At 47.5% G+C, this 144,179-nt stretch overlaps 1 protein-coding gene across 1 annotated transcript; it reads right to left on the bottom strand.

Moving 5' to 3' along the window:
• Positions 1-34,515: 34,515 nt before the first annotated feature.
• SFRP1 (secreted frizzled related protein 1) lies at positions 34,516-96,076 on the bottom strand. Its single transcript, XM_075342945.1, has 3 exons — positions 95,346-96,076; positions 40,961-41,038; positions 34,516-35,298 (listed from the first exon to the last, which is right to left on the bottom strand). The coding sequence occupies exons 1-3, from the start codon at positions 95,869-95,871 to the stop codon at positions 34,976-34,978; spliced, it is 927 nt and encodes a 308-aa protein (XP_075199060.1). The 5' UTR covers positions 95,872-96,076; the 3' UTR covers positions 34,516-34,975.
• Between the last annotated feature and the right edge of the window lie 48,103 nt (positions 96,077-144,179).

Genomic DNA, 144,179 nt, shown 5'->3' with positions numbered 1-144,179 from the left:
TATTACTGCAGAGTTATTGACACATAAAGTGACACGTCAGATTTGAAAAATTTCGCCTGGTCAGTAAGGGGTTAATCGGGTCTTATGTGTTGAATGGAGTGCAGATGGGAGGCTGCTTTAACGCCAGGTGCTCGCTAATCTATATATATAATTGCCTTATTCTGTCTGTCTGTCTGTCTATCTGTCTGTCTGTCTGTCTTGCTCCAAAATTGTGTCCTTACGGTGACACAAAGCTGATTGGCCGCTGGCCTCGCCATGGCCCCGCCCCCCCCACACGGATTGGCCGCTCGCCTAGGCTGCACCCCCACACGGATTGGCCGGCCGCTCGCCCAGGCTTCGCCCCCCCACAGATTGGCCTCTTGCCCCGGCACCCTGCAGGCATTGGCAACTCGGCCACGCCCCGCCCCCCTCACGTAATGCACGCTAGCTACGCCGCCAAACCAGCCGACACATACCCTCGCATGCATTGCTGGGGCTGGCCGGCGTATGCTGGTGTGGGCTCCCGTGCGAGCGGGGGACGAGATACGCTGATAACCATGCTAGCATAGTTACCAGCGCATCAAGGTCCTGCAGCGGCGTAACATACACACACGCACGCACATAACAGCACACACACACACACATACACACACAAAAATCAGATCACACTCACTCTCACACACACCTCACACACACACATCACATCGCATCCACACACTCACAACATCCTGGGATATCACTTGCTTCTCGGCGGCGATACTGTGCTGTGAGCTTCCAGGACCTGTCGGAGGATCACATGGCCAGAAGCATGTGGTATCTCCGGATGTTGTGAGTGTGAGCGCGTATGTGCAATATCGTCAATGTGTGTGTGCGTGAGTGTATGCGATCGGGTGTGTGTGAGTGTACGCGATCTGGTGTGTGTGTGTGTGAGTGTATGCGATCTGGTGTGTGTGAGTGTATGCGATCGGGTGTGTGTGTGTGTGTGTGTGTGAGTGTATGCGATCGGGTGTGTGAGCGTCGGCAGAGGAGCACGGCGTGCTGGAGGAGGCTGGGAGGAGAGAGGCTGATCCTGGGGAAGGCTGGGATGGGGAGGCTGAGAGAAGAGAGGCTGATGCTGGGGAAGGCTGAGGCTGGGGTAGGCTGGGAGGAGAGAGGCTGATGCTGGGGACCGAAAAGGCTGATGCTGGGAGGAGAGAGGCTGATGCTGGGGGAGGCTGAGGCTGGGGTAGGCTGGGAGGAGAGAGGCTGATGCTGGGAGGAGAGAGGCTGATGCTGGGAGGAGAGAGGCTGATGCTGGGGGAGGCTGAGGCTGGGGTAAGCTGGGAGGAGAGAGGCTGATGCTGGGAGGAGAGAGGCTGATGCTGGGAGGAGAGAGGCTGATGCTGGGGTAGGCTGAGGCTGGGGTAGGCTGGGAGGAGAGAGGCTGATGCTGGGGACAGAGAGGCTGATGCTGGGAGGAGAGAGGCTGATGCTGCGGGTAGAGAGGCTGATCCTGGGAGGAGAGAGGCTGATGCTGCGGGCAGAGAGGCTGATGCTGCGGGTAGAGAGGCTGATGCTGGTGCAGCATGGGGGATGGAGCACGTTTGGGAGTGCGCAGCATGGCGAATGGAGCACGTTTGGGAGTGCGCAGCATGGCGGATGGACCACGTTTGGGAGTGCGCAGCATGCCGGATGGAGCACGTTTGGGAGTGCGCAGCATGGCGGATGGACCACGTTTGGGAGTGCGCAGCATGGCGGATGGACCACGTTTGGGAGTGCCCAGCATGGCGGATGGAGCACGTTTGGGAGTGCGCAGCATGGCGGATGGAGCACGTTTGGGAGTGTGCAGCATGGCGGATGGACCACGTTTGGGAGTACGCAGCATGGCAGATGGAGCACGTTTGGGAGTGCGCAGCATGGCGGATGGAGCACGTTTGGGAGTGCGCAGCATGGCGGATGGAGCACGATGGGGAGTGCGGAGTATGGCGGATGGAGCACGTTTGGGAGTGCGCAGCATGGTGGATGGACCACGTTTGGGAGTGCGCAGCATGGCGGATGGAGCACGTTTGGGAGTGCGCAGCATGGCGGATGGAGCACGTTTGGGAGTGCGCAGCATGGGAGATGGAGCACGATGGGGGGTGCGCAGCATAGGGGATGGAGCACGATGGGGAGTGCGCAGCATGGCGGATGGACCACGTTTGGGAGTGCGCAGCATCGTGGATGGAGCACGTTTGGGATGCGCAGCATGGCGGATGGAGCACATTTGGGAGTGCGCTGCATGGGGGATGGAGCACGATGGGAAGTGCACACCTCCCCCCAACACACACACACACACGCGCGCGCACTGCACAACACACCACACACACACACTGGGAACCACAAACAACTGCCCTACACAGACACCCACACACACAGACAACACTGCACACACACAACACCCAACACACAAACACCGCGGCACACACAAATATACGCACATACCGCGCAACACACACACATTGCACAAAACATACCTCCCCCAAAACACACCACACACACACAAACCGCGCAACACACACACACACAACGCTACAGACACACAGCGCTCCACAAACAACGCAACACACGCAACACACATACAACACCGCTCTCACCCCCCGTCACACCCAGACAACACCCAGAACATGTACAGCGCCCTACACAAACACTTGGTAACTACACACAACAACATCTATATATAACAAAAATCATACATGAACTACACAATACGTAAATTCTAGAATACCCGATGCGTAGAATCGGGCCACCTTCTAGTACTTCTATAATCTTTTGACTGGTGGAATCTATTCAACCTCAAAAACAGCAAGTAGGGCTAGGGGGCTGCAAAAGGAAGCAAAAAGGGAGTAAGAGCAGGACAATACTTCACACTCGCCCATCACCTATTATATAAATATATACAGTTCTGTGCAAATGTTTTAGGCAAATGTAGAACAAATGTTGCAAAGAATGCTTGAAAAGAAATATAAGTGTTAATAGTTTATTTTTATCAATTAACAAAAGGCAAAGAAAATAAAAATCAAATCAATATTTGCTGTGACCGCCATTTGCACTCAAAATAACATCAGTTCTTCTAGGTACACTTACACATAGTTTTTCTAGGAACTCAGCAAGGAGGTTGGAGGTTGTTCCAAACATCTTGGAGAAGTAACCACAGATCTTTTGTAATGTAGAGTTAGCTATCCAACATGTTTGGAGCAGCCTAAATTGTGTAACATTCCTACTTTGCAGCTTTTTTTTCCACATCTGCCTTCAGCTTTTGCATTGTACTCTCTATGGGTATGTGCGCACTAGGCGTTTTTTTCACGCTGCGTTTTTATGTGCGTTTTTGTCTCAAAAAACGCACCCGCGGCTAAAAAACGCAACAAAAACGCATGCGTTTTTACCGCGATTTGGTGCGTTTTTTGCTGCGTTTTTGCTCACTGCGTTTTTAATCAGTGCACAATGCCATTAAAGATTGTTGATGAAAAAAAAAAAAGGTCTGACGTCATTTCCTTCTTCAAAATGTTCATTGTATGCAGGAGAGCAGACAGCTGCAGAACTAGTGTATGCAGGAGAGCAGACAGCAGCTGCAGAACTACAAGGCTCAGCATCCTCCATCCAGGACTGTATGCAGGAGTTTTTTGCCCAAAAAGAAAAAAAAAATGACATGGGCTTCGCTATATTTTTGTATGCTAGCCAGGTACAGCAGGCAGGTACAGGCTGCCTCCAATCCCCAGCTGCCTATTTGTACCCGGCTGGGAATCAAAAATATAGGGAAACCCCTTTTTTTTTTTATTTCATGAATTTCAAGAAACAATTAAAAAAAAAAAATGACAGGCTTCGCCCAATTTTTGAGTCCAGCCAGGTACAACTAGGCAGCTGGGGATTGGAATCTGCAGTGGAGAGTGCCCATGCTTTCTGGGCACCCCCACTGCGAATTGCAGTCCGCACCCACCACAGAAAATGGCGCTTTCATAGAAGCGCCATCTTCTGGCGCTGTATTCAACTCTTCCAGCTACCCTGGTGACTGTGGCTCGCTGGGTAATAATGGAGTTAGGGCTAGCTGTATATTATCAGCTGGCCCTAAGCCCGAAATTCATGGTGTCACGCCAATATTAGACATGGCCACCATGAATTTCTAGTAATGATAAAAAAAAAACACAACACACAGAAAAATATTTTTATTAGAAATAACACACAACACAATTAGTGACTCTATCTTTATTGAAATAAAGAACCCCCCTCCACAGTAATCCTGGGTCAAGGGTCCCGCGCCGTCCAATCCGGATCCAATATCATCTGATCGGTTTGCTGGAAGTAACGTTTCCTGACCTCGGCTCTGTTTCGCCTGTTTGGCTTTTGACGTGACTTCTTTGCTCCTGACCCTTTTGCTTCCACCTGTTTATGGCTTTCTCGTTCCCCCCTGTATTAACGTGACACACCAGTTTACACTTAGGCTTGCTGACTACTCTTTCTGGTGCTTGCGCCCTCTTGTGGGCTTTTGTCTAACTGCACTTTGGAGTTCCATCTACATTCAGCCTCTGCGCCCCATTGTGAAAGCCTGACACAAGGTAAGTACAACTTATAACTGGAAGCATAGAGTGAGGGGTTTCTAAAGTGTGTAGTCCCAGGTTAAGGCTCATAGAAGGGAGTTTCGGAATGAACTCCTCAAGCTTCCTGCCAAAATAACACCACAAGTCCCAGAATATTAAACAGATCTGCTGCATTGTTGCCCCTTGTCATCACCAATGAAGGTGCAGGATGGGCTTATGGCAGAACTGAAAACAAAAGGAACAAGTACAGATATGGATGTTTCAAGTGGATAAAGAACTTCTGTTAATATCACACTGTAGACATGTCATGGTGGGAGGATATAAGTCATATGAAATAACAGTCAGACATATGTGTGGATACAAAGGATAGAGACTAACAGATAATAAAACTCTGTCATTACAATTACTGAATGTATCATGAGAATTCAAAGGAGCAGACAACAATGAAACCCCGCAATGTGCTAATATTCTGCAGATGTGCAGAAAGTGCTAACATGGAGCAATGTAAGAGGAGAAGGACACTTTCATTGTCATAAACCATATCCACAAGAGAATGACTTATTTAAAGGGAACTAATCACCAGTATTTTCCTATATAACCTAAAGCCAGTGCTATACTGGCACTATCAGGCTGATTCTCTACATACCTGTAGTGGTCAGCTCGAATGTATAGGTTTTGAAATCCAAGAAAGTAAAGTTTATAAAATCAGCAGCTTCTTGAGTGACAGCAGCTGAGGATCAGATAATATTTGGGGGCAGTATTCATAGTTATCCCCTCCACCTGTTAGAATTAGCATAAGTATTATACAATCAACCTAGCAGGACCTGTGGTGAGGTCATACCCATGTGACCAGAAGGTGCGGGCCCTCAGCCAACAAAAAAATTGTTGCTTTCTGGTATCAGCTTTGTTGGCTGAGGCCCTTTCTGTTCACATGGGTATGACCTCACCACAGGTCCTGCTAGGTCGATTGTATAATGCTTATGCTAATTCTAATAGGGGGAGGGGATAACTATGAATACCCCCCCCCAGATATTATTTGATCCTCAGCTGCTGTCACTCAAGAAGCTGCTGATTTTAAAAACTTTACTTTCTTGGATTTCAAAACCTATACATCCCAGTTGACCACTACAGGTATGTATAGAATCAGCCTGATAGTGCCAGTATAGCACTGGCTTTAGGTTATATATGAAAATCCTGGTGATTGGTTCCCTTTAATGACAAGAAAAAGATATAAAGGGGACGATTCTTCCTTTCTTTTGCACTTTTTTCTGAATTAAAAATTCTTATAATAGTAAAAGAGAGTGGGGGGGGGTAGCCGTCTGTCAGACATAGTTGTGATTCTGAGGAAAAGACAGAAATGGTTTATTACTGCTTCAGTCTTCTCCTTCACAAGCTACATAGTGTTCAGTGAGCACTATACAGTAAACAGAAGCATCAGCATTACATTGCTGTTGCCTCTGTAAGACCTTGTGATCAAATTATCACCAGGTCTCTGCCAGCATAGTAGAGCTGCCGGGGCCCAGCAGACTCAAGTTATGCCTGGTAAAGCAGAAGGCTGTTTTCCCCTGTAACTAGGCCTCTTATGGATGCCCACGTTAAAGTGGGACAAAATGAGGCAAAAGAAAATGTTACAGAGATCTTTTATAATCGCTTGGTGAATAAATTATGTAAAAAATATTAATAAATATAAAACATCTGAAAAAAAGAATAATAAAATTAAAAAAGTCCCCACTGCAAACATAGGGAGGGGAAACTTTTTTTTTTTAATATAAACTACATTTTACTACATATATACAGTTGAAACCATAAGTTTACATACACTATCCAAAAAGACACATCTGCAGTTTTTTTTCTCACTTTCTGACATGAAATCAGAATAAACCTTTCCTGTATTAGGTCAATTAAGAACCAAAATTGTTTGTATTTGCCAAATGCCAGTATAATGGCAGAGAGAATGATTTAAGGCATTTTTATTACTTTCTGCAAAGTCAAACGTTTCCCTACATTTCATTAGTATTTGGTACCATTGCCCTTAAACTATATGACTTGGGTCAAACGCTTCAGATATCCTTCCACAAGCTTCTCACAATAGTTGGTAGGAATTTGGGCCCATTCCTCCTGACAGAACTGGTGTAACTGAGCCATGTTTGCAGGTCTCCTTGCTTCAGCTTTGCCCATAAATTTTCAATAGGATTGAGATCAGGGCTATGTGATGGCCACTCCAAAACATTGACTTTGTTATCCTTAAGCTACTTTGTACCCAGTTTGGCAGTATGCTTTGGGTTATTGTCCATTTGGAAGACTCATTTCCGCCAAAGCGTTAACTTCCTGACTGATGTCTTGAGATGTTGCTTCAGTATTGCCACATAATCTTCTTTCCCCATGATGCCATCTATTTTGTGAAGTGTACCAGTCCCTCCGGCAGCAAAGCAACACCACTACATGATGCTGCCACCCCCCGTGTTTCACAGTTGTGATAGTGTTCTTAGTGTACTTAGTGTAACGAACTACCACTAGGTGTCACCGGGAGCCAGGAGGTCACATATGGAACAGAGGGATAAAGCAAAGCCAAGGTCAGAGCATAAGCCAGAGGTCAGAAGCCAGGAAGTCATATAAGGTACACTGGGGGGGAAGTGTAGGACTTTGAATAAGGAAGCATATTCCGAAACGCATCCCTCGTCCAGGTTTTTAACCTTTTTAACATGTATTAATACAGAACAAGTTTTATATTTTGGATGTCGTGCTGGACTATTTTGTTTTTCCTAGTGTTATGACCAAGATTTTTTTCTGTGCACCATCTGACCGGACTTCCATCTAACTGGTGAGCTGGAATTGAGTGTTCACTCTCCTTTGTTTTGTGATATTGGGGGGAAGTGTAGCCGAGGTCAGAGTACAAGCCGGAGGTCAGAAGCCAGGAAGTCACGTAAGTTACCCTGGGGGAAAGTGGAGCCAAGGTCAGGGTACAAGCCAGAGGTCAGGAGCTGTGGAACAATGTCAGAGTCAGGGACACAGGAGGAGAGGGGTAACAACAGGTCCAAGATCAAAGCACAAAAGGGAGCCAGAGCACTTACTGCAGACAGGAACTATGACTGTCGGTGTTCAGGGGAAGGTTGCTCCCTAATGAAGCAAAGCAATCACCCGGAACAAGGCTCCTGGAGAGAGGCCACTCCCAACAACAGCGCAGAAGCCGAGTGTCACGCTGGTCTCACTCCAGCGAGACGCGTCCACATTAAATGGACATTTTTCCTTTTAGCACCTGAGGGGTTAATGCTTCTCTAGCAAGTCTGCTTGGCTGCATTCCCTCAGGTGCTGCACATTACTAATTTGACTGGGCCTTTAAGAAGTCCCAGAATCCTCCACACAATGCTGGTTATTCGCATTCTCTGGTGACAGCCTGTGTGGAAGGACGTTACCCTTTTCATTCCCTCTGTTATTCTCCTGCAGACAAGGAGTCGTGTCTGCAGGGGTGTTGTTGCCGATAGCAACTTCTTTTTGTTATTTTTTTCCTTTGTTTTAATTTTTTGTGCTGTTCCCTAGAGACGTCCCGTGTCTCGGTAGGGAGTCTTTAGACCAGGGTCCTAGTTGGAGGCAGGATCAGGTCGGAGGGTCACGCCTCGCTACCATTGAGCGTACCCGTGGCTTGAGGGCAAGTCAGGGTTCACTAGTGTACAGGGTCAGAGGAGCCCCTGTCCCTGGGTAGCGGTCCCTCCGTGCGTGACACTGAGAACGGGAAACCACCTGTGCACCGGCGCAAAATACAAAACAGAACACCGGCTCTGCTGGAGAGCAGAACACTATGGATCAGAACCATTAAACTTAGGCTTCAAAGCTTCTCCCTTTTTCCTCCAAACGTAATGATGATCATTATGGCCAAACTGTTCAATTTCAGTTTCGTCAGACCACAGGACATGTCTCCAAATATTAAGTCTTTATTCTAGTGTGCATTTACAAACATTAGTCTGGCTTTTTTATGTATCTTTTAGAGTAATGGCTTCTTCCTGCAAGAGCGGCCTTTCAGTCCATGTTGATACAGTACTCATTTCACTATGAATAAAGACACAATCTTACCAGCTTCCGCCAGCATCTTCATAAGGTCTTTTGCTTTTGTTCTTGGGTTCATATGCACATGTCTGATCAAAGCACGATCATCTATGGTACACAGAACCTGTATCCTTCATGTGCAAGTCCACAATTCTCTTTCTGAAATCTTTGCTGATTTCTTTTGACTTTCCCATGATGCCACACAGAGAAGCAGTGTGTTTCAGTTGTGCATTAAAATACATCCACAGGTGTGTCTCTAATTAACTCAGATGTTGCCAATAAACCTATTAGAAGCTTCCAAAGACATGACATCATCATATAGACTGTCCCATATTGTTTAAAGGCATAGTACTCTTAAGGCTGTTTTACACGCAGCGACATCGCTAGCGATGTCGCTCATGAAAGCACCCACCCCTGTTGTTTGTGCGTCATGGGCAAATTACTGCCCATGGCGCAAAATATCGTTAGTCCCCGTAACATGGACTTACCTGCCTAGTGACGTCGCTGTGGCCGGCGATCAACCTATTTATTAAGGGGGAGGTTTCTGCGGCGTCACAGCGACGTCACACAGCGGCCGACTAATAGAAGCGGAGGGGTGGAGACCAGCCACATTAACGACACGCCCACCTCGTTGCCGAAGGACATTGTTCGTTGTTAAGCTGTTGTTCGTCGTTCCCGGGATGTCACACGTAGCGATGTGTGCTGCCTCAGGAACGACGATCAACCTACGTCCACAATGACCAACGAGATTTTGAAAATGAACGACGTGTCAACGATCAATGATTAGGTGAGTATTTTTGATCGTTAACACTCGCTCATATGTGTCACACGCAACGATGTCGCTAACAACGCCGGATGTGCGTCATGCATTCTGTGACCCCGACGACATATCGTCAGCGATATCGTTGTGTGTAAATGGGCTTTCAGTGTATGTAAATTTTTGACTTTGCAGAAAGTAATAACCATGCCTTAAATCATTCTCTTTCTCTCATTATTCTGACATTTGGCAAATCTAAATAATTTTTGGTTCCTAATTGACCTAAAACAGGAAAGGATTATTCTGATTTCATGTCAGATAGTGAGAAAAACCTGCAGATGTGTCTTTTTACATAGTGGATGGAAACTTATGGTTTCAACTGTATAACAAAAAACCTATGCATATTATGCATATGTCACGGGCAGAGGGGCCGCGCTCGCTACGCTCGGGTCCGGGGCTGCTGCTGCTCGGTGGCTCGAGCGGTGGGCCGGAACCGGGGACTCGAAGCGCTCCTCGCCCACGAGTAAAAAGGGGGGTGGTTTGTTTGGGGAGATAGTCCGTGACGCCACCCACTGGTCGTGGTGATAATGGGCACCACCGCTGCTGGTGACGGGGATCCCGGGAGCGATGGCAGGGAGCAGCTAGGATGTTGGTTCCCCCTCTGTGGGTAGGGGTTGGTGATGCCGGGGCCCGGTGGTAGTACAGGGAGGCAGGGTAGCTGGGGTGCAGGGTTGCGGAGGCAGCGCGGTGCGGTGCCGGATGGCACTGTTGTACTCACTCAGGCACAGATTCACAGAGTCTCTGGTAAACCAAACGGCTGGATGGACGGGTCCTGCAGCCGGCTGCAGTGTCTTGGCTCTCCCCGGACAGGTTGGTGGTGGCTGTCTTTCCCTGCACCTTTGTAGAATGTCTTGACTCCGATGGTTTCCCAACAGTAGTCCGCTCCCCAGCGTGTATGCACCGAAGGAGCCCATTTTGCCCGCAGGCGCTGGGCCTTGGATCTCTAGCCTATGGCGGTGGCTTTTTATCCTCACTGTGTGGACGGTTGCCTTCTGTTGGGACTTGGGTGTTAGGGAACCCCTGGGGTTCTGGTCACTCTCGGATTTGACCGTTGTCGGCGGCTTCTAGCCTGGTTGGGGTCTGATGGCCCTGCCTTTGTGCTTGGTACAAATCTGCTCCCCGACTCGGTACCGGCAGGCCACCGCCCGTCCCCGGTCCTACGGTTCCGCTGACTTGCACCACCTCCTGCAGACAGCCACCACCGTCTGCCGACCTTGCTGACAGTGCCTGGGCTCCAACCCAGACACTAGCAGTTTCTGTCCTCTCACTTTCAACTCCAAACTTAACTAACTGCTTTTTCCCGCCTCCAGGCCTGTGAACTCCTCGGTGGGTGGGGCCAACCGCCTGTCTCGGCCCCACCTCGTGTGGATATCAGACCCTGGAGGAGGCAACAAGGATTTTGTTTGACTGATGTAGACTATCCAGGGGAGGGGGTGTGTGTGTGATGTTGTGTTTGTGACTACCTGGCTAGTCCAGGGCGTCACACATACATTTAACTGGTGTGGAATGTGAGCGATAAAAAAAAAACCTTTTTTTTATTTATGTTGAAAAACAAAGTATAAAATACACCGTAATTAATAACACTTTTATGGACCTGTGTACCAAGTTTCAGGGACAACCTGAAGCAAAACTGAAGGAAGACATTTTTGTGGATCCTGATTTTCGTAAACTCATGAAGGATGAGGTGTTTGAAACAAAAATGAAAGCGGATGAGAAAAAAAAGGCTTGGGTTTCTTTGAAAGAAGTGGTTAAGAAATTTCTAGGTAACAAACAAAGATCTAACATTTAGGTCCATCGTGGAGAACATGCGGAAATGTTTCAAGGCCTTGGGTCTCATGAATTTGAAGTGACATTCCCATTTTGACGACTTTAATGAAAACCTTGGTGCTGTTCACGAAGAACAAGGAGAAAGATTTCATCAGGATATGAAGATGATGGCACGAAGATACCAAGGTGGATGGAGCGTGAACATGATGGGGATGACTGCTGGAGGCTTCACACAGAAGATCCACAGCCTCCATAACAGAAAAGGGATCAAGAGGAGATCTGAAGAGAAAAAGAAAAAGGCGCAAGAATTAATTTCCAATAAAGTTACTGATTTAAGTTAATTTATAATTAACAAAAATCATATTTATTTTCCATTTTCTTTACATGTAATGTAGTACTTAATTACAGCCTCTAGATGTCACTGTTGTAGTGGTGTGTATGGAATAAATTGGTCTGACCTCGGCATCCTCTGCGCCAGTCTCCATATACCGAGGCGGCTGGAGCTGTCACACCCTGTATTATATGGCATGCTTCTTTCTAATGATATTTTCCCCACTTACATAATGTTTTATAACATGAAGGATTTAGATTTTTCCTAATGCACAACTGTTGTAAATTATATTGTCACGACACTGAAAATCTGCAGCCGGTGTTTGTATTAAAGGCGCAGATACATTTTGTTGTTGGTCTGGAGGCCACGCTATCAGATTAACCCCTTACAGACATGGCCAGTTTTAGGGGGGTTTTTTGCGCTTTCATTGGTTTCTCCTCGTCTTCCCAGAACTATCATTTTGTTATTTTGCTGTCATCGTACTCGTATGAGGGTTTTTTGTTTTTCAAGGACGAGTGTCACGCTAGGTACAGGGAAATACCAAGCACACGGCAAAAGGGAAGGGCAGGGGAATCCTGCGTCTAGGGTAAAGGAAGATGATGACCCTTGATCAAAACTTCTGTTGGTCCCTGGGGTCCCTCACCACCCTAGATAGGTTCCGCACCTATGCCCTGAGCCGGATACCTGACCATGGGTATCCCTAGTGCTGGGCCCTAAATAGGGAATGGATGGGATCAGTTCTTCATCAACCCCACTAAACAACTATAGAAGACGCAAGAAGGACACACAGGGAGTAAAGCATAAACTACTTATCTACAGATGACTCAGGTAGAAGTTCAGCAGTGCTTTTAGAAATGAAATCACAGAGGAGTACAAGCCACCTGCTTGCAACCAAGGCTTGAAGGAACTGAAAATATCACCAGCACCAGTGCAAAGGAAGGAAGGGGTATTTAAACACCAGGGGAATACTGACAGTCAAAAGCTGGGTAGAAGTCGAGCTCATGCTGGGTGCAAAAGGGGGAGAGATGAATCCAGAAGGAAAGCTACCTACGGTATATCAATGAATACTATCAGCAGGAACAATAGAAAGTCAGGGAGCATTCTGTGCAGCCAAACGCTGTGGCCTTCTATGGCCAGAAACCACATGACTGACAGTGACATTGGACACACCCGTCACAAAAAGTTGCAGTTTTGAATTACATCATCTCATTTTATCATGTAATGCACTGATATTTGAAAACGAAAATTCAAGTTAGGTGATGTGGTGAAAAAATTCTGGTTTTTTTGGGCGGTGGGGGGAGGGTTTGTTTTTATGGTGTTGATTAAATGGTAAAAATGAACCAGCAGAATGATTCTCCAGATCAGTACAGGAGATGCAGCAACCAAAAAATTAAAATTTTGGTGTTTGGATTTTTTTTTCTCACCACGTCGTTTACCAATCAGATTAATTGATTTTATCTTTTGATAGATTGGGCACTTCTGAACGATACCAAATATGTGTATATTTTTTATTTTTTTAACTTTTATTTTTATTTTCAATGGGGCAAATGGCAGTTGATTTGAACTTTTAGGGTTTTTTATTTTTTCATATTTTTAAAACCTTTTTTTAAATTTTTTAATTTATTTTACTAGTCCCCCTAGGAGACTTTATGGATCCTCTGTCTAATCGCTTATTCATTTCTGTTGATCAGAGCTGCACAGCTCTGATCAGCATAAATGCAGCATTCCTGTGAGAGCCGGTAGTCTGTCGTCTCTTACAGGAAATACGTCATAGTCGCAACAGGGGTCATCAGATGACCCCAAGCTAACATAGCAGCTATCGGCTTCCCATGATTACATCACAAGGCCTCCGATGGAAACGGCGTGATTCCCGCCGCAACCATTTAAATCGTGCAGTCACATTTTGACAGCACAAAATAAGTGGCAAGCAGGAGCGGGTGGATCATGGATCCACACACACCTGTTAGCCCCACATTTCTGCTGTTCAAATCAGCAGACATGTGCAGTCATCACTGCCGGCTCACCGCACCAGCTGGCAGTGATTACAGCGACATGACCAATGATGTACCAGTACGTCATTGTCATGAAGGGATTAAAGGGGTTATCCACTACTTTTATATTAAATTTAATTTATAAAAGAAAAAAGCCACAACATCGTAAAAAAAATTTCTCCGAAAAGCTTTTGAAATTTCTAGTGCTTATGATTTTTTTTCAAAGTGAAAAACAAAAAATTGCAACTAGATCTAGGGGTAATTGCAGAAAGCCACTATGAAAATAGAATAACCAAAGAAAGAAATTCCCTGCCCTTGTACCCCACAGCAGGGCCAGCCGTGCCTCTAATATTTTAGCCAAGTCCCTCTATGGAAATGTTAAGATGATAAGTAAAGGCGGCACTATTAACGAACAGCAGGAGCCATATTAAGCGCGACTCTCTTCTGGATCGCTGCCAGTGCCCATTATTACCAATGAATGCCCACTGAATTTTAATAAGCGATGGTTAATTGGTTCATTTTCTCAAGCTGATAAGAGTAAGGGGGTCTCAGCAATCCCCCTAACTCATGATGTGCTTTACCGTATAGATTTTGTCATGACTACACATCCCCTCCAATTACTAAGCCATAATGTTAGTACCTTTCAATAAGAACACGGTAATGATACGGCTCTACTTCTATGTAACATGATGTAGAAACGTCTTACCATTTCCTTCTTTAACATCAAATATTTAAACCAGGACGGGGTAAATCATTTGGAAAATCAGTAGGAAAACAGGAAGCAGAACATTATGTCCTGGGGAAAATGGGTCATGTTGCAAGGTCTGAGATTACTGAATACAGTAGTCCATTTATTATCGAGCGCTCGCAGCCAGGATATTACTAACGTAATGAAAAAGAAAAGTTTTGCAATACCGCTCCTTAATCTGTCCTCATGAATTACAAATCCTCTCACAATTTAATGGAGCAGAAACGACATTTCCAAAACCATAGAAAAAAGTGTTATTAAAGGGACATAGCCATAAAGTATGTTAAAGAGTTCTTCACAAAATATTGTTATCCTTAATCCACAGACTATGAAATACCCTACTGATCACTGGTGGCTCTGACCACGAGGGACCCCTCTACTTGCGATGCTGTGACTGGGGCTATGGGACCTGAGAACTGGACTGTGCAGAGACCTTCTTATTTGGAGCATACGTGCACATTCTCATTGTCTACGGGACTTCCAGAAATAGCGGAGCACTTACCTATCTCTGGTCCATCAGTGGTGTAAGTAGAGTTCGATGGGCCCCGGTGCAAAATGTCGACCTGAGCCCCACCTGGTCAGATGTATGTACATTTAGCATCCTAAATCCTATAAAGACATACGAGGTTGCCCTCCCATTATGTAGTAATGTCCCCCACACTGTTCTAATGTCCCCCATCCTGGGTTCCTTCCTCATAAATATGTCCCTCATCCTGGTATATATGGCCCCAATCCTGGTAAGTGTGTCCCCCATCCTGGCATATATGTTCCCCATCCTATTATATATGTTCCCCATTCTAGCCCACATCCTGTTGTATATAAAACCCCATCCAGGTAAAAATGGCCCCATCCTGGTATAAATGTCACCATCCTGCTATATATCCCCCATCCTGGGCCCCTCTTGGTATATACTGTCCCCCTCCTGGTATCTACTGTCCCCTTCCTGGGGTTCTCCTGGTATATTCTGTCCCCCTCATGGTATTTACTGTCCCCCTCCTGGTATATATGTCCCCATCCTGGTATAAATGTCACCATGCTGGTACAGTGCCTACAAGTAGTATTCAACCCCCTGCAGATTTAGCAGGTTTACACATTCGGAATTAACTTGGCATTGTGACATTTGGACTGTAGATAAGCCTGGAAGTGTGAAATGCACTGCAGCAAAAAAAAATGTTATTTCTTTTTTTATTTTTTTTTTTAAATTGTGAAAAGTTTATTCAGAGGGTCATTTATTATTCAACCCCTCAAACCACAAGAATTCTGTTTGGTTCCCCTAAAGTATTAAGAAGTATTTCAGGCACAAAGAACAATGAGCTTCACATGTTTGGATTAATTATCTCTTTTTCCAGCCTTTTCTGACTAATTAAGACCCTCCCCAAACTTGTGAACAGCACTCATACTTGGTCAACATGGGAAAGACAAAGGAGCATTCCAAGGCCATCAGAGACAAGATCGTGGAGGGTCACAAGGCTGGCAAGGGGTACAAAACCCTTTCCAAGAAGTTGGGCCTACCTGTCTCCACTGTTGGGAGCATCATCCGGAAGTGGAAGGCTTATGGAACTACTGTTAGCCTTCCACGGCCTGGACAGCCTTTGAAAGTTTCCACCCGTGCCGAGGCCAGGCTTGTCTGAAGAGTCAAGGCTAACCCAAGGACAACAAGGAAGGAGCTCTGGGAAGATCTCATGGCAGTGGGGACATTGGTTTCAGTCAATACCATAAGTAACGTACTCCACCGCAATGGTCTCCGTTCCAGACGAGCCCGTAAGGTACCTTTACTTTAAAAGCGTCATGTCAAGGCTCGTCTACAGTTTGCTCATGATCACTTGGAGGACTCTGAGACAGACTGGTTCAAGGTTCTCTGGTCTGATGAGACCAAGATCGAGATCTTTGGTGCCAACCACACACGTGACGTTTGGAGACTGGATGGCACTGCATACGACCCCAAGAATACCATCCCTACAGTCAAGCATGGTGGTGGCAGCATCATGCTGTGGGGCTGTTTCTCAGCCAAGGGGCCTGGCCATCTGGTCCGCATCCATGGGAAGATGGATAGCACGGCCTACCTGGAGATTTTGGCCAAGAACCTCCGCTCCTCCACCAAGGATCTTAAGATGGGTCGTCATTTCATCTTCCAACAAGACAACGACCCAAAGCACACAGCCAAGAAAACCAAGGCCTGGTTCAAGAGGGAAAAAATCAAGGTGTTGCGGTGGCCTAGTCAGTCTCCTGACCTTAACCCAATTGAAAACTTGTGGAAGGAGCTCAAGATTAAAGTCCACATGAGACACCCAAAGAACCTAGATAACTTGGAGAAGATCTGCATGGAGGAGTGGGCCAAGATAACTCCAGAGACCTGTGCCGGCCTGATCAGGTCTTATAAAAGACGATTATTAGCTGTAATTGCAAACAAGGGTTATTCCACAAAATATTAAACCTAGGGGTTGAATAATAATTGACCCACACTTTTATGTTAAAAATTTATTAAAATTTAACTGAGCAACATAACTTGTTGATTTGTAAGATTTATGCATCTGTTAATAAATCCTGCTCTTGTTTGAAGTTTGCAGGCTCTAACTTATTTGCATCTTATCAAACCTGCTAAATCTGCAGGGGGTTGAATACTACTTGTAGGCACTGTATATATCTCCCATCCTGGGCTCCTCCTGGTATCTACTGTCCCCTTCCTGGTATATATGTCCCCATCCTGGTAAATATATCTCCATTCTGTCTAATACAAAAAAACAACAACATTTTATGCACCCTACATGGCTCCCATGTCCGCAGCATCCTCTTGTGTAAGCAGTGCACAGTGGCAGGCAGCATTCATCGGTGTCGGTGCTATTACAACGCATGATGTCATTGCCATCCGCCGCCCTGAGTCACTGGGACACAGATGAAAGCTGCCGGCTTCTGTTTGGCCTGCAGGTGTATCGCAGTGCAGGGACTTGACGGGCCTCTGCACCGCGATGCATTTTCTGTTGTAATGGAGTACATTTTCTGTGATCATTTTTGCCAGGTTTGTGAGGTAAACCATGTCTAATTTGTCAGCCCTCCCTTACCTCTCTCATTATTCTGGCATTTGGCAAATATAAATAATTTTGGCGATCCAAATTGACCTAAAATGAGAAAGGTTTATTCTGATTTCAGATAGTGAGAAAAATCTGGATATGTGTCCTTTTAGATAGTGTATGTAACCTTCTGTTTCAACTGTATGTCTTCCACTTGGTATATATGTCCCCTTCCTGGTATATATGTCCCCGCCCTGGCCCCTCCTTGCATGTATGTCTCCCTCTTGGTATAAATGTCCCTCTCTTGGGCCCATCCTGGTATATATGTCCTCATCCTGGTTTATTTGTCCATTTCCTGGTATATACGTCCTCCTCCTGGTATATACGCCCCCTTTCTGGGCCTCTCGTAGTATATATGTCCCCATCATGGTCTATTTGTTTCCATCCTGGTGTATATGTCCCATCCTGGATCCCTCCTGGTATATATTTCCCCCTTCTGGGCCCATTCTGGTATATATATATATATATATTTGCTGTAGTACCCGGGCGTTGCCCGGGATAGTAACTGTCTCTCTGTCTCTCTCCCAGTCTCTGTCTGTGTGTCGCTGTCTGTCTGTCTCTCTGTCTGTCTCTTTCCTTGTCTGTCTGTGTCTATGTCTTTGTCTAACTATTTCGATCTCTGTCTGTATTTGTATCAGTCTATCGGTCTCCATCTCTGTGTCTGTCTGTCTCTATCTCTGTGTCTGTCTCTATGTGTGTGTCTGTCTGTCTCTTTCCCCGGCTGTCTCTTTTCTGTCTGTCTTGGTCTGTCTCTTTCCAGGTCTGTCTCTTTCCAGGTCTGTCTCTTTCCCGATCTGTCTCCTTGCCGATCTGTCTCTTTCCAGGACTGTCTCTTTCCCCGGCTGTCTCTTTCCCCGGCTGTCTCTTTCCACGTCTGTCTCTGTCCACGTCTGTCTCTTTCCACATCTGTCTCTTTGCCCAGCTGACTCTTTCCAGGATTGTCTCTTTTCAGGCCTCTCTCTTTCCCCATCTGTCTCTTTCCCCGTCTGTCTCTTTCCCCGTCTGTCTCTTTCCCCATCTGTCTCTTTCCCCATCTGTCTCTTTCCCCGTCTGTCTCTTTCCCCGTCTGTCTCTTTCCCCGTCTGTCTCTTTCCAGGTCTGTCTCTTTGACCGTCTGTCGCTTTCCCCATCTGTCACTTTCCCAGTCTGTCTCTTTCCCCGTCTGTCTCTTTCCCCGTCTGTCTCTTTCCCCGTCTGTCTCCTTTCCTGTCTGTCTCTTTGACCATCTGTCTCTTTGACCGTTTGTCCCTTTCCAGGTCTGTCTCTTTCCAGGTCTGTCTCTTTGCCCGTCTGTGTCTTTGCCCGTCTGTCTCTTTGCCCGTCTGTCTCTTTGCCCTTCTGTCTCTTTCCAGGGCTGTCTCTTTCCAGGTCTGTCTCTTTCCAGGTCTGTCTCTTTGCCCGTCTGTGTCTTTGCCCGTCTGTCTCTTTGCCCGTCTGTCTCTTTCCAGGGCTGTCTCTTTCCAGGGCTGTCTCTTTCCAGGTCTGTCTCTTTCCAGGTCTGTCTCTTTGCCCGTCTGTGTCTTTGGCCATCTGTCTCTTTGCCCATCTGTCTCTTTCCAGGTCTGTCTCTTTCCCCGTCTGTCTGTCTGTCTCTTTCCCCATCTGTCTCTGTCTGTGTCTCTGTCTGTCTGTCTCTCTCTGTCTCTCTCTATCCATCTCTCCACCGACATCATATAACCTCACACATAAGCTTCAACTAACAGTTTATTTTGTTCCTATAGCAACCACTGACAGTTGCTATTAATAACCTATAGCTCCCACCTCCATTCAGTTTAATGGTGGCAGGATTTTAGAGACTAACTGTAAAGCACGGGGTTAAATTTTTCTGTCAAAACATAGTCTACGATGCTCCCTGGGTCACATGAGGCGTCTGTGCAAAATTTCGTGATTGTAAATGCGATGGTGCGGATTCCTTTAGCGGACATACATGCACATACACACACACACACACACACACACACATACACACACACATACACACACACATAAATATACACATACACACACACATACACACACACACATACATACACACACATACACTACACTCAGCTTCATATAATATATATATATATAATATATAAAGCTGAATGTGTGGTATGTGTGTATGTGTGTATGTATGTCCGCTAAAGTTATTCGCCAAAAAACCTGCCTCCATTAAAGTGAATAGAGCTGGGAGCCACAGTGCAGCCAGAACTTCAGAAGAATGCGCAGCCACGCCCTTATATGGAATGTTGGCGTGTCACAATGCAGCCAGGGAAAGAGACAGACACAGACAGGGAAAGAGGCAGACACAGACAGGGAAAGAAACAGACATAGACAGGGTAAGAGACAGACACAAAGAGACAGACACAGACAAAGAGACAGACTGACAGGGAAAGAGACAGTCAGGGAAAGAGAGAGATAGGTTAAGAGACAGACACAGACAGGTAAAGAGATAAAGACAGAGACAGACACAGGGAAACAGACAGACAGGGAAAGAGAGGGAAAGAGACAGACAAAGACAGGTAAAAAGACAGACAAAAAGACAGACACAGGGAAAGAGACAGACAGGGAAAGAGACAAACAGGGAAAGAGAAGGAAAGAGACAGACAGGGAAAGAGAGGGAAAGAGACAGACAGGGAAAGAGATAGATAGACAGACAGGGAAAGAGAAAGACAGGGAAAGAGACAGACAGACAAAGAGAGAGAGAGACAGAGATATATACAGAGGGGGAGACAGACAGAGAATGGGAGAGAAACAGAGACAGTTACTATCCCGGGCAGCACCGGGTGCTATGTTGTGAGGCGAAATTTTAACCCCGCGCGTTCCAATTTACAAATCAATTTTGCCTCTATCTACATAATGAGGAAAAAGTGAAACGAAAAGTGTTGGGGGCAAATTGACAGCTGCCAGATGTGAACAAGGGGGACTTAAAGAATGAGAGCGATGGCGCCAAAGAGTATATACCGTACAGTTGCTAAGGTGGGGCCCCGACATGGGATACTCACCACACTCGGGGATATGAACACACACACACAAAATGCACCACACACTACCACGCACTTGAACACATATACCACCCTCAGCACACATCTCACCACACATACGCCAACCTCGCCACATAATCGCCCTAAACACACACAAGTCTGGTATTATCCTTCAAAAATAAAAATCTGATTAATAAGCAGCCAAACTACAAGCACAACAAATGTACCACATAGGAAATACGGCAGCCGTCAGTCACATGACCTGTCTATATGTGTATGTGTGAGCTAATATATACTGTCAGGGGGGGAGGGAGTTCTGTTGCCTGGAGATTTATCAGGCTGCCAATAGCAACCAATCACAGCTTAGCTTTTATTTTGCTACAGTTAATTAATCTGAGCTCTGATTGGTTAATATAGGCAACAATTTAATAATTATATTTCTATCTATTTGTTTTGTGTTTTTTGTGTGCAGAATACATTTTTGTTAATACATTCTATTTTGTTAACAGCAGTTATTAACCCGAGCGAAGCTGGGTAGTACAGCTAGTATATATACAGTTAGGTCCAGAAATATTTGGACAGTGACACAATTTTCGCGAGTTGGGCTCTGCATGCCACCACATTGGATTTGAAATGAAACCTCTACAACAGAATTCAAGTGCAGATTGTAACGTTTAATTTGAAGGTTTGAACAAAAATATCTGATAGAAATTGTAGGAATTGTACACATTTCTTTACAAACACTCCACATTTTAGGAGGTCAAAAGTAATTGGACAAATAAACCAAACCCAAACAAAATATTTTTATTTTCAATATTTTGTTGCAAATCCTTTGGAGGCAATCACTGCCTTAAAGTCTGGAACCCATGGACATCACCAAACGCTGGGTTTCCTCCTTCTTAATGCTTTGCCAGGCCTTTACAGCCGCAGTCTTCAGGTCTTGCTTGTTTGTGGGTCTTTCCGTCTTAAGTCTGGATTTGAGCAAGTGAAATGCATGCTCAATTGGGTTAAGATCTGGTGATTGACTTGGCCATTGCAGAAGGTTCCACTTTTTTGCACTCATGAACTCCTGGGTAGCTTTGGCTGTATGCTTGGGGTCATTGTCCATCTGTACTATGAAGCGCCGTCCGATCAACTTTGCGGCATTTGGCTGAATCTGGGCTGAAAGTATATCCCGGTACACTTCAGAATTCATCCGGCTACTCTTGTCTGCTGTTATGTCATCAATAAACACAAGTGACCCAGTGCCATTGAAAGCCATGCATGCCCATGCCATCACGTTGCCTCCACCATGTTTTACAAAGGATGTGGTGTGCCTTGGATCATGTGCCGTTCCCTTTCTTCTCCAAACTTTTTTCTTCCCATCATTCTGGTACAGGTTGATCTTTGTCTCATCTGTCCATAGAATACTTTTCCAGAACTGAGCTGGCTTCATGAGGTGTTTTTCAGCAAATTTAACTCTGGCCTGTCTATTTTTGGAATTGATGAATGGTTTGCATCTAGATGTGAACCCTTTGTATTTACTTTCATGGAGTCTTCTCTTTACTGTTGACTTAGAGACAGATACACCTACTTCACTGAGAGTGTTCTGGACTTCAGTTGATGTTGTGAACGGGTTCTTCTTCACCAAAGAAAGTATGCGGCGATCATCCACCACTGTTGTCATCCGTGGACGCCCAGGGCTTTTTGAGTTCCCAAGCTCACCAGTCAATTCCTTTTTTCTCAGAATGTACCCGACTGTTGATTTTGCTACTCCAAGCATGTCTGCTATCTCTTTGATGGATTTTTTCTTTTTTTTCAGCCTCAGGATGTTCTGCTTCACCTCAATTGAGAGTTCCTTAGACCGCATGTTGTCTGGTCACAGTAACAGCTTCCAAATGCAAAACCACACACCTGTAATCAACCCCAGACCTTTTAACTACTTCATTGATTACAGGTTAACGAGGGAGACACCTTCAGAGTTAATTGCAGCCCTTAGAGTCCCTTGTCCAATTACTTTTGGTCCCTTGAAAAAGAGGAGGCTATGCATTACAGAGCTATGATTCCTAAACCCTTTCTCCGATTTGGATGTGAAAACTCTCATATTGCAGCTGGGAGTGTGCACTTTCAGCCCATATTATATATATAATTGTATTTCTGAACATGTTTTTGTAAACAGCTAAAATAACAAAACTTGTGTCACTGTCCAAATATTTCTGGCCCTGACTGTATATATATATATATATATATATATATATATATATATAAAGCTGAATGTGTGTATGTGTGTGTGTGTGTGTGTGTATGTCCGGGATTGGCATCTGCACCGTTGCAGCTACAGCCACAAAATTTTGCACACTCACACTTCTGGACCCCGAGAGCGTCATAAGCTAAGTTTTGAGGGGAAATTTTAACCCTGCGCTTTACAGCTTTTCACCAAAAAACCTGCCTCCATTAAAATTAAAGCGAATGGAGCTGGAGGCCACAGTGCAGCCAGAACTTCAGAAGAATGCGCAGCCACGCCCTTAAATGGAATGTTGGCGTGTCACCATGCAGCCAGGGAAAGAGACAGACACAGACAGGGAAAGAGGCAGACACAGACAGGGTAAGAAACAGACATAGACAGGGTAAGAGACAGACACAAAGAGACAGACACAGACAAAGAGACAGACTGACAGGGAAAGAGACAGACAGGGAAAGAGAGGAAAAGAGAGAGACAGGTTGAGACAGACAGGTAAAGAGACAGACACAGGGAAACAGACAGACAGGGAAAGAGAGAGAGGGAAAGAGACAGACAGGGTAAGAGACCGACAAAGACAGGTAAAGAGACAGACAAACAGACAGACACAGGCAAAGAGACAGAGGGAAAGAGGGAAAGAGACAGACAGGGAAAGAGAGGGAAAGAGACAGACAGGGAAAGAGAGGGAAAGAGAGGGAAAGATACAGACAGGGAAAGAGACAGAGATAGACAGACAGGGAAAGAGATAGATAGACAGACAGGGAAAGAGATTGAGACAGACGGAGAAAGAGACAGAGACAGTCAGAGACAGACAGGGAAAGAGACAGACAGACAAAGAGATAGAGAGAGAGACAGAGAAATATATACAGAGGAGAAGACAGACAGAGAATGGGAGAGAAACAGAGAGACAGTTGCTATCCCGGGCGTTAATACATTCTATTTATACATTCTATCCCGGGAATGTTAATACATTCTATTTTGTTAACAACAGTTATTAACCCGGGCGAAGCCGGGTAGTACAGCTAGTGTATATATATATATATATATATATATATATATACAGTCATATGAAAAAGTTTGGGCACCCCTATTAATGTTAACCTTTTTTGTTTATAACAATTTGGGTTTTTGCAGCAGCTATTTCAGTTTCATATATCTAATAACTGATGGACTCAGTAATATTTCTGGATTGAAATGAGGTTTATTGTACTAACAGAAAATGTGCAATCCGCATTTAAACAAAATTTGACCGATGCAAAAGTATGGGCACCCTTATCAATTTCTTGATTTGAACACTATTAACTATTTTTTACTGACTTACTAAAGCACTAAATTGGTTTTGCAACCTCATTGAGCTTTGAACTTCATAGGCAGGTGTATCCAATCATGAGAAAAGGTATTTAAGGTGGCCACTTGCAAGTTGTTCTCCTATTTGAATCTCCTATGAAGAGTGGCATCATGGGCTCCTCAAAACAACTCACAAATGATCTGAAAACAAAGATTATTCAACATAGTTGTTAAGGGGAAGGATACAAAAAGTTGTCTCAGAGATTTAAACTGTCAGTTTCCACTGTGAGGAACATAGTAAGGAAATCGAAGAACACAGGTACAGTTCTTGTTAAGCCCAGAAGTGGCAGGCCAAGAAAAATATCAGAAAGGCAGAAAAGAAGAATGGTGAGAACAGTGAAGGACAATCCACAGATCACCTCCAAGACCTGCAGCATCATCTTGCTGCAGATGGTGTCAATGTGCATCGGTCAACAATACAGTGCACGTTGCACAAGGAGAAGCTGTATGGGAGAGTGATGCGAAAGAAGCCGTTTCTGCAAGCACGCCACAAACAGAGTCGCCTGAGGTATGCAAAAGCACATTTGGACAAGCCAGTTACATTTTGGAAGAAGGTCCTGTGGACTGATGAAACAAAGATTGAGTTGTTTGGTCATACAAAAAGACGTTATGCATGGAGGCAAAAAAACACGGCATTCCAAGAAAGGCACTTGCTACCCACAGTAAAATTTGGTGGAGGTTGCATCATGCTTTGGGGCTGTATGGCCAATGCCAGCACCGGGAATCTTGTTAAGGTTGACGGTCGCATGGATTCAACTCAGTATCAGCAGATTCTTGACAATAATGTGCAAGAATCAGTGACAAAGTTGAAGTTACGCAGGGGATGGATATTTCAGCAAGACAATGATCCAAAACACCGCTCCAAATCTACTCAGGCATTCATGCAGAGGAACAATTACAATGTTCTGGAATGGCCACCCCAGTCCCCAGACCTGAATATCATTGAAAATCTGTGGGATGATTTGAAGCGTGCTGTCCATGCTCGGCGACCATCAAACTTAACTGAACTGGAATTGTTTTGTAAACAGGAATGGTCAAATATACCTTCATCCAGGATCCAGGAACTCATTAAAAGCTACAGGAAGCGACTAGAGGCTGTTATTTTTGCAAAAGGAGGATCTACAAAATATTAATGCCACTTTTATGTTGAGGTGCCCATACTTTTGTACCTGTTAAATTTTGTTTAAATGTGGATTGCACATTTTCTGTTAGTACAATAAACCTCATTTCAATCCAGAAATATTACTCAGTCCATCAGTTATTAGATATATGAAACTGAAATAGCTGTTGCAAAAACCCAAATTGTTATAAAGAAAAAAGGTTAACATTAATAGGGGTACCCAAACTTTTTCATATGACTGTATATATATATATGTCACCATCCTAGTTTTTGCCCCCTTCCTTATATATATGTCCTCCTTCTTGTATATACAGTGCTGGCCAAAAGTATTGGCACCCCTGCAATTCTGTCAGATAATACTTAGTTTCTTCTTGACAATGATGGCAATCACAATTTTTTTGGTATTATTATCTTCATTTAATTTGTCTTCAATGAAAAAAAAAATTGTCATAATGACAAATTGGATATAATTCCACACCAAACATAAAAAAGGGGGTGGACAAAAGTATTGGCACTGTTTGAAAAATCATGTGATGCTTCTCTAATTTGTGTAATTAACAGCACCTGTAACTTACCTGTGGCACCTAACAGGTGTTCGCAATAACTAAATCACACTTGCAGCAGGTGACATGGATTAAAGTTGACTCAACCTCTGTCCTGTGTCCTTGTGTGTACCACATTGAGCATGGAGAAAAGAAAGAAGACCAAAGAACTGTCTGAGGACTTGAGAATCCAAATTGTGAGGAAGCATGAGCAATCTCAAGGCTACAAGTCCATCTCCAAAAACCTGAAAGTTCTTGTATCTACGATGCGCAGTGTCATCAAGAAGTGTAAAGCCCATGGCACTGTGGCTAACCTCCCTAGATGTGGAAGGAAAAGAAAAATTGACGAGAGATTTCAACACAAGATTGTGCGGATGGTGGATAAAGAACCTCGACTAACATCCAAACAAGTTCAAGCTGCCCTGCAGTCCGAGGGTACAACAGTGTCAGCCCGTACTATCCATCGGCGTCTGAATGAAAAGGGACTGTATGGTAGGATACCCAGGAAAACCCCACTTCTTACCCCGAGACATAAAAAAGCCAGGCTGGAGTTTGCCAAAACTTACCTGAGAAAGCCTAAAACGTTTTGAAAAAATGTTCTCTGGTCAGATGAGACAAAAGTAGAGCTTTTTGGGAAAAGCCATCAACATAGATTTTACAGGAAAAAAAAGAGGCGTTCAAAGAAAAGAACACGGTCCCTACGGTCAAACATGGCGGAGGTTCCCTGATGTTTTGGGGTTGCTTTGCTGCCTCTGGCACTGGACTGCTTGACCGTGTGCATGGCATTATGAAGTCTGAAGACTACCAACAAATTTTGCAGCATAATGTAGGGCCCAGTGTGAGAAAGCTGGGTCTTCCTCAGAGGTCATGGGTCTTCCAGCTGGACAATGACCCAAAACACACGTCAAAAAGCACTAGAAAATGGTTTGATAGAAAGCACTGGAGACTACTAAAGTGGCCAGCATTGAGTCCAGACCTGAATCCCATAGAACACCTGTGGAGAGATCTCAAAATGGCAGTTTGGAGAAGGCCCCCTTCAAATCTCAGGGACCTGGAGCAGTTTGCCAAAGAAGAATGGTCTAAAATTCCAGCAGAGCATTGTAAGAAACTCATTGATGGTTACCGGAAGCGGTTGTTCGCAGTTATTTTGGCTAAAGGTTGTGCAACCAAGTATTAGGCTAAGGGTGCCAATACTTTTGTCTAGCCCATTTTTGGAGTTTTCTGTGAAATGATCAATGATTTGATTTTTGTTTAATTCTCTTTTGGGTTTTTTCATTGCAAGCAAAATAAATGAAGATAATAATACCAAAGAATTTGTGATTGCAATCATTTTCAAGAAGAAACTGAGTATTATCTGACAGAATTTCAGGGGTGCCAATACTTTTGGCCAGCACTGTACAGGTGTACCTCAATAAACTAGAATATCATCAAAAAGTTAATATATTGCAGTAATTCAATACAAAAAGGGAAACATATATTATATAGAGTCATTACAAACAGAGTGATCTATTTCAAGTGTTTAAAATGGTCCCTTAGTCTGGTTCAGTAGGCTACATAATCATGGGAAAGACTGCTGACTTGACAGATGTCCAGAAAGCAGTCATTGACACACTCCACAAGGAGGGTAAGCTGTAAAAGGTCATTGCTAAAGAAGCTGGCTGTTCACAGAGTGATATATCCAACCAGAGTGGAATGAAAAAGTTTGCACAACCGGGATAACCACAGCCTTGATAGGATTATTAAGAAAAAGCCATTCAAAAATTTGGAGGAGACTCAAAAGGAGTGCACTGCTGCTTGAGTCAGTGCTTCAAGAGCCACCACACACAGACGTATCCAGGACATGGGCTACAAGTGTCACATTCCTTGCGTCAAGCCACTCATGACCAATAGACAACGCCAGAAGCGTCTTACCTGGGCCTTGTAAGGCCACATCAGGAATATGGGATCCAGTTTTGGGCTCCACATTTTAAAAAGGATATTCAGAAGTTAGAGTCAGTTCAAAGGCGGTTAACTAGACTACTACAAGGAATGGAGGCCTCCCATATGACGATAGGATGGAAAAGGTGGATTTGTTTAGCTTAGATAAAAAGACGTCTCAGAGGAGATCTCATTTATATGTATAAATACATGTGTGGTCAATATAAAGGACTGGCACATGACTTATTTCTTCCAAAGACAATACTAATGACCAGGGGGCACTCACTGCGAGTGGAAGAAATGCGATTCCGACACCTAAATAGGAAAGGGTTCTTTACAGTTAGAGCAGTCAGACTGTGGAATGCCGACCACAAGAGGTAGTAATGGCAGATACTATAACAGCTTGTAAAAAAGGGCTGGATGATTTCCTCACTACACAAAACATTATTGGTTATAAATGACTTAGTGACAAAATGTAGAATTGGTGGAGGAAGGTGGAACTAGATGGACCTAGGTCTTTTTTCAACCTAAGTAACTATGTAACTGGACTGTTTCTCAGTGGTCCAAGATGTTGTTTTCAGATGAAAGTAGATTTTGCATTTCATTTGGAAATCGCGGTCCCAAAGTCTGGAGGAAGAGTGGAGAGGCCACAATCCAAGCTGCTGAGGTCTAGTGTGAAGTTTCCACAATCAGTGATGGTTTGGGGAGCCATGTCATCTGCTGGTGTAGGTCCACTGTCTGTATTTATGCAGTAATTTATGCAAAAGGAGCCCCAACCAAGTATTGAGGCATTTACTCTACAGACTTTTCAGTAGGCGCCAACATTTCTGAGTGTAAAATCATTTTTTCAGTTGGTCTTATATAATATTCTAATTTTCTGAGATAATGACTTTTGGGTTTCATTGTCTGCAAGTCGTAATCATCAACATTAACAGAAATAAACATTTGAAATAGATCCCTCTGTGTGTAATGACTCTATATAATATATAGGAATAGATCCCTCTGTGTGTAATGACTCTATATAATATATAGGAATAGATCCCTCTGTGTGTAATGACTATATATAATATATAGGAATAGATCCCTCTGTGTGTAATGACTATATAATATATAGGAATAGATCCCTCTGTGTGTAATGACTATATATAATACATAGGAATAGATCCCTCTGTGTGTAATGACTCTATATAATATATAGGAATAGATCCCTCTGTGTGTAATGACTATATTATATATAGGAATAGATCACTCTGTGTGTAATGACTCTATATAATATATGCATTTCCCTTTTTTGTACTGAATTACTGAAATAAATTAACTTTGTGATGATATTCTAATTTATTGAGATGCATCTGTATGTCCCCTTCCTGGGGCCCCTCCTGGTATATATGTACACCTCCTAGCATATTTGTCTGTCACAAAAAGAAAAAACCCAAACAGCATTCTCTCTGAGCTACAATACATTTCAGCTGGATATGCGCCCACCGATGCACATCCAGCTGAAGCAAGGCAGGGATTGGGGTCGGCGGGCCCCCTCGCCACCCCTGGCGATTGTGCCCGCTAATGTCTTCAGTTCACGGAGCGCTTACCTTTCCCTGCCGGCTGCCACATCCTCTCCACATCCACAGCTCTGCGTTGCATGCAGCAGTGTGATGAGGTTGCAGAATGATGACCTCATCATGCTGCTGTACGCTGGGCCACAGGTCGATGTGCCGGCGCCTTGCTCTACCCTACTGACTCTGGCTCTACCACATGGCTAATTTGCATGTTTAGTGCCTGAAGTGCTTCACATGCAAATTAGCCATGTAAAGTGGCCGAAGCAACACGGCTGGCCCTCTGTACTGTGGCTGTGATTGTGATTCCTCCTCTGAGGAAGACGGCAACGAAACGTGCGCGCGTCAGGGTGTGGGCGTCCCTCTTCTAACTAAGAAGCAGTACCTGACCATCAGCTGGGTAAATTATTTACTATCATGTGTATCTTGATGTTGATTCTGACATCTTGAAGGCCTTTTTTTAATTTGTGCTGCCTCTTGAATGTATTGAAACCTTGTTGTGGTCTGGGTGAATCATACTGGTCATCACGGAGATGGGCATTTGTGTCGCTGTAGCCTTAATCCTAGCTACAGTTCCCTAGTGCCTGCTACCTACATGTTTATATGCATATATGTATGTGGTAACACATCTATATATGCATGTTTGCATTTCTTTATATACGACTGGATTGATCTCCTGCTAATTCACCCACACCACTCTAGAATTGACTTTTGGCTGGTAAATTATTTACTATTATGTATACCTTGATGTTGATTCTGATACCTTGAAGGTCCTTTCTTATTTAGTGCTGCCTCTTGAATGTATTATAACCTTGTTGTGGCCTGGGTGAATTACATTGGTTAGTACGGAGATGGGCATTTGTGTTGCTGTAGCTTTTACTTTAGCTGCAGTTCCCTAGTGCCTACTACCTACATAATTATACGTGTATATATATATATATATGTGGTTATACATCTATATGTGCACGCCTGTATTTACATTGTATATACTGCATATGATTGAATTTATCTCCTGCAAATTCACCCACACCACTTTGTGATATTATGTGAATTGGTGACGCCCCCTTTTTTCAGTTATGGTGTGTCTTTTGAAAACGTACATGCATTATTTATAGCTTTTTAATTGATACCAATAAAATTATTGAATTTTATGACCTCTTGTTCGGTTCCTTTCTTCTTTGGTGATTTATATTGAATCCGAATGGTCCCATTGGTCCTTCATATACCTTCACACGCTGTATAATCCTATGATCTTCATTTAAGATTATTGATAATATTAATTATTCTCTGATGTGATATGGGTATTATTCTCTAACTGTTGGTGTTTATAACCACTTAGATGCCTTGACCATTTTTGATTACTGCATCTAGGAAGTTAATTATGTATCATTAATCCAATAATGTTGCAGACACAGCCCTGCGATTGCTGTACAGTACAGTATAATCACAGGAATCTGGAGCTCTACTCTTTACCGGAAAATAAATAATGATAGATCACTAATAACAATGTATATCATCATGTGGCAATAGGGAAGTGGTTAAAGCACCACTTAAGGTTTTTTTTTTCTTCAGCGCTGGAGTGGTGCTCTAAATCTAACCTCTGCCCCTTCTTATACATACATTTTGACGTTTTCATCCTTTTTTGGTGCTGATCCATCTTGTGCTCGTAATTTCCAACTGGTCAAAAGATAGGTCAAAAGCACTCAATGCAACTTTATGAAAGCCATAATGATGCTCTCATAGACTTGTATTAATTTGTGACCTCCAGCGTGCTCCATGAAACACTGGGCCTGCTGGCTGGTTACAAACTGTAGATGAAGCTGGAAACAAATAAAGATTATGGCAGGTGAGTATAAGACCAGGATCATCAGTGGTCCGTAAGAATAAAAAAATAGCCAGAACTCCAAAAAATTGTTTTTCTGAAACAACCCCAATGAGGTCCCGGCTCGGGTGGTCGGTGGCACGAGCACCTCCGGACCGGGGGCCACGTCGCTCTGTTAAGGGAGAGGCAGTGGGGGGTGGTGGTGGTGATGGGACGAGGCGCGCAGCCGAGGAGGGCCGCGCTGTCGTCCTCACGGGTCGTGACGCCACCCACGGGTCGTGGTGACGGGATGCACCACCGCTGCGGCTGAAGTGATGGCGGGCTCGTCCGGGATCGGTGTTGCGGCCGCAGCTGAGATGTTAGCCCCTCCGTGGGTAGGGGCGGTGTGTCCCGGGGCCCGGTTCCGGTAAGGGGACTGGAAGCGATGATTTTGTTGTCGGGGTGCAGGGTGCCGTGCCGCGGTGTAGTGTCGTGCCTGTGTGGCACTGGTGTAATCACGATTAATTCACACTCAGAGTCACTGGTAAACCAAAGTTCAGATGTGTTCGGTTCCCGTGGCCGGCTGCTGATGTCCCCTGTGGGGTTGATGGTGGCCCCTTTCCCGTGCACCTCTGGTGGTTGTGTTTCGGCTCCCCTGCCTGGGCAGTGGTAGCCCGCTCCCCGGCGTTGAGCTGCCGGAGGAGCCCTCGGTTGCCTGCAGGCGCTGGCCCGTCAGGTGCTTGGCCCTTGGCGGTGGTGCTCACCCGGTCTCGGTGGGCTTTTGCCTTGTTTCGGGACTTTGGGTGTGGATGAACCCGTGAGGCCCAGCCAGCAAACAGTCAATTTGCCTATACTCAGTGGCTTCTAAGCTAGGACGGGGTCTGAGTACCCGGTTTCTGGTGCTCCGGTACACGGTTGACTCCCTGGTTCAGGACCGGCGGGCTACAACCCAGGCCCGGTCCGTACGGTTCCGCCGGTTGCTGTACCGGTACTCCTGCAGACGGCCACCACCGTCTGCCTGCCTGACGTTTCCAAGGGGCCCAGGCTCCTACTCGGGTCCTTGACAGCTGCTCCACTACCACTCACTGTCAACTCAAAAACTGTTCTTCTTGTGTTTCCTGCCTCAGGGCAGTAGTCTCCTCGGTGGGCTTGCCTTTCCGCCTGACTCCGCCCACCTGGTGTGCCCTACTGGCCCTGAGGAAGGCATCAGGTCTCCCTTTCGGGTGACTGGTGTGTGACCTCACAGGGGGTGGGGGTGTGTGTGTATGTGGTAGGTGTTATTACCTGTGACCCCTGGGGTCCAGGGTGTCACATTAGCATGTGTCTTCCAGCTGAAATTACTACATTTTCAGATACAGCCAATGGGAAGGCATCACACCCTTCTTATTCTCCCTCCTGTCTGCTGCTAGATATAGTCTTGTAGTACTGCTTGTCTATGGTTTCCGCCCTGCTCTGTATGTATATTGATCCCTGCGTTTTGACCACTGCCTGCTCTCTGACAACTCTCCTACCTGCTGTTTTCTACCTCGCTGCCATCTCCGGTTTTGACCTTAGCCTGATTTCCTGACTATGCTCGTCTGCCGATTTTGTCCCTTTTCTGTATCTCCTGGTTTGACCCTGCCTAAAGACTACTCTTCTTGGGATTGCAGCCTTCCACAGGTAGTGATTTCCGGGGCCCTGTAGTAATTCCAAATCGCTGTATGGGGTTAAAGGGTTTCAGGGTTCTCGGAATCCTGCTTAATGGGGGGCTATCCTCTAGCTTGTTTGTGACAGCGATCCTGAGACTGTGGTTCCAAGCAGGCATTACATTAGTTATATAACCAGTGTGTTCAATAGAAACAAGTAGATATATGCAAGTTCTGTATTGGGGGGACAGTGGCCTTCAAAATTTATTTCACTGTTAGGCTTGATACTGCTAATATGTAAGTGAATGAATATGACCCATGCTGTTCTTATGGGAATATCTAAATATCTAATATATAAAGCTGATTGTGTGTGTGTGTGTGTGTGTGTGTGTGTGTGTGTGTGTGTCCGCTAAAGGAATCCGCACTGTCACATTTACAATCACGAAATTTTGCACAGACGCCTCATGTGACCTAGGGAGCATCGTAGACTATGTTTTGACAGAAAAATTTAACCTCGTGCTTTACAGTTAGGGGTACTTTACACATTGCGACATCGCTAGCATCGGCTAACGATGCCGAGCGCGATAGTACCCGCCCCCGTCGCACATGCGATATGTGGTGATTTCTGCCGTAGCGAACATTATCGCTACGGCAGCTTCACACGCACATACCTGCTCGGCGACGTCGCTGTGACTGGCGAACTATCCCTCTTTCAAGGGGGAGGTGAGTTCGGCATCACAGCGACGTCACCGCGACGTCACTAATCGGCTGGCCAATAGAAGCGGAGGGGCGGAGATGAGTGGGACATAACATCCCGCCCACCTTCTCCCTTCCGCATTGCCGTCGGGATGCAGGTAAGGAGATGTTTGTCACTCCTGCGGGTTTACACACAGCGATGTGTGCTGCCACAGGAGCAACAAACAACATCGTACCTGCGGTCGACCCGACATTATGAAAATGAACGACGCTACACAGATCACCGATTTTCGACGCTTTTGCAATCGTTTATCGGCGCATCTAGGATTTACACGTTGCAATGTCGTTCCCGGCGCAGGATGTGCGTCACTAACGACTTGACCCCGACGATATTTCGGAAGCGATGTCACAACGTGTAAAGCCCCCCTAAGTCTCTAAAATCATGCCGCCATTAAACTGAATGGAGGTGGAAGCTATAGGTTATTAATAGCAACTGTCAGTGGTTGCTATAGGAACAAAATAAACTGTTAGTTGAAGCTTATGCGTGAGGTTATATGATGTCGGTGGAGAGATGGATAGAGAGACAGAAAAAGACACACAGAGACAGAGAGACAGACGGCCGGGGAAGGAGACGGCCGGGGAAGGAGACGGCCGGGGAAGGAGACGGCCGGGGAAGGAGACGGCCGGGGAAGGAGACGGCCGGGGAAGGAGACGGCCGGGGAAGGAGACGGCCGGGGAAGGAGACGGCCCTGAAAAGAGTCAGCCGGGCAAAGAGAAAGCCCTGGAAAGAGACAGAGACAGACGGGGAAAGAGACAGTTGGGGAAAGAGACAGACGGGAAAAGAGACAGACGGGAAAAGAGACAGACGGGGAAAGAGACAGACGGGGAAAGAGACAGACGGGGAAAGAGACAGACGGGGAAAGAGACAGACGGGGAAAGAGACAGACGGGGAAAGAGACAGACCTGGAAAGAGACAGACCTGGAAAGAGACAGACGGGGAAAGAGACAGACCTGGAAAGAGACAGACCTGGAAAGAGACAGACCTGGAAAGAGACAGACCTGGAAAGAGACAGACCAAGACAGACGGAAAAGAGACAGACGGAGAAAGAGACAGGCAGACACACACACAGAGACAGACACAGAGAAAGAGACAGACAGACACAGAGATGGAGACAGATAGACACAAAGATACAAATACAGACAGAGATAGAAATAGTCAAACAGAAACATAGACACAGACAGACAAGGAAAGAGACAGACAGAGAAACAGACAGACAGCGACATACAGACAGAGACTGGGAGAGAGACAGAGAGACAGTTACTATCCCGGGCAACGCCGGGTACTACAGCTAGTTATCTATAAAAATGATCTTCAATTAAAAAAAAGAGAGACTAAAACATGTTTAGAATGAATGGGAGCAAGGCAGTGGATAAAATGAATTAATATGACCCCTGTGGTTATTATGGGATTAGTGACTGAAATAAAGATCTTTAATGAGAAATAAAAAATTAAACATAACATTTTTGGAATGAATGAAAGCAATGCAGCTATAACAAAAAAAACAGTGAATAAACTGAATGAATATTCTCCGTGTAGTTGATAATAGATTCGAAATCGGATCAGAAGGAGTAAATGACCTCAGTAATTTTTAGCTTGGAAATTCAGAATTCATTAAATTCACCTTCAGGTGAATGACTCGGTTAATTAATATCACGGTGTAGTCCCAAAGTCTATCATTGATTCTCTCTCCCCAATGTCTGTAGGCTTTAAAGAGAGGGTGAAATTCTTCTCCCCTCCCCCCACCACCGCCATTCCATCACTCTGATCTGCTGTGGAGTCCTCTCAGTAGAGACGGTGATGAGGCAGATCTTGTGTCTTTGAAGGGGTAGCCTCCTCACATGAACGCAGAGTGAGGTTTTGGGCACTTGCTCTTTTTCACTTTGCGCATGAATCGGTTAAACTCTCTGTTTCCTTTATCCCACTTGTGGATAGCAGTGAGAATGTACTGATTCTTCACCTTCCGACCAAGGACCAAGAACTGACCACTCAGCTGCTCCAGCTGTGGACATGGACAATTAGCCCCATTCTTCAGGAAGAGGACAAGCTCTCCCCAGTCCTTCCTCTGGATGGGCCCTTTCTTCAGCGCTTTCTTCTTACGTAGGATCAGCTTGCGGTCTCCGTTGTCCTTCTTGACCTCCCGGATGGAAACTTTCAAAGCTGAAACAAAAAAAGGCATAAAAAAAATATTTAGACTTTATTATATTTATTTTTATTTTGCTATTCACTATATGTGATCTTTCTGCTGTCATATTTGATATAGTCAAAAAATGGCACCTTCTGTTCTTTAATAAGTTCAACCAATAAACTATATTATTGAGAGCAGGTTATTTTACGCTAAATGCTCCTTAAAGGGGTGCTCCACTACAAAGTATAGTGGCCACATCGATGTAAAGCTGTGACAGAAGGCTTTTTCTAAATACCTTCTGTTGTCAATTATGCCTGTGAGTGGCGCTATCGCTGTCCGCCCATCCCCCATTACGTGACCTGGGCTGCAGTGACCTCTGATGTCCGGTGATGTCACGTCAACTTTCGGAATAGGAAATTGACCCGGCATCACCGAGGCGGGACCCAGTCTGTGTGAGTGACTGGGCTGTGGGCAGAGTTTCATCACAAGTCACAGCCCAGCATGGCCAAGAGTCAGAATGTGGCTGGGAATTAGAATGTGGCCGAGAGTCAGAATGTGGCTGGGAATTGGAACGTGGCCGGGAATTAGAATGTGGCTGGGAGTCTTAATGTGGTCTCGAATTGGAATGTGGCTGGGAGTTGGAATGTGGCTGGGAGTTGGAATGTGGCCAGGAGTCGGAATATGGCCGGGAGTCGGAATATGGCCGGGAGTCGGAATATGGCCGGGAGTCGGAATGTGACCTCCAATTGGAATGTGGCTTGGAGTTGGATTGTGGCCAAGAGTCGGAATGTAGCCAGAAGTCGGAATGTGGCTAGGAGTCAGAATGTGGCCTGGAGTTGGAATGTGGCTAGGAGTCGGAATGTGGCCTCAAATTGGAATGTGGTTGGGAGCTGGAATGTGGCCGGGAGTCTGAATGTGGCCAGGAGTCGGAATGTGGTCTCGAATTGAAATGTGGCCAGAAGTCAGAATGTGGCCTCGAGTCGGAATGTGGCAGGGAGTCGGAATTTGGCTCGGAATTGGAACGTGGCCGGGAATTAGAATGTAGCCGGGAGTCGGAATGTGGCCGGGAGTTGGAATGTGGCCTGAAATTGGAATGTGGCTTGGAGTCGGAATGTGGCCGGGAGTCGGAATGTGGCTAGGAGTCGGAATGTAGCCTCGAATTGGAATGTGGTTGGGAGTTGGAATGTGTCCAGGAGTCTGAATGTGGCAGGAGTTGGAATGTGGCTAGGAGTCGGAATACGGCTAGGAGTCGGAATGTGGCCTCGAATTGGAATGTGGCTGGTAGTCGGAATATGGCTGGGAATTGGAATGTGACCGGGAGTCAGGATATGGCTGGGAATCGGGAATGAGCTAGGAGTGACCGCCGTTCCTGGCTATGACACTGGCGAATCTTCACAGTGCACAGTGCATGCGATGTGAGGATTCACACGTCTGCAGTCACATAGAGTGACACGTAGCATGCCTGCAGACTTGTCATTTTAGACCCTTGAACTCTTGATAGAAGTTTGTACCTCAAAAAAACAAATCCACTAAGTATTGTGAATAAGGCTAGGTTCACATTTCCTTGTTTTGCATCAGTCACATGCGTTGCTTGACGCTTGTGACTGATGTGTTGTACAACGGATAACAAGAATTAGAATTCATTGTCATGAGAATGCGGATTCCGTTGTAAAACGAGAGAGAGAGAACGATCAGCTGATCGTTCACAATAGCCGGCCGCCAGCTTTTGAGAGCGATCAGATGATCTTCCGGCGGCCGGCTATTGTGAACGATCACCTGATCGCTCTCATAAGCTGGCGGCCGGGAGATCAGCTGATCGCTCACAGAAGCCAACCGCCGGGTGATCAGCTGATTGCTCACAGAAGGCGGCTGCCGAGAGATCAGCTGATCGTTCGGCCACCGAGAGAGAGCATGCGCAGCGAAATCAAAAGGATTCCGCTGCTCAAAAAGTGTTACATGCTGCGTTCCTGCCGCCCGACGGTCAGTCGTTCCACAACTGATCTGTCGGGCGGCGGATGCAACGCAAGGGCATCAGTCACAATCAGCCGCTCATACAAGTCTATGGGAAACAACGGAATCCGCCAAACGGATTGCGTTGTTTATCAGAGCCACGGATTGTGACTGATCATAAACAACGGAAAAGTGAACCTAGCCTAAGGCCTCTTTCACACGTTCGTGAAAAACCACGCACGTTTTTCACGGATGTGTCAGAGGTGCGTTTTGCCCTCCGTGAGCCGTGTTTATGGGCTACGTTTGTTCTCCGTGTGTTATCCGTGATAACACACGGAGAACGGGAACTTTCTGCTCACCTGTCCCTGGCGTCACTGTCCGTGGTGCTGATCTTCGGTCTCCGGTCCTGCCGACTCCCCACTGCTGCTGCTTCCGGCCGCAGGGAAGTGAATATTCAATTAGCATAATGAGCGGTGGTCGGCAGCAAGTGACAGCAGCGGCAGAGACTGCAGGGCTGGAGAAGGTGAGTAAAGTTTTGGTTTTTTTTCTCAAAGACACATGCCTTCTCTCCGGTGCGTTTCACATGGAACACATCCGTGTGGTCCCTTTGCATTACGTATGACACGTTTGCGTTCCGTGTGACACCCGTGATGCCGGAGAGAAAACGGACATTTTGGCGTGAGAAACACACAGACACACGTAAGTACGGAACGGACACACGTTTCGTGCGCAAATACTTACGTGTGTCCAAAACCATAGGAATACCTAGGTCTACGTGTATAGGTGTCTCCGGTACGTGAGAAAACTGCCAAACACGTACCAGAGGCACGTACGTGTGAAAGAGGCCTAAGACTGTGACCACTATGCTCGCCTTTCTATGGAATAGTTCTTGATTGTTGCTTGGCAGCCTGTGTGTTCATATGTTGCTGCCCCATTCCTCTGCTGGGGTAAAGCAACCTACACCCTTATTCCTTACCATTCCTGTCTTTGTATAATATGCGGTAGGTAGACAGAAGATAAGCCATCCATTATATATGTGCAGACTTTCATTATTCTAGGAAATACAATGACAGTGCCTTGTATGTCCCCATCAGCCAACTATATGGCCCACAAATGCTGAGTTTCACAAACGGCTCATGATATTACAGCTGATGATTAGGCATATGTGGGGCCCTGAGGCTCGGTGTCGGTGCAGCGGTGCATTACCTTCAGGGACTCCACGCGGCTGGATCTTGTCACAGGTAGGAAATCCTCTATTTTGATTGTCGTGACGCCACTCTCAGAATTGCGGTCAGTGGAGACCGCCACTGCAGGTTAGGGGTGCCTGGGGCTGATAGGTGCAGTCAGTTGTAATAGCCTCCTGAGAGTGAGGCATGCCCCAGGGTCCCGTGTAGGTGTGTGGAACTACAAGTCGCAGAATGACTCACACGCACAAGCAGGATGTCTTTCAGGGGTTTTTACTCACTGATGGTGGCAGAGTGAGTAACCCGGGCGTAGCTGGGATGAACCAGGCTGGAACCAGGTGTCCTTCAGGCTGACTGGTGAGGGTGGCTACCAACTCGCCTTCCTTAGCCCGTTGTGTTTTGGGGTAACCCCTGCTTGAAGCCCTGCTGGGGTCGCCCAGGGAAGTTGCTGGTGCCTCTCTCCCCTTCTTTTTGGCCCGTTTGCTTGTAGCCTGGACCAGGTCACTCCGGCTGCTTGCCTCCTGTGAGCTATGGGCCCTCACTTTGCTACGTGGCTGCGGACTCTGTGGTGTTGTCTTGGGGGTGTAAAGTGCCCCCTCATGCAGGTTTGGCAAAGGACAGGTGGATCTATCCCTGCACCGGGACCTGTTACCCGTTTGGGCCTGGTATCTCCCTGACAGTCTCCTTACTCTCCACTCCGTTGCTCTCTCTTTAGTCGTGGGTGGATTTCGGGCAGCACTACCAGGTGACCGATCTCCCCCGTCGGTAGTCACTGCGCGTACGTTGTCAGAATTGTGTAGAGCTACAGGGTCTGCTTCTGCCCTCCCTGAACTTCACCACTCAACTGTCTTCGGCTCACTCTTCCCTCCTCTCCTGTTGTTGCCTACGTCACCTAGCAACTAGGCTCTCTACCACACCCCTCGAGTGGAGATGGAGGCTTCGCCCCCTCCTGGGATCCCCAGGGGTCCTCTCAAAGGTAAATGTGTGAGACCTGGTCACTATGCGCCTGTGTAGTCACACCTCGGTCAGCCTTCTGGATTACCTGTTTTGTACTGTCCCCAGCATGGGTGCAGTACTCAGTGGTGCCTGACCAGGTCAGGGGCGCCACACATACACTTGCAATAGGGATATTTTTATCTTAAAGGCAGATCACGCCATCAATATCAATTTGGCCTGCAAACAAATGGAACAGCTAAAATCCGGGTATGAGACATTTCTGTACTTTTCTGCTGAGAGCTAAAGTGACATTGCAGTCTATCCATCTGAAACCAGGAACACTATATTCTCTTTATGACTGAAAACTTGTATTATGGCCTCATGCACTTTTCTATATCAGCAATCTGTCTTGTATGGATTCATAATACAGCAGCATAGTCTGCTATGTTCCTATATACTGTATATATTTCTGTTTGTGCCTCCAATTACATAAGGAGGTATATAAATATATTTTTTCTTGCTAAATCTTTTTGCAAAGGTGTTACTGTGGGGTCCTAAGACCGTGAAATGGCTTCAATATGATCTGGTAGCCACTGGACTTAAGGCCCCGTTACACGTAACGACGTATCTAACGATATATCGCCGGGGTCACGGATTCCATGACGCACATCCGGCATCGTTAGCGACATTCTTGCGTGTGACACCAACAAGCGTCCGTTAACGATGGAAAATACTCACCAAATCGCCCATCGTTGACACGTTGTTCGTTTTCAAAAAATCGTTGGTTGTTGAGGACGCAGATTGTTCGTCGTTCCTGAGGCAGTACACATCGCTACGTGTGACACCGCAGGAACGAGGAACAACATCGTACCTGCGGCCGCCCACAATGAGGAAGGAAGGAGGTGGGCGGGATATTCCACCCGCTCATCTCCGCCCCTCTGCTTCTATTGGGTGGCCAATTAGTGACGCTGCTGTGACGCCGAACGAACCTCACCCTTAGAAAGCAGCCACAGCGACGTCACTAGGCAGGTAAGTAGTGTGACGGGTCATAACGATGTTGTGCGCCACGGGCAACGATTTGCCCGTGACGCACAACCGACAGGGGCAGCTGCTTTCACCAGCGACATCGCTAGCGTGTAAAGCCCCCTTTATACATGCGAATACCAGGGATTTCAATGAATAAAAGACACGTGATACTAAATCTTTTCCAACAAAGCTGTATGTAGACTGTAAGCCTTCGCGGGCAGGGACCTCTATCCTCCTGTACCAGTCTGTGTATTGTATTGTTTATGATTATTGTACTTGTCCCTATTATGTATACCCCTTTCACATGTAAGGCACCATGGAATTGATAGCGCTATGATAATAAATAATAATAATAATAATTAGTCTGCTAAGCTACTTCTCTATACCATGCTATCTACAGATCGGACTATATGTACAACGTGGTAGGATCCTTCTAAGGCCATAGGCGTTGATGTAATGTGGCATTGCTTCACATCACAACTGGGCGTATCACTAAATTAAGAAAGGGTGGTCTAAAAACAGAAGTTCCTCTGTAGGACTCAATTAGAGCTTTACTCAAGCAATACAGGGTCAGCTTTATTTTAGGAGCTTCTCTTACCGAATTCACTGGCACACATGTGTTCATAGAGAGAGTCGGCTTTAATCTCGCTGTCACACTGTGGGCACACCTCCGTCTCTGCATAAGACACAAAAAAAACCATTAAGACATACATCAAGTAATTAAATGTCCAGCCTCATTTGGGTAAGCGTTCCTTTGCTGTTCTCTACTTTTTGGAGCATTCATGTCAGTAGTTTTAGCTACATTTCCAAAGGCCCCCATATGCGTTAGATGAAAGTTGGCCTGTTCAAGCCAATTTGGGAGGAATCAGCTGATGTGCATGGGAGCCGCCAGACTTTTCCCCAATAGATGATCTCACAGTAAAGAAATACTGGGCAAATGGAATTTCCAAAGCCGATCCTTTTGTTTTCAGAGGAGATATACAAAGGTTCCTGGCTAGTGTTGAGCGAACCCGGATCGGCAAAATCCGGATCGGCGCGGATTAACTCTATTCCTGGCATCAGCTTTTTACTCTCTCCTCGTTGAAAAAACAAATACTTCGCCAGGCGCTCATGTGTATGAGGTATCGGAGAGATAGCTCCCTACTAAATGAATGTTTGCCCTACAGTGTTTGAGGCGTCAGGTGAGGAAGCGGTTGGCCGAATGAATGTCCAACAATTCTCATCAATATGTCCAGTTTTAGTATTCAAAACACTATCTATCCCACCTCCCCTTTACCTATGTTGCTCAACATAGCTTATGTCCCTCTCTCACACGCCAGATCACTGTAGCCGGAAACCATAGTAATACTTTGCAGGCATGAGAATTGCCGCGGAGCAAGCGAAATAGCTCTGTTTTTAGTCTTACCACATTTTTTGGAATCTTTCACATTTAGACACATAAGAAGATAATATTATTAGGACACAAACAAATTATACCAAAGTGTCACCGGAGTGACAGGAATTGGGGGGTGACTGGATGGAAGTCCCTATTCTGACCCTCAAACTAAGCTTACCCTAGGCTTTAACTCAGCCCAGTGGTACGCTTAAAGGTAATGAGGTCTAAGCCCCCAATGTCTCCCTGTCTCCTGTCCTTGCCCATGATGATAAGAGGCACACACAACCCCCCACCCGGGAGCAGGGCAAGGACAGAAGGAGAAAACCCCACAAACAATACTGACAGACAGGGGTACAAAAAAACTTCACTCACACCTAATACCAACAGTAGGGAACAACAAAAGGTTTACAGGGAGGGGAAACATAGAAAGGAGAAAGTAAGGCTAGTTTCACACTTGCGTTGAGTGAAATCCGCTGGGTCCGTTGCTGCGTCGTTTTGACGCATCCGTTATTTTTGTGGTGTCAACGGATGCAACAGATCCATTATTTCACAGTAATCCGTTAGCTGATTCCTGTGAAATAACGGACCTTTGCATCCGTTTGGCGTCCGTTAGGCGTCCGTCTAACGAAATGCGTTGGCTCTGTTTTTTTTTCTTTTTTCACTTCTTTAATTTTGGGCATGCTCATTAGAAATTAGCGGAATCCAGCAGCGGATTCTGTTGTTAAGCACTTAGCAACGGAATCCGCTACCATAGGGAACCATTATAAATTTTAACGGAAGCAACGGAATCCGCTGGTCTGCGTCATTTTGACGCAAGCATTTAACGTTACATTCAGTGTTGCTTCTGCTCGGCGGAAGCAACGGAGCGTCGGCCAACGGAAGCAACGCAGGTACTTTTGGCACAATCCGTCATCAATGCAAGTCTATGGGAAACAGCGGAATCCGTTAACGGATTCTGCTGTTTCCCAAGACAGCGGATTGCGGCAAAAAAAAATAACGCAAGTGTGAAAGTACCCTTACAAAACAAGATACCTTCACACACCAACACAACAGGCAGCAGCATGCACCTCCTCACGGCTTCAGGCCTGGCTCCAGACTGAACTGAATAACCAGCATCCTCTGCAGGAAGCAGAGGTTTTTTATCCAGGCCAAAAGTGGTCAGCAGAGAAGTCGCATAGACAGAGTTAATGAGCTTGCAGATATGGTAGCTAGGAAAGATGACATTATATCTGCACTGTGTAAGGCCTCTGATGAAAAAAGAGATCCTGAGCCTATCACTAACCTCACCAAGAAATGACTGACACAAAGTTGGTCAAACTCCCCATAGTTTGTGAGATCAACCTGCAGTCTAATGTTTGTGGGGGCCTTCCCAAACAACCCCAATGGATGAGGTGGGGAAGAGATGGAACAGACCTGTAGAAGTTTAATCATCCAAGTGTTCCTCAAAATAGGGGAGTCAGAAGAAATATCTGCCAGGCGAATGATAGCTGTCTGGCTGACCGCTATCTCATGTGTATGGGGTTTATGGTACTGGTGAGACCAAATCAGAGACCTCAATGTGCTGGAAACTTTCTGCCAGTTGTCTGTAATAAGCTTTACTTCCTCAGAAGCTCTACTATAAAGCTCCCCTGGAAATGCTATAGTTCACAACTGAAACGTTTGAAGCCTAAAGGGCGCTTTACACACTGCGATATCGGTACCAATATCGCCAGCATGCGTACCCGCCCCATCGGTTGTGTGACACGGGCCAATCGCTGCCCGTGTCACACAACATCACCCGGACCCGTCACACGGACTTACCTTCCCTGCGACGTCGCTGTGACCGGCGAACCACCTCCTTTCTAAGGGGGCGGTTCGTTCAGCGTCACAGCGACGTCACAGCAGCGTCACTGAACTGCCGCCCAATAGAAGCGGAGGGGCGGAGATGAGAGGGACGTAACATCCCGCCCACCTCCTTCCTTCCGCATTGTGGCCGGGACGCAGGTAAGGTGAGGTTCCTCACTCCTGCGGTGTCACACGGAGCGATGTAGGCTGCCACAGGAACGAGGAACAACTTCGTTACTGCTGCAGTAACGATATTTGAGAATGGACCCCCATGTCACCGATGAGCGATTTTGCACGTTTTTGCGATGATGCAAAATCGCTCATAGGTGTCACACGCAACGGCATCGCTAAAGCATCCGGATGTGCGTCACAAAATCTGTGATCCCAACGAGATCACTTGAGCGATGTCGTAGCGTGTAAAGCCCGCTTAAGTGTGATCGAGGGCCTTTACACTGCAAGATAAGCGTGAATATGAAATGCTCACTTTACGATTATCTTACCATGTAAACAGACTGTCGACCACTACATGAATGAGCAAATTATTTGATCATTGGGTGAAATTATCTTTTATGCTGCATAATTGATCATCGTTCTTGGAGGTGCACCATCCTTTGTAAACAGGATAGGCATTCAAACCACCTCAGATCGGTAAAAGTTTACCGATCGGTGGTTGTATCGTGCCACCAGTTGGTCCGTCTAAACGGACTCTAATTCTAAAGTGTGCAGAAGTTGCCCTCTACCAAATTAGAGATTAGAGGGCATCACTATTATAAATAGGGTATAGTACTGATACAAGTTTGATATTAAGGATCAGGAGTTTCAAACTGTACAAATCATCTATTGATTGCCTAAAAATCTATAAAACACCCCGATAACTAAATATACGATGATTTATAATGACCCCACCAATAATGCTCGGAAATTTCACCTATAGGTTTGGTAAATTTGCCACTTTAGCTCTTCTATCCTTACGTGATCTGGTTGTAACTCATTCACTGGATGTTCTGGTGTAAGAATCACATTCACACTCCAGGTGACACGTTGAGTTGACGCCGAGTTGACGGGCTCCCTGAGACTCTGATGTGCAAATGGAATACATTTACGTTTCCTGCTCCACGTTACAATCCCTAAGACTGAGCGCAGCTGTCTGCGAGGTGCGAAAAGCAAATCTGGTCACAAATAGGAAATATCAAAGCCAAGGTAGCTAGCCGATACATAGAGTATAGTAGATAGACAGTAATAAAAAAAAAAAAATGACACCACTTTTTTTCCTTTTACATTTTCTAACATAACGTAGTACGAGCAATACCGAAATTTACAGTTTTTTGTTTTAGTTTCCTCTTGCACAATAAAAGCTGTTTTTGTGTCCCCATGATCTGCAAGCCATGCTTTTTTATTTTTCCGTGTACGGTATGTGAATGATTACCTTTCAGATTACCAGATTAACCCATAGTTTTCAATGTTACAATTTTTAGATCACTTTTTCTTCCATTTTTTAAGAAGTGAAATACAAAAAAAGAAAATTATATTTTTAAAGACACATTTTTATTTGTAAATGGCATCTGTCATTTTAAAAAAAAAAGAAAACCAACACGCTATGAACCTGCAGATATGGCACTAATATAAAGATAAATTGCATTCTTGCTCAACATCTTTTATTACTACACTAGAAGGTGTTTTGTTTTTGTTTTAATTTTTTGCACTTTACAACATTTTGAGAGACTTTTTTTTACATTACCATGTTTCCCTGAATATAAGACTTACCTTGAAAATAAGCCCTAGTTGTGATTCAATAATGAAGTGTCCCTGCAGCTAAAAAAGTTAAAGAATGCAGCAGGACACTTCATTATAGAAAGCAGACACCCCCAAAAGAGAGAAGAAAGAAGTCAGATCCTGTGCACACCCACACACATCAGATCGCACACCCACACACATCAGATCGCATACACACCTCAGATTGCACACACACCTCAGATTGCACACACACCTCAGATTGCACACACACACCTCAGATTGCACACACCTCAGATTGCACACACATCAGATCGCACACACACATCAGATCGCACACACACATCAGATCGCACACACACATCAGATCGCACACACACATCAGATCGCACACACACATCAGATCGCATACCCACACACATCAGATCGCACACCTATACACATCGGATCGCACACCTATACACATCAGATCGCACACCCACACACATCAGATCGCACACCTACACACATCAGATCACACACCCACACACATCGGATCGCACACCCACACACATCGGATCGCACACCCACAGACATCAGATAGCACACACAATCATACATCAGATCGCACACATACTCACCACATCCAGTGATAAGTCCTCCATGCATTCCACCACAGGTCCTCACTCTCCACTGCACTGCACCCCAGGTTTCTCTGCCAGCCAGAAGCAATCGGTATCACCGAATGTGGTGAGTGTTTGTGTGCAATTGTGATGTATGTGAGTGTCGGCCAGAAGCAGGGGAGGATCACGTGGAGCATGTCTGCTGGGAGCGGTCACCGAAGATCACAGGTTAGTTTCAAACAGCAGGAGAAAAGCAGGTTTTGAATACCGCGCCAAACCACAGGAGTCCAGGTGGAGATAGTAAAACGCTTTTCTTTATTTTCACAGGTCTACTCGTTTCAAGGACATATCTGTCCTCTTCCTCAGGACAAATGTGCAGATAATACTATAGGCTATAGTATTACTATCTCTACCTGGACTCCTGTGGTTTGGCGCAGTATTCAAAACCTGCTTTTCTCCTGCTGTTTGAAACTACTCTTTGCTGCGGGACCGCTGCCTTCCACGTTATTTACATGCTTTCAAAGGGGTTGTGACTGACACAACCCTACCAGGTGAGTGTTCCTTCTGACATTCACCATCTTTTGTCATACCGGGTAAGACCCTATTGCGCCTTATCTTTCCACAGCTTTTTCGTGCCTTCCGAAGATCACAGGGGGACCTGGGAGCCACGCAGACGTCCGGGTCTCTTAAGTATGATTTTCCTGGGAAGCGGGATCTGCATTTTTTGGGGGGTAAACTTTCCCTCATCCGTGTTTCCCAGGGAATAAGCCCAACCCCTAAAATAAACCCTAGCGCAAAACAACAAGGGGACTAGAACATAAAATCTCTTTGTCGTTCACATAATCCACTATACTGTACTTCTATACAGGGCAGCACATTATGTCTGTATTATGCCTAGTCTATTGACAGGCAGAGTATTAGGCTCTTATTCAGGGCCAAAGCAACTCATCAAAACCATGAAATCACAACAGAATGGCATCAATGGATTGACAGAAGAAGCCTGTTCCTCTCAAACTGTTCAGATGCACTGTGGCATCTAAGGGGTTATAATGCATGTGCTTTTTTACCATTATGTTCAATGGTCTAGACTAGGTCAGAAAAACGAGAAGACAAACATATTCAACAAACTCTCTTACCTCATATAGAGAATATACACTAAGTCAATCACAAACTAGGATGAAAGACAGCAATTAATGGACAGTCTAGTTTGTAGAGTAATTCCAGGGCAGATGCACCGTTACTGAACTGACCTTTGTGGCTGACAACTGCTCTCTCTTAATGAGTCTTGCCATTAAAACTTCATCTGATGTCAGTGTAGCACCCCACGGGGCCTCAGGGGTTACTCGTCACCGGGCTAATGGTTTTGTAGGGTTGCTGTGACTGGCCTGACTCGGCTCCGTATCCCCTTCGGCTACATGTAAATGACAAACAAACAGGTGCAAGTGTGATGCCCTGGACCCCAGGGGTCACAGGTAACAAAACCCACCACACCACACACACACCAACCATTCCTTGTGAGGAAACACCCGTCACCCGAAAGGGAGACCTATGCCTCCCTCAGGGCCAGTAGGGCACACCAGGTGGGCGGAGTCAGGTGGAAAGGCACGCCCACCGAGGAGACTACTGTCCTGAGGTAGGAAATACAAACAGTGAGTGAGTTGTTAGTTAGTGAGTAGTGGTGAGTGGAGGTTGGAGAGTGACAGGAGGAGGAAGGAGAGAAGCTGTCAGGGACCCGGGTTGGAGCCTGGGATTCCCGAAACGTCAGGCAGGCGACCATCTGGTGGTGGCCGCCTGCAGGAGTACCGGTATAGCGACTGGCGGAACCGTAGGGACCGGACCAGGGTTGGAGCCCGCCGGACCTGAACCGGGGAGTCAACAGCTAATTGGAGCACCAGTAACCGGGTACTCAGACCCCGTCCTAGCTTAGAAGCCACTGAGTTTAGGCAAATTCACTGATTGCAGTCTGGACCTCACGGGTTCATCCACACCCAAAGTCCCGAAAGAAGGCAACAGCCCACCGATACCGGGTGAGAGCCACCGCCAAGGGCCAAACATCTGACGGGCCAGCGCCTGCAGGCAACCGAGCGCTCTTCCGACAGCTAAACGCCGGGGAGCGGGCTACCACTGCCCAGGCAGGGGAGCCAAAAGTCAAAACAAAAGGTGCAAGGGAAAGGGGCCACCATCAGCCCCACAAGGGACAGAAGCAGCTGGCTGTGGGACCCGACCATACCCGAACTTTGGTTTACCAGTGACTCTGAGTGTGAATTAAAAGTGAGTACACCAGTACCAGTGCCATCCGGGCACGACATCGCACCGCAGCACGGCACCTTGCACCCCGACATCATCGCCCGTCCCACCGGGCCCCGGGACACACCGCCCCTACCCACGGAGGGGCTAACATCAAGGCTGCGCCCTCAACACCGATCCCGGGAGCCCCCTTCACTCCCGCCACAGCGTTGGTGCATCCCGTCACCACGACCTGTGGGTGGCGTCACGACCCATCCAACGACAACGCGGACTCCGGCTGCGAACCTCGTCCCACACCACCACCCCACTGCCTCCCCTTAACAGAGCAACGTGGCCCCGTGTCCGGAGGCGCTCGAGCCACTGACAACCCGAGCCCGGACCTCGAGCAGCTCGGCCCGGCAAGGGAGCAGCCGAGCCCTCTCAGGGCGGTACACAAGGTGTAGAGGGGATGGAAGGAGGGCGAAGGGTCCCTGGGGAGCATGTCACCGGTTGCAGTGGTGACTGGGGTCTCGGCCTCCTCCGCCGTCGACCCTACCTGTGACTTTTCCTCTTCCAGGGCGGTGTTGGATGGGAATCGGCGATGGTTTGCAGCACCATCCGTGGTGTGCGGCCAGGAATCGGCCGCCGCTGTGTGCTGTTGGTGTTAAGTGTCCCGTCCCATATGCAGGTGATGCGGGTTGTCGCCATGGGGTCCGACCGTAGCCCTGACCCTGGATCCTATATGTCACTGTGCTCTGGTAAAGTGGGTAGTGGACGATAGGACATGAAATCCCCATTCCCTGCAGATTTGCTGGAGTCTGTGAAGGTGTCCCCAACCGAGGGTCCTGCACCCCGACTTGCGCTGGTGTACTGCCTCCGTGCGAGCAGCCGGGCTACTGCAGCTGCTCGGATCCGGATCCACGGTGGCTCGAGGGGTCTCCGGACCTGGGGGTCACGCGGCCACTCGATTAAAAGAAGGGGGGAGATATGTACAGGTCTTTTTTGGAAAGTTCGTGACGCCACCCACTGTGCGTGGTAATGTGAGGGACCACCGCTGCCGTTGGGGAGCCCAGTGATGATGGTGCGGCAGCCTGATGTTTAATGCCTCCGTGGGTAGGGGGTTTGTGTCCCGGGGTCCGTTGATGATGGATGGTGTTTGGGTGCCGTTGGGGAATAGGAACAGGGGTTTCCAATGTACTCAGTCAGTCCCAGAATAACCACACCAACAGCTTGTAAACCAAAGTTCTGAGCACCACTGTAGCCTGCGGGGAGCACGCCTGAATCTATGCCCTCGGTGTTGTTGTTGGTCTGTGGCCCTATCCCTGGCACCTTAGTCTCGATTGGACCCGTTGGTATGAAACTCTCTGGGTCCCGCTCACCCGCATGGCTAACGGGGTGAGCTTGCTCTCAGGGTTCACGCGTAGGATTTCTTTGGACTGTAGTGGGAAAGAGCCTATCCCATCGGTGCCCTAGTTCCCCTTTTTTCTAGCGGGTTGGAGATGACACTTGAAGTCTTCACCCCCATCGGGTAAATTACCAGAACGCGTGAAGCTACTTTCCGGCCTGGGGTCCACGTACCCCGTCGTGCCCTGGCACCTGCCCGGTGATAGCTCGAGGCCGCTGGCTGCCCTCCTCGGCAGTCCGTGCCCCTTGACACTGTCCCCTGCGACCGGGTTCCAGCTCCTACAAGGCCCAGACCAACATCTGCTACCGGGTATACAGGAGCTCTCCTCTGTGGCCTCTCCTCACAAGAGCCACTTCTTCCTCATTCCTTCACTCTCAACTCTCAACTGTTACTGTCCTCACTTTCTCCTCACCAACCCCCAATGTTGGCGTCCCTATTCCCTTCAGGCCCCCCAATGGTGTGTCTGGTAGGTTCAAGTGTGAAGTGTTCCTAGGATTTTGATTGGCCAAGCTGTTAACAACACCAAAGGACTAGGATCCGTAACCAAGGAGGATAGATACTGTGCAGAATGGCAGATTGCACAATACCCTGTGACGGCCTGATAGGCCAGGGCGTTACACTGGCACTGCGGGAACGGTTAGGCTTGACCTCAGCTACCATCTCCTCTTGTCCCAACATCTCCACCGGCTGCCTCTGTCTCTCGCCCTCTTTCAGTCTCACTCCTGCAGACTAAGTACGGTGTTGTGGCCCCTGGCCCTGGGACTATCGCCACCTATTTCCCGTCCCAGGGCCAGCCTGTTAAACGCTGCTCCCTCAAGGCTGTCTGTTCTGTTCTCTGTCCTGGGCTGTACTCTGACTAAAAGTGAAAATGTTTTTCTTGCTACTCACTGAGAGCAGCCCCCACCTCATTAATGACTCAGCAGTGCTGGGCATTACCCATTGCTATGGTACCCACCTGCAGTCTGGTTTCCTGTATGTGGTGACTCATGCTAGATGTTTGTGTAAGATCTCTGTGTGAATGCTTTTGTAATTGAAAACCAGTGGTTACCTCTTTTCATCTGGGATAAGCATTACACCTTTAAGACAGATGCAATATTCTGTGGTGACTGAAGCCTCATGGGCGCCACAGGAGTATAATTGGTCCCATGCTATTTTTGTTACCTCCGGCTGATGAAGATCCTAGCTGCTAATCTACGTTTATATTTAGCATGCTTCATTACCAGAGCAATGTGGCCACATCAACCGGTGTGGACTGTGCCTTAAGGCCACTTTACACACAGAGATAAATCTGCAGCAGATGTGTGGTTGCAGTGAAATTGTGGAAAATCAGTGCATGGTTTGTGGCAGTGTACAAATGAAACTATGTCCATGATTTCACTGCAACCACAGATCTGCCAAAGATTTATCTCTGCGTGTAAAGTGGCCTTTAGACTTTTGTTCAGTGACCACATGTAACGCCTGCCTGGATCCACAGACTCAGAGGGGCTGTAATGGACAAGCTAGAGGGAAGCCACTCACCAAGCAGGACCCTTAGAGCCCTGAAACCCTTTAACCCTTATACAGGGATTTGGAATTACACAGGGCCCTGGAGATCACTACCTGTGGAAGGCTGCATTCTGAGAGAGTAGTCATCAGGCAGGGTCAAACCGGGAAATGCAAAACAGGGACAGAATCGGCAGGCAAGGACATAATCAGAAACAAGCAGAGGTCATAACCGGATCGGGCAGCGAAGTACAAGAACAGCAGGCAGGAGGGTAGTTAGGAAACAAGCGGTAATCAGCACACGAAATCACAGAACAGGACACAACAGGAACCAGAATTTTCAGAACTATCTCTTGCAGAGGTCAGCAGACAGGAGGGGCATTAAAAAGGGTGTGGTGTCTTCCCATTGGCTGTAGCTGAATGATTTTACTTCAGCTGGGAGACACCTGCCACCTACAGTCAGCCAGTGGCACTGCAGATCCCCAGGAAACCCAGACCAGTGGATGAGCAGAGCCTGCGCCCACCGGCGCCACTGGCATCGACTTCTCTCCCATCACCAGCACTATCCATGGCAGGAACACGGCGTTGCATGGCGATTGGAGTAGAAAGTCGATGGAGCGGACTCTGGTGGTGACGTAACACTGCATTAACTTTTTCCCTAAAAACACCACCCCTACCCACTCATTACTCTTTAGTATAGTTCAAACTCAATACAAAGTAAAAATCTAGAAAAAAAGGATTTAGAAGTAATTACTTTTCTCCCTGGAAAAAGACTACCGGTCGAAACGTGCGTAGGAGGTTTCCAGACAGGGCGGTCACCTGCCTAGGTAATGTTACTTTATACCTATTGATGTTAATTATTAGCCATGCTATGGTGATTCTATTGTCTCATTCATTAAGTGTATTTGCCTGTGTCCAACTTGATTGTCATAATGGGGTTAATCTTTGTATCCTCTATTTTTGATGCTTTTGCTCAGGAGGAACCCCGTTCATACACTATGTGATGGATGCATTGACATTTGGCACACTTTTTTTATTGTGTGAACTATTCACTGCATGGTTCCTTTTTATGCATTGATTATGTATGCAACAATTTATGCCTGAGGTTTGTAGCTGCCCGTTGTCTCCAGTTTCCCGCTGTTATCATGCCACCATATTTGTATTATTAATTAGGTTTTTTTGACAATAAAAATTGTATTTTTCGAATGTTTGTTTGCGCAATTTTTCTATATGATTTCTTGATGATTTGCGCTGACAATTAGGTCAAATGATTAATGTTTTTCCTTATTTGACCTATATCTTCTAGCTAATTTTTGGAAAAAAAGATTTAGTAGAATTGGGGTAATGAAGCTTTATCGTCAGACCCCCAAAATATTGGGGTTTTCAAGCCCAGTAACCTCTTTTAATGGAAAACTCCACTTAGTTTTCAATGGTTCTCAATCTCCTACTTTATTTGGAATTACTTTGGTGTGGATAGGTTTTAGTACCTTGTCTCTCCACGACAATGGTGGTGAGGCAGAATACTATCACTCCGTAATTACATATATCCAGATGAGAATAATATAAACTGTAGTCCGGTAAATTGCAGGTAGGATGTGGAAAATGGGGGATTCTTGGGTGGAGTTTTCTTTTGATTTAGACACTATTGGGTATATTTTGGATCCATAAACAGAAATGTAATGAACTTTTTGAATAAATTGCATTTCCTAAGATTCCTTGTGTCTGAAAAATTGCAATGAGTTAGTAGAACTTGTAGCATTTAATCATCCTTGTAAACTTGTGTTTTCATGTATAGCATGTGGATATCAAAGTCAAAAGATTCTTTGAAACCCTTTTGTTTTTCAGGCCTAATTTAAAGGTCCTGGGCCCCAATGCTGGAAAGACGACCCCCATCCCCATCAACCTACTATATGTTATTTATAATACCTGGCTTATTTGTGGCAGATGAGCCTTTAGGACCTCTGAGGCACCAGGACCCTTTCGCAGCTGCTATCTCTGCACCAATTATAGCTAAATTCCCTCACAGCCAACAATCACTTTCTGTCACATATTCAATTACTTATTGGAAATGTAAAATATTTAACTACATAACCATGTTCCAAAGTATTTTTTATTACTTAGCTAATACTAGGTTTAAATGTTCTGTCTGTAGCATTAAACAATCGCGGATTGGATACATGCAATCTAATGGGCAGCCATTTAATATCGTGTTTAGACAGGCCAACCTCAATTTTATGCAAATAAAACAAATCATTACGATGATTATTGTGTGCGAATAGAATATCATGGTATCGACAGCACAACCAAACACCATGAAAACCAAGGAGATCTCCAAACAAGTCAGAGACAAGGTTGTTGAGAAGAACAAGTCAGGTTTAGGTTCTAAAAAAAATATCCCAATCTCTGGAGTATCTATCCATACAACCACAATAAGGCTGGACTCACATGAACGTATGGCATCCAATGCTAGAGCATCGGATGCGATATGCTAATGACTCCCGGCTCAGGCTCTGCTGTGAGCGTGAGCCGAGTGTCATGTTACTGTGAAGCTGAGGGCGGGCGCTGCGGAGGAGTGGGAGGGGTTAATCCCCCCATCTCCTCTATTGTCAGCCTGTGCATATATCGCACTCAACTGGGATAACTTCCGAGTGCAGTCCGATGTTTCTCCCGTACCCATTCACTTAAATGGGTGCAAGTGATATGGCTGTCGCAGAAAATTGCAGCATGTTGCAACCAACAGCTTTTCCTCATTGACTAACATTAGTCAGAGTGCAATGCGAGATTTTCTGTGTGAAGGTGGAGGCGAAGTGACATCCTGGCTCACGTTGACAGAGACCTGGAACCCAGGAAAAGTAGTTGCCGGTGGAGTAAGGTGGAGAACTCCCGGAACTGCGCATTGACGGGGAACAGGACCCCAGGACAGGAAAGAGCTTCAAGCCGACCTGTTAAGACCTGCACAGCAAAGGGGACCATCAAGGACCTTGCTGACCCTAAAGAATCCAAAGACTCAGTATCAAAGGGAGAACCGGGGACAGGACCAGAAACTCCAACCCCACAGGGTTCACGCTGTCAGGCGGACAGAAGTGGACAAACCACAGAACGGGGTCCCCCAGTGTTCTATACCACAGGGACCCACTTACCAGAGACAGGTGCAGGGGAAGGAGGTACCAGAGAACCAGACTGGCACTGGGACGAAGGGGACCTGGAGGCGAAATCAGCCGGCCTCGGGCAACCAGTTAACATCTTCAGCAGTGAGTAAACCAGTTGCACTGAACACCTGTGTGGACTCCCTTCTTCCGACACCCACTGCACCATACACCCTCTGGGGCAAAACCCTACTTGCGGAGGGTCTACCATGCTAGCTGCCAATACCACCAGCCCCAGTAGAGACATTCTGCAGTGGCGGCTCCCTACACTTAGCCGCAACACCGCAAGTGGCGTCACAAGTGAACATTATTCTATTCTCCCCTGTAAATATCCCCATTAAAAAAAGAGCCCAGGGCACGGAACCGGGTAACGGCCACCACCGTGACATTCCCAATAGAGACTCTGCCCAGAACCGAGTACCCCATATCCCTGGGTGTAACACACTCGTCCGTTTTGATACGCTCGTGTGAGCGTCCCCTTAGCCGTACACTCTATAGAGGTTACCTTTCTGGAAGAGTGGCACTAAAAATGTCTTTAATTACAGCCAAAAATTGGAAGGCTTGTTTTGATTTTGCCAAAAGACATATGGGAGACTCTCCAAATGTACGGAGGAAGAGGCTGAAGTCAGATGGGGTCAAAATGTAACTTTTTGGCCACCAAGATAAACGCTATGTCTGGCGCTAAACTAACAACTGTTTAACCCAAGAATACCATCCCCACAGTGAGACATGGTGGTGGCAGCATCGTGCTGTGATGTTTTTTCGGCAACAGGAACAGGGAAAATGGTCGAGGGGCAAATGAATGGTGTGAAATACAGAGTTATTCTTGAGCAAAACCTGTTTGAGTCTGTCAGTGATTTGAGACAAGGACGGAGGTTCACCTTCCAACAAGACAATGACCCAAAGCTACTGCTAAAGCAACACTCGAGTGGTTTAAGGGGAAACATGTAAATGTAAATTGAATTGGCCTAGTCACAGCCCAGACCTTAATCCAATTGAGCACTGTTCACCAGAGGGAACTATCTATCTTGAAGGAGTTGGTGCAGTTTTGCCTTGAGGAATGGGCAAAAATCCCAGTGACAAGATGCGGAAAGCTCATAGAGACTTATCCAAAGTGACTTGTAACTGTAATTGCCGCAAAAGAAGGCTCTACAAAGTACTGACTTTAGGGGGCGAATAGTTATGCACACTGAAGTTTTCAGTTATTTTGTCCTTTTTGTTGTTTGCTTCACAATAAAAAGAAAAGCAAATGTTCACAGTTGTAGGCATGTTCTTTATGTTTTTGAATTGATGAAAAACCTAAAAAACAGTGAAATTCTAGGTTGGGAGATTGCAAAATACAAAAAATGCCATGGAGGGTGAATACTTTTGCAAAGGCACTGTACTGTACTGTCCTGCTGTAGTTACCTGTAACGAGAAGAGATGAGTTCCCTGACCCAAAGATCACTGATTGTCCCAAGCCATGTGTCCTGAAAAAGGAGGAGGCGGCCACGTACCCAGGACAAACTCCCAAGTGGGAGCCTCCCTTTTAAGTATGGTGTTTTCAAAAGGGCGACCAAGTGGTGTGGATCTAAAGGTAGGCCTTCTATGCTCCTGAGGGGCTTTCGGTCTGAATTGGCGACCCAACTCCTCCTGTGCTGGAAACTGACAAAAGGGGTGGACCTGAAAACCTCTCCGCTTCCGAAAGAGACGGCTGTTCTTGCAATAAGGGAGCAGGGTGCCTCTGCTGCCTGATGCTTCAGAAGGTTGGTTCAAAATATGCAAGAACCCAGCAATGGCAGACCTGTTAATGATTTCTTTGAAGCTATGTCCCCCCCACCACACCTTAAACCAGAGCATACGGCAGATGACCATGCAATTACTTGCTGGCTGGGCAGACCACTCAGCTGCATCTAAAGATGCTGAACAGAGATATTTCCCTGCCTGCGCAATCTGATCAGCGTTCTTGGCCAACTCCATATTCTGAGAGCTGGTCAAAAAACATTGATGCAAATGCTTAGCCCATGCCATCACTGCCTTGGAGACCCAAGTGTCAGAAAAAGCTGGACAAAAGGCAACACCTTCCATCTCAAAAGCGGACTTTGGCACAGATTCTATACATCTTTCTGTGGGATCTTTAAGAGCCAGAACTACCGCCAGTGGCAGAGTGGTTGTACCGCTCCGGTGTTAGTCGGGCTGCTTAAATCCGGGATCGTGGCTCGAGGGGGTCCGGACCCGGCTTGGTGGACACTTTGATCCGTATAAAGGGGGGTATTTACAGGGGATAAGTTCGTGACGCCACCTGCGGGTTGTGGTAATGGGAGTACCGCCGCTGCTGGAAGGAGTACCAGGGCAGATGGTGTTAAGCAGCCAGTTGTCAGTCCATCCGCATGTAGGGAAGGTCCCGGGCTCAGGGTGTTGGTAGTTATTTGGGAGAGCAGGGTGCAGGGATCAGGGTACTCACTGCGGGTAGTCGTGGTGCTGGATGAAATTTATAAAGGAGACACACACACTGCAGGTAAACCAAAGTCTCTGTGTACAGCTGCCGCTGCCGGGAGCCCTTCCAAGTACCCGGTCCCACCAATGTCACTTAGTGATCCGGAGCCCATCTCCGTGCACAAGTTATGGTCCGCTGGAGGTCCCCGTGGCTGTTTGGGGCCCTGCTCACTATGTGTAGTGTAGCTGTGCTCTTGAGGGTTGGCACATAGGACTTTAGTGGGTTACTGTGTCTGGATACACCCCTGTCCCTCTCGTTGTGCTGATGCCCTCAACCTCTGAGCTTGTAGGGAAGTCCTTGAAGATCCTCTCCCTCTCAGGTGAATTGCCAGGATGTTGAATCGGCTCCTGACCTAGGGTCCTGTACCCCGTCGTGCTCGGTATTGGTCAGTTCTTTTGGGCTTTCTGGTGCCGACAGTCCTCCAAGACTTTGTCCGGTACACCCTTGTCCAATACAAGAAAGCCTGCGTAGACACCATCACATGTTTCTCAACGCTGGCAGGAAACTAGCCAGGTCTTTCACCGGGAAGGAACAACCACGGGAAGGGCAGTCTCCAGTCAAGGCGATCACCTATGCCAAACATGGTATCCATCCACAGACAGCTGTTTCGGGGTATTTGCCCCTCATCAGTGTGGAGTAGGAAACTGGCTAGTGGGAGCATTGCCTAGTAGAAGACTACATAAGTAAGGATGGTTGACCTTAGGGAGATCAACATCCAACACCGCAGAGACACCATCACGTGTTTCTCAACGCAGTGATTCTAGAACAATGCCCCCTGGGAAATATTCAAAACAAGAAAGCTTGCGGAGACACCATCACATGTTTCTCAACGCTGGCAGGAAACTAGCCAGGTCTTTCACCGGGAAGGAACAACCACGGGAAGGGCAGTCTCTAGTCAAGGAGACCACCTATGCCAAACATGGTATCCATCCACAGACAGCTGTTTCGGGGTATTTGCCCCTCATCAGTGTGGAGTAGGAAACTGGCTAGTGGGAGCATTGCCTAGTAGAAGACTACATAAGCAAGGATGGTTGACCTTAGGGAGATCAACATCCAACACCGCGGAGACACCATCACGTGTTTCTCAACACAGTGATTCTAGAGCAATGCCCCCTGGGAAATATACAATGTTCCTTCCCGGTGAAAGACCTGGCTAGTTTCCTGCCAGCGTTGAGAAACATTTGATGGTGTCTCCGCAGGCTTTCTTGTTTTGAATATTTCCCAGGGGGCATTGCTCTAGAATCACTGTGTTAAGAAACACGTGATGGTGTCTCCGTGGTGTTGGATGTTGATCTCCCTAAGCTCAACCATCCTTGCTTATGTAGTCTTCTACTAGGCAATGCTTCCACTAGCCAGTTTCCTACTCCACACTGATGAGAGGCAAATACCCTGAAACAGCTGTCTGTGGATGGATACCATGTTTGGCATAGGTGGTCTCCTTGACTGGAGACTGCCCTTCCCGTGGTTGTTCCTTTCCGGTGAAAGACCTGGCTAGGCTAGTTTCCTGCCAGCGTTGAGAAACATGTGATGGTGTCTCCGCAGTGTTGGATGTTGATCTCCCTAAGGTTCACCATCCTTGCTTATACACCCTTGTCAAATGTCCCTGCCACCGCTCCCTGACTCCTCTAGACCCGGATCACCGCTTGCAACCCAACCAGTGTTCCTAGCTCCCCAGGAGCTCACTCTCCCAGGTCTTCTCTCTTTGGAGCCTACTTCTCAACTCCTCTCACAGTCTGCTCAGTTCACAAGTGGCTGGCCCATTTCTTGTCAGCCCAACCCCCCTGGTGTGTCTGGCAGTGTCTGATGTGAGGTGATTGGGTTTTGTGGTGCAGATGGGAGTGACATCGGTTTCTTGGGTACCTGGAACCATGGGGGGGTAGGCCCTGCACCCTGGGTAAGGATGCAGTTCCCTCTGGCACCCTGATGTATTCAGGGGCGCCACATGGTCATTTTGGATAAAAACGAGATACCATGAAGCCACCAGCTCTGCTGGGAAAGGATATAACCACTCCATTCAAATATGCTTCCGAAAGCATTTGTCTGGGTACTCCCAAGCTCTTTGCAAAACCTCTGAAAAATGTTTATAGTTAGAAAAAGACCTAGCCACTCTCTTACCCCTCCTTAAAAAAAACCCTGTTTTGGTAACAGGAGGGGGAAATAGAGCTGTTACTCCCAGAAAGTCGTCAACGACCAACACTGCTGGGAAAGGGAACTTGGATGCCTCCTCTGTCCAGGAGACTGAGATGAGGAGTAAACTCAAGGTCATCTGGACTGAATTTGTGATTGGCCATACTGGTGCGGGGTGCCTGGTGATCCAATTCACTTTTGTGACGCCCTGGCCTATCAGGTCGTCACAAGGGTGCCGTGCAATCTGCCCTTCTGTATGGTACCCGCTCCTCCTTGGTTACGGGTCCTGTCAATTTGGTGTTGCTGCCAACAGGTGTACACAAATCCTGAGAAACACTCTGCGCAACACCCACCAACCACTCATTAGGCATCCTGAGAAGAATAGGGCCATCCAGATGGGGGGATGGAAGAGGGAGGGCAGAGATGTCAGTAGTTGAGTAGAGTTGAGCAGTGAGACAGCAGTGACGGTGCAGGTCACACTGTGGAGCTGGGCTCCTGTACCCATCCCAGGTACCAGACGTTGGCCTGGCCAGAAGGAGCTGGAACCCCGGTTGCAGGAGGTAGTGACAGGGGGTACGGTGTTGCTACAGAGAGCAGGCCGGCTGCCTTGTGCTACAACCGGGCAGGGGCCAGGGCACGATGGGGTACGCGGACCCTAGGCTGGGAAGTAGCTTCATGCAGCCCAGTAATTCACCCGACGGGAACGGAATCTTCAGGAACCGTTCCCCACCCACTCCAGAATCGGGGTACTAGAGCAACGAGGGGGATAGGACTTCCCAAAATCGTCCAGAAAATCCCAAGCGTGAACCCTGAGAGCAGGCTCACCTTGCTAGCCAGACAGGTGAGCAGGACCCGAGTAGTCTTAGGCGAAAGGGATCCACCAAGTTACACACAGGGCCAAAGGACAAGGCTTCAGACCAACCAGCAACACCAAACGGGCCCAGCGTGCTCGTCTAAAGGCCCTGTCACACACCCAGATAAATCTTTGGCAGATCTGTGGTTGCAGTGAAATAATGGACATATTGTTCCATTTGTACACAGCCACAAACCTGGCACTGATTGACCACAATTTCACTGCAACCACAGATCTGCCACAGATCTGCCACAGATCTGCCACAGATCTGCCACAGATCTGCCACAGATCTGCCACAGATCTGCCACAGATTTATCTCTGTGTGTGAAAGGGCCTTAAGAGAAGCAGAGCATTTCAAGAGTTTGGTTTACCTGGTGTCAGTGTCAGTGACTTTGGACTGTGTGAGTACCCGATATCCCTTCACCTCCGACGGGTTCCCCACTCCATCCCACCACCGGACCCGGGACACCAAACTCCCTATCCACGAAGGGGTTAAAACATTCTGCTGCTTCAACATCCTCACCGGGCTCCCCAACAGCAGCGGTGGTCTCTCCCGTTACCACGCACCGTGGGTGGCGTCACGAACATTATCCCATTCACCACCCCAAAACACCAAGTCCCCCCCCCCCTTTTAATTTCCGAGGTAGTCGCGCGACCCCCGCCTCGGATCCGGAGGCCCCTCGAGCCACTGCGGATCCGGGTCCGAGCAGCCCGTTGGCTGTCGTGGGGCGGCACACTTGCAGCGGCAATCAGAGCTCCTAGGGCAGCAGCGGTCAATGGCAATGCTCCACAACCGTAACCAGCGTCTTGGATCCCCTGGTTAATTCGGCTACAAATTGAGCTAAATCACGAGCCCAGGCAGGAGAAGCCATATTCATCGCCGATTAGATAGGGGTACCTTGGGCAGCTGCCAGCTGAGAAGCAGGAGGGGTACAGATGGTGCAATAGGCCGCAGACTGACTGGTGGAAAACTTTGTATTAAAAGTTATATACACATAGAAAGAAACACATGAAGATTGAGCTAAAAGGTGAGCATGGTCTTCTCTAGACTCAGACATTGGAAGAGATAGGAAAAAAGGCAGGAAGAAAGCCACTAAACTCACTAAACAGTGACAAAAAACTATTAGAGTGCCTAAAATTAGCTTTCAGTTGCCAATAGCCTACCCCATCCATGTTCCAGGAATCTGTTCCCCCCCGTGCCCCACACCATTTAAAAAGTGGCGTTCGGTAAGGAGGAAGAGGAGGAGCCAAGACATCGCTGCTGATTGGGTTAAAGAACAGAAACGTTCATAGGCCAAATGAAACAAGGCCACCAATTGACTGGGACATCTAAATGACCACATGTGACCACCACCCAACCACTCCAGTTCAAAACAATGACATACAAAGTCATGCACAACCTGTCTCCCCCCTACATCTGTGACCTAGTCTCCCGGTACCTACCTGCACGCAACCTCAGATCCTCACAAGATCTCCTTCTCTGCTCCTCTCTTATCTCCTCTTCCCACAATTGCGTACAAGATATCTCCTGTGCAGCCCCCATACTCTGGAATGCTCTACCTCAGCACATCAGACTCTCCACTATCGTGGAAAGCTTCAAGAGGAACCTCAAGACCCACCTCTTCCACCAAGCCTACAACCTACAATAGCCCTCAGTCCAGTAGACCACTGCGCAACCAGCTCTGTCCTCACCTATTGTACCATCACCCATTCCCTGTAGACTGTGAGCCCTCGCGGGCAGGGTCCTCTCTCCTCCTATACCAGTCTGTTTTGTACTGTTAATGATTGTTGTACGTATACCCTCTTTCACTTGTAAAGCGCCATGGAATAAATGGCGCTATAATAATAAATAATAATAATGTGCTGCAGACTGCCTAACAGCAACAGCGTCTGGCCAGCTGCACCTAGATACACAGTGAGAGAGGCCCACAGGAAACCCGCAAGCCACATGATGCGGCCCTGCTCCATCCCACTGAGCAGGTCACCGCAAGCAGGGCAGCTATCAGCAGCACCACTCTTCTGCACACATACCGTCCCACAACACCTGTAACTATCACCCCAAGGAAAGGAATCGAGGAGGGAAAGAGAACGCCTGATAGGCTCATACTTACCTGTCCAGAAGACCAAGAACTCCCTATCATCTGCTTCACGCACATACGCGCTATGTGCGGCGGCGGGAAGAGTTAATTGGCTTACGGACCTCTGCCCCAGTACCCTACTACCGACAGTGTAAAGGTACAAATGGTTCTGTCACACTGACAGGAGAGGATATGGACTGAGCAATTACAGCCTGTTCTCTCCATCACTAAATGGGTGAAACAGGGTGCACAACTACACCGTTACCCATGAGATAGTCATGTGAAAAACACAAAACAAAAGAAAGGTTAGCGCCTAACGTATAAAAGGTCTGGGACAGACCTTGCCTCTGACTGACTGCTACAAACTTAGTAGGCCTGATTCAGGCTGGTGAGGTAGTCTGCCGGGGAGGAACCGATTTTATTGAGATGCAATAATAGTGTCAGCCTCCAGGTGGCAGCAGACAATCCCATGGTTTCTGAATCCCCGAATGAGATGAATATAGGAGGTGGTCGATTTGCCACCCACTCCGACTGAGTGTTGTGCTGTATAATAATAACAACAATATAATATTTATTCATTTATATAGCACTATTAATTCCACAGCGCTTTACATACATCAGCAACACTGTCCCCATCGGGGCTCACAATCTAAATTCCCTATCTGTATGTTTTTGGAGTATAAGACGAAACCCACGCAAACACAGGGAGAACATATAAACTCCTTGCAGATGTTGTCCTTGGTGGAATTTGAACCCAGGACCCCAGTGCTGCAAGACTGCAGTGCTAACCACTGAGCCACCATGCTGCCCTATTATTGTATTTCATACTGTGTTTTATATATGTGCTGACCGGCGCTATAGTGGTATGATTAGGGCTGAGCGGAACAGTCCGGATCCGCGCGGTTTCAGTGCTATATCTGTGCCGGACCCGGGCGCGGGATTCCGGGTGCATGATCTGGATTCGGCAATTAATAAAAATTTAAAAAAAAACAGAAATAAATGAGAGTTTCATACTTACCGAGACTTGGTGTCATGGCGGCACACTGCTTCCAGGTCGCGCATTCACTTCCTGTACTGTGTGCATGCAATCACACAGCTTTCCGTGTTTTCCCCGCCCACCGGCCGTCCTCTCATCTGTGATTGGTTCCTGGCTGACGCACCCCCAGCCTGTGACAGCTCTGTCGTGCAGTCATCGCTTATCGCATTTAATGCACTATACCGGGCGGCTGCGGGCTGAAATACCAGCCCCCAGCCAACGTTATCTTGGCTGGGGATGAAAATTAGGGGGAACCGCACGTCTTTTTTTTTTAATTATTTATTTCAATTAAAAAAAAGAGCCGCATGCGGTTTCACTGGAGTCACACATGCGAGGACCTTGCTCAAGTCTGCCATGGCATCACCCGCCAAGTCTCGCACGTGTGACTGGATACACAGCACAGATACAGCCCGAGAGCTGGGGCTGCAGCCGCGAGCTATATCTGTGCTGCCGATTGTTTATTTTTTACCACCATGCTGACCGGAAGACACTTGCCCGCCCCCTTTTCCCCGCCCACCGGCCATCCTGGCACCTGTGATTAGTTGCAGTCAGCTGACACGCTGCCACTCAGGGTGGGGGCGTGTCTAGCTGCAACCAATTACAAGCGCCGGTGGGGGGGGGAAACAATTAATTCTGAATTGTCGGCTCCGGAAGGGAATAGCGTGACTCAGAAGGAGTGTGCCGCCATGACAGCGCCTCGGTGAGTATGCTGAGCTCGCTCCTACCTTCCTATCCCCTCCACAAACGTTTTTAACCATTGACTTATATGGGCACCGGATTCCAGAGCGGATTGGACTCTTTAAAATCTGGCAGTGATCCGCCGGTACCGGGTTTTTGGGCGTTCGATCAGCTCTAGGTATATGTTTCCCCGACATAGCAGAACAGACTGCGTGTAGTGGCCGGTGCCACCTAGTGCTGAGGCCTGGTAAGACAAATGTATGTTTATATGGTATTACTGCATAATGTGTATTTTATAGTAATGTAAAGTGTTACGGGGGCTGTCGGATAATAAGGGAATGGAAGGCTATCCGACAGTCAGGGTCCACAGTGCAGAGCTCTGCTGCAGAGTAGGGCAGAGGATAGGGGAAACCTGTACCACCAAAGCGGTACTGACACTGTTACGTCACAGTGTCACCAAGGCCAATAGCGGCGTATACTGTTTCAGTCACAGCGACTACCTCTTAGCATAACATAGGAGTGGAAATGCAAAAGAGTGAGGAATACAACATAAAAGTGCAAAGAAGTCTCACAATCTGTGAGCGTGAAAGCACCTGTCTCAGTTAACAGTCACAGAGACTAAGTGTAGTGTGTGCAATATGGCACCTACCTATGTCCGCTCCACTTGTGGTGCAAGGATACGGACAGCAGCAAGGCTGCTAGCTTGAAACTCCTGCCTATGACCGCTCCCCTAGTGTGCGAGGATACGGACTGCTGCAGGAGGCAGCGTAGTGGAGCATTACCCTAGAAGGCAAAGACCACCTGACCTACCTATGTCCGCTACCCTAAGGTGCGAGGACACGGACAACAGTACGGCTGAAACGTACAGGAGCGCTACTCTACCGATAGCGCTCACCTCAGAGTAGAACCACAAGGCCCAGTAAGACCATGTGCAGCAAGCACCTGCCTATGTCCGCTCCACTAAGGTGCGAGGATACGGACCACAGCATAAGCTGCAAGGCACAAGAGCATTACCCTACCGATAACGCTCACCTAGATGGACAATAGGTGCCGCAAGGGACATACACAGAGCGTCTACTCCTATGCAGGAACCAAGAGGACTGAGCGCTGAGCAGCGTGCGTCAGGGTCTTATATAGACTCTGTGCCTCATCCAAGATGGAGGACACCAGCCATTCCGCTGCGAGAATCGTCAGCAATGACGTCACGCTGGCCTATCACAGAGCAAAGCGTCATAAGCACATGACCAGCGGCCAATCGGCTTAGGATGTGTCAGAGACATGTGACTTCGTGTCAGCGATGATGTCACCCGCACATGTGCAGTGGCTCCAAGATAGGACTTAGTCTCCAGCGCTCGCACATGCTCAGTAGCATGGAATCAGAACATAGTCTCCAGCGCCACACAGACCTGGGACCAAGATATAGCATAGCCAGACCACAGCAACGGATAAGAAGACACGCAGATCCCCAGAAACGGGAACCGTAACAGTAAAGTATGAGCTGTTATGTGTTATTAATGTGTTAGCTATGTGTGATAGTGTATGTAACAGTGCAGCTGGCTTCCCTAGGTTACAGAGGGAGCTTAGACCACAGGACGGAGGAGTGTCAGATGGGCAAAGGGTTGGTTCTAGAGACAGGTCTCTAGGAAGGGAGTTCTGCAGAACAGTTGCTGTTGTGAGGATGTGCTCTGTACTACTGTAAAGGGGGGCAAGGCTCGGCCGCCCCTAACCTGCAATCCACTGTTTGTAAAGTGGTGTCATGTTTGGTATGTTTTAGCATAAAAAGTATAGTGAGAGGATTAGACTAATATCTGTGCAAAGTGGCCACCTAGTGGCCGAGTTTTGAATAGCTGTTCCCTTGTTCCTAGTGGGTACTGACAGAGTTAAAGGTTTAGTTGACACCTTTTTAGGGGTGGAGTTTGAGTGAGGAAAAGATAGGCAGCAGCCATGTTTTAGTCAGTGGTGGAGGAGAGAAATACAGGAGAGCTGCATCTGTAGAAGGTGTGGTGAGTTAGCGGTCCTTAGTGAAGTTGGCTGGACCCTCTGGGTCAACCCCGGGCCCTGAATACGAAGGAAAGAAGCTGACAAAGCTGCCCGTCATCCACGTGTCACCAGTTCAGGACTTTAAGGAGCCCGTCCCTGGGGAAAGCAGCTGTCACTCTCTGGTGTTCCAGGCAGATACCCCACCAAGGAAGAGTCCGGCAAGGTTGAGCCTAGAATGTACGGGCTCCTTCCAAGTTAGTGGGCGTGAACAGCTTGGTTGGTAGGTGTGGCGATGTTTCCTCCTGTCCACTATAATCTTGCAAGGGGGCTTCACCCACCCATCTGGAGATCTTAGGCTGCTTTCACACATCCAGCTTGAGCTCTGCGGCTCAATCCGGCTATGCAAGATATGCAACGGATGCGGTGAAAACACCGCATCCTTTGCATAAGTTTTTCCCATGCGGCCTGTCCGGTTTTTGCCGCATGCGGCATGCTACTGAGCATGCGCAGTGGCAAAAACCGCATGCGGCGGCCGGATGCGGTTTTTGCCGCATCGCGCCGCATCCGGCCGCCATAGGCATGCATTGAAAACTGCGCCGCATCGGTCGGATGCGGCGCGATGCGGTTTTTTTTGCCGCACGAAAAAACGTGCCAGGCAACGTTCCATCTGGCCGCCGCATCGGCTAAATCTGCCGCATGCGGCAAAAACCGGATGGAACGCAAGGCCATGCGGCACAGTGCGGCACTAATTAAAGTCTATGCAGGAAAATCGCAACCGGCAGAATAAAAAACCGGTTGCGATTTTCCTGCAAAGTGCCGGATTGTGCCGCATTGCAGAAACCGGAGGTGTGAAAGCAGCCTTACCCCCAGACCCTAGCTTCAATTGTAAACAACTCTATGCCCACATGGACATAGAAAACGAATGTTTATTGCTTCTGGAAAATATTGGGCTGCAGTTTGAACAAGCTCCTATCATGTGACACATTATGTCATACCTAGAAGGAGCCCATACATTCTAGCATCTACTATCAAAAAAGTTCCCATACCACAAAGTGAATGAGCTCCATCCCACAGCTGTCTCAATAGTTTCTCAGAAGCTAAATAATAATAATTTTATTTAATTAATTTTATTCATTTATATAGCGCTAACATATTCCGCAGCGCTTTACATACATTGGCAACACTGTCCCCATTGGGGCTCACAATCTAGAGTCCCTAGCAGTATGTCTTTGGAGTGTGGGAGGAAACCGGAGAACCTGCACGCAAACACGGGGATTGAACATACAAACTCCTTGCAGATGGTGTTTGGTGGGATTTGAACCCAGGACCCCAGCGCTGCAAGACTGCAGTGCTAACCACTGAGCCACCACAAGACTGCAGTGCTAACCACTGAGCCACCACAAGACTGCAGTGCTAACCACTGAGCCACCACAAGACTGCAGTGCTAACCACTGTGCCGCCCGGTTTATAAATCCCTGTTTATGAAAAGGGACAGTACTGCGAGGACTATTTGACTTTATTGTGCGGTTTCATGAAGTTAGCTGGGAGAATGGGACTACCGGAACCAGGGAAGCAGTGTGCGTTTAGAGTGTTATTAAAGGAAGGTTTTGCTGCCCTTGTAACATTGAAAAAAGTGCCCTTTATGTACCTGCTCTGCAAGTGTTACGTGAAATGACAAGTAAAGAACTGTTTTTTTGTTGATCTGGAATCTGTGTCTGAATGGTGCTTGAAAGAATGGGAAAAATGACAGACCATAGGAGCCAATTCAGATGGTGTACGCAGACACAGCACTCATATAGTGCTGTTTAGCCCGCCTGACCTAGGTTTCTGGCGACATTTATAGGTTGCAGTTCACACACTGTGCATCTCATTCATCTATATGACGGGCTCCCAATACAAGCCTTATTAGTGTGCATGTCCTATGCCAGTCATGGCGAACCTTTCACAGGCCGAGTGCCCAAACTGTAGCCCTAAACCCATTTTTTTTCCGAAGTGCCAACCAATCCTATTATGTAAATAATTGATTTTAACCTCACCTCTGCAGTTTTCTCTTCATCACGCTCATGCATGCTTACCACACATTGAAGCTGAGCCTCTCCCACTACCCTTTCCAGACACAGCAGTTGAATTGATCTCTCTGGAAAAAATTGCAGCCTATTAGACAGAGATTTTAGCATGAAATGCAATCAGATGTCACCCTGTAATCCACATCTACATTTCAAAGTCCAGGTAAATGTCCCCCTTCCTAGCATGTTCCCCCATCCTGGTAAATGTCCCCCTTCCTGGTAAATGTTCCCCCATCCTGGTAAATATACCCATCTCGACAAGTTTCCCCATCCCAATATGTTCCCCCATCCTGGTAAATGTTCCCCCCTTCCTGGTAAATGTACCCTATCTTGGAATGTTTTCCCCCATCCTGGCATGCATGTTTTCCCCCATCCTGGCATGCATGTTTTCCTCCATCCTGGTGTGGCGCCCTGGACAAGCCAGGTTGTTACAGGTACTGCAACAACACACCCCACACCCCGGCTAAGCACACCAAAGTCAAACAAAAATCCTTGTTGCCTCCCTCCAGGGGCTGATGTCCACACCAGGGGGTGGAGCCAGGCGGTTGGCCCCACCCACCGAGGAGTTCACAGTCCTGGAGGCGGGAAAAGGAAGTTAGATCAGTTAGGGAGTTGAAGAGTGAAGTGGTAGTAGAGGAGACTGACTGTGTCCGGGTGCGTGGCCCGGGCACATACAGCAAGGCTGGCAGACGGTGGTGACCGTCTGCAAGAGGTGCTGATTGACGTGAACCGTAAGGACCGGGGACGGGCGGTGGCCCGCCGGTACCGGATCGGGGAGCGAAGAGAAGCCAGCACCATTCGGCAGAGCCTACGGACCCCGACCAGGCTTGGAGTCGCCGTAAAACCAGTCAAATCCGTTAGCGAAGGGAACCTCCGGGGTTTCCCAGCAGTCAAGACCCAATTGAAGGCAACAGCTCAAACCGTGAAGGAAAATACAGTCACCGCCAAGGCTACAGTTACATCAAAAGGGGCTCCCTCAGCCTCCATCCAAGCTGGGGAGCGGGTTACCGGTGGGAAGCCACCAGAACCGAGAACACAACACAGGTGCAGGGAAAGGCAGTCACAGCCAACCTACCGGGAGAAGAACCACCGCGGCCGTCTGTGGGACCCGTCCATCCAGCCGTTTGTTTTACCGGAGACTTTGTATTCATCATTGGCTGAGTGAGTACCACTGTGCCGTGCGGCACCGCGCTGCCCCCGCGACCCTGCACCTCACCAGGTCCCGTAACCCACCTGCCATCCTCCCCTCACCGGGCCCCGGGACAACCAACCCCCTACCCAACCGTGGGTGGCGTCACGGACAATAAATCCCCACAACCATTCCCCTTTTCACTCACGGGCGAGGAGCGCCGCTCGAGTCCCCGGGATCCGGCCCACCCCTCGAGCCACCACCGAGCAGCCAGCGAAGCAGCTGCAGCAGTGCCGGACCCGAGCATGGTGAGCGCAGCGTCCCCTCTTCCGCCCGCGACACTGGCATGCATGTTTTCCTCCATCCTGACATGCATGTTTTCCTCCATCCTGACATGCATGTTTTCCTCCATCCTGACATGCATGTTTTCCTCCATCCTGACATGCATGTTTTCCTCCATCCTGACATGCATGTTTTCCTCCATCCTGACATGCATGTTTCCTCCATCCTGGGAATGCATGTGTGCCGCCCCCGCGTCAGCAGCCAGGCTGCTCAGATCTGGATCCGCGGTGGCTCGAGGGGTTTCCGGACCCAGGGGTCGTGTGGCCACTCGAATAAAAGGGGGGTTATGTACAGGGGATGGTATGGACAGTTTGTGACGCCACCCGTGGTGTGTGGTAAGGGTAAAGTACCACCGCTGATGCAGAAGGGCAGATTGCACAATACCCTGTGACGACCTGATAGGCCAGGGCGTCACACATGTTTCCTTCTGATGGACCCGTGGCTTCCACTGATGGACCCGTGGAAGCCTAATTGACAGGTGAAACGGCCGTCGTCCTCGTGTAGGAGCCAGCTCACTGGCCGCGTCCAGCCTTTTACCCTGCACTTACGATTAAATGAGTTGTCCTACACAGCGGATGGAATGTGGTCTTTTTCTTCTCATCTTGTTCTTAGCAACACCAAAGGTCAGGGACCCGTAACCAAGGAGCAGGTGGATATCATGCAGAAGGGAAGATTGCACAATACCCTTTGACGACCTGATAGGCCAGGGCGTCACACATTTCCCCCATCCTTGCATGTCTGTTTCCCCCCATCCTTGCATGTCTGTTTTCCCTCATCCTTGCATGTCTGTTTTCCCCCATCCTTGCATGTCTGTTTTCCCTCATCCTGGCATGTCTGTTTTCCCTCATCCTGGCATGTCTGTTTTCCCCCATCCTGGCATGTCTGTTTTCCCCCATCCTGGCATGTCTGTTTTCCCCCATCCTTGCATGTCTGTTTCCCCCCATCCTTGCATGTCTGTTTTCCCTCATCCTTGCATGTCTGTTTTCCCTCATCCTTGCATGTCTGTTTTCCCCCATCCTGACATGTCTGTTTTCCCTCATCCTGGCATGTCTGTTTTCCCTCATCCTGGCATGTCTGTTTTCCCCCATCCTGGCATGTCTGTTTTCCCCCATCCTGACATGTCTGTTTTCCCTCATCCTGGCATGTCTGTTTTCCCCCATCCTGGCATGTCTGTTTTCCCCCATCCTGACATGTCTGTTTTCCCTCATCCTGACATGTCTGTTTTCCCTCATCCTGGCATGTCTGTTTTCCCTCATCCTGGCATGTCTGTTTTCCCTCATCCTGGCATGTCTGTTTTCCCTCATCCTGGCATGTCTGTTTTCCCTCATCCTGGCATGTCTGTTTTCCCTCATCCTTGCATGTCTGTTTTCCCCCATCCTGGCATGTCTGTTTTCCCCCATCCTGGCATGTCTGTTTTCCCCCATCCTGGCATGTCTGTTTTCCCTCATCCTGGCATGTCTGTTTTCCCTCATCCTGGCATGTCTGTTTTCCCTCATCCTGGCATGTCTGTTTTCCCTCATCCTGGCATGTCTGTTTTCCCTCATCCTGGCATGTCTGTTTTCCCTCATCCTGGCATGTCTGTTTTCCCTCATCCTGGCATGTCTGTTTTCCCTCATCCTGGCATGTCTGTTTTCCCCCATCCTGGCATGTCTGTTTTCCCCCATCCTGACATGTCTGTTTTCCCCCATCCTGGCATGTCTGTTTTCCCCCATCCTGGCATGTCTGTTTTCCCTCATCCTGGCATGTCTGTTTTCCCTCATCCTGGCATGTCTGTTTTCCCTCATCCTGGCATGTCTGTTTTCCCTCATCCTGGCATGTCTGTTTTCCCCCATCCTGGCATGTCTGTTTTCCCCCATCCTGACATGTCTGTTTTCCCTCATCCTGGCATGTCTGTTTTCCCTCATCCTGGCATGTCTGTTTTCCCTCATCCTGGCATGTCTGTTTTCCCTCATCCTGGCATGTCTGTTTTCCCCCATCCTGGCATGTCTGTTTTCCCCCATCCTGGCATGTCTGTTTTCCCTCATCCTTGCATGTCTGTTTTCCCTCATCCTTGCATGTCTGTTTTCCCTCATCCTGGCATGTCTGTTTTCCCCCATCCTGGCATGTCTGTTTTCCCCCATCCTGGCATGTCTGTTTTCCCCCATCCTGGCATGTCTGTTTTCCCTCATCCTTGCATGTCTGTTTTCCCTCATCCTTGCATGTCTGTTTTCCCTCATCCTTGCATGTCTGTTTTCCCCCATCCTGGCATGTCTGTTTTCCCTCATCCTGGCATGTCTGTTTTCCCTCATCCTGGCATGTCTGTTTTCCCTCATCCTTGCATGCATGTTTTCCCCATCCTGGGAATGCATGTTTCCTCCATCCTGGCATCCATGTGTGCCGCCCCCGCGTCAGCAGCCAGGCTGCTCAGATCTGGATCCGCGGTGGATCGAGGGGTTTCCGGACCCAGGGGTCGTGCGGCCACTCGAATAAAAGGGGGGTTATGTACAGGGGATGGTATGGACATACCATACGTCACCGTTTGTGACGCCACCCGTGGTGTGTGGTAAGGGTAAAGTACCACCGCTGATGCAGAAGGGCAGATTGCACAATACCTTGTGACGACCTGATAGGCCAGGGCGTCACACATGTTTCCTTCTGATGGACGCGTGGCTTCCACTGATGGACCCATGGAAGCCTAATTGACAGGTGAAACGGTCGTCGTCCTCGTGTAGGAGCCAGCTCACTGGCCGCGTCCAGCCTTTTACCCTGCACTTACGATTAAATGAGTTGTCCTACACAGCGGATGGAATGTGGTCTTTTTCTTCTCATCTTGTTCTTAGCAACACCAAAGGTCAGGGACCCATAACCAAGGAGCAGGTGGATATCATGCAGAAGGGAAGATTGCACAATACCCTGTGACGACCTGATGGGCCAGGGCGTCACACGTTTCCTCCATCCTTGCATGTCTGTTTCCCCCATCCTTGCATGTCTGTTTTCCCCCATCCTTGCATGTCTGTTTTCCCCCATCCTTGCATGTCTGTTTTCCCCCATCCTTGCATGTCTGTTTTCCCCCATCCTTGCATGTCTGTTTTCCACCATCCTTGCATGCATGTTTCTTCCATCCTGGCATGCATGTTTCCCCCATCCTGGGAATGCATGTTTCCTCCATCCTGGCATGCATGTGTGCCGCCCCCACGTCAGCAGCCAGGCTGCTCAGATCCGTATCCGCGGTGGATCGAGGGGTTTCCGGACCCGGGGGTTGTGCGGCCACTCGAATAAAAGGGGGGTTATGTACAGGGGATGGTATGGACAGTTTGTGACGCCACCCGTGGTGTGTGGTAAGGGTAAAGTACCACCGCTGATGCAGAAGGGCATATTGCATAATACCCTGTGACGCCCTGATAGGCCAGGGCGTCACACATGTTTCCTCCATCCTGGCATGTCTGTTTCCCCCATCCTGGCATGTCTGGTTTCCCCCATCCTGGCACGTCTGGTTTTCCCCATCCTGGCACGTCTGGTTTTCCCCATCCTGGCACGTCTGGTTTTCCCCATCCTGGCATGTCTGTTTTTCCCCATCCTGGCATGCATGTTTTTCCCCTTTCTGGCATGCATGTTTCCTCTATGCTGGCACTGGCCCCCCCATTCCCACCTTGGCACAGCAGCACACAAGTTAAAAAAGCAAACAAACAAAAAATACACAACAACTCACCTTCCAGCACCCGCTCCACCGCTGCGCGCTGCTGGGTCCTCAGTTCCCGCGCAGCCAGAAGACGTCATTACACCGGCGCCGCTTACTGACGCTCCTCCGTCTCCTAGGCAACAGACCTGCGGCCTAGGAGAGGAGTAGTAGTGTCAGAGCGAGAAGAAATATCTCTCTGCTCCAACACAACTTTGAACTGTCGGCGCGATCACACCAGCAGTTCAAAGCGGCAGGATGAAACAACAGCGCGCGTGCTGACAGAAAGGGCTCTGCGTGCCCCAGCTGGCACGCGTGCCATAGGTTCGCCATCACTGTCCTATGCTAAACAGCCGCCCCTTCCCTTTAGTGTGAAGGTTAGAGTTGCTGTATCATCAGCATCGTGCACCTGGGCTGTGGCCATCTTTATTAGGAGGGTTTGCCACATTCTGTGTGTGCGTACATCAGCTGAATTGGCTCCTATGGTCTGTGATTTTTTTTTTATATAGTTCTGTGGTTTTTTCAAATGCTTGAAAGAATGGGAATTCTTGCAGCTTAGAAACGGTCCGAAAGATCAAGAAAGCGGGGGCCTTTGGCCCACAAGTGAGTACCATGCACCACATGTCCCTAGAAATTATCCCTCACACTGTGGAGGTGGCCGTGGTGTGGACTGATACTGCAGGGCTGCTTAGCAGGTGGGGTTCGCCCTTGCTTGTGTAGCACCCTACAAAAAACCTAACAGAAAACCAGGTAGCTGTACATGTAGGCCCCTGCACAACACCAATCCCATGAAGGGTTAAATCAGCCGACCTGAAACCCTAGTCACCTCCCCTCAGGGAAGGACAGACACACCAGTGGGCGGGACCAGGCAGATAGGGAACGCCCACCTAGGGGTCTGGAGAGCCCGGGGTGGGAAAACAGTCAGTTAGTTGGAGGTTAAGTTTGGAGTGGAGATCCCAAGCTGACAGGTGCCAGGGTCTGACACCTTGGCTAGGTGGCAGATGGTGGCCAGAGTCTGCAGGAGACAGGAAGACGGCTAGGTGGATCCGAGGTGGACCGGGACAGGGTTGGAGCCCGCCGGTACCGACAACTGAGAACTGACCTGGAAACCGTGTGCACAGAGGGGGTCCCTGTGGGGGACCCTGAAGCCAGGACCGGCACCGACGGCCTAGCTAATTAACCAATTGAGGGCAGGATTTTAGGTCCTGTCCCAACCTAAGTCCCGAAAAGTAGACAACCACCCATCGAGAGGGATAGGGCTACCGCCAGTGCCCGTAGATCCCAAGGGTCAGCGTCAGATGGGCACGGCTCTCAACCAAAGGACCGGGAGCGGACTCCCGCGTTTCAGACCGGGAAGTCTTATCTACAAAACACTGAGCGCAGAAGAGAGAGACTTTGACTAGCAGCCCAGGTGTAGGATCAGATACACCCGTCTGCGGCAGCCGGCCACCATCACCTTGGTTTACCACAAGACTTGTGTGCTTTATTTGACCATGAGTAACATCCCCGGCCTGGCCGGGTGCGCCAGCCCCTGCAATCACTCTCCTCAGCATAGAAACACTGGGCCCCGGGACTTCCATCCCTACCCACGGAGGGGTTAACATCCAGCTGCCAGCCCAGCGTCCCCGGGAGCCCCGCAACGGCAGCGGTGGTGCTACATCTCACCACACACCTTGGGTGGCGTCACAGACATTTTCCAACCAATCCCGTATAAATACTTCCCTTTTAATCGGAGTGCCCGTGTGACCCCCGGGTCTGGAGGACCCTCGAGCCGCACCGTAGATCCAGATTAGAGCAGCACCAGCTGCTGGCACGGGGGCAGCACACTTGCGACTATAACTGCCCAGTGCCACCGCTATACATGGGTTTGTCGTAGAACCTGGAGGTATCCTCTAAAGGTCCAGAGCCTATGGATCACCTTGGAAAGAGCTTGGAAGAGTTTCAGGGACCAGTCGGCCGTCGGGGTAAAGAGAGTCTTTGGCTGGAAGGCATCCGAGGCAGTGGAGCGGACCAGGGTTGGCGAGGAGGCAGGAAGGAACTGGGAAGAGCAGCATAGTTCCGGCAGCTGGTGGACTAGGTCACAGGTAGCGGGATAGGAGGTCAGGAAGTAGTACCCCCTGAAGAGAGTGGTAGCAGAACTGGTGAAGTGTACTGGGCGATGACTATCCTGAAGGGTAAAGAGCACATAAAGAGTTTATGTTCTAAAGAGACTTTGTGTACATCATGCGGCTCCACTAAGTCCACAACAAAGAGGAGTGATGGACGCTACCCTGAAGACCCAAGTAAGTATCGCACACCCTGTCCAGAGAGGGCCGCAAACACAAGTTCTTTCTGGAGTATTACCTGAGAACAAATGGTCTGTCACCCTCGAGATGTTCCTATATTAGATAGTTGGCTGGTCCTGCTAAAATCTGCAGGTTTGGGCAACAATAATGGATTGTTGATGGCTAGATTAGGAGTTGTCTCTAAACTCTGCGCCTTTGATGACTATTCCTGTATGAGATCCTGTGCCCATATCTGTTGGCATAAATGATCCAATCGCCTGCAGAAAGATCTTTTTGGTGGTTTCTTGGCAGGTTGGCCGCATAATTTCATGGGTCCATGATCAGGACAGGCTGAATATCTGACTCTGACAGGTGTGGTGGCTGCCTGACTCTCCCCCAACTCAATTATGTCAGAGCAGAAGGAATTATCTGGCCCAATCCTTTTGTTTTCACAGGAGATAAGCTGTGGATTTTGCTTGGCCCAGGGTATTTTGTTCAACACGGCTCTCGTGTATGAAGGAGGTGAGAGATGTGGCTCAGCTATGTCCAACAGCTATGTACGGTCACCTTTTAAATCTGACATTGCAGCATGGATTACATATGAGATCCTTAACTTACGTCAACACAGAAATGGACATCTCCTTCAAGTACACTCTAAAGGGCCATTTACACGCTGCGACATCGCTAACGATATATCGTCGGGGTCACGGTGTTTGTGTCGCACATCCGGCGTTGTTAGCGACATTGCAGCGTGTGACAGGCTGGAGCGACCTTAAACGATCGCAAAAGAGACAAAAATCGTTGGTATATGAGAGGTCGTTCATATACCAAAAATCGTTGTCTGGTAAGTAGCGATGTTGTTCGTTGTTCCTGCGGCAGCACACATCACTACGTGTGACACCGCAGGAACGACGAACATTTCCTTACCTGCCTCCACCGGCAATGCGGAAGGAAGGAGGTGGCCGGACGCTCATCTCCGCCCCTCCTCTGCTATTGGACGGCTGCCGTGTGAGGTCGCTGTGACACCGCACGAACCGCCCCCTTAGAAAGGAGGCGGTTCGCCGGCCAGAGCGACGTCGCAGGGAAGGTAAGTCCGTGTGACGGGTGTTAGTGATGTGCGCCACGGGCAGCAATTTGCCCCCAACACCGGTCTCACAAAGTTTGACGACCAGCCCGAAAACTACAGAGGGTGGCTTCAAAACCGCAACGCGTGACCTCGGCATTACAGCTGCTGAAGAGCTGGACTTGCTAATCAGGTGGCTAGGGCCACGGTCTACTGAGAGAATCAAGAGACTCAGATCCGTCTACATCAGCGACCCAACAACTGGTCTTCCAACCGCATGGGACAGGCTAGAGAAAGGCTTCGGCAGTCCTGAAGCAATTGAAGATGCATTACTGAAACAACTATACGACCTCCCCAAAATATCTGGCAAAGATGCTTCAAAGTACCAGGAACTCAGCGACCTGCTGTCCGAGCTCCAGCTGGCCAAAACAGACACACACCTACCTGGCCTCAGCTACCTGGACACCGCTCGTGGGGTGAAACCCATAGTCGCCAAGTTACCTTACAACTTGCAGGAAAGGTGGACTACGGTAGGAACAAACTATAAAAAAGAGCACCAAGTCTCCTTCCCTCCATTCTCCTACTTCTGTGAGTTCATCAACGGCATCGTGGAACGTAAGGCAGACCCCAGCTTCACCTGTGGAGAACCCACCGGCTCCACTTCACCGGCTCCCAGATATGAGAGCCCTCATCAAAATGACAGGAAATGTAGGGGCCCAGTATCAGTCAAAAAGACCGATGTTCTACCACCTACACCATCAGCACCAGACAATGGCACTGAAGGCGGGAAGGCGGAAAATCCGAACCGCCAATGTCCTATTCACAAACTGCCACACCCCCTGAAGAAGTGCATTGGCTTCAGGAAGAAACCCCTTCAAGAACGAAAGGAACTCTTGAAAAGGTTTGGGGTATGTTTTAGGTGTTGTGCCTCTACAGAACACCTTGCCAAGGACTGTAATGTTACAATTAAGTGTATGGAGTGTGACAGCACAGATCACGTACAAGCGCTGCACCCATCTCAGCCTGATCCTGCACCTACACCTTCTCCTACCACAAGTCATGGCGGTGAGAGTACAGGCCAAGCTGCAAACCACCTCACAGTATCCTCCTCGTGCACCGCAGTCTGCGGAGAAGATCTCTGGGACAAGTCTTGCGCGAAAATATGCCTAGTAAGGGTATATCCCAAAGGTCACCCAGAAAGGGCCGTGAAGGTGTACAGCATCCTGGACGACCAGAGTAACAGGTCACTTGCCAGGTCTGAACTCTTCGACTTGTTCGGCTTAAAAGGAAATGCCTACCCTTACACACTAGGTACTTGCAGCGGCATCTCAGAAGCTTGCGGAAGAAGAGCCAGTGGTCTCGTGGTAACATCTCTTGAAAATACCGTAGAGATACCTCTACCGACACTCGTCGAGTGCAACCAGATACCGGCTAACCGGGAAGAGATTCCGACACCAGAGGCAGCTCTTCACCACCCTCACCTGAGAACTATCGCCAGCAAGATCCCACCTCTTGATCATAGTGCAAAAATCCTGATTCTGATTGGAAGGGACATCCTCCGGCTACACAAAGTACGCCAACACATCAACGGGCCACACGATGCGCCATTCGCTCAGCGCTACGACTTAGGCTGGGTGATCATAGGAAACGTCTGCGTAGGCAAAATGAAGAGTCCCGACGCGATCTCCTCCTACAAGACGCACATCCTCCCAAACGGTCGCGGCACTCACTTTCAACCATGTCCGCATCACTACGGGGTGAAAGAGAGGCTGAGTGACACCAGGTGGCGACAGCAGCCTCCCGACTGCACGGACGCATATCATCTCTGGGATGACTACTTCGGGTCAACAGCGTTCGAGTCTACAAACGAAGACAACAAATTGGCTCCGATGAGAGAAGACAAAGAATTCATAAAGATTATGGATAAAGAGTTCTCTCAAAATGACTCTAACAGTTGGGTAGCCCCATTACCCTTTCGGTCTCCGAGGCCAAGGTTGCCAAACAACTCCCAGCAAGCAACCGCAAGGTCCTCCTCTCTACAATGCACTTTGGAAAGACAACCAGAGATGGAGAAATGCTTTGTCGAGATTACGCAAAATATCCTCGACAGAGATCATGCTGAACAGTGGCACCACATTCCCACCGAACAAAATCCAGCTGACCGAGGAACGAGACTCACTGCTGCGTCCAAACTCGGCGACAAAATGTGGCTGACACCTCCAAGTATCTTATACGAGGAGACCTGCAATAACTACGCCAGCAACATGTACGAGCTGGTGGAACCAGAATCCGACCAGGAAATTAGACCGGTCGTCTCCGCTCGCTACACTTCAGTGACATCAGAACAGAAGTTGAGACCTCATCGCTTCGAACGCTTCTCAAGTTGGTCATCTGAGGTACGAATCGTAGCTTGTCTTATTCACATTGCTCACTGTTTCACCGACTACAAGTCTTCAACGTGCCACGGCTGGCACATGTGTGTGATTCGTCCAGTCACCGAACTCGTGCTACCTTTACCAAAGGAGGACGTTACATGAACTAGCTTTGTCGTTGGACACTGCCACGGCGGGGAGCGTACCTTTCCTTACCCCTGCTGTACGGAGACACAACTGTCCGTGTCCAATTGAACCTTGAAATTTTCCTTTTGGATTAAAACTTTACCGTTGGATTATTGGGTTGGAGGAAGAGTTGGCATGTTTGCGGCTTCCCCAATCTGAAGATGGGTTTGTTGAACTTGGATTCATTTTTTTACATTTTTCTACTTTTTCATTTTTTACGCAAGGACAATGCGTCATCAACAAACATGGACTTGAATTCAGTGCATTACGTTGCGTTTTTTGTGTTTGTCTCTTTTCTCGTTACAGGTTTCGCGACATCGAGGGACAGGATCGACTCTTATGTCGTAAAAGGACTTGTGAAATCATATGATTTCAGACGGGGAGTGTTGTGTCCCATGAATGGGAACAACCTGTTGTATATAATTCTTGCATTGCATATTTTTCCTCCTATTCAGGAAATCCCTTATTGTTACTAGGTAGATTAGACTGTATGAAGTTTGTCCCTATGTACCTCCCTTAGTTGGCTTCTGTATAGAATGCTCCTCCCTTCTCCTTCAGTTTAGTCTAGAGGAACCATTACTGAAGAGACATGACTAAAACCCTGTACAGATTATTCCTTTTCACCTGCCTTTACTTTGAATTTAATACAAGATTCTAGAAGAAAACTACAGCGTTTCTCCTTGTCTTCCTACAAGTCATCGTTGGGTTGAGTTGAGCTATCTGTGGAAGCCGGTCGAGTGAGTAAACCATACAGTTATCTAAGGGACTGATAATTAGAGCGGTTGGATTCATTGCTACCAGGAAGAGACAGAATAGGATGTATTGCAGCATTGCTAGGATATATTGCAGCATTGCTAGGATATATTGCAGCACTGCTAGGGTATATTGCAGCATAGGATATATTACAGCACCCATCTAGCTAATCGTTACTCGGACGCTTCCACTCTGTGCCAGTCATTGCACTGGCTGCCCATATATCATAGGATCGAATTCAAATTGCTTGTTATCACCCACAAAGCTCTTCACAGCACTACATTCCACTACATCTCCACCCTCATTTCTATCTATCACCCTATTTGTTCTCTATGCTCCGCAAATGTCTTTCAATTAACATCCGCATTAATCCTAACCTTACACTCCCTGCGACTTCTCTTGAGCTGCACCAATCTTCTGGACTACTCTGCCCTAAGAAACATTGCCGTGAGTAAAGGAACCAGTTCCACTGCAAACCCTTGTGTGGCCTACCTTCTTTCAACACCAATCTACATCACCTATCCCCTGGGGCCTGGCCCTGCTTGCGGAGGGCCTAACATCCAGGCTGCCACTAACACCAGCCCCAGTAGTGAGAACTGTGCAGCGGCAGCTTCATCCACATAGCCGCAAACTGCAAGTGGCGTGACATGATAAACTTTCATTTATTTCCCCTGCAAATATACCCCTTTTAAAAAGCACCCACGGCACGGGACCGGGCAACGGCCACCAAGTGACATTCCCCAGTTATACACCGCCCGGGACCAAGTACCCCATAACCCTGGGTGACACATGGGGACCACTATACACATTAGACTGTTGGGCGAGCTAGTTGCTGTCAATATTTGGAGTTATTAACATCACACAGTATTATTCAGTGTTATTAGCATTATTTAGAGACTATTTGGGCATCTATGGGTGGTATTCTGTTGGTTGGAAATGACAGTGTTATCTTGGTACTACATAGCAGTATTATAGTGGCTGTCAATAGTTGTCGGAAGTGCACTTTTGGACAGCAGTTATTCTTACTGATCTCTCCGTACACAATTATGTTTAGTTCAGTCAAACTACGAGAGCAGAATAAGCCGCTCAGGTGGCAGCTTTTCTTCCTTAAGATTGGGCATGTTGAAATTCAATATGCCCCATCACCCTCCTCCTCCAACTGAATAAACATCTGTAAAACACCTAATACATATTAGATGGTCACCAGTTCTGCTAGAATTGATGAGCTTTGCACACACTGGTATAATGTATGTGGCCATGTTTAGGTTGTGGAATACGTAGTATAGTTGTGTCATGTAAAAAAATGTTACACATCCTGCAGCCTGCACATAAAATGATCTTACAAAAGTGAGCATACACCATACACACATCATTTTTTTTTTAAATACAAGTGCGTCTCACTAAATTAGAATGTCATCAAAAAGTTAATTTATTTCAGTAATTCAATACAAAAAGGAAAACATATATTATAGAGTCATTACACACAGAGTGATCTATTCCTATATATTATATAGAGTCATGACACACAGAGATCTATTCCTATATATTATATAGAGTCATTACACACAGAGGGATCTATTCCTATATATTATATAGAGTCATTGCACACAGAGGGATCTATGCCTATATATTATATAGATTCAATACACACAGAGGGATCTATTCCTATATATTATATAGATTCAATACACACAGAGGGATTTATTCCTATATATTATATAGTCATTACACACAGAGGGATCTATTCCTATATATTATATAGAGTCATTACACACAGAGGGATCTATTCCTATATATTATATAGATTCATTATACACAGAGGGATCTATTCCTATATATTATATAGATTCATTACACACAGAGCTCCGTGTGCTCTATCTGCTCGGTGTGCTCCGTCTGCTCCGTGCATCTAGGATGCAATGAGTGACTGTTCAGTATTCTATGGAATTAGGGCCTGCTGAGCTGTCAGTTTGGTGAGTGACAGCTAAGTCCAATCTGATACTGGAAAGTTCTGGGCTTCTTCAGCTGCTCACTTTTCTTTTTGATTGCCCAGCTACTTAGCTGAGCAGTTAATCCCAGAACACTTCCAGACGTAGCTGAGTGATGCTTGTTGGCCTAGTTTATCTGCACCCTGTGTTCTGATCTATCTATTGCTGTCAAACCTTGGACCTCATCTGACCTTCGTTTTGCCTTGTCCCTTTGCTCTGATCCGTTATCCTCCAGATATTCTGACTCCAGATCGTTACCTGACTATGCCTTTGTCTATCCCCTTAATCCTTGACGTGTTCTCCTGGTATCTGACCACGGATTTTTTTACTACTATGCTTCACGGACTTTTCGTGTTGTGACTACCATCATATTAGAGACTAGTGTCACAGTGTTCCAATAAGTTGATGCACTGAGGAGCAAAAGGGTAAAACTGTTTTGAACTTTTGGCTTTCAGGCTCCATATCTCAGCATCCACTACAGCTTCTTTGTGAGGCTACCTTCATTTTATAGACAATCATCTTGGCTAGCTTATACATAAATTTGACTTCAAATATTAGGCATATGATTAGTTATTCAGATTCTTCATGTCATGTACCTGCATTGTTACTGTTTCACTCCTAAAAGTCTAACTTTTAAATTTTATTTTGTTAGTATTTAGTTAATCCACCTTTCACTTTCAACATTCTTCTGGGCATGGTCTAGATCAGATTCAAGCGTGTCTCGACCAAAATCTGATCTACACTTTCCAATGTTGGTGCTTTCAGGTCCACTCACTGGTGTATGTTTACAGCTTTTTCTTCAACTCTTCCCAAAAATATTCGATTGGTTTGAGCTCTGGTGATTGTGGCAGCCAATCCAGCGCCTCTACTTCTTTGTCATTGATTCATTTCTTCACCAATCTTGACGTATGCTTCGGGTCTATGTCGTCCTTTTCATACCCATAGTACTTGTACAAAGTAACTCGTCTTGTAGGATACTCACATATAGCTCAGCATTGAGACCACCATCGATCTTGGTCGCATATCCAACGTCTTTGGCTGTGAAACAACCCGACATCATCAGGCTTCCTCCACCAAACTTGACAGTTCCTTCAGTTTCTCAATCCATTAGCCCGCTTTTCCTTAGTTTCTTCCGGACCCATTTGCGCCCATCAGAGCCTAGTCTATTGACTTTTGTCTCATTTCTCCAAATCACCCGTTTCCAATCTTCTACTGTCCAGTTTTCATACTTTTTTATTAACTCAACCTGACACTTCTTATGACAATATTGAAGTCAAGGTTTCTTCATCTTTTTTCAGGCCACCATTCCAGACTTGTGTAACGTGTGTTTCATGGTTCTTACATTGGACGTTTGCAATCTCATTAATATGAATTATACAAGCACCTCGACTGCCATTTTTGTCGAGCCAGAACTGATAGACCTTGTAATGAGCTGACTTCTCGATGATATTGTCACAGTACAGTGATGGAGGCAGGGAGAAAGACATGGACCAACTGTTCCCAGAATCAGGCTTACCTTGTGAGGGGCTTGACTAAGTGCCTACCCAGTCTTTTCTCTAGAGCCTGTTGTGGATGGACTTGTCTGACTAGCCTCAGGCACCACTCCATGGCAGCTCCTGGTTGTTGCACACCCCTAAGGTTGACGTAAGGTGAGACAGGAGAAGGGAAATACTGCCACTAGGGGAGGATAGGAAGGGGCAACCCCTGACACGTGCACTGAGCTCCCTAACGTCCCTAGACAGGGTTTTTTCACCCTGTGTGGCGATCATTTTCCTATCCTTGTCTTTATTAAACACAACCCTGTCTAGTGCGCAGGGCAGCAGGAACGCTAGTCCAACTTTATGGTTAAAGACATAGAGAGGATAAGACGGACAGCGGTAAAAGAAACAGCAATCGTACAAGGCACTCCAAATAACAGGAAGGAGCAAAGGGGAACGGACAAGTAAGAAGTGAGACAAAGTGAAATTGGAATAAGTGAATACACTACACAACTTTCATGCAGCAATCTCCATCTATGGCTCCCAGAAGTGACTTCCTGATCCTCAGCTCAGTCAATCTTGAGTTCAATCTTGAGGCTAGCAACAGCAGAGCTATCACTGGCAATTACCTGAGCTGAGAGGGCAGTATTGATAGCAGAGGTGAATGGGAACTCAGAACAGCTGAGGCTCGACTTTACATCCAGAGTTAGGAGGCCATAAAAACTATGTAACCCTTGCAGCACCAGACCCAGAGGTATCTGCACAGCCAGCAGTTTTAAGATGCGCAAGTGTGCGTGTAGCCATGCTCTGCGATCTCCTGACTCCAGAAATAGAGTGGACCACTCCCCAATGTACCCTCGTGATAGATATTCTGCCTGGTTGTTCACTTCTTTGCTTTTGAATGGATGGAAGGATTTAATTTCGTATTTTTCCAACTACCATGGCACTCACATGATGCAGTTTGGCAATTTTTGGCTATCGATGAGCTGGATGATGCTGTTTCTGTTTTCTTGGGAAATCTTCTTCATGACTGCTCCTCGATTCGATCCAGTGACCTTACATTTGGGAACCAACCTAATAATACACTGAGCTATTAAAGCATGTGTTTTACAGGTTGTAATTTGTAGTATACAGTAAGAAAAAGATTATTTCACAACCAAGAGCAAAACAGTAACAATGCAGTGACATAACAAGAATCTGCATAATTAATCATATGATAAATAGTTGTAAGTCACATTTATGTATGGGCCAAGATGATTATCTATAAAATGAAGGTAGTCTCATGCTCAAAGCTGCAGAGGATGGTGAGATATGGAGCCTGAAAGTCAAAAGTTCAAAACATTGTTACCCTTTTGCTCGTTGGTGTATATGTAATAATATTTTGATAAAATGGGGATGATTTTCTATGGAAATGTATTCCTAATTTCCTTAAGATCCTTTGGTTAGCTCTATTGGAGAATGGTACCATAATTGATTAGGACTCCAAAAAATTAGGTAGAGCAGGGAGAGGCTCCAAAAAAGCATCTTTTGCTCTGGAAGAACCAAAGTGTTTAAGTATTAATCAGATAACTCTCCTAATTTAACAGTCTGTCAGCACAAGATGACTGTTCGAACCAAGCACAGCCACCTTGATCTCATTCATCCCCAGGCTACTGTATATATAGAGGTATCAATGAAGAAACATAGGATCCAGGGCAAACCAGTAGAAAGGTGCACCATACTGTCAGGCCACACCAAGGGTGCACTTATGTTACAGGTGTGTCAACTGTGACAGACAGTCATGTGGTTTTTGGCTATAGTAGGTCACAGCATTTGGCTGGGCAAAATGCTCACTGACTTTCCATTGTTCCTGCATTCAGTATTCATTGTATTAGGTAGCTTTCCTGCCGGATTCATCTCTACTACTTTTGGACCCAGCAGGAGCTCGACTTCCACCCTGCTGCTAATCATCAGTATTCTCTTGGTGTTGAAATACCCCTTCCTTTCTTGGACTGGTGCTGGTGATATTCTTCAGTTCAATCAAGACCTGGGTGCAAGCAGGTGGCTTGTACTCCTCTGTGGTATCGCTGCTGAAAACTTTGCTGAACTGCTACCGGTGTCATCTTTGGATAGGTAGTTCATACATTTTCCCCGAGTGTCCTTCTTGTGTCCTCTGTAGTGTTTAGTGGGGTTGACGAAGAGCTTATCCCAACTGTTAGGGCCCAGCACTAGGGATACCTAGGGTCAGGTATCTGGCTCGGCGCATAGGTGTGGAACCTATCTAGGGTGGTGAGGGACCCCAGGGTCCAGCGGTAGGTCTGGTCAGGGGTCACCATCTTCCCCTTCCCTAGACACAGGGTTTCCTTTCCCTTCCCCTTCGCCACTTGCTTGGTACTTCCCTGTACCTAGCGTGACAACTTGCCATCTGTGCTTGTTTTTAACAGTCAATTTATTCTGACAGACTCCTTTTAAAAGAGAACAGTGTATTGCAGTATTTTCCCCTGTGGTGGCGCTGCAGGAATGGAACACTGGCATGTAGTTTTCCCCATACATCTGCTCGCTGAGCTACACCGCGCAAGAAATCTTACCAATGAGACCCTTGAAACAAAAAGTGAGGAACCTTTGAAGTGCATCCCAGAAAGTGTTCCGATCAGTGGAAAAGGTTTCCTCCATTCAGTCCAATCGCTCTGGATATAATGGTTGCTAATAAAAATTGCTGAGGATTGTAACTTTTTCAAAAAGTAAAAAAAAGGCTACCTTTTAGGGTTCATTAAGATCAAGCCACCCATATCCATCACACCAAAATAAGTGCACCTTTCTTTCGTTAGGTCCCAAAAATCCATATTGATGTATTAGTATTCATTAGTTGTTTTTGACCAATATCTTTATTTTTTTGGGGAAAGAAAAGATAGAAGGCAGGGAATGTATAGAAATGGTCTAGTTCTAAAGGTCCCCATATATATTAGATAAAAGTCAGCTGAACCCACTAATTATAAAATCCCTAACATCCCTAGACAGGTCCTTCCCTCCATGCGCTGTCACATGCCTAGGCCCTCACTGACACTGAACTTACTTTGGCTAGTAAGTAGGTAAGCAGGACACTAGTCTCACAGCTACAATAAAAGGTAATACAAATGAGTGGGGAAAGACACAACAAGCACTCCTTGGTATCTTCAACAGGAAACTTTGCAGCTACAACTGAAACAACACCACAGCTATGCAGAGCCGAGCTTCTTCAAAATGGTCAGAATAGAGAATATCTATCACCAGCATGGAGTGAAGCCAGGACTGGGTATATATAGTGGAAGGGCATGATTTCAAAATGCTGCAGCTTTGCTTAAAGCTAAGAGTAATCTCAGTCAACAGGTTCCTTCAACACTTCATCATCAAAAGAAAGCAAGTTCACTCCAATACAAGATGTAACCTGTAAATGCGACACTCGTGACAGGTGCATAGTATGCTGGAGTCAGGCAGTCCTTACTGATGTAATGAGCTTAGCACTACTTGGACTCAAAAATACCCATTTTAATATCAAAAAGGAAAAAGGGAAATAATTATACAGGCAGTAAGTACACAAGCCTCATCAGGTCTAAGAGATACCTTTGCTAATATATAAGGTTTGCATTGGATAATATGATGATGACATATCTCTTTTTAAATCTCCTGTTTTGTGTATACAGATCTTATGCAGAGCTTTGTGTCTCCATGACAGCAGACTGCAAACTCTGTGTTATCTGATCTTACGACTATATATTACTCCTCCCATCCTGTCTCCTCTACTATTGCTGTACTGTCTGAAAAGCTGGTCATGCACAATATATTGCTGTCATCCAAACAATGCATCGGCCGTCAGCCATCTCAGCTTTCTCATCCTATGTTGTCTATGAGAAAGTCGCCAGTTGACTTTTCGTCTAGCGGGTTGTCTCTGTGAGAACATTGAGATCGGAAGTTCGAAATTGAACATGTATGATCGACATCGCTCCCGACCATCATCCATAAAACTGCTTTCACACTGTGGTCCTCTCCCTGTTCAGTGGTCTTCTGTCCGAACCCCTCACAAAAGGATTTCGGATGTATCCGCCGACGAGGCCACTGACCATAATGGTCCAGATGGAATCACCATGTGCACCATTTTTGGGAGTACAGTGGAACCTCGCTTAACGAGTAACCCAGTTAGCGAGTATTTTGCCTAACGAGCAAAGCTTGCTGTAAATTTGTAACTCGGTTAACGAGCAAGCTTTGCTGTACGAGCAAAATACTCACCGCACACACTTCCAGTTCCATACATCCACCGCGCATTAAGATGCGCGACAGTAATCAGCCGGCTTAGAAGCAGCAGGGAGAACGGGCTGCAGAGGACATCGCTGGACGCCGGGTGAGTTAAAATGTTTATTATTTTACATGCACGTTTTTTTCTGGCACGTGTTTCACGGACCACACCACTGCGTGGTCCGTGGAACATCAGTGATGCCAGAAAAAAATGGACATGTCTCCGCGCGGCAATCACGCACACGCGGGTACGCTGCACGGAGACATGGTCAGTGATAAATCACTGAAGTGTGAGCAGACCCATTCATTATAATGGGTCTGCGTATGTCAGTGATTCTGGTACGTTTAAAAAAAAGCACAAACGTCCCAGAATCACTGACGTGTGAAAGGGGCCTTAAGCTATGGAGACACAAATGTCTACATAGGAGCTGCATACTCAATACGATAGGTCACTTCTGAGAAATTATTTACAAATTTAGGGGTCTTTTTGTTTTTTTAGTTTTTTTTTCAATTTTTGATGCATTGGAACTCTAAAAAATAATGGCCTTCGATGTTGATTCTACCTTTATGTGTTAAAACAATGCTGTATACATGTGACCCTCATCTGTGTCTATGGACAGCAAAGAGAATCACAAGTATGTTTAACAGGACAGAGGGAAATAAAGGACAAAGGAGAGGTAAAACAATTAGTGCTCACTAGGGCAGGTTACACAATGACTTACATGTCTGATTGGGCGCTGTACACATTGGAATTTGGTTAGTAACTAACCCCAATGAGATGAAATCAGAAAGGAGGAATCACAAGTGTTAGCACAAAGGATCCTACCGTCAGTGCATGAAACTGCGAGAAACAATAATGGCTTATTCCTTATGTGTCGCCCTGGACAAGCCAGGGGCCACAGAGCACAACACCTACACACCCCACACTCCCTGCAGGCACACCAAGGTCAGACACAAAACCCTTGTTGCCTTCCTCCAGGGGCTGATGTTCACACCAGGGGTGTGGGCCAGGCAGTTGGTCTCCGCCCACCGAGGAGTTCACAGTCCTGGAGGCGGGAAAGACAGGCAGTCTAGTCGAGTTTGGAGGAGGAAGTGGAAGGAGGTGAAGTAGAGAGATAGAGTTTGGAGAGGAAACAGTTCAGTTTTGACAGTGAAAGTGGAAAGAGTAAAGTGACAGCTAAAGAGCCTGAAGTTGGTCCGGGTGTGTGGCCCGGACAGAGCAGCAAGGTTGGCAGACGGTGGTGACCGTCTGCAGGAGTAGCCTATCGGAGTTTGCCGTAAGGACCGTGGACGGGCGGTGGCCCGGCGGTACCGGACCGGTACACAAGGAGAAGCCAGCACCATTGGCAGGGGCTTTTCGGACCCCGGCAAGGCTAGGAGTCGCCGTGAAGTTGCCGAATCCGTTAGTGAAGGGGACCTCCGGGTTTCCAAACAGTCAAGTCCCGACAGAAGGCAACCGTCCAACCGTGAAGGGGAGACACCGCCACCGCCAAGGGCAACCGTTTCCCAGGGCCAGCGCCTGCGGGCAAAAGGGGCTCCTCCGGCCCACATCCAGGTCGGGGAGCGGGTTACCGGTGGGAACCCATCGGAATCAACATAGAACATAGGTGCAGGGAGAGACAGTCATCACTAACCTGCAGGGAACAACAACACCGCAGCCGTCCGAGGGACCCGTCCATCCAGCCGCTTGTTTTACCGTGAACTGTGTCATCATCATTGAGCTGAGTGAGTACCTCCGTGCCGTGCGGCACAGCGCTGCCCCTGCGACCCTGCACCTCACCAGGCCCCGCAACCCGCCTGCCATCCACTCCTACCCCATCATCGGGCCCCGGGACAACCAACCCCCTACCCACGGAGGGGAGAAATAACAACAAAGCTGCTCCCTGTCACCGCTCCCGGGATCCCCGTCCAGAGCAGCGGTGGTGTCCACACAATCACCACAACCGTGGGTGGCGTCACGGACAATATCCCCAAAACCAAACCACCCCTTTTCACTCACGGGCGAGGAGTGCCGCTCGAGTCCCTGGGATCTGGCCCATCGCTCGAGCCACCGAGCAGCAGTAGCCGCAGAGCAGCGGCAGCCGGACCCGAGCAGTGGGAGAGCGCAGCGTCCCCTCCTCCGCCCGCGACACTTATATAAGAGATTATACGCAAGTAAAGAGTCTAATCTACGGTAAAACCTAAACCCAAATCTCTGCTGTTAGAACATTAGTGAATTATAAGTGTATGTTCACAAAAATAATGAGGGAACTGTAATTGTCGCGCCCAGGGATATGGGGTACTCGGTCCCGGGCAGTATATATCTTGGGAATATCACGGTGGTGGCCGTTGCCCGGTTCCGTGCCCTGGGCCCTTTTTGTAATGGGGTGTATTTACAGGGGATTTGGGTTAGTGTTCATACGTGACGCCACTTGGGGTGTTGCGGCAGAATGTCACTACTAGGGCTGGTGGTAATTGCATCCTAGATGGTAGGCCCTCTGCAAGCAGGACTGGGCCCCAGAGGATGGGTGATGTGACGGGCGTCGGAAGAAGGTTGTCCACACAGAGGTATAGTGCCACTGGTTTTTATTCACTGCTTGTAGGTGGTAACTAGTTACCCGAGGCCGGCTGGTTTCACTTCCAGGTCCCCTTTGTCCCAGTGCCAGTTCAGCACTCTGGTACCTTCTTGCCCTCACCTGTCTCTGGTGAAGGGGTCCCCGTGGCGTAGAGCAACTGGGGGTCCCCGTCCGGTGGTTTGTCCACTTCTGTCCGCCTGACGGTAGCGTGAATCCTGTGGGGTTGGAGTCTCTGGTCCTGTCCCCGGATCTCCCTTTGCTACTGAGTCTTCGGATTTTTAGGGTCAGCGAGGTCCTTGATGGTCCCCTCGCTGTGCAGGTGTTAACAGGTCGGCTTTGAGCTCTTTCCTGTCCTAGGGTCCTGTACCCCATTGGTGCGTAGTTCCGGAAGTACTCCACCGGCAGCTACTCTCCTGGGTACCAGGTCACCATTAACCCGGGTCACAACGTCTCCTCACGTCCACCTTCACTCCTAGGGGCACTTTGCACACTATGACATCGCAAGCCGATGCTGCGATGCCGAGCGCGATAGTCCCCGCCCCCGTCGCAGCGATGTCATGGTGATAGCTGCCGTAGTGAACATCATCGCTACAGAAGCTTCACACACACTCACCTGCCCTGCGACGTCGCTCTGGCCGGTGAACCGCCTCCTTATTAAGGGGGCTGGTCGTGCGGCGTCACAGCGACGTCACACGGCAGGCGGCAAATAGCAGCGGAGGGGCGGAGCAGAGCGGGACTTAAACATCCCACCCACCTCCTTCCTTCAGCATAGTCGGCATGAGCTGCGGGTAGCAGGTAAGGTGATGTTCCTCGCTCCTACGTCTTCACACACAGCGATGTGTGCTGCCGCAGGAGCGAGGAACAACATTGTACCGTCGCAGCAGCGTAATTATGGAATTCCCCGACACTACACCTATAATACGATTACGACAATTTTGCGCTCGTTAGTCTTATCATCTAGGATTTACACACTATGATGTCGAGAGCGACGCAGGAAGTGCGTCACTTTCGACATGACCCCACTGACATCGCACATGCGATGTCGTAGTGTGCAAAGTACCCCTTAGACTTTCTCTGATTACTCTCCTCAGTCTGCCCCTTCCACCTGGTCAACTAGTGGACTGGAGTGGCTCCACCTCTAGGCGGCCATCTACTGGTCCGACCTTAGCTATGTACCATTGTATGGGGGATTGTGGGGAAAAACTGGGATTCCCTGGGTTTTTGTTGTTACTGGCACTGGTCTCCTGGGGCCCTAGGGGGTAGGCCCTGCATCCTTGTGGGGATGCAGAACCTTGTAGCACCCTGATGGCTTCAGGGGCGCTACATAATCCCCTAAAGAAATATGATTGAAACGTGTTGCCAGCTTTTATGAGGTCAATATCTGCCGACAAGAGGCACAGGTCCAATCCCAATAGTAACACAATGTTAAGATAGATAGATATTTTTGGATTTCGTAACTTGCTGCTTATTCAAATTTTGAGATTTTAAGACTTTTCTTTTGTTTACTGCTCATCGCCTAGGAAACCGACCACAGGTGATGTCTAGCTAGTAAGCAAAGCCCTAAAACTGGCTGGGATTAGGAGATGGCGCGCTACAGAGATCCTGGCCGGCTTCAAAACTGTGCTTACAAGCTGAATAGAAAAGCACTTCTAGCTAAGCCCGGTGCCTAGTCTGCCGTCTAACAAAGGTGGTCTGTCTCCAAGGCAACAAACTGTAAACAAAAGAAATATAATATCTCAAGAACAGCTGGTAATTGTAATAAGTTGCAAAATTACTTGTATCTCAGAAGCACTATCTGATAATATCCATTTATGAATAGAGGAATAACCCCTAATGGGAATCTGTCACCAGGTTTTTGCCATCTTATTTGAGAGCAGCATATTGTAGGATCAGAGATCCTGATTCCAGCGATGTGTCACTCACTGGGCTGCTTAGTATAGCTTTGATAAAATCACCATTTAATCAGCAGTAGATTATCATTACAGGACTACTTGGTGTGCTGCAGGTAGTCCAGCATATTCATGAGCTCTGTATAACGGCTAGATCTACAGCAGAGAAAACAGTGATTTTATCAAAATGACAGCAAACAGCTCAGTAAGTGACACATCGCTGGAATCAGGGTCTCTGTCTGTACATTATGCTGCCCTTAGATGGGGAGCAAAAACCTGGTGACAGATTCCCTTTCAGTTAATTCTTTGTACGCTGGTGGACACTGTGAGTTTCAGTATATAATTTAAGTTATAGCCGCATGGCTATAGCATTTGCACCAGTATTTTGCACTTAAAAATGGTGTATTTCATGACTTCTTTTAGCGACAAGCCTTCATCTTGATTTATGAGTGTGTTCTCAGTGAAAATAAATCATTCTCTTTTACTACACTATATACTGGCAAGGTAAATGTTTAGGAAAGCCTCATGTATAATAGGAAAGAACTATCAACATGAAGTCCTAAATTCCTCATGAAATAGGGTCAGGCTGTATGGGCACATAAATGGGATTTAAGAAGGATTTGTCCACCCTTGGGTATCATTTATTTTTCTTCCTTAAGCTCACATATTTTTCTCTTTTTGCAATAGGGTGTCATTAAAAACTTTGTACTGTTTGCCTTCACAGCCTGTGTGCTGCGCTGTCTATTGCTGGCTGCAGAATGAGTTAACTGAGAATTATTCGAATGGTCCAATGAAGACTTTCTAACTTTCTTTTATCTGTCTTTTTGAGTACTTCTCAGCTGATTTATTGCCAAAAATGACATCAAAGTTGAACGTGTCGTGAAACAAAAAAAAAACAAACTATTCCTTCCCGCAGAATGAGTAAACTGAAAATAGATCAGTGAGCGCCAATGGGAAAGATTCTAATTCTTCTCTCTGCCTTTTTTCAGGTCCTCTGATCTGATTTATGACCAAAAAAATGACATCAAAGTTGAATGTGCCGGGAAACAAAAAGCCAAACCATGCCTTCCTGCAGAATGGGTTAACTGAGAATCGATCAGTGAGCTCCAATGGGAGAGATTCTAATTCTCTTCCCTGAATGTTTTCAGGTCCTCTGCTCTTATTTATGACCAAAAATCAAAGACATCAAAGTTGAATGTGTTGGTAAACTAAAAACCAAACTATTTGTTTCCTGCAAAATGAGTTAACTGAGAATCGATCAGTTAGCTACAGTGGAAGAGATTCGAATTCTTCTCTCTTTCTAACTTTATAACTTTCTTTTATCTGTTTTTCTGAGTTCTTTTCAGCTGATTTATTGCCAAAAATCACATTAAAGTTGAACGTGTTGTGAAACAAAAAAACAAACTATTCATTCCCGCAGAGTGAGTAAACTGAGAATAGATCAGTGAGCTCCAATTGGAAAGATTATAATTCTTCTCTATGCCTTTTTTCAGGTCCTCTGATCTGATTTATGACCAAAAAAAATTACATCAAAGTTGAATGTGTCGGGAAACAAAACCCCAAACTATTCCTTTCTCCAGAATGAGTTAACTGAGAATCGATCAGTGAGCTCCAATGGGAAAGATTCTAACTCTTCTCTCTGCCTTTTTTCAGGTCATCTGATCTGATTTATGACCAAAAAAGTGACATCAAAGTTGAACGTGTTGGTAAACTAAAGGCCACACTATTCCTTCCTGCAGAATGAGTTAACTGAGATCGATCAGTGAGCTCCAATGGGAGAGATTCTAAATCTTCTCTCTGCCTTCTTTCAGGTCATCTCATCTGTTTTATGACCAAAGACCACATCAAAGTTAAATGTGCCAAAAGCTTATAAAAGAAAACCGGTGCAAAATTTTTGATGAAACAAAAATTATTTTTTATACATGCATTTAAGTAATATAAATAAGCTGGGCAATCCTGGAGTAAAATACACTAACCCAAAGGGTACTAGTGGAGAACTGACCCTACAAACATTGCATTAATATTTGCTGGGGTTTTTTAATAGGAGGTCGGTGGAAATGAACTTCCATGATTTGTTTGATGAGATTGTCTTACGGAGAGCAAGAAATGGGCATTTTAGTGAAGAAATGGCCAAGAAATCTAGGGAGAAATCTTTAACTGGGGCTGTCCTTGAAAATAAGTGACAATTGTCCTCTCTATATACACATGTAATTCTGTACAGGGAGTTGTATCAGTTCTTTCCCAGTTTCATTCAACCCTACAAAACAAATAATTCGATCAGAAGAACCTGGACATGTCATTCGTGGTGTTTGGCTCTGTTCACATGGCCGTTTTATACTTCTGTTTTTATGATCTGTTTGGGAAGCGTAAAAACAGGAATAAAATATTCAGCGACAGAAATGTTTGCTTTAATGGGTTTTTATGTTCTTTTTGCCTGCGTTTCGCTTTTCATCCATTTCTTGGACGGATCAAAAAATGCGTAACTTTTTTGTCCGTGCACAAAGGGATAGCAGACGGGTTTATTTTTAGAATACTAAAACCTAAGGGAAATGGATTATTTTTACGGATGGTTGATCGTTATATCATCCATTTAACAAATCCGTTTTTAGCATTGAGCATGCCCAGAGCAAAAGCAGGTGAAAATGGAGCAAAACTGGGTGAAAATGGCGCAAAAGCAGGTGAAAATGGAGCAAAAGCAGATGAAAATGGAGCAAAAGCGGATGAAAATGGAGTGAAAACAGATGAATATGGAACAAAAGCAGATGAAAATGGAGCAAAAATGTATGAAAATGGAGCAAAAACAGATGAAAATGGAGCAAAAGCAGACAAAAATGGAGCAAAAGCAGACAAAAATGGAGCAAAAGCAGATGAAAATGGAGCAAAAGCAGATGAAAATGGAGCAAAAAAGGATGAAAATGGAGCAAAAGTGAATGAAAATGGAGCAAAAACGGATGAAAATGAAGCAAAAGCGGATGAAAACGAAGCAAAAACAAAAGAAAATGGAGCAAAAGCGGATGAAAATGGAGCAAAAGTGGATGAAAATGGAGCAAAAACGGTTTAAAATGGAGCAAACGTGGATTAAAATGGAGTAAAAACTGATGAAAATGGAGCAAAAGCAGATGAAAATGAAGCATAAGAGGGTGAAAATGGAACAAAAACAGATGAAAATTAAGCAAAAACAAGAAAATGAAGCAAAAGTGGATTCAAATTGAGCAAAAACGGATGAAAATGGAGCAAAAGTGAATGAAAATGGAGCAGAAACAGATGAAAATGGAGCAGAAACAGATGAAAAAGGAGCAAAAATGGATGAAAATGGAGCAAAAGCGGAAGAAAATGGAGCAAAAGAGGAAACCCATGTTTGAAGGATCAGTTTAAAAATGCAAACTTAGGCTGAGTTCACATGTCCAGTAATCCTCCGAGAGAACAGATCCAGCAGCAATCCACTGGAAAAAAAACTGCAACTTTTTTATCCATTTAAAAAAAAAAAAAATGATTTTTGCAAGAACGTTTTTTTTTTTTTGTTTTTTTAACATTGGAGCCAATGGAAAACTGATTGCTATTTAGGTGTCCGTTTTTCCTTCATTTGTAAAAGGATCTGTTTTTTTCTTACTGGATCCATTTCAAATGGAAGATAAATGGATCCATTTTCTATAGACTCAATACAAAAAAATGGATCTTGCAGAAATCAATTTTTTTAAAATGAACAAGAAAGTTTTTTGCCAGCGGATTTGTGCTGGATCCGTTTTAACGGCTGATTACCGGACATGTGAATTTAGCCTTATATTTTCTGCTTCACGGCTTGACTCATTGTAAGATCACAATGTTATCTGGTTTCGCACGGGACTGCAGGTAAATCCCTATCACGATGCACTGTGATAAATCTATAAAGTGTTAAATGACAATATCAGCTCTGCTACATTTGTGGATCAATAACATTGGACAACACAACAAACTTGTCATGGTTTGCGATACTTACTCCGTGGACGAGGGGCTTGAGTTGCATTCGGTGAAGCAATGCAAACGTCCTCCCGTGGGTACTGGTCACACCGAAGCATATCTGGCCATGGAAACCCAAAGTACTGCATGACTGGCTCGCAAGCATCTCTGACCTCCTCACATAGCCAACGGCATGGGTAGAGGGGCTGCTCCAGGCAAACGGGGGCAAAGAGAGAGCACAGAAACACCTGTGTCCCCGGATGGCAGTTCTTGCTCAGCAGAGGCACCCAACTGCTGGCTTGGTACTTGACCTCTACCATGGTCTCATGGTCGAGAAGGTTTGGCAGGACCATCTTGTTGTACCCAACTCCGTGGCACAGTGCTAAATCCTGGGGAATGTCCACGCACTGTGGGGTTCGGGCATAAAACCGTCCACTCTGGTAGTGCCGAACCATTTCTGGCTGGAAGCCTACATAGTCATATTCACTTGGTTGAGGTTCTCGGGAGAGGAGCCCAGGTGTGACCCAAAGCAGTAGCCATGGCCAAACGCCACCCCTTGGTGACATTGTGCACTAAGTCTTAGACAAAAAATAAGAAATAGAAAAAGTTTGTAAAAGTTTTTGGAGGAATCCCAATGATAGGCGTATGTAGTCCGAGCTCCTGGTGGAGGTAAATGGTGCTGACTGTGCGGTGGCGCAGTACAATGGGCTGCAGGGTTGCTGGAGCTTCTTGCTGGATCTGAACAGTTTGATATTGGAGAACAGAGAGCAGTAACTGTTAGCCAAGAAAGACTCAGGCAGCTCCAATGAGAGCGGCGCAGCCCTCCTCCTCTCCTCCCTCTCTCCTCCTTGTGTCACCCTCTCTCTGTTACTTTCCTCTCACATTGGTGGTGTCCAGCCCACCCCAGTGATGTCCAGTCTTGCACACTTTCCTCACACGCTGCCCATTAACAGTCCCTCTCACTTCTCCCATCCTCCCAGATTTCTCCTCTTCTCCTCTACACCTCCCTCTGTCACTTTGCCGCAAGGCACAATTCATTTACAAGTGTCACTCACACAAGTGCGGACCTAACATCATGGCTACCTGCAAGGCCACCCCCTAGTGTGAATACAGGGGTCTTTATAACACTCGGAGCAGATGCCATCTATTACTGGGGCTAAACATAAGTTAGACTGAAAATGCTGGATCGCAATTCACGCATATGGTTAATTTGATATTTAAGTTTATTTAGTTTCCCGTTGTTAATGTAGCACCAACATATTCCGTAGCGCAGTACAGAGATCATCACTGAATCCAATTATTAGCCTGTGATATACTGACACATAATATTAATTTGTGTTCACCACTGAGCTGCCTGTGCCAGATATCATTCAGGAGGTTGAAGGGAACCTGACCGCGGATACATGCTGCTTCGACCCTTGGCTGCCATTATTAGACAACACCGGTATCAGGGTATCATTCCAGCCAAATATTTTAAAGCCAACTGTGTGTGTATAGAGAGACCTGTCACTCGAAGGGAGTGGACATGAAGAAGCTATCAGGGTCTCGCCTTTTGGACTAGTCACCTGTCCAACATGTCCCCTGGCCAGCTTTTAAATGCATGTTTGTCCCTGAAGTCAGTGTCTGATATATGCTGTCCATGGTCCAGGCAGTATGTGACAGAAATTGGGTTCCCTTTCACCCTTTAATATCACTAACTAAATGCAAGAACAAGTTTAGCTCCATCTAATCAAATTAAATATTGATTAAACCCCTAATCCAGACAGTGTTCATCCACAGGTATTAAGGGAGCTTAGCTTGGTAATTGATTGCTGAATCTTATCTTCTGAAGGTTCCCATGCACATTTAATTCAGCCAACAGCTAGCGTGCCTTGCGAAAGTATTTGGCCCCCTTGAATTTTTCAACCTTCTCCCACATTTCAGGCTTCAAACATAAAGATAAAAATTTTAATATTATGGTGAAGAATCAACAACAAGTTGACACAATTGTGAAGTTGAATGATACTTATTGCTTATTTTAAACTTTTGTAAAAAAGAATAAACAGAAAATTGGGGCGTGCAATATTAATCATCCCCTTTATTTTCAGTGCAGCAAACTCACTCCAGACGTTCATTGAGGATCTCTGAATGATCCAATGTTGTCCTAAATGACTGATGATGATAAATATAATCCACCTGTGTGTAATCAAGTCTCCGTATAAATGCACCTGCTCTGTGATCATCTGTGTTCTGTTTAAAGCACAAAGAGCATCATGAAGACCAAGGAACACAACAGGCAGGTCCGTGATACTGTTGTGGAGAAGTTTAAAGCAGGATTTGGTTACAAAAAGATTTCCACAACTTTAAACATCCCAAGGAGCACTGTGCAAGCGATCATATTGAAATGGAAGGAGTATCATACTACTGCAAATCTACCAAGACCCGGCCGCCCCTCAAAAATATCATCTCAAACAAGGAGAAGACTGATCAGAGATGCAGCCAAGAGGCCCATGATCACTCTGGATGAACTGCAGAGATCTACAGCTGAGATGGGAGAGTCTGTCCATAGGACAATAATCAGTCATACACTGCATAAATCTGGCCTATGTGGAAGAGTGGCAAGAAGAAAGACATTTCTCAAAGATATCCATAAAAAGTGTCATTTACAGTTTGCCACAAACCACCTGGGAGACACCAAACATGTGGAAGAAGGTGCTCTGGTCAGATGAAACCATAATCGAACTTTTTCGGCACAATGCCAAATGATATGTTTGGCATCAAAGTAACACAGCTCATTACCCTGAACACACCATCCCCACTGTCAAACATGGTGGGTGGCAGCATCATAATTTGGGCCTTCTTTTCTTCAGCAGAAACATGGAAGATGGATAAAATTGATGGGAAGATGGATGGAACCAAATACAGGACTATTGTTGAAGAAAACCTGTTGGAGTCTGCAAAAGACCTGAGACTGGGACGGAGATTTGTCTTTCAACAAGACAATGATCCCAAACAAAGCAAAATCTACAACGGAATGGATCACAAATAAACGTATCCAGGTGTTAGAATGGCCAAGTCACAGTCCAGACCTGAATCCAATCGAGAATCTGTGGAAAGAGCTGAAAACTGCTGTTCACAAACGCTCTCCATCCAACCTCACTCAGCTCCAGCTGTTTGCAAAGGAAGAATGGGCAAGAATTTCAGTCTCTCGATGTGCAAAACTGATAGACACATACCCCAAGCGACTGCAGCTGTAATCGCAGCAAAAGGTGGCGCTACAAAGTATTAACTTAAAGGGGATGAATAATATTGCACACCCCAATTTTCAGTTTATTTTTTATAAAAGTTTAAAATAAGGAATACATTTCGTTCAACTTCACAATTGTGTCCCACTTGTTGATTCTTAACCATAATATTAATTTTTTTTATCTTTGTTTGAAGGCTGAAATGTGGGAAAAGGTTGAAAAATTCAAAGGGGCCTAATACTTTCGCAAGGCACTGTATCTCTGACAACTCCTCCATATGCAGGAATGCCCAGTTTAGTCGAGAACTCCTGAGTTGCTTTGTAAAGAGCTGCTGCCAGACTCCACTGGGGAGCGGGCAAGAAGAAGCTATCAGACTCTTGCCTTTTAGACTAGTCACCAGTCCAACATGGCCCCTGTCCAGCTTTTAAATCCATGTTTATCTCTGAAGCTAATGTCTGGTATATGCTGCCCATGATTCAGGCAGTATGTGTCAGGAATCGGGTTCCCTTTCACTAACTAAATTTAAAAAAAGTATAGCTGCATCTAAGCAAATTAAATATTGATTAAACCTCTAATCCAGATGGTATTCATCCACAGGTATTAAGGGAGCTGAGTTTGGTAATTGATAGATTGCTGAATCTTATCTTCTGAAGGTCCCCATACACATTTAATTCAGCCAACAGCTATCTCTGACAACTGCCCCATATGCAGGAATGCCCACTTTAGTTGAGAGCTTCTGTCTTGCCTTTTAAGCAGCTGCTACCAGACTCCACTGTGGAGCGGGCATGAAGAAGCTATCAGGGTCTTACTTTTTGGACTAGTCACCTTTCCAACATGGCCGCTGTCCAGCTTTTAAATCCATGTTTGTCCCTGAAGCCAGTGTCTGATATATGCTGCCCATGGTTCAGGCAGCATGTGTCATGAGTCATGTACCCTTTCACCCTCCAATATCACTAATTAAATTCAAGAAAAACTATAGCTGCATCTAAGCAATGAAATATTGATTAAACCCCTAGTTGAAACGGTATTCATCCATGGGTATTAAGGGAGCGGAGTTTGGTAATTGATAGATTGCTGAATCTTATCTTCTAGAGGTCTTCATTCACATTTAATTTAACTGACAGCTATCTCTGACAACCCCCCATATGCAGAATGCTCTGCTTTGTCGAGGGCTTCTGTGTTGTCCTTTAAAGAGCTGCTGCCAGACTCCACTGGCAGTGGCTTATTTCATGGCCAAACAAAAGGCAGTCTTTCTCTTCCCTGACATTATTTATCATAGAAGAGTTAGGGGGATCCCTTACACTTGAGATGGTCATTAAGCTTTTATTAAATGAGTATTAGGGCCTTTAGACTCTCTTATAACATGGTCTTTGTCACAGCATTGGAGCCTGGCTTATTAGTTACTGATATTCAAGTAAAAGAATGCTGCTCCATACTAAGTTGGATATCAGAAGTGTGTAAAATCAAGTTTCTCACACAAGGAAAATCACAGCAGAGTTCGAGAAAATTAAATATTGATAAATTCCCAGGGCGATCGAGCATTCATCCACTGGTATTTAGGGAGTTGAGCTGAGAAACTGATAGCCTTTCTAGTTAAAGGTTTAACGCTACATGATTGGAGGATGGCTGATATGGTACCAATCTTCAAAAAGGATAAGAAGATAGATTTGTGTAACCAGAGTTTTTCTTCTATGGTTTGGACATTTTTTTAATGCATTAGAAGAGATGACCTGCGAATGTGTATAGAAAAGAACAATATAATAACTGAGAGCCTGCAAGGATTCATGAAAGGCAAATCATTTCTAAGGCCTGAAACACACATCCGTGAAACACGTGCGTGTTTGGTCCGTTTCCGTGTATACTGGAGACACGGCCAAACGTGCACCAATGTTATTGTATGATAAAAGCTCCACGTGCGTTTTTGATGCATGTTCGTTTGTCCATGTCCGTGATCCGTACCTGTGTGCGTTTTGCACGGAAGCATGTCCGTTTTCTGCACGCAACACGCAGCATGGACCCAATGAAAGTCAATGGGTCTGTGCGCACGTCCGAGTGACATGGACGCATCTCTGTTTGTTCCCTGTACGTTTTGTGCTTTTTTCATGTGATGTCGGTCTTTTTTCTTTTTCTGTTTCGTTCTCTCCCTCAGTCCGTCGGTCTCTATGTCTGTCGGTCGGTCTCTCTGTCTTATCTGTCACTCTCGCTGTCTGTCGGTCAGTTCCCCCCCTCTCTCATACTTACCGTTCCCCGATCTCTGGCGCGGCGCTGCACGGCTGTTATAAAAACTCCGGCGGCTTTTACTATTTTGAAAAAGCCGGCCGCCCATTAATCAATCTCGTATTCCCTGCTTTACCCGCCCACCGGCGCCTGTGATTTGTTGCAGTCACACACGCCCACCACACTGAGTGACAGCTGTGTCACTGCACCCAATCACAGCAGCCGGTGGGCGTGTCTATACTGTGCAGTAAAATAAATAAATAAATAATTAAAAAAAACGGCGTGCGGTCCCCCCCTATTTTAATACCAGCCAGATAAAGCCATACGGCTGAAGGCTGGTATTCTCAGGATGGGGAGCTCCACGTTATGGGGAGCCCCCCAGCCTAACAATATCAGTCAGCAGCCGCCCAGAATTGCCGCATACATTATATGCGACAGTTCTGGGACTGTACCCGGCTCTTCCCGATTTGCCCTGGTGCGTTGGCAAATCGGGGTAATAAGGAGTTATTGGCAGCCCATAGCTGCCAATAAGTCCTAGATTAATCATGTCAGGCGTCTCCCCGAGATACCTTCCATGATTAATCTGTAAGTGACAGTTAAAAAAACACACACACACCCGAAAAAATAATTTATTAGAAATAAAAAACACTAACAAAGTCCCTCATCACCAATTTATTAACCCCGACAAAGCCCTCCATGTCCGGCGTAATCCACGGACCTCCAGCGTCGCTTCCAGCTCTGCTGCATGCAGTTGACAGGAGCAGCAGAATACACCGCTGCTCCTGTCACCTCTACGCAACAAATGAGGTGAGTAGCGCGATCAGCTGCTGTCAGTCAGGTAACTCGCGGCCACCGCTGGATCCAGCGGTGGCCGCGGGTAACCTCAGTGACAGCTCAGCTGATCGTGCTACTCACCTCATTTGCTGCGTGGAAGTGACAGGAGCGGCGGTGTATTCTGCTGCTCCTGTCACCTGCATGCAGCAGAGCTGTAAGCGACGCTGGAGGTCCGTGGATTACGCCGGACATGGAGGTCTTTGTCGGGGTTAATAAATTGGTGATGAGGGACTTTGTTAGTGTTTTTTATTTCTAATAAATTATTTTTTCGGGTGTGTGTGTGTTTTTTAACTGTCACTTACAGATTAATCATGGAAGGTATCTCGGGGAGACGCCTGACATGATTAATCTAGGACTTATTGGCAGCTATGGGCTGCCAATAACTCCTTATTACTCCGATTTGCCAACGCACCAGGGCAAATCGGGAAGAGCCGGGTACAGTCCCAGAACTGTCGCATATAATGTATGCGGCAATTCTGGGCGTCTGCTGACTGATATTGTTAGGCTGGGGGGCTCCCCATAACGTGGAGCTCCCCATCCTGAGAATACCAGCCTTCAGCCGTATGGCTTTATCTGGCTGGTATTAAAATGGGGGGGGACCGCACGCCGTTTTTTTTAATTATTTATTTATTTATTTTACTGCACAGTATAGACACGCCCACCGGCTGCTGTGATTGGGTGCAGTGACACAGCTGTCACTCAGCGTGGTGGGCGTGTGTGACTGCAACCAATCACAGGCGCCGGTGGGGGGAGAAAGCAGGGAATACAAGATTGTTTAATGAGCGGCCGGCTTTTTCAAATTAGAAAAAGCCGCCGGAGCAGTGTGAACGCCGTGCAGCGCAGGTGATCGGGGATCGGTGAGTATGAGAGAGGGGGGGACACTTCAGTCACTCGGGGGATTAGCGGTCACCGGTGAATCCTTCACAGGTGACCGCTAATCAGTACACGGCACACAGACAGAGCCGCGGCATGACAATGAAGTCGGGTGAAGTTCACCCGAGTTCATTATCATCCCGCTACTCTGTCTTCCGACATGTAGTAACGACATTTTGCATCACACACGGACAACACACACACATGTCAGTTATTTCACTCACGCACACACGGACATTCCACACGCACATACGGCTAGCATACGGGATACACACGCAGGCCACACATACCATAATAACGGACCTAAAAAAACGGAAAACGGACCCGAAAAACGGCCCGTATCACACGTGCGTGGTTTTAACGGATGTGTGTTGGAGCCCTAACAAACATGTTGGGTTTCTATGAGGAGGTAAGTGCAAATAATACAGCTGATATGATTTATCTGGACTTTATATAGTAAATCTGAGTTTACATGTCCTATTGTCATCCATTAAAACGGATCCTGCAGAGATATGTTGGGAAACGGATTTCTGACAGATCCTTTTTAACATCGGAGTGTATGGAGGACGGCTCCGTTAACGGACTGCTGCCAGACATCCGTTATTTAACATAAGATGTCTGTATGACCGAACACATGGTAGGTGAGGTTTAATGTTGATAAATGTAAAGTAATACACCTAGGACGGAGTAATCCTATAGCTGCGTATACATTAAATGGAAGTAAACTCGGGACTACAGAACAGGAGAAGGACTTGGAGATTCTGGTTACAAGTAGTGTTGAGCGGACCCGAAATGTAAAAATCCGGATCCGCGCGGTTTCAGCGTCCAATCCGGATCCGACAGGGACGCGGGAATCCGGCTCCATGATCCGGGTTCTCTCTTTCTCTCTCTCTCTCTCTTTCTCTCTCTTTCTCTCTCTCTCTCTCTCTCTCTCTCTCTCTCTCTCTCTTTCTCTCTCTTTCTCTCTCTTTCTCTCTCTTTCTCTCTCTTTCTCTCTCTTTCTCTCTCTTTCTCTCTCTTTCTCTCTCTTTCTCTCTCTTTCTCTCTCTTTTCCAACCCGCGACGGATCCGCCGGACCCGGATTATTAGAAGTCCGCTCAACTCCAGTTACAAGTAAAGGACCATGTAAAGGGAACCTGTCAAGTCCAACCACGAGCAGTTCTGTATGCATATTGCTAAACCCAGCCTAATGGTCCCTGTATCTAGTAGCATAGCTAAAGAAATCTTTAGTGAAAGTGTTTGTAAAGATCCTTTATGATATTCTAATGAGCGCAGGGACTAGTCGCAAGGACTTTAGGTACCTTGGCTAGTCGGCCCCCTTAGCATGTAAGCACGCGCCCGCTGTGACGAGCAGTGAAGAGCTTCAGAGCACTTGCTGCTGAGAACGGAGCATCAGGGGAAAGAGGAGAGGTGACTATTTATCGTTTTATTGTGGGCCACATAATATTATGTGAAGGACTTTATAGGGCCCATAATACTATATAGCAATGGTGGACATATCAGTGGTGCAACCTGTGCAGCTACACAGGGGCCCAAGAGGTAAGGCGGCCCATTTCTACCTCCAAACCAAGTTAAGCAGTGCATTTTGATGAGTTATTGGACTGAAATGGGCCCATATATTGTTCTTGCACAGGGGCCCTCTTGTATCTGTGTTCACCAGGGATGACTATATGGGGCCAATAATACCATATAGAGGCCTATGTGGGGCCATTATACTCCATGGAGGGCTATGTGGGGCACATTTTTCTATATGGAGGGCTATGTGGGGCCCATTATTCTGTATGGAGAACTATGTGGGGCACATTATTCTGTATGGAGGGCTATGTGGGGCCCATTATTCTGTATGGAGGGCTATGTGGGGCCATTATTCTGTATGGAGGACTATGTGGGGCCCATTATTCTGTATGGAGGGCTATGTGGGGCCATTCTGTATGGATGACTATGTGGGGCACATTATTCTGTATAGTGGACGCTGTGGGGCCATTATTCTATATGGAGGGCTATGTGGGGCCATTAGTCTGTATGGAGGACTATGTGGGGCCATTATTCTGTATGGAGGGCTAAGCGGGGCACATTATTCTGTATAGTGGACTATGTGGGGCCATTATTCTATATGGAAGGCTATGTGGGGCCCATTATTCTGTATAGTGGACTATGTGGGGCCCATTATTCTGTATGGAGGGCTGTGTGGGGCCCATTATTTTGTATGGAGGGCTATGTGGGGCCCATTATTCTGTATAGTGGACTTTGTGGGGCCATTATTCTGCATGGAGGACTATGTGGGACCATTAGTCTTTATGGAGGTCTATGTGGGGCCATTAGTCTGTATGGAGGACTATGTGGGGCCATTAGTCTGTATGGAGGACTATGTGGAGCACATTATTCTGTATGGATAACTATGTGGGGCACATTATTCTGTATAGTGCACTCTGTGGGGCCATTATTCTGTACAGAGGGCTATGTGAGGCACAATATTTTGTATGGAGGCTATGTGAGGTCCAATATTCTATATGAAGGGCTATGTGGGTCCATTATTCTGTATGGAGGGCTATGTGGGGCAATTATTCTGTATAGAGGGCTATGTGGGGTCCATTATTCTGTATTGAAGTCTGTGTGGGGCCCAGTATTCTGTATGGAGGGCCATGTGGAGCCCATACTATATGGAAGACTAAGTGAGGCCCATTAATCTGTATGGAGGATGATGTGGGACCCAGTATTCTTTATGGAGGCATATATGGGGTCCACGTCTAGGTTGGCCCTCGACTTTGTCAAAATTTTTTATTTTGACCCTCTTGTGTATTTAAGATTGACATCCCTGCTCTACATGAACTGATTGTTGTAAAAAAAAAAGATTAATCTGTGACTTGGATAACCTTCCTGGGTCCAGCGCTGTGTCTCCACTGCTGCCTATCTCAGTTGTTTGTCTGCAGTGCTGATGTCACATTGACATTGCTGCAGTCAATCACTGAGCTCAACGATTCATGCTGGCTACATCGGCAATGCTGCTGAGCTCACTCATTAGCTGTAATGCAGCCAAACAAGAGACTGTGGCAGCGCTGGATTTGATTCTATAATAACTGTGCACCAACCACTAATGAGAACTATCTGCATATAGATTTATACTGCACATCCATGGTTGCTGCATACAATCTGTACCCCATGAGCTCCCCTTAGTGGTGGCTGCAGGTATTCATTGTCACAGAATATCAGAAAAGGAGCCCGGTTAAGTGCTGGCTTCTTAGTAAGACTGAAATTAGCATATTATTGCAAGAAGCATTTTTTTTATAAGCAGATTTGTCAAGACTTTTTACAATGAAATTTTCACCCATTATTAAATAGATCTCTTAGGCCTGATGAGGATGGTGTATTTATTTTAAAGGACATCTGTCAGCCCTAAAATGTGATTTAAACTACTTATACAGTATTTAGGAGAATTAATCTTCTATAAAACACACATAATCCATACTTCAATGAGATTTATAGGAGCTGTAACACTGTAAAAGTAATTTAAATTAAGTTTTAGAGGTGACAAACTGCCTAAAGAAAAAAAGAAAAAGTCAGAATAAATAATGATATTAAGTGCACTTTATAGTGCTAGAAAGCTCATAAGTTTAAATGTATTCAGTCTCAATCCACCCAACCTGACCCACAATTGCAGCTTGTCCAGAAGACAGTCATTGACACTCCACAAGGAGGGTAAGCCACAAAAGGTCATTGCTAAAGAAGCTGGCTGTTCACAGAGTGCTGTATCCAAGCATATTAAAGGAAAGTTTAGTGGAAGGAAAGTGTGGTAGAAAAAGGTGTACAAGCAACTGGGATAACCCCAGCCTTGATAGGATTGTTAAGAAAAAGCCATTCAAAAATTTGGGGGAGGTTCACAAGGAGTGGACACTGCTGGAGTCAGTGCTTCAAGAGCCACCACACACAGACGTATCCAGGACATGGGCTACAAGTGTCGCATTCCTTGTGTGAAGCCACGCATGACCAATAGACAACGCCAGAAGTGTCTTACCTGGGCCAAGGAGAAAAAGAACTGGACTGTGCTCAGTGGTCCAAGGTGTTGTTTTCAGATGAAAATAAATTTTGCATTTAATTTGGAAATCGCGGTCCATGAGTCTGGAGGAAGAGTGGAGAGGCCACAATCCAAGCTGCTTGAGGTCTAGTGTGAGGTTTCCACAATCAGTGATGGTTTGGGGAGCCATGTCATCTGCTGGTGTAGCAAGACGAAAGTCAGCGCAGCCGTCTACCAGGAAATTTTAGAGCACTTCATGCTTCCCTCTGCCAACAAGCTTTTTGTTCATGGAAATTTCATTTTCCAGCAGGACTTGGCCCCTGTCCACACTGTCAAAAGTACCAATACCTGGTTTACTAACCACAGTATCACTGTGCTTGATTGGCTACCAAACATGCCTGACCTAAACCCCATAGATAATCTATGGGGTATTGTCAAGAGGAAGATGAGACACCAGACCCAACAATGCAGACGAGCTGAAGGCTGCTATCAAAGCAACCTGGCCTTCCATAACACCTCAGCAGTGCCACAGGCTGATCGCCTCCATGCCACCCGCATTGATGCAGTAATTCATGTAAAAGGAGCCCCGACCAAGTATTGAGGCATTTACTCTACAGAATTTTCCGTAGGCGCCAACATTTCTGAGTGTAACCATTTTTTCAGTTGGTCTTATATAATATTCTAATTTTCTGGGATAATGACTTTTGGGTTTTCATCGGCTGTAAGCCATAATCATCAACATTAACAGAAATAAACATGAAATAGATCCCTCTGTGTGTAATGACTCTATGTAATATATAGGAATAGATCCCTCTACGTGTAATGACTATATAATATATAGTAATAGATCCCTCTGCGTGTAATGACTCTATATAATATATAGAAATAGATCCCGCTGTGTGTAATGACTCTATATACACTGTGTGCAGAATTATTAGGCAAATGAGTATTTTGATCACATGATCATTTTTGTACATGTTGGCCAACTTCCAATTAAGTAACTCCGGTGATGTGCATCTCTGTAATGAGGAGGGGTGTGGTGTAATGACATCAACACCCTATATAAGGGGTGCATACTTATTAGGCAACTTCCTTTCCTTTGGTAAAATGGGTCAGAAGAGAGATTTTATGGGCTCTGAAAAGTCCAAAATTGTGAGATGTCTTGCAGAGGGATGCAGCAGTTTTGAAATTGCCAAACTTTGAAGCAAGGTCACCGAACAATCAAGCGTTTCATGGCAAATAGCCAACAGGGTCGCAAGAAGCGTGTTGGCCAAAAAAAAGCGCAAAATAACTGCCCATGAATTGAGGAAAATCAAGAGTGAAGCTGCCAAGATGCCATTTGCCACCAGTTTGGCCATGTTTCAGAGCTGCAACGTTACTGGAGTATCAAAAAGCACAAGGTGTGCCATACTCAGGGACATGGCCAAGGTAAGGAAGGCTAAAAAACCACCACCTTTGAACAAGAATCATAAGATAAAACGTCAAGACTGGGCCAAGAAATATCTTAAGACTGATTTTTCTCAGGTTTTATGGACTGATGAAATGAGAGTGCCTCTTGATGGACCAGATGGATGGGCCAGAGGCTGGATCAGTAAAGGGCAGAGAGCTCCACTCCGACTCAGACACCAGCAAGGTGGAGGTGGGGTACTGGTATGGGCTGGTATCATCAAAAATGAACTTGTGGGACCTTTTCGGGTTGAGGATGGAGAGAAGCTCAACTCCCAGACCTACTGCCAGTTTCTGGAAGACAACTTCTTCAAGCAGTGCTACAGGAAGAAGTCGGTATCGTTCAAAAAAATATGATTTTCATGCAGGACAATGCTCCATCACATGCATCTGTTAGGACCAGGATGACGGGTAGGCCCAGGAGGTGGATCCACTGGACTGAGCACCCCACCGAGGGCAAGGTGCCCGGTAGCCGAAGCACTACGGTTAGCAGGACAGTCCGTTCAGAGGAGTGGGTGTAGAAGTCCCTGGAACCACGGAGTCTCTGAAGGTAGTCCGGGTGACGGAGCGCAGGTTCGGAGGCCGAGATGATGTCAGGCAGGGTCCGGAACCAGCGGAACGGGGAGATCGGTCACCACACGGATCCAGGGATCGGAGACGGTAGGAACTGGGAAGATGGCGGACAGTCCGTTCGGGGTTCTGGTACCGTCAGGACCGATTGGCGAGACAGGAGCGGCTCTACAAGAGAGATAGGCAAGTACGAGACAATGGCACAGGGAGACCTGACTCCTAGCTTAGCAAACACGAAGAACAGGCCCCGCCCACTTGGAGAGGAACCCCCTATATACCCTGCACCTGAATCTTCAATATCCTGTTGGAGGACGCTGGCCCTTTAAGAGAGGGTCAATGACCGCGCGCGCGCCCTAATGCGCATGAGCGAGGCCCGGGTGCCAGAAGCCAGAGCAGGGAGCGGTGCACAGGAGGCAGGAGCACTCAGCATCGCAGATGGGCGCCTGGACCGGAGACCGGGTTGCCTGGAGGACGCAGGTGAGGGAGTATGGAGGCCGTGGAGCGGGGGACACCTGGCAAAGGAGCCTGGGAGCGTGGCAGGGGAGCCTGGGAGCGTGGCAGGGGAGCCGGGGAGCGTGACAGTACCCCCTCCCCCACGCCCCCCTCCCCGCAACCGAGACAGGAAGGCACGTATCAGGGGAGTACCCACATTCTCCCGGGGTTCCCAGGACCTATCCTCAGGACCATACCCAGCCCAGTCCACCAGGAAGAACTGTCGGCTCCGCACGGTCTTCATGGCCACGATATCCCTTACCGCATAGATGTCATCGTCAGCAATAGGAGGAGGAGCAGAACTTGCACTAGCGGAGAAGGGACAAAGGACAACTAGTTGAGCAGGGAGACATGGAAGGAGTTGGGTATCCTCATCGTGGCCGGGAGCTGCAGCTTGTAGGAGACCTCATTTATTTTGCCGATGACTTTAAACGGCCCGATGTAGCGAGGGCCCAGCTTGTATGATGGTAGCTTCAATCGGACATATTTGGAAGCAAGCCAGACCAGACCTCCCGGAGAGAAACACGGAGGATCCAGACGCCTCTTGTCTGCATGTCACTTCATCCGCAGGGAAGCACGTCCAAGGGACGTCTTGACAGAGTCCCAAATCGTTGAAAAGTCACGGACTACGGTATCAGCAGCAGGGACATCCGAGGAAGAATATACAGGCAATGGGACGGAAGGCTGAAGTCCGTAAACGACATGGAAGGGAGAGCTGGAGGAGGACTCACTGACGTGATGGTTATGGGAGAATTCAGCCCAAGGAAGAAGCGTGGACCAGTCGTCGTGATGGGCGTTAACGTAGTGACGTAAGAAGGTCAGGATCTGATTGACTCGTTCTTCTTGGCCATTCGACTGAGGATGGTAGGCTGAAGAAAAGTCCAGAGTCACTCCCAGATGTTTGCAGAGAGACCTCCAGAAGCGGAAGGTAAACTGAGTTCCTCTGTCGGACACAATGTGTGAGGGAAAGCCATGCAACCGGAAGATGTGCTGTATGTAGGCGTCAGCGAGTTCCTGGGCAGAGGGGAGTCCAGCCATAGGGACGAAATGAGCCATTTTGGAGAAACGGTCCACCATGACCCATATGACTGTGTCCGGAGGACAAGGGCAAGTCTGTAATAAAGTCCATTGCAATGTGTTGCCACGGAACGGAGGGAATTGGCAGCGGCAGAAGACGACCATATGGCAGGTGTTTAGGCGTCTTGTTCCGGGCACAAGAGGAGCAGGCTGAGACAAAGGACGCGACGTCCGTGCAAAGGGATGGCCACCAATAGTGACGTACAATTGTACTCCATGTTCTCTTCTGACCAGCATGGCCGGCTATTTTCGAGGCATGGCCCCAGTGCAACACTTTTTGTCTGTCAGTTTCAGAGACATAGGTCTTCCCGGGCGAAATCTGGGCCAGAGTGACAGGAGCCACCGGAATGATTTTACTTGGGCAGATGATGGGCTGGGATGTCTCCTCTTGTTCCATGGGCACGAATGACCTGGACAAGGCATCTGCTCGCACGTTCTTATCCGCGGGCCGAAAATGGAGCTGAAAATCGAACCTGGCAAAGAACAAGGACCACCTGGCTTGTCGTGGGTTCAGTCGCTGAGCAGACCGCAGGTATTCCAGGTTCTTGTGGTCCGTGTAAATGATCACGGGGTACACTGCTCCCTCCAGAAGGTAGCGCCATTCCTCCAGAGCCAGTTTGACTGCTAATAGCTCTCGGTCACCGATGGTATAGTTGCGTTCAGACGCTGAGAAGCTCTTGGAGAAGAAACCGCAGGTGACCATCTTCCCGGTGGAGGACTTCAGCATGAGCACTGCCCCGGCCCCAGAGGAGGAGGCATCCACCTCCAAGGTGAACTGTCGGTTTAACTCAGGACGGTGGAGCACAGGAGATGAAGCAAATGCCCGCTTCAGGGAGCCAAACGCGGCGTCGGCCGCAGGTGACCAGTCCTTCGGATTAGCCCCCTTCTTGGTCAAGGCAGAGAGAGGCGCAGTCAGGGCAGAGAAGTGAGGGATGAACTGACGGTAATAGTTCGCAAACCCGAGAAAACGTTGAATTGCCTTCAGTCCGGAAGGAGGAGGCCAGTTGAGAACGGAAGAGACCTTCTCCGGATCCATCTGCAGGCCGGTATCGGAGATTACGTAACCCAGGAAGGGAAGAGAAGACTGCTCGAAGACACACTTCTCATACTTGGCGTACAGGCGATTCTCTCTCAGCCTTTGTAGTACCAGCTGCACGTTCTCTCTGTGGGTCTGGAGGTCCGGAGAGAAGACCAGGATGTCATCCAAATATACCACCACATAGACGTAGAGAAGGTCCCGCAACACGTCGTTCACTAGTTCTTGAAAGACTGCCGGTGCGATTCACAGGCCGAAGGGCATCACACAATACTCGTAGTGCCCATCGCGAGTATTGAATGCGGTCTTCCATTCGTCCCCAGAGCGGATGCGGACCAGGTTGTAGGCACCACGAAGATCCAACTTGGTAAACAAACGAGCTCCTCTAAGCCGATCAAACAATTCGGGGATGAGCGGCAGGTGGTATTTATTCTTTACGGTGATTTGATTCAATCCCCGGTAGTCAATGGAGGGGCGCAGGTCGCCCTCTTTCTTCTTAACGAAGAAGAAGCCTGCTCCAGCAGGAGAGGAGGATCTCCGGATGAATCCCCTTGCCAGGTTCTCAGTGATGTAGGCAGACATGGCCCTTGTTTCAGCAGGGGACAAAGGATATATCCGTCCTCGAGGTGGTGTGGTTCCCGGGAGTAGGTCGATGGCACAGTCGTAAGGACGATGTGGCGGCAGTACCTCTGACTCCTTTTTATCAAAGACGTCCGCGAAGGACCAATAGGCCGAAGGCAGTCCTGGTAGGGACTCCGGGACCGGAGGTCGTCGGATGGGCTGTATGGACCTCAAGCAGTTCTCGTGGCAAGAGGGGCCCCATTGGGTAATTTCGCCAGCACGCCAGCTGACCGACGGTTCGTGTGTCCGTAACCAGGGGAGTCCCAGCAGGATTTGATGAGACATATGCGGAAGGACGTAGAAGGTGATTTTCTCGGTGTGCAGTGCACCGATGCGTAGTACTACAGGCTTGGTGATCCAAGAGATGGTGTCAGAGAGGGGTCTCCCGTCTACAGAGGCAATCACGAAGGGTTTGTCGAGTAGAGTAACAGGCACCTGGTACTTGTCCACCGTGGCCTGCTGGATGAAATTGCCTGCTGCCCCGGAATCGAGATACGCTTCCGCCGTGAACCGCGTCTCTCCTGCTGTCACTTCAACCGTCCACGTAACCGGGTCTGAGAGAGTTCCAGTACCTAGGGTGGCCTCTCCTAACAGCCCTAGGCTTTGGAGTTTCCCGGCCTCTCTGGACAGGAACGTAGCAGGTGTGTGCCCTCTCCGCAGTAGAAGCAGAGGCCCTTGGCGAGTCGTTCTGCTCGGCGTTGTTCGGACTGCCGCAAACGGTCAATCTGCATGGGCTCGTGGACAGAGACACCAGACGACGCCGACTGAAGTATGGCGGGCTTCTGCGGAGAAGAGGAATGCCGTATTGGACGTCTCTCGCGGGACACCTCTTTGGATCGTTCCTGGAATTTGAGGTCCACGCGGGTGGCTAGTGCGATCAGGGCATCCAGGGTGGAAGGAACATCGCGGCCGGCCAGCTCGTCCTTTAATACGACCGGAGAGTCCTTCCCAGAAGGCGGCGGTTAGGGCCTCATTATTCCACCCTAATTCAGAGGCCAAGGTGCGAAAGCGGATGGCGTATTGACCCACCGTCAAGGTCCCCTGGCGTAGTTTGAGGAGTGATGAGGTGGACGCGGCGGCACGTCCGGGTTCATCAAAGGTGGTTCTAAACGCCTGCAGGAACTCCTGGATGTCAGTGGTTACAGGGTCCTCCTTCTCCCACAAGCGGTTCATCCAGGCCAGTGCCTCACCCTCTAGATGGGACATCACAAACGCCACCTTGGCTTGATCGGAGGCAAACAGATGCGGAAGCAGTTTAAAGTGGAGGGAGCACTGGTTCAAGAATCCTCTGCAGGTCTTAGGATCTCCGGCATATCAGGGTGGAGAGGCCAAGCGGAGTTTAGAGGCTTCTGAGGAGGCTGCCACGGAAGGTGTGGACGTGGACGTGGACGGGGACTGTGATGCCAGGGACGTAGCTGTGGCTTGCAGCGTATTCAGACGGGTGTCCACTGAGGTCATGAAGGCTAACATGCGGGATTGGGTCTCGCGTTGTCGTACGAGTTCCTGCTGCAATCCAGCCAGCTGGGACGCTAGGGCATCGGCGGGATCCATGGCCTGTTCTTACTGATAGGACCAGGATGACGGGTAGGCCCAGGAGGTGGATCCACTGGACTGAGCACCCCACCGAGGGCAAGGTGCCCGGTAGCCGAAGCACTACGGTTAGCAGGACAGTCCGTTCAGAGGAGTGGGTGTAGAAGTCCCTGGGACCACGGAGTCTCTGAAGGTAGTCCGGGTGACGGAGCGCAGGTTCGGAGGCCGAGATGATGTCAGGCAGGGTCCGGAACCAGCGGAACGGGGAGGTCGGTCACCACACGGATCCATCGATCGGAGACGGTAGGAACTGGGAAGATGGCGGACAGTCCGTTCGGGGTTCTGGTACCGTCAGGACCGATTGGCGAGACAGGAGCGGCTCTACAAGAGAGATAGGTAAGTACGAGACAATGGCACAGGGAGACCTGACTCCTATGAGAAGGAAAAAAAAGTGATCCAGCTCAACTGGGGCAAAGTCGAGATGTCATGTTTCATTATTAAATCTTGGTAGATAATGTTTGCATGTACATTTCGGATGATAGAGTTTGTTTTTTTTTGTTTTTTTTATGTGGAATTTTAATATAAAAATCTTTTCTGTATATATAAAAAAATCTGTTCACTTATTGTTGAATTTTTGTATTGTTGTTTTGTATGTTATCTACCCCATGCTGGCACATGTGCTTTCTAATTAAACACACTCCTCCCATTGGTAGGAGTGAGTTTAAATGCTTGTGAGCAAGACATGTTCACTCAGGCTTGACAAAGAACGCAGGCAGCGTTCGAAACGCGTAGGCTTATGCTGCATATGGGCTCCCTATTTTTGTCATCACATTAATTTTTACGTCCTTTAATAAAATTGCATCAGTTTTACTACTACTCCGGAAGCTGGATTTTTCTTTCTTCTATTAGACCTGACTCTTAACTTAGCAAACACGAAGAACAGGCCCCGCCCACTTGGAGAGGAACCCCCTATATACCCTGCACCTGAATCTTCAATATCCTGTTGGAGGACGCTGACCCTTTAAGAGAGGGTCAATGACCGCGCGCGCGCCCTAATGCGCATGCGCGAGGCCCGGGTGCCAGAAGCCAGAGCAGGGAGCGGTGCACAGGAGGCAGGAGCGCTCAGCATCGCAGATGGGCGCCGGGACCGGGGACCGGGTTGCCTGGAGGACGCATGTGAGGGAGCATGGAGGCCGTGGAGCGGGGGATGCCTGGCAAAGGAGCCGGGGAGCGTGGCAGGGGAGCCGGGAGCGTTACAGCATCCAACTACACCACAGCGTGGCTGGCCAGTAAAGGTCTAAAAGATGAAAAAATAATGACATGGATGCCTTGTTCACCTGATCTGAACCCCATAGAGAACCTGTGGTCCCTCATAAAATGTAAGATCTACAGGGAGGGAAATCAGTACACCTCTCGGAACAGTGTCTGGAGGCTGTGGTGGCTGCTGCACGCAATGTTGATCATAAACAGATCAAACAACTGACAGAATCTATGGATGGTATGCTGTTGAGTGTCATCATAAAGAAAAGTGGCTATATTGGTCACTAATTTTTTGGGGTTTTGGTTTTGCATGTCAGAAAGGTTTATTTCTAAATTTTGTGCAGTTATATTGGTTTACCTGGTGGAAATAAACAAGTGAGATGGGAATATATTTGGTTTTTATTAAGTTGCCTAATAATTCTGCACAGTAATAGTTACCTGCACAAACAGATATCCTCCTAAGATAGCCAAATCTAAAAAAACCCACTCCAACTTCTAAAAATATTAAGCTTTGATATTTATGAGTCTTTTGGGTTGATTGACAACATAGTTGTTGATCAATAATAAAAAATACAAAAAATACAACTTGCCTAATAATTCTGCACTCAGTGTAATATATAGGAATAAATCCCTCTATGTGTAATGACTCTATATAATATATAGGAATAGATCCCTCTGTGTGTAATGAATCTATATAATATATAGGAATAGATCCCTCTGTGTGTGTGTAATGACTCTATATAATATATAGGAATAGATCCCTCTGTGTGCGTAATGACTATATATAATCTATATATAATATATAGGAATAGATGCCTCTGTGTGTAATGAGTCTATATAATATATAGGAATAGATCCCTCTGTGTGTAATGACTCTATATATATATATACTAGCTGTACTACCCGGCTTCGCCCGGGTTAATAACTGTTGTTAACAAAATAGAAGGTATTAACAAAAATGTATTCTGCACACAAAAACCACAAAACAAATAGATAGAAATGTAATTATTAAAAGGCAAAAACTAAGCTAATAGAAGCATTTCACAACATATATTTCAACACCACAGATATTCCACACATATTTAACTAAATTGGCCAAGTAATGTGCTCTGTCTGTCTCTTTCCCCGTCTGTCTCTTTCCCCATATGCCTGTCTCTGTCTGTCTCTTTTTTTCTCTGTATCTATCTCTCTGTTTCTTTCCCCATCTGTCTCTTTCTAGGTCTGTCTCTTTCCCAGGTCTGTCTTTTTCCCCGTCTGTCTCCCCGTCTTTGTCTGTGTCTTTTCCTGTCTGCCTGTCTCTGTCTGTCTCTTTCCTTGTCTGTCTCTATTTCTCTGTCTCTTTCCCCGTCTGTCTCTATCAAGGTCTGTGTCTTTCCCCATCTATCTTTGTCTGTCTCTCTGGCTGTCTCCTCTTTCCCTGTCTGCCTGTCTCTTTCCCCATCTTTCTCTTTCCAGGTCTGTCTCTTTCCAGGTCTGTCTCTGTCTGTCTTTTTCCAATTCTGTCTCTGTCTGTCTCTTTCTAGGTCTGTCTCTTTCCAGGTCTGTCTCTGTGTGTCTCTTTCACCGTCTGTCTCTATCTCTCTGTGTCTCTGTCCGTCTCTCTGTCTGTCTCTCGCTATCCGTCTCGCCACCGACAACTTATTACCTCACATATAAGCTTCTTATACTATGAATGTCTTTTGTTCCTATAGCAACCAATCACAGCTCCTACTAATAACCTGTAGTTCCAGGCTCCATTTACTTTAATGGAGGCATGTTTTTTGGAGAGTAACTGTAAAGCGCGGGGTAAAATTTTCCTGTCAAAACATAGTTTACGACATTCCCTGGGTCACATGAGGTGTCTGTGCAAAATATCGTGATTGTAAATGAGACGGTGTGATTGGTAAATTGGAACGCGCGGGGTTAAAATTTCGCCTCACAATATAGCCTATAACGCTCTCGGGGTCCAGACGTGTGAGTGTGCAAAATTTTGTGGCTGTAGATGCACTTGTACTGTGTTTGTCTGCTAATTAAGTCTGTGTGTGCACAGTGCAGTTTTTTGTAGCAGATTTGGGGCAGTTTATCATGCAGTTTGTTGCCCAAATCTGCATGTCTTTTCCTATACCAGCCAAGTCATTGAGAATTCTGAAGTGCTGTGCACACGCTGCTTCTTCTTTCCTTGCAGTTTTGAGTGCAAAAAAAAAAAAAGCAGCAAGTCAACTGATGGTGTGTTTTTCCTGACTTTTTCAGCCCTTTCAGCCAATGATTTCACTAAGAAATGCATGGCACAAAAAATGCGTAAAAAAAACTGCATGCGTATTTTGGTGCGTTTTTCTGGCACAAGGTGCATTTTTTGGTGCAGAAAATTTCTGCAGTGTGCAAAAACAGCCTAAGGCGCTGTGCGCACACTTTGGTTTTTGCCGCGGATTTGCCACAGTTTTCACGGCAGAAAAGGTGTGGGGTTTTTTCCTAACCTTGCTGCCGTCCTTCCCCAGCAAAACCTATGGTGAAAAAAAAATGCTGTTAGCTTAGCACACTGCCTGTTTTTTACCTCTAGGTTTTGTTGCGGAAAAAAGAATGAGCATGTCACTTTTTTTCCACAGAAATGTGAAAAAAAACGCAGATACCAACCCACGGCAAAACCGCGGCAAAACCGCGGGTGCGTTATTACCGCGGGTGCGGTATTCTGCCAGAGGGTGCGGATTTTTCTTAAGAAAAAGTTATTTCCCAGTTTGCAGAGGGCTTAAACCTCTCTTGGCAATGAGAGAATAAAAGGGTACATGTGTTTTTGTGTTTTTTGTTCTTTAAGTTGCAATTCTCACTTTGGTATTAGGTGGTACAAAAATTTGAGATAAAACTATATACAAGTTTTTGTTTAAAGAAGCATTAATTTATTCAGCAACAAAATGCCGCCTTCCAGCAGATAGCAGGAAATTCATAGGGCTCTGGTTTGCCATCTATGGACGACTTACGAGGACAGTTGACTATGGTTTATTGAATCTTTTTGCTCAGATGTAAAAACCTCAACCTCAACCTTTGCGCAATGTAAAACCATTGTCAGAGGTATATTATACAGAACTGGGGGGATTGTATATCACAGTAAGTAGTATATATCTAATATATAAAGTTGTGTGTATGTATGTGACGCCCTGGCCTATCAGGTCGTCATAGGGTATTGTGCAATCTGCCCTTCTGCACAGTATCCACTCCTCCTTGGTTACAGATCCTGGTCCTTTGGTGTTGCTAACAGCTTAGCCAATTAAAATCCTAGGAACACTTTACACTGTACCCACCAGACACACCATTGGGGGGCCTGAAGGGAATAGGGCCGCCCACTTGGGGGGGGTTGGTGAAGGGGTACAGTGGAAAAGTGACAGTTGAGCAAAAAGGAGTTGAGTAAGAAAGAGGCTGAGGTGACTCTCCGAGAGGGAGAGGTCACCGGTCCGGAGCAGGGCTCCTGTAGTTACTAGGTGGCAGACGTTGGTCTGGGCCTGGTAGGAGCTGGAACCCCAATCGCAGGGGATTGTGTCAAGGGGCACGGACTGCCGAGGAGGGCAGCTGGCGGCCTTGAGCTATCACCGGGCAGGGGCCAGGGCACGACTGGGTACGTGGTCCCCAGGCCGAAAAGTAGCTTCACGCATTCCGGTAATTTACCCGACGGGGGTGAATACTTCAAGATTCATCCCCAACCCGCTCCAAAATCAGGGTACTAGCGCACCGATGGGATAGGACTTTCCCAATACAGTCCAAAGAAATCCTACGCTTGAACCCTGAGAGCAAGCTTACTCCGTTAGCCATACAGGTTAGCGGGACCCAAAGAGTTCCATACTTTAGGGTCCAAATAGATACAAAGGTGCCAAGGAAAGGGCCACAGGCTAACAGCAACACCAAGGGCACGGACCCAAGCGTGCTCCCTACAAGCTGCAGTGGTGCTCAGAACTCTGGTTTACAAGCTGTCAATGTTGTTATTCCTGGACTGAGTGAGTACACTGAAAGACCCTTTTCCTATCCCCCAATGGCATCCCAAGCACCAACAATCCAACGGCCCCTGGGACACAAACCCCCCTAAATAAACATCCTGCTGCTACATTATCGTCACCGGGCTCCCCAACAGCAGCGGTGGTCCCTCACATTGCCACGCACCGTGGGTGACGTCACAAACTTTCTAATCCCCTGTACATACTCTTTTAATTTGAGTGTCCAACGGACCCCTCATGATCCGGAGACCCCTCGAGCCACCGCGGCTCCGGATCTGAGCGGCTCGAGGGGTATGTATGTATGTATGTATGTATGTATGTATGTATGTCCACTAAAGGAATCCGCACCGTTGTATTTATAATCACGAAATTTTGCACAGACACCCCATGTGACTCAGGGAACATCATACACTATGTATTGATGAGAAAATTTAACCCCACACTTTACAGTTACACTCCAAAAAACCTGCCTCCATTAAAGTCAATGTAGCTGTGAGCTACAGGTCATTAATAGGAGCTGTGAGTGGTTGCTATAGGAACAAAATAAATTGTTAGTATAAGAAGCTTTTGTGTGAGGTAATAAGATGTCAGTGGGGAGACGGATAGAGAGAGACAGAAAGAGACAGACAGACATAGGCACAGAGAGAGTAAGAGGCAGACAGGGAAACAGACAGACACACAGAGACAGACAGGGAAAGACAGAAAGACAGACAGTAAAAGACACAGACAGACAGGGAAAGAGACTGTAATACTGCCACCAGGGGGAGCCAGAGCTCTGCAGCAGACAACACTACACAGAGCAATGAGAACCAGGAAGGAAAAGCACAGCGTTCTCATGCACTGCCTAATCAGCACAGCTGAGAGGCAGAACTGCAGGGTATGTGAGGAATAGTCAGACAGGCTGGGTCAAACACCGTACGGGCAGAAGCAGGACCGGAGGAGCAAGCAGAAGCGAAGTCAAAGTCAGGCTAAGGTCAGTACCGGAGGAAGCAACCGAGTGGGGAATAGGAGGGGGGACACAGGACAGGAGGGACGACCAGGGGACAGAACACAGACAAGGGCACGGGGGCACAGGAACAGACAGATCAGGATATCACTCACAGGACCAGCAATCACAGGCAAAGCAGAGCTAAGCTTATAGCCGGCGCTGGTTCACTGGAAGTGTCAGCTTTTAAGGCATCCAGGGGCCAGAAGTGAGGCCCGAGAGAAGGCTCCGCACCCTAGCCATGTGGATAGGGAGGAGAATCATGACAGAGACAGACAGGGAAAGTGACAGAGATAGGGAAAGAAACAGGGAAAGAGACAAAGACAGGGAAAGAGAAAGAGACAACAGGGAAAGAGACAGAGACAAGGAAAAAGACAAGGACAAAGACAGGGAAAGAGACAAGGAAAAAGACAGGGAAAGAGACGGGGAACGAGACTGACAGACACAGATAGAGAAACAGAGAGAGAAACAGAAAGACAGAGACAGACACAGAGAGAGAGACAGACAAAGAGACTAATACAGAGGCAATTAGAAAGTTAGACATAGACAGACATGGATAGAGACAGAGACACACATGGATAGAGACAGACACACAGACAGACAGATACAGACAGGGAAAGAAAGACACACAGAGGCAGACAGGGAAAGAGACAGACAAAGAGACAGACACACAGAGACAGACAGAAAGAGACAGACAGACAGGCAGACACACAGAGACTTGGAGAGAGACAGAAAGACAGTTACTATCATGGGCAACGCCGGGAACTACAGCTAGTGTATATATATTTGACAGCCTACCCATCTGCACCGTTGGTTTTTGTAAGATACAATATGTCACATCTGCACTGTGCGCCACACTGCATTTACTGTATGTTTGCCTATATTCTTCTATATCTTACTCCCCACCATGGAAAATGTTATTTTTACTGGAAACAAAAGTTAAGCTCGGAGCAATAAACAGATCAGTTTCACATAAACAGCGGCATTATTAGAAACACATGTTCATTTAATACTTATCTAACCAACCAGGCTGCAGATTAACCTGATCTCTGCTGGGTGCAACAATCCGGGGTCAGTACATAGGTTACACTTTAGAAAACATGAATTGTGCGATGGTGCAAAGTCTTACATTCAAGTGAAAAATGGCTGATATTTTGGCTGATGGGGCTGGCCTCCTCATCTAAAATGATACTGGGATAGAAAGATATACAGTACCTGCAAAATAAGATTTCCAGTGCCCTAATATTCTAAAATATAATAGTACCATAAAGTGCCCAAACAGCACTGCCATACTACATGGCCAGCCATATAACACCGACAATCCATACATCTCGGCCAGGACTTGCGCAACGTAGAAGCCGTGGCACGATGAAGCTTGCTCTTTCCTCTGGACCCAGACACTGAAAGTCAATGCCCCCATTGGACAGGCCAAACATCAGAAGTGTGATGGCATAGTAATAAAAAAAAGATTAAAAAAACCTAAAAAACAGAAACACCTCCTATACCATTTCACAGAGAAAAAGGTATAATTGCTCTACCAGGAAAGATTTCGGCAAAGCAGGCAAATATGTAGCAACGGGTGCCTCAAAAAAGAACATATTTCCAAGTAAAATACAGGCATCCGGTGGTATGTTTTTCTCTCCAAATTCTGCAAACTGATGCACACAGGTTAGTGACTTTTGGTCAAAGATGCTCTTTTGTTTCTTGTCGTTTACTTTTTTGTACCCTTTTAGTGCAAAAAAAAAAATGACATAATCCTTTAAAGTGAACCTGTCAGGTGTAAAATGCACCCATAACCACGAGCAGTTCTGGGTGTATATTGCTAATCCCTGCCTAACCATCCCTGTATCTAGTAGCATAGATAAAGAGATCTTTATAAAAAGTATTTCTAAAGATCCTTTATCATATGCAAATGAGGCCAGTGACTAGTCACAAGGGTGTTATATCCCCCGACTAGTCTGCCCTCTTAGCATCTTAGCACGCCCAAAGGGATCTTCCCATTGCCCAGCACCATCAATGGTGACGGGTGCACCCGTGTGTATTGTCACCGCCTCAGATGCCGGGTTTAGGGTCAGTGCGCGTGATCAGAATGCCATGCATTTCCGGTCATGCGCAGTATTAAGCTCGGTGTATGTGTCCCGGCTTCAGAGAGGTCAAGTGTGCATGACCGGAAGTAGCAGGGACTTCTGATCAGACACACTGAGCCTAAACCCGGCGTCTGAGGCGGTGACAACACACATCAGACGAATCAGGGCCATAATGTCCTAAAAGTGAATAAATATTCATACTAGAAAACTATTATATTGGTATGTTAAAGGAAATTGTGTAAGTCATTTTTGTTTATAAACATATTTTGTTATGCATTTTGGTGATTCTTTTTATTTAATAAATGCCAAAATCGACAGCTTTTACCCTGGTCGCTAAGATTAATACTTCCTGTACTGGAGAGATCACTTCTCAGTAGTCATTGAGTGACAGATAACACACTGTACATTAAAAAAAAAAAAAATATATTTTTATATAGCGCTAACATATTCCGCAGCGCTTTACATACATCGGGAACACTGTCCCCATTGGGGCTCACAATCTAAGGTCCCTATCTGTATGTTTTTGGAGTGTGGGAGGAAACCCACGCAAGCATGGGGAGAACATACAAACTCCTTGCAGATGGTGTCCTTGGTGGGATTTGAACCCAGGACCCCAGCACTGCAAGGCTAACCACTGGGCCATATTCCAGGTAACACAGGATCCGCCAGTAAAGGGAAATTTAATTTAATCTGAGAACAGCATAATGTAGGGGCAGAGACCCTGATTCTGGAAATGTGGAAATGTAGGAGCTGCTTGCTGTAGTTTTCCTAAAAACACTGTTTTATCAACAGATTATCACTAGAAGACAAGTAAACCTGCTGCCATGTAATCCTCCATATTTATAAGCTCTATGAAACCCCGCCCTACCACTGATTGGCAGCTTTCTGTCTATGCAGTGTTCACGGAAAGCTGACAATCAATGGTGTGGGAGGGGTTATACAGAGCTCAGCATTCAGAGAACTGGTAGATCTGTAGCTGATAAAAAAAATAGATTTTTTTCAAAACTAAAGTGCAGTGAGTGACACATCGCTGGAATCAGGGTCTCTGCTTTCTGCTTCTACATCTTGCTGCTCTCAGGTGAGGTAGAAAAAATGTTGTGACAGATTCCCTTTAACAATAGGTGATGCTCACAGCTCACCTCCTTCTCCATGCATTGTAACCTTTACACAAAGCATGTCTAAAATCTTACCACTGATGTTAATGAACCATCTTTAGACTATTTCCAAGTGTGAGGGATATCTTCATCCATATTCATATAATAAAATATATTTAAAAGAATTCAGAGCTTTTGTGTAAAGTCACCACTAGGGGGAGCCGGAACACTGGTGTGTGTAACAGGACTATGGACAAGGTGTCACAGGAATAATCACAATTGATTACTCAGAAAAGTCGTACAAGCAGGGTCAGAACCGGGAGGTTACGCAGTACAAGGGAGTAGGCGGAGACAGTGTCAACAGCGAGCCGTAGGTCGTGAACCGGGAGAGCATACCGAAGGAGGGGGGCACAGGGACAGAACAATAAACAGGGAGCAGGAGAGGAAGGCCGGAAGGTAAGACAAGACTGAGGAGATGGGAGTCAGGGAGGTTGGACTGAACGGGGAGGATGGAAGTCTGGGAGGTCGGACAAGGTAGCGGGCAAAATCAAGAGAACTTACAGGGACCAGGCACGCATGCTGCAGAACAGGGCTATAACTGGCACTGCACCAATAGAGGAGACATCTTGATAAAGTGGCGTGATCCCGAGAATGAGACATGGAAGAATACGCTCCTCCCACTGGCCAAGCGCATGAAACATTGACCACAGGACAAGGTGACTAATACAACTCTGCACAGCTGAGTCCAAACTGCATCATGACAATTTGTTTTTCTAATACCAAGCTCCAAATCTTCTGAGTAGACCTATAGTAAGATGGGGGCTGGTATGTATCTCAGAGGTGGTGTAAACCTGGATGTCTGCTTTGGCACCTGAAGTGCCATGACACTTATTAAGGTGTTTCAGGGATAGGTTTTACAGACAGCCACAGCAGTAGGCATGTCTGGCTATCCCTATACCTCCGCCCATGGGTGTGTCTCATATCTTAAAATAGTGTCTGTTTGTTTGACACATGGTCAGTGTGTGGAGGTTGTTATATCTCCAGTAAGGAACCTCAGAGAGAGGATTCACTTGTCCTGACCAGAGCTGCTGAGACCTACATGGGATACTTCTAGGGAGAAATGGTATCCGAACCTGTGCGTTTGTACCGCAAGTGAAACAGACTGTATACTGTGTTTGTGTATCTTCGAAGTCAGAAAAGGGCTTCTGTTATGTTCCTGGAGAGCAGTTTTTGTGGTGCTGAAAAAACCTGTTGTACTTTTTAAGTGAAAGTGTTCTTGTCGTTATTTGGAGAAGCAAGCAGAGTGAGTAACTCCATCACAGTACCGTATGTATTGTTTGATTTAGTTTGTATTTAATAAAAATGTTTGGTTAGTTTTAAAGCAAAAATAAGCCTTTATTTTTAGTGCAAGGTTTTTATTAAAGTACGGTATATTATTAAACCATTAATTTTTGTGTGTGTGACATATATTTATATACCTTGGAATTAATTTAAATGGTGAAAACATATTGGGAATCAAACCCTATTTTACTGGAACAGCGGTCGCACATGTCCGCTGCCTACTCATTCATTATCTATAAATCTTATGCTGTAATCAGATCTGTAAAGCCAGACTTTCTTTTAAACATTGCATCATGTATAAATACTGTTTAAAAACTACTCAGTCCCTGACATTTAAAGGGAATCTGTCAGCAGGTTCTTGCTATGTAATCTGAAGACAGCATGCTGCAGGGGTTAAAATGAAGAATTCAGGGATGCCTGTCTTGTCACAGTCCAATCTGTTGCTTATTTAATATAAAAAACACCAAAAAGGAGCCAAGACAAATGATATGTGCACACACAGAATGTGGTGAGCCTTCCTCATAAAGATGGCTGCAGCCGAGGTGCAAGATGCTGATGTCACAGCCACTCAACCTCCACATTAGGGGGGAGGGGCAGCTGCTTAGCATAAGACATGCACACTAATAAGGCTTGCACTGGGAGCCCATCATATAATGAGTGAAATGCACAGTGTCTGAACTGTGACCTATAAATGACGCCAGAAACCCAGGTCAGGCGGGCAAAACAGCACTATATAAGTGCATCTCGCACGGATACACGAGACGCACAGTGTCTGAATAATGGCCTATAAATGACGCACAACACCAGGTCCAGGCGGGTCAGTTAGCACTATGAGTACATAACACATGACAGGCTCACCATTTAACCACCTGAATTCAAAAGGTCCACACACATCCTGCAAAAATGGATAAAATGTGCCATACCTCAAATAGTGAGATATTAGTTTATATTTTGGCCCAAAATATGTAAGCTCGCAATCCGTTCGTCAAGGATTCTCACACTTGCGAGTCCCTACACTGAATTAGTTAGAAAAACCACAAAAAACTACATCAAAAAAACACCAAAAAGGAGCCAAGACAAATGATATGTGCACACACAGAATGTGGTGAGCCTTCCTCATAAAGATGGCTGCAGCCGAGGTGCAAGATGCTGATGTCACAGCCACTCAACCTCCACATTAGGGGGGAGGGGCGGCTGCTTAGCATAAGACATGCACACTAATAAGGCTTGCACTGGGAGCCCATCATATAATGAGTGAAATGCACAGTGTCTGAACTGTGACCTATAAATGACGCCAGAAACCCAGGTCAGGCGGGTAAAACAGCACTATATAAGTGCATCTCGCACGGATACACGAGACGCACAGTGTCTGAATAATGGCCTATAAATGACGCACAACACCAGGTCCAGGCGGGTCAGTTAGCACTATGAGTACATAACACATGACAGGCTCACCATTTAACCACCTGAATTCAAAAGGTCCACACACATCCTGCAAAAATGGATAATGCTAACTGACCCGCCTGGACCTGGTGTTGTGCGTCATTTATAGGCCATTATTCAGACACTGTGCGTCTCGTGTATCCGTGCGAGATGCACTTATATAGTGCTGTTTTGCCCGCCTGACCTGGGTTTCTGGCGTCATTTATAGGTCACAGTTCAGACACTGTGCATTTCACTCATTATATGATGGGCTCCCAGTGCAAGCCTTATTAGTGTGCATGTCTTATGCTAAGCAGCCGCCCCTCCCCCCTAATGTGGAGGTTGAGTGGCTGTGACATCAGCATCTTGCACCTCGGCTGCAGCCATCTTTATGAGGAAGGCTCACCACATTCTGTGTGTGCACATATCATTTGTCTTGGCTCCTTTTTGGTGTTTTTTTGATGTAGTTTTTTGTGGTTTTCCTGCTTATTTAATATGTTTGTTTAAGCAGCACGACCCTTATCATTGCTGGATTACAAAGTCACGCACAGAGCAGTCTGACACGCCCCCTCCTGATTGACATCTAACTGTCAATGTACAATCTCCATAGAGAGCCTGGTGTGGACGGTGGCAAATTTCTCAGCTCTGCTACATCACTAAAGCTAAATTTTTTCAATGTGTCAGAAAGGCTGCACCCAGTAATCTAAGTGATACATCGTTGGATTCAGGATCTCATTGCCTACATCATGCTGCTCTCAGATGAGTTAGCAAAAGCCTGCTGACAAATTCCCTTTGAATTGCATAAACCATGGTGAGGGATCCATGTTGGCGCCCAACACAGGGACTTTCATAGCCACCTTTGTACTCCTTTGAAGTCCATACTGAAGCATTGCATTACATATCCAAATACAACAGGTTCAAGCACCCTAGGGGAACTTAAGAAATAAAGTGAACATCAAATGTATATATATATATATATATTTTTTATATATATATATTTAAATCCCCTTTTCCCAATTCAAAAAGAAAAATCATCTATGTCTATAAATGTCTAATCTATCAAAATATAAAATGATTGAACCAATAAGGTAGCCATCGCAGACACTCCAAATACATACTGATAGGGGACTTAGATTAGCAGCACCAATGAGGACAGAGAAAATAGCAGTATACAAGGCCTCTTTTACACGTCTATGCATTTAACGCACGTGTGTGATGGTGCATGGGGCAGGTCAGTATGTGTGTCCGTGTGCTGTTTGTGTGCTAGGCGTCTGCCATCCGGAAAGCAAACGGACAGCATGAGCTGGTATACTTACCTGTTTCCGGCGCTGCTGTTACTTCTGGGTCTGCAGTCAGTGCAGTGAATATGCATGAGCATAATGAGCGGGACCCAATTCTTTAATTTTAAGGGAGAGGTGTTTTCTTTTGTACGTTGTACGTGTCACACTAATGTCACACAGATCACATCAGTGTGCAGTCCATGTGACACCCGTGCTGCCGGCAGAAAACGGACATGTCGCCGCGTGGAGCACATGGCACTCGTGTGCTGTGTGCTCCACATGGACACATGGTCCATGTGAAAACATGGACATATGAGCAAGCCCATTGATTTTAATGGGTCTACGTGTGTCCGTGTCTCCAGTACGTGTGGAAACAGATGTCACATGTTTCGGAAACACGGTGTGAAGGGGGCCTAAGAGAGTAAGATAAAAGAAAAAAAATAAAAGAAAAAAGCATTAAAAAGTCAGAATTTACTTTTTTCAATTGCCGAACCTATCTCTAAAAATGCAATAAAAAGCAACAGTGTAGAAATAGAAAGACAGCTTAGCAGGCAAAAAGTAAACAAAAAGTTATTGGTCCTGAAAAATGATGACAGAAAACAAATTACTGTGTACAAAGTTAAACATTTTTTTAAGCCACTAAGAAAAGTAGAAAACGAAACAAATAATATATTACGGCCTCATTAATCAAAAGTGTCTCCGGCAACCAATCACTGACTGCATTCTGGACATCTGTCAAGTCAGCAGTCTTCCCTAGGATTGTGTAGCCTACTGAACCAGACTAAGAGACCATTTTAAACATTTAATAAGCCTTTGCAGGTGTTTTGTAGTAATTATTCTAATTTACTGAGATAATGACTTTTGGGTTTTCATTGGCTGTAAGCCAAAATCATCAACATTAACAGAAATAAACACTGGAAATAGATCCCTCTGTGTGTAATGACTCTATATAATATATAGGAATAGATCACTCTGTGTGTAATGACTATATAATATATAGGAATAGACCACTCTGTGTGTAATGACTCTATATAATATATAGGAATAGATCCCTCTGTGTGTAATGACTCTATATAATATATAGGAATAGATCCCTCTGTGTGTAATGACTCTATATAATATATAGGAATAGATCCCTCTGTGTGTAATAACTCTATATACAGTCATATGAAAAAGTTTGGGCACCCCTATTAATGTTAACCTTTTTTCTTTATAACAATTTGGGCTTTTGCAACAGCTATTTCAGTTTCATATATCTAATAACTGATGGACTCAGTAATATTTCTAGATTGAAATGAGGTTTATTGTACTAACAGAAAATGTGCAATCCGCATTTAAACAAAATTTGACCGGTGCAAAAGTATGGGCACCTCAACATAAAAGTGACATTAATATTTTGTAGATCCTCCATTTGCAAAAATAACAGCCTCTAGTCGCTTTCTGTAGCTTTTAATGAGTTCCTGGATCCTGGAGGAAAGTATATTTGACCATTCCTGTTTACAAAACAATTCCAGTTCAGTTAAGTTTGATGGTCGCCGAGCATGGACAGCACGCTTCAAATCATCCCACAGATTTTCAATGATATTCAGGTCTGGGGACTGGGATGGCCAATCCAGAACATTGTAATTGTTCCTCTGCATGAATGCCTGAGTAGATTTGGAGCAGTGTTTTGGATCATTGTCTTGCTGAAATATCCATCCCCTGCGTAACTTCAACTTCGTCACTGATTCTTGCACATTATTGTCAAGGATCTGCTGATACTGAGTTGAATCCATGCGACCCTCAACTTTAACAAGATTCCCGGTGCCAGCATTGGCCACACAGCCCCAAAGCATGATGGAACCTCCACCAAATTTTACTGTGGGTAGCAAGTGCTTTTCTTGGAATGCCGTGTTTTTTTTGCCTCCATGGATAATGCCTTTTTGTATGACCAAACAACTCAATCTTTGTTTCATCAGTCCACAGGACCTTCTTCCAAAATGTAACTGGCTTGTCCAAATGTGCTTTTGCATACCTCAGGCGACTCTGTTTGTGGCGTGCTTGCAGAAATGGCTTCTTTCGCATCACTCTCCCATACAGCTTCTCCTTGTGCAACGTGCGCTGTATTGTTGACTGATGCACATTGACACTATCTGCAGCAAGATGATGCTGCAGGTCTTTGGAGGTGGTCTGTGGATTGTCCTTGACTGTTCTCACCATTCTTCTTCTCTGCCTTTCTGATATTTTTCTTGGCCTGCCACTTCTGGGCTTAACAAGAACTGTACCTGTGTTCTTCCATTTCCTTACAATGTTCCTCACAGTGGAAACTGACAGTTTAAATCTCTGAGACAACTTTTTGTATCCTTCCCCTGAACAACTATGTTGAATAATCTTTGTTTTCAGATCATTTGAGAGTTGTTTTGAGGAGCCCATGATGCCACTCTTCATAGGAGATTCAAATAGGAGAACTACTTGCAAGTGACCACCTTAAATACCTTTTCTCATGATTGGATACACCTGCCTATGAAGTTCAAAGCTCAATGAGGTTACAAAACCAATTTAGTGCTTTAGTAAGTCAGTAACAAGTAGTTAGGAGTGTTCAAATCAAGAAATTGATAAGGGTGCCCATACTTTTGCATCGGTCAAACTTTGTTTAAATGCAAATTGCACATTTTCTGTTAGTACAATAAACCTCATTTCAATCCAGAAATATTACTCAGTCCATCAGTTATTAGATATATGAAACCGAAATAGCTGTTGCAAAAACCCAAATTGTTATAAAGAAAAAAGGTTAACATTAATAGGGGTGCCCAAACTTTTTCATATGACTGTAATATATAGGAATAGATCCCTCTGTGTGTAATGACTCTATATAATATACAGGAATAGACCACTCTGTGTGTAATGACTCTATATAATATATAGGAATAGATCCCTCTGTGTGTAATGACTCTATATAATATATAGAAATAGATCCCTCTGTGTGTAATGACTCTATATAATATATAGGAATAGATCCCTCTGTGTGTAATGACTCTATATATGTGTTTCCTTTTTTGTATTGAATTACTGAAATAAATTAACTTTTTGATGATATTCTAATTTATTGAGATGCACCTGTATATCTGTCAGTGTAACAAAGTAGGACTATGTTTTCTTAGGGAGACTTGTAGTTTATGTAATGGCACTTTATTCTTCTGTTGGTGCACAAACATAAACTAAGGAAATACCTGGTATGGACAAACCTGAAATGTGTATAGTGGCGATTTGTCATTGTTCTCCAGGAAACAAGCAGAACAGGTTTTGACAAAACCCACAACAATGCAATCCTTAATGTACATGTCAGCAGACCGGTGCTCCTCCATTACTACTGGTATGTCTTACCGGTCATGTCAGATGATGATGTCATCCGTACGACCATTAGTAAAGATACGTTCAACATCCTGAGGATCTCTCATAAGTTCACAATGAACTCGTTAGACCAGCCGTGGAGACCTCAGCTGTTATGGTGAAGGCTTTAGATTATATAAAAAGATAAGCAACCCAAGGTGACATTCGCTGTCAGCCAGAAACCAGAGAAGAGATTTCAGGGCCATTACCAGACACCTAAAACTAAGATCTGAGCTGTCAAACATAACACTGAAACCACAATCTACACTAAAGTGCTTGGAAAATTCTCCAGAGAGCCGAGAAGAAGACAATGAAGAGAAAGGTTTAATCGCGAGGTGTTTGATTTGCAAAGTCTTCCTGCCAAAACATTTCATGAAATGGAGTTAAGTTTATTTCTTATAGCAAGATGGATTACTACAGATATTAGATCTCAATAAAGTAAATTCCTCCAGAAGGCAAAAAAACATTGAGCATTGCCATAAAGACACCCAATCTGGATCTCCATAAAGAGAATCAGTGCTGTTCGAGAGTATGTGAATATTTAGGGGTTAGCCCATGAAAACCATTTATCTTCTATCCACAGGATTGATAATAAATTTGGCCCACTACATGTCACGATGACTATGGGGATAGCAGGAAGGAGGGACCCTATGGTATCCCTAGTTTCAGGGATACCCTTAAAAGTGGGGATGCCTGAGTCTCCATCCTGACCCTGCTCCTGACCAGCCCTGATCTGATACCCCCTCCCCCGGGGGGACCAGTAAAGGAGTGAGATGAAACCCACAAAAATAGACAATCGGGGAAAATCAAAACTCTGTCACACAGCACGCACTCACAGGAGGTACAAGACAATAAGTTTAAAAGGAAAACGAGCAGGGTGGAAACAACAAGACGACGGGTAACTCCACAACAACACCAAGCAACATAAAGCAACTCTTTCTCCAGAAAGTCTGTGACACCACAACTCACAGACCAAGACATTATAACCTATAGCTGGCATGGGTAGAAGATTTCATCCAGCTTAAATATGAGAGGATGGAATTAAGGCTATTTCCATTGTTGATAGGCAAGAAACAAAAGCACCTTATATTTGGGGGGAAAATTCATCCAGCCAGACATTTAGGGCTCTTTCACACTTCTATTTTTAAGTCCAATCACAATACACGGATTGATTGAGGATGTCCGACCCATGTGTAACAGCTTCATAGAAATATATGACGCTATCGGCAGAGCCATTAATTACTTCCATTAAGGTTTGTTCCCATCCATTTAGAGGTTTAGAGAAAAACTAAGTGTAATGCCGGCACACCCCCCCCCCCCACTTTCCCGCTTCCACCTTCCAGACCACTCTGTAGTCCCCATCACTGTCTTCTGTTCACGGGGCCTGAGCACGCCATACAGGTCTCCCAGGAGCACGTGTGATGCCCCTGGACTATCAGGTCGTCATAGGGTATTGCACAATCTGCCCTCCCGTGCAGTATCCAACTCCTTCTTGGTTATGAGTCCCCAACTATATGGTGTTGCCTACATCAGCTAATCAAATCCTAGGTACACTCTGCACCACACCCACCAAACATACAAGTGGACGGCTTGAGTGGAATATAGTCGCCCACCTGGGGTGTTGGAGAGGGGAGGTCAGGAGTGTCAAAAGTAGTGACTTGAGTTTTGGAAGTGAAAGGGAGAGGAGGTCAGGAGCAGGGCTCCTAGGAAGCTATCTAGGAAGCAGATGGTGGTCTCGGCCTAGAGGAGCTGGACCCCCGGTCGCAGGGGATCGTGGCAAGGGATACGGCTCTGTCGAAGACAGCCGGCGGCCTTGCACCATCACCGGGCTGGGACCAAGGCACAACGGGGTACGTGGACCCTAGGTCGGGGAGTAGCTTCAGGTAAACCGACAATTTACCCGATGAGAACGGAGCCTTCAAGATCCACTCTCCACCCGCTCCAAAATTGGGGTACTAGCGCAACGTGGAGGATAGGACTTTCTACTCAAAACGGTCCAGAAAATCCCAAGCGTGAACCCTGAGAGCAAGCTCCCACACTTTGCCATAGTGGGGACCGGGACCCGGCAGGTTTCATACTACCGGGACCAACAGAGAAGTAAACTTAGTGCCAGGAGGCAGGTCATGGACCACCAGGCAGCACCATTGGGGACGGGACCCGAACTAGCTCCTTTCAGCGGCAGTGGTATCCAGACATTTGGTTTATCCAGTTGTCGGTGTCAGCTTAATGGACTGAGTGAGTACGCAAGTGACCGCTTTGCACCCAACGACACTCCCCCACCATTACCGAGCCCCGGGGTATCTCCCCTACCCGTGGAGGCTCACAACACCTGACTGCCCCATTCCATCATACCCCGGTACTCCCAACTGCAGCGGTGGTACTCCTAATTACCACATACCACAGGTGGTGTCACAAACTCTAATACATCCCCCTTTAAATACCCCCTTCATTTGAGTGGCCGTATGACCCCCGGGTCCGGAGACCCTCGAGCCACCGCGGATCCGGATCCGAGCAGCTCGGCTGCTGGAAAGGGGGCGGCACACACGCTTAGTGCACGCTTGTTTCCCTTTCCGTCTTATAGGACCAGCGTGCCATAACGGAAGTGCCTCTCAGCTGGGAGGTACCTGAGCAATGTGGTCATTCAGTTAGATTCATGCTTGCTAGTTGTCAGGTTCCGTATCCTTACCTGCAAACTTGCACCTGTGTTCCAGTACTAGTTTGGAATACCTGCCTACCAGTACCTGCCAGTATCAGCCTACCTCCCTGTCAGTTTGCATCTGAGCCTCAACGTTCCGGAAGCCGATCGTACCGCAGTCCTCACCTCTTGCTACTTCTCCAGAAGTGGACCGAGTTAAGCTGGCAAAACATTGACAAGAGGTCTATATATCTACTGTTATAGTCCTGAACACATAATCTGTTTTTTTTCCCTAAGAGCCTGGGAAACTCTAAAATTTAGGGTCTCTTGGAGAGGCTACGCTGGGCGAGAGCAAGTCCTCTCCTTGGCTAACTGGTCAGTGTCCATATCTAGTGGCAATATCTGGTTTGTCGAGTTGGCCTATCTGGACTCCGATTCTGCAGGAAATTTCATACAATAGATCATAGTGGATTAGTACCAGATTCCCTTCCAACGTCTTCCAAGTCTTTTGGTGATGCCGTCCGTTGATGGAATAACCCTGTCTGAGACAGTCCATTTTGTCACGGAGCAAGTGGACTTTCGTGTAGGAATGTTGCACTCGGAGAAGATCACTCTCTATTTGCTACCCGGTCTGTCTTATTCCCTAGTCCTGGGACTGCCGTGGTTACAGGTGCATGAACTCGTCATGGACTTGTCTTCAACAAGAAGGAAACAGAGACATTACCTCCACATAGGCCGTATGATTGTCCCATTGACATACTTTAATACTTCAGTCCCTCACCTCCTCGAGGTTGAATTTACCCTCTGTCCCAAGTCGGGACCCAAGCCATGTGTGGCGCCCCTGAGGCTCCAGTGGGGCCCCACCACCGTGACCTCTCCCAACCGAACTGGCCCGATTCCGAGTGCCCCATGGCCCTGGTGGGCGTGTCACATGTCTGAATATATCAAAGAGAATCTGGAAAGGGGATTTATTCATAAATCGTCTTCGGCCACAGCTGGATTTTTCTTTGTGAAGATGAAAGATGGCTCTCTCTGGCAGAGAGAAATGTATGTAAACTTTTGACTTTGCAGTCACTAATAAAAATGCCTCAAAACATTCCCTCTCTCTCATTATTCTGGCATTTGGCAAATATAAAAAAATGGTTCCTAATTGACCTAAAACGGTAAAGTTTTATTCTGATTTCATGTCAGATAGTGGGAAAAACCTACAGATGTGTCTTTTGGGTAGTGTATGTAAACTTCTGGTTTCAACTGAATCTGCAATCGTCACAGAGATTGAACCTTCATCAAGCCCGTTGGCCACTGTTCTTTGCCCACTTCGAGTTTGTTCTCCATTTCAGGTCAGCTGACAAGAACTTCAAGGTGGACATGCTCTCTAGGTCTTATTTGTCTGTTGACCAAGAGGAGGAGCCTCAATACATGATCGAGCACTCCAAGATGCTCACAGTGGCTCAAGTAAACTTGTCTCGAGTACCACCAGTAAAGACGTTTGTCGCAGAAACAGACAGGATGTTAGTGCTGCAATTTGCTCACTCATCTAAGCTTGCAGGTCACGTGGGACAAAAGTCAATCCTTCTGAATTCAAGGCATTAGGCTGGGGCCACACAGGGCACTACTGCGATGCTTGCATGACACTCGGCTCGCGCAGGCAGCACAGCAGTAGCAGAGTGTCATGCTTGTATCCCTGCGACTGCGGTCCGACTGTGCAAGCGGACCTCAGCTGCGGGGGGCGGGCTGGCTCTCAGGAGGGGTGGGCCAGCGCTGCGGAGGGGCGGGCCGGCACGGAGGAGGGGAGAGAGGGATTTCTCTCCCTCTCTCCTCCATTGCTGGCTATTGCGATTCTCGCTCTGAACGCGCGGTACATCGGAGTACCGCGAGTGCAGTGCGATTTTTTTTCTCGCCCCATTCACTTGAATGGGTGCGAGAGAAAAGAGTCTCGCGTTACAATCGCAGCATGCTGCGATTGTTTTCTCGGTCTGATTAGGGCTGAGAAAATAATCGCTCATGGGTGCTGACACATAGGCTAATATTGGTCCGAGTGGAATGCGATGTTTTATCACACTCGCACCGATTTTCTCGCCGTGTGGCTTAGGCCTTACTGGTAGTCCACCCTGTGCAAAGACATTGTGGACTTTGATTCTGCCTGTGCTTCTTGTGCTCACAATAAAACACTCAAGAACCCTCCCACGGAGCAACTATTACCACTACCTGTTCCATTCGCTCTCTGGCAGCATATCGGGATGGACTTCATTCCAGACTTTCCAGTATCCTCATAATTTGCCGTCATATAGATGGTAGTAGACCAACTCTCCAAATCACTCCTTTGTCCGATCTTCTCTCTGCTCCTGTGATCGCTGAGCAATTCATTCAGCAGTTTACCCCTCCACATTGTTTCTGATAGAGGAATCCAATTTACGTCCAGATTCTGGAGGACCACCTGCAAGTTACTGAAAGTATCCCCTGGCGTTTCATTCACAATCCGATGGTCAAGTGGAGTGAGTCAATCAGATTTTGACAAATTTCCTGCAGCTCTTCGTCAAGGCACACCACAGTGATTAGGTCAATCTTTTACCTTGGGCTGAGTTGTCCTACAACAATCATTTGAGTCCTCCACAAATTCTCCTTTCTATAATGTTTATGGTCAGCATCCCAATATTTCTTTCCTTGTGGCTGCCACCTTTGGGATCCCTGCAGCCGATGCTCTCACCAAGAGTTTCTCCAACATCTGGATAAATACCAAGGCCATTCTGGAGAAGTCCTCTGAAGGGATTGAAAAGCACGTGGATAAGAGACACCTAGATTCATCCTTGTTCCAGCCTGGAGACAAGGTATGGCTCTCTTCCAGATATGTCCATCTCAAGAAGCCCTCCTACACATTGGTTCCCTCTTTATGGGTCTGTCCGAAGTTCTTCAGCAGGTTAATGCCGTATCTTACAAGCTTATGCTTTTGGCCTCTTTATGTATCCCCAATTCCTTCCACGTGTTTCTCCTCAAGCCTGTCATCCTGAGCCACTTCTTGAAGGAGCCTGACATCTTGCCCTTACCATTCAGCTCAGGCGACAAAATAAACACCCTGGCCATGAAGAAAGGTGAAAAGTAAAACCTTTTTCCAGTGGATTGGAAAGGTTTTGGTTATGAGGAGAGATCATGGGAGCCAAAAATTAATATTAATGCCCCTCTTCTAGTGAAGATATTTCGTTTGTGCTTGGAAAAGAGGAAGTGTAAGGGGTGCACATTGTTCTGCTCACTTTCCTGGCCGTTCTGCAGTCTCTGTCTCTTTCTCCTGCCCCAGGGACCTGCGCATGCCATGCAGGTCTTCCGGAAGCGCACTTAGTGAGCGCATCTCTCTTCCCTTTTAAGGGGCCAGCACACTATAACCCAGAAGTGCCTCTCAGCCTATGGCTATGGCACTAACTATGGCATCCTTTCCCTATTGAAGGTGCCTGAGCAATGTGGTCATTCAGTTAGTGGAATGGGTATGCCGGTGTCCTCACATGCTCCTGCTCTCCTCCCCCAGCGAGAATATCGTTTCCCTCACCTGTCCAGGCGTTCTGCGGCAGTGGTCCCATCCCCGTCCCACGCTGCAGCCTCATGGAGCATCTGTATTCCTGACAGGCTCCAGGCCTTTTCCCGTAGGGCACGCCCATGGCCACACCCCCTTTCTTAAAGAGCCAGCGCCCTCCTAGCCCAGATGTGCCTCCTAGGTCAGCTGGGAGGCTGCAGGTATTTAACGCAACTCCCTTTGTGAGATGCCTGGGCAATGAGTTAGAGTTAGACTCATTGCTGTAGTTAGGTTCCCTAGCACTGTGCTGCTGCCGCTGACACATAGTGCTAGTTCTGTTACTTACACATATTTGAATTACAGAGTGATGCTGCCATCACCTACACTTACTGCTGCTGCGAGCCACATCCCCGGCCGCCTTTACCTACTTTGCCGCTGCTGCAACAAGCTGCCATGCCAGCAACAATACCTGCTGCCGCAAAGCATCCCTCTCAGCTGCTGCCGTATCCGTCTGTCCATCCATACCGGATGGATCTATTACACCCGCTGCTGTAAACATCCACTCCAGCCACTGCTGCTGTATCCACGTGTGACGCCCTGGCAAAACCAGGTAGTCACAGATAGGCCCCTGAACAACACCCTTCCCTCACTTAGGAAACACACAGCCGACCTGAAACCCTAGTCACCCCCCCTTATGGAAAGATAGACACACCAGTGGGCGGGACCAGGCGGTAGGACACGCCCACCCAGGGGTCTTGACAGCCCGGGGCGGGAAAACAAGCAGTTCTGAGTCAGATCAAGTTTGGAGTTCAAGTTGAGAGGAGCGTGGGCTGGAGATAGGTGTAGCTCCAGCAGAGGAAGTTCAAGTTGAACGGTGCCAGGGTTGGAGCCCTGGTGCCTTTGACTAGGTGGCAGATGGTGGTCTCCGTCAGCAGGAGACGGGAAGACGGCTCGGCAGAACCGAGGTGGACCGGGACAGTGTTGTAGCCCGCCGGTACCGACACGGGGAACCGACCCGGAAACCAGAGCACAAAGGGGGATACTCAGACCCTGAAGCCAGGACTGGAAACCAGGGGCCTGGTTAATTAACCGATTGAGGCCAGGACTAGAGGTCCTGTCCTACCTAAAGTCCCTCATAGAAGACAACAGCCCACCGATAGGGATAGGAGGTCACCGCCAGGGCCCATAGATCCCACGGGCCAGCGTCTGCAGGCACGGCTCCTTAGGCCACATCCAGCCGGGAGCGGACTCCTGAGTTCCAGACCAGGCAGTCCACCATACACAAAGTCAGTGCAGAGGAAAAGGACAGAGATCACCAGCCTGAGTGTGGGACCTGAATGCAACCGGCCGCGGCGGCCGGCCACAAGCACCTTGGTTTACCAAAGACTCGTGTGGTTCATTTACTGTGAGTAACTAAAACGTTCCCCTGTTGTCGCTATACCCTGCACAAAGACACTGGGCCCCGGGGCAACCATCCCTACCCACGGAGGGGTTAACATCCAGCTGCCTTTACATCTCCCTTGGGTGCCCCATAACAGCAGCGGTGGTGTCCCACCTCACCACACAACGTGGGTGGCGTCACGAACTTAATGCGGCTTAGCCCGTACATCTATGTCTCCCCCTTTTATTCGGCGTGTCCGCCAGACCCCCGGGTCCGGAGACCCTCAAGCCACCCCCTTAGGAGGTCCGGATCCGAGCAGCGGCGGCTACTGGCACGGGGGCGGCACACATGCGTCCATCCATCCATCTATCCATCCTTCTCGGATGCATCCTCGACTCCTGCTGCTTCTGCAACCCATTGTCAATCCCACACCCCTGGGGCCAACTGTCGCAGTACCAGTCTTCCTGAGTGGCATCCGGACTCGCACATTCAGCATAACACCTTCACCATCAGGGGCTCTGGAGAAGACCAGGCACAAGTCCGTAGTCAAGGCCCTCTGGGTTTTCGGGGTTTTTTGGCCCAGTGGGTTTACTAAACATCTCAGCTCACCCGGCGAGCACAACAGTTTAATTCATGTTTGCTAGTGGTCAGGTCTCGTATCCTGTGCCTGTTAACCTGTATCTGTGTTCCAGTACAAGTCCGGAATACATGTCTAACACTACCAGCCTGCCTGCCAGTATCAGCCTGCATGCCGGTACCAGCCTGTCAGTTTGCACTAGCCATCCAGTCTGTTCTAGCCATCCTGCCTGCACCTGAATCCGTCCCTGCATCCCTGACCCCTGGAGTCAGCTATTACAGTACCGTGAGATCCCCTGGAGTAGTGTCGCGGGCGGGGAGGACGCCGTCGCTGCTGCGCTCTCGCTAACGCTCATGTCCGGCACTGCTGCGGCTGCTGCTCGGTGGCTCGAGCGGTGGGCCGGATCCGGGGACTCAAGCGGCGCTCCTCGTGCATGAGTGAAAGGGGTGGTTGGTTTAGGGGATTTAGTCCGTGACGCCACCCACGGGTCGTGGTGAAGATAGGCACCACCGCTGCTGATGACGGGGATCCCGGGAGCGATGGTAAGGAGCAGCTGGGATGTTGTTTTCCCCCTCTGTGGGTAGGGGTCGGTGGTCCCGGGGCCCGGTGATGTTGTGATGGGGAAGCAGGGTCGGTGAGGCGCAGAGTTGAAGGGACAGCACGGCGCGGTGCCGGATGGTACGGGTGTACTCACTCAGCAAGAAAGGTACAAAGTCCTCGGTAAACCAAACGGCTGGATGGACGGGTCCCGCAGCCGGCTGCAGTGCTTCTCCCCGGACAGGTGATGGCGGCTGTCTTTCCCTGCACCTTGATGTTCTCTTTCTGACTACTATGGATTCCCAGCGGTAGTCCGCTCCCCGGTGTATTGGTACCGGAGGAGCCTGTTTGCCCGCAGACGCTGGCCCTTGGGTCTCTAGCCTTAGGCGGTAGCTGTATACCCTCACGGTGTGGGCTGTTGCCTTCAATCGGGACTTTTGCTGTTGTGAAACCCCTGGGGTTCCAGTCACATTCGGATCTGACTATTGTCGGCGGCTCCAAGCCTGGTCGGGCTCCGATGGCCCTGCCTGTGTGTGCTGGCTTCACTTCGCTCCCTGGTCGGTACCGGCGGGCCGTCGCCCGACCCCGGTCCTACGGTTCCGCGTTGCTTCACCACTCCTGCAGACGGCCACCACCGTCTGCCAACCTTGCTGTTAGTGCCTGGGCCACAAACCCAGACACCCAAGTGCTCGCTCCTCACTCTTCAAACTCCTACACTGTTCTGTCACTTTTCCCGCCTCCAGGCCTGTGAACTCCTCGGTGGGTGGGGCCAACCGCTTGGCTCCGCCCCACCTGGTGTGGACATCAGACACTGGAGGGAGGCAACAAGGATTTTGTGTTTGGCTGGTGTCCCTGTCTAATGGGGGTGGGGGGTGTTTGGGTGTTATTTGTGACGACCTGGCTAGGCCAGGGCGCCATGTTCCCCCTTGGTGAAATGCAGACCGTCTGCTGGCTGCCCGGCCATCACCGGTTTTATATTTCAACTGTAAAAAGATATAAATAACATGTAAAACATTTTAAATATGTAAGCATTTCTTGTAAGGACACTTAAACGTTGCACATATAGATGTCTTCCGCTCTCCCACCCAAGCAACCTAGCCCTGATGCTGCCCCTAAGAAGTGGGCAGCACCCCTTGACCCCAGTCCAGGTTCAGGCTGCCCGAGCGGGAACGGGTACGGTTACTCGGACCCGGCTGTCACTTCAGGGGACCCCACGTCCAGGGGGACCCCTGACCCCCGGAGGATGGCCACCGGTCCTGGTGGTGGCCGGGCCCCAGCCTGCTCTGCTGCGGGCCCTTCCTCCAATCTGCCTCTCCGGAGGCGGCTCCAACGGAATATCACCCTTCAACTTATTTACAAGCCCACTAGTCCGTGGGTGGCCTGCCTGTTCTCGGCCATGTCCATGAGTAGTCTCTCATGCAGGTTGTACAAACACATAAAGTCCCTCCGGGGACAACTTGCCGGCAACGGCCGGAATAATCACACAGATAATCAGATGAAGGTTCACGGTTCATTAAAGTCATTCAATCAAACTGCTGAGGGTCCCAACGGGGGACAACTGCTTGCAACGGAGGACCGATGCCACTACTTGAGGTCATACTCCTCCAGGACCTCTTCCTGCTCCACATCCGGACGGCTTGGTGGAGATGGAGGGGGCTGGGGCCGCATCTGCTCACTGCGGCTCTTCCTCTGCTTTACATCCAGAGCGAACCAGCCCCTCTCTCCGCAGTGGCGGGTATAAGTCACTAGGTCACCCGGCAGTAGATCACGACCTGGGTGACCCGTGGGGAGGTGTGAATTGACATCACGGCGGGCCACGAATACTTCGGCCTCCAGGCCCGGCTCATAGATGAAGCCAAACCCCCTCCGTTGGTCGAACTGCCGGACTTGACCCTCATACACTGGGCCCCGCACCCAAAAGGTGGCATGACGGAGTGCGTCTTTCTCTCGGATCACCCTCGTCATCACTTCGGCCCTCTGCTGCTCTCTCTGGCGGCAATCTCCCGGCCCAACGGGTTTGGTTCCCTGTCCCAGTATGGGGCGTTGGCAGACCCCTGCGCCCGGGTCGGGCCCGCTGGACCGCATCCACACCGGCCACTACCGGTTCTCTTTCGTGGGGGTCCTGCGGTGACATGGCCTTGACTGCGGCTTTGCAGTTGCGGCCCAGCGCAGCCTCAGCCGAGGCGGGGGACTCAGGGTTAGCTGACCTCACCGGTTGAGCCTTTTGGCCAGCAGCGGCCCGTTCTTCCACGGCCGGGCGGACTGCCGGAGCCAGAATGGCTTCAGATGCGGCCACTTCCGGGGCCGATGGCTCCTTGTCGCAGACGGCTACTTCCCGCGGGGCCTTCCACGGCAGCGAAAGGGACATAGGCCGTTCCCGAACAACGCCCCAGGCCGATCCTCTAGGGCGAACGGGTTGGCTTCCGCTACCGTTGTTGGGGGTAGCGGACCGAGCGGAGGGGCAACAGCAGCCGGTACGGATGGCGGGGGAAGCAGGAGGGTGAGCGGGCGCAGGCCGGGCCCCTCAGCCGCAGCGGTCAGTCTTTCTCGGACATAGGGGCGTGGGTCGCTTACCCGCTCCTCCAACTCTGTCTCCACCTCGCGTCTCCGCACGGCCGCCGCCACTTCCTCCATCTCAGCCACCCAGCGCTCATTCAGGAACCGGACCTGGGCTTGAAGGCAGCAGCACATCTGTGCGGTCCGGGCTTCCACCCACGCCGCTGTTCCTGGCGTGGGCTCGGGGATTTCCGCGGTGCCGGACGGATGGGACATCATGCGTGGCCGTGTTCCAGGAACCAATTGTATGCAGAGTCCTGGCGTCCCCGCTTTTATAGCCTCGGCTACATCAGGCAGACACACTCTCATGCCCCCTTGGTACTCTTCAGCACTTCCGTTTGTTGGGGGCGGGGCTTCGCTTTCGCGCCTTCCCTGCTCGGAGAAGATGCTTGAGCGGGAGCTCTTCGCGCCAAGATGGCGGCGCTTCAAAATTTTTGGCCGGATGCCGCCGGCGGAGATCACAAGGCGCACTTCTACTGGTAAGTAGAGGGGTTCAATCCTGTTCGTGACGCCAAGTTGTCGCGGGCGGGGAGGACGCCGTCACTGCTGCGTTCTCGCTAACGCTCAAGTCCGGGGCTGCTGCTGCTGCTCGGTGGCTCGAGCGGTGGGCCGGATCCGGGGACTCGAGCGGCGCTCCTCGCCCGTGAGTGAAAGGGGTGGTTGGTTTGGGGGATTTAGTCCGTGACGCCACCCACAGGTCGTGGTGAAGATAGGCACCACCGCTGCTGATGACGGGGATCCCGGGAGCGATGGTAAGGAGCAGCTGGGATGTTGTTTTCCCCCTCCGTGGGTAGGGGGTCGGTGGTCCCGGGGCCCGGTGATGTTGTGACGGGGAGGCAGGGTCGGTGAGGCGCAGAGTTGCAGGGACAGCGCGGCGCGGTGCCGGATGGCACGGGCGTACTCACTCAGCAAGAAAGGTACAAAGTCCTCGGTAAACCAAACGGCTGGATGGACGGGTCCCGCAGCCGGCTGCAGTGCTTCTCCCCGGACAGGTGATGGCGGCTGTCTTTCCATGCACCTTGATGTTCTCTTTCTGACTACTATGGATTCCCAGCGGTAGTCCACTCCCCGGTGTATGGGTACCGGAGGAGCCCGTTTGCCCGCAGACGCTGGCCCTTGGGTCTCTAGCCTTAGGCGGTAGCTGTATACCTTCAATACCTGTTGCCTTCAATCGGGACTTTTGCTGTTGTGAAACCCCTGGGGTTCCAGTCACATTCGGATGTGACTATTGTTGGCGGCTCCAAGCCTGGTCGGCGTCCGATGGCCCTGCCTGTGTGTGCTGGCTTCACTTCGCTCCCCGGTCGGTACAGGCGGGCCGTCGCCCGACCCCAGTCCTACGGTTCCGCGTTGCTTCACCACTCCTGCAGACGGCCACCACCGTCTGCCAACCTTGCTGTCAGTGCCTGGGCCACAAACCCAGACACCCAAGTGCTCGCTCCTCACTCTTCAAACTCCTACACTGTTCTGTCACTTTTCCCGCCTCCAGGCCTGTGAACTCTGCTGTGAACCGCTTGGCTCCGCCCCACCTGGTGTGGACATCAGACACTGGAGGGAGGCAAGAATAATTTTGTGTTTGGCTGGTGTCACTGTCTAATGGGGGTGGGGGGGTGTTTGGGTGTTATTTGTGACGACCTGGCTAGGCCAGGGCGCCACAGTAGTACCTAGCAGCTACAGTCCAAAACAAGTGTAGCGCCCTGGACTAGCCAGGTCGTCACAGATAACACACAAACACCCCAACCCCCATTAGACAGGGACATCAGCCAAACACAAAACCCTTGTTGCCTCCCTCCAGTGTCTGATGTCCACACCAGGTGGGGCGGAGCCAAGCAGTTGGCCCCACCCACCAAGGAGTTCACAGACCTGGAAGCGGGAAAAGTGACAGTTGAGTGTTGGAGTTTGAAGTGAGAGGAGTGAGCACTTGGGTGTCTGGGTTTGTGGCCCAGGCACTGACAGCAAGGTTGGCAGACGGTGGTGGCCGTCTGCAGGAGTGGTGAAGCAACGCGGAACCGTAGGACCGGGGTCGGGCGTTGGCCCGCCGGTACCGACCAGGGAGTGAAGTGAAGCCAGCACACACAGGCAGGGCCATCGGACCCTGACCAGGCTTGGAGCCGCCGACAATAGTCAAATCCGAATGTGACCGGAACCCCAGGGGTTTCCTAACAACCAAAGACCCGATAGAAGGCAACCGCTCACACCGTGAGGGTATACAGCTACCGCCTAAGGCTAGAGACCCAAGAGCCAGCGCCTGCGGGCAAACGGGCTCCTCCGGCATCCATACACCGGGGAGCGGACTACCGTTGGGGATCCATAGTAGTCAAACGAGAACATCAAGGTGCAGGGAAAGACAGCCGCCATCACCTGTCCGGGGAGAGACACTGCAGCCGGCTGCGGGACCCGTCCATCCAGCCGTTTACCGAGGACTTTGTGCATCTCTTACTGAGTGAGTACACCCGAGCCATCCGGCACCGCGCCGCGCTGTCCCTGCAACCCTGCACCTCACCAACCCTGCCTCCCCGTCTCATCATCAGGCCCCGGGACCACCGACCCCTACCCACAGAGGGGGTCCCCGTCACCAGCAGCGGTGGTGCCCATCTTCACCACGACCCGTGGATTTCATCACGGACTAAATCCCCCAAACCATACACCCCTTTCACTCACGGGCGAGGAGCGCCGCTCGAGTCCCCGGATCCGGCCCACCGCTCGAGCCACCGAGCAGCAGCATCAGCCGCAACAGCGCCGGACCCGAGCATTAGCGAGCGCGTAGCAGCGGCGGCGTCCTCCCCGCCCGCGACAACTTGGCGTCACGAACAGGATTGAACCCCTCTACTTACCAGTAGAAGTGCACCTTGTGATCTCCGCTGGCGGTGTCCGGCCGAAAATTTTGAAGCGCCGCCATCTTGGCGCGAAAATCTCCCGCTCAAGCGTCTTCTCCGAGCAGGGAAGGCGCGAAAGCGAAGCCC

This window comes from Anomaloglossus baeobatrachus, chromosome 4 (genome assembly GCF_048569485.1).
Source record: "Anomaloglossus baeobatrachus isolate aAnoBae1 chromosome 4, aAnoBae1.hap1, whole genome shotgun sequence".
In the NCBI taxonomy this organism is placed as follows: domain Eukaryota; kingdom Metazoa; phylum Chordata; class Amphibia; order Anura; family Aromobatidae; genus Anomaloglossus; species Anomaloglossus baeobatrachus.
This window is presented reverse-complemented; position numbering and strand designations above follow the sequence as displayed.

Coding starts and splice junctions, on each gene's coding strand:
- SFRP1 (XM_075342945.1), bottom strand. CDS start 95,871: ATGTCACCAAGGGGTGGCGTTTGGCCATGGCTACTGCTTTGGGTCACA. Junction 41,039..95,345: donor TCAAGCCCCTCGTCCACGGA/GTAAGTATCGCA, acceptor TGTCTTATGCAG/AGACGGAGGTGTGCCCACAG. Junction 35,299..40,960: donor CATGTGTGCCAGTGAATTCG/GTAAGAGAAGCT, acceptor TTTTTGTTTCAG/CTTTGAAAGTTTCCATCCGG.